The sequence below is a fragment of the Sceloporus occidentalis genome, unplaced genomic scaffold (assembly GCF_023333645.1).
Source record: "Sceloporus occidentalis isolate IW3139 unplaced genomic scaffold, rSceOcc1.0.p SCAF_78, whole genome shotgun sequence".
NCBI lineage: Eukaryota > Metazoa > Chordata > Lepidosauria > Squamata > Phrynosomatidae > Sceloporus > Sceloporus occidentalis.
This window is the reverse complement of record NW_028317058.1, coordinates 2,250,466-2,388,806: the sequence shown is the minus strand read 5'-3', so window position 1 is coordinate 2,388,806 and position 138,341 is coordinate 2,250,466. Positions and strand designations below refer to the sequence as shown.

Sequence of the window (138,341 nt, the reverse complement as noted above, 5' to 3'; positions counted from 1 at the left end):
ATACAGTGCAGCTGTGCTTCATATTGCAATGTAGATTGTCTTTCCCTTATAAAATTGAATTGTTAATTGTTTATATCTATTTGCAAATTCACTGATTTGATTGCTACTTAACTACTGACTGTCCATTTTATTTCCCAAATGCCTCTGCATGGAACAAACTCCCTGGTATTTTCTAACTTGCAACATCTCATAACCTGGTTTAAGTGATGTCATGAAGGTTTTTAATAATCACACTTAATAGACCAGAACAAAGCCCAGATTTGTTGATTATTGATTATAACCAATTTTTTGTAATACCTTTTTTAAAGATTTATCCAGCTACAAATAGTTGGTGTGAGGTCCCATGTGCTAAATGTTGGGGCCCTCACCTCTGTTCACTTCACCGTAGCTAAATCTTCAATGGAATATTTGCCTAGGTGCTACTATAGCTGGTTATCTACAGCAATGCCCTTATGAGTGGGGATGACAATAAAATATGTCTCCATCAGCCTCAATCTCCCTGCTTTTCTGCTAGATTACCAGAAGCTTTAAATAGGTCAAGTAAGGGTTTAATATTGGCTGGACACCTAAGACCCATATTGTTATACCCAATCTTAGACTCTGAATCCATGGTTACCTGCATGTTAGATAAAGTTCCTAAAATATAAATAGTACTCCTTTTTGTACAGACATCTAATGTTTCAATTAGATTTTTAAATTTATGCTGATATATGATAATAGAAAATGTATATATGTAACTAATTGCTGTGTGTTTTACTATTAAAATGTTGAAAACATGCTGCTCATAATTGCATTTATTGTGAACTTTGTAAATTAATGAATTAGAGATGTTTGTTGTAATTACTGTTGTCTCATATTACAGTCTACACTCAGAAAACATTTTTGACTAACAAGGTAACAAGGCATAAGATGAAAAAAAAGAATGTAGAACTATCCCCATGTAAAAAACCACCGGTAGCAAATAAAGGTAAAATTGGCTTAATTTGATAATTATAAAGTTATGTGGTATTGTTGTTCGGAATACTGATATAGCAAGATAAAGGGGGTTAAGGTTTGCAAGCAACCCAAATTTCCCACAAGCTGCACTTCTGAGTTCTTAATAAGTTAATAAACTGACAGTGAGTTGTGGAATGGAGAGCTTTTACTCAAACTTTGTGAGCTTTTCCAGATGTCCTTTAGGTAACTATACAATCCAAGGTTAACTTATAAAGTTGAACTACCGTATTGGCTCGAATATAGGCCGCACTTTTTCCCCCCACTTTAAGTCTTTAAAGTGGGGGTGCGGCCTATATTCGGGGTCTAGCGCCCGACGCCCGGGACATGCAGTCCCAGGCGCTGGGCAGGGTTAGGATACAGATCCCCCGCAGCGGTGCAGGGGACCTGCATCCTACTCCCCGATACGCTTAGACAGCCTCCCCTGCCAGCACTTTCCACGGGGGGGGGTGCCGGCACGGAAGGTTGTCTAAGCGCATCGTGCGGATGGTCACCGGCTGCGGAGGTTGTTTACCCGCATCGCCGCAGCCGGTGACCGTCCGCACGATGTGTTTTACCTCTGCCCCCAAGACTTACCAGAGGAGACTCCCGGGTGTCTTGCGGGGCCGGCGGGGGACATCTACGCAATATGCGTATACAACTTCCGGTGCCGGCACATCAGCTGAGTGCCGGCACCGGAAGTTGTGTACGCGTATTGCGTAGATGTCCCCCGCCGGCCCTGCAAGACACCCGGGAGTCTCCTCTGGTAAGTCGGGGGGGGGGGGGGCAGAGTGGCAGCATATCTCGGGGGGGAGGAGGACAGTGGCAGCATATCTCGAGGGGGGAGGAGGACAGTGGCAGCATATCTCGGGGGGGAGGACAGTGGCAGCATATCTCGGGGGGGAGACAGAGTGGCAGCATATCTCGGGGGGTAGACAGAGTGGCAGCATGTTTTTTTGGTGCTTTTTTAAAGAAAAAAACTTTTTCTTTAAAAAAGCACCAAACTTTTAGGTTGCGGCCTATATACGGGGGCGGCCTATATCCGAGCCAATACGGTAGCCACCCACACAAATGGCAGGGACCCCTTTAAGCAGTATTGACCAACTATGCTCTGTTCATGAATGTATCCTGTTTTAGTTCCAAATGTCTCTGAACATGCACCAGTTTATAAATCCAAAACTATGTGGGCACCCTTCCTAATTTTTTGTGATTTGATGCTTCTTACCCGTTGCTAGCAGGTGTATAAAATCAAGCATATAAGGCATGCGATCTCCTTTGACAAACATTGGCAGTAGATGGGTTGTACTGAAGAGCTTAGTGACTTTAAATGGGGAACTATTACAGAATTCCACCTTTGCTACAAATTTCTGCCCTGCTAGATCTTCCCCATCTTCCCTCTGTAAGTGCTATTATTGTGAAATGAGAGTTCAGCTCAAGTGTACCTCAATTTCAGCCACATGATGCTGGGACTCAGCCTAGTTGGGACACCTCTGTTGGCTGGTACAGCTAGATTTGTGCATCATAAGGTGTCACTTTGCTGCATGGGCAAAGGCAGGACAGTGAAACAGTGTCAGTCAGCAGAAGTATTTTGCATATATATATATATTTCTTACAAGGACTATAATGGGAATGAGACTAATGCAGGAGACCCTATAATAACGGAATTCACTGAATAGACCAAGGTGCGCTCTGCAGGACACAACAAAACTAATACACGGCTTGGAATACAGCAAGGCAAGTTTTCACCATAACTAACTACATATTTATTTGCAAAGTGTAACTGACAAGACCTAATAAAGATGAAACAGTTACTTTACTGTCTTTTAGATAATATGCTAATTACATTACTGGGCAATTGTAAAACAGACTATCTTATCCTTAAGATAAAAACTGTAATAAAGTCCACGTATTCCAAGGACAGTATGACACAACAACAGTGTTCCATAGGAGATCATTTGTCTCAAAACCAGCATCCATCGCCGTTTGATGTTCACTATACATACACCTGCTTACCTGAAGGACTGGTTCCAATTTTCTACAAACATGGAGGCAGCACACTTTCTAGTAGGGTGAGTTCAAATAACATTGACCCTGCTGAATGCCTGCCTTCTGGTACCTGTCAACTGGGTAAGGCTTGGAATTGTAATTTGGATTTTGGAAGTCTAAGTGCTCCCACCTGATACTAAGAAAGGCCCTGGAAACATGGCATTTACTAAGAAGGTGAGAAAGTGTTTATCTGTACACACAATAATGACATCAATTCTACTTCAAGGTGAACTCCCAACATTTTTTAATCACTAGTACTTTACTAAAAATGCGATTTCTTTTTTACAAAATGTTATTTCAGAAAGCAGATGTCTTGTGCGTTCAACCTCTGTTATCTTCTCAACACATCTGGGAGACTCAGGGTGAAGTGGTAATACTCTGGGTCCCCGCAACAACTGAAGCCTAAGCAAACCTCCATACTTTGCTAAAAGGTACTGAGTGGACCAAGAGATCTCCATAATTATCTGTTATTGTTTTCTGTATTGTTATTATCATTTTCCTGTTTCTATACCCTTTTCTGTCTATATGTGCTTGATAACCTAGGAATGCCCATACTGGGAATTGCAGCATTTTTTCACTGATTGTTTTTAGTTGGTAAAATGTATGTGATGCCTGTCACTGCTTAAGTGTGTTATATTTTACTTTCTATCTTTCTACTCCACTAACCCCTTATCTCCTATATCTGCCCTCTTACTGCCCCTGTCCACTTTAACAGTATTTAACACTCTCTATTACAGCCCTCAAAGCCTGCAATACACTCCTCCATCTTCCCCACAACAACTGACTTTTTGCCCGTATCTTTTAAACACTCCTTTTCCTACCGCCTTGTGGTAAAAAAATAGAATGTTCAGTCTTAATCACCCAGGCTCTGACGCTCTTACTAATGGAGGTCTATGGAGGGGAGGATTTCATTGGACAAGCAACACTTTACTATGTGTACTATGTCCATAAACAGTCAGCTCAGTGTGGTGGTTGAGAAGGGAATGTCTCCCACAAATATGACATGAATGACAACATTGGCAGCTTCAAGATCAGCAGCTAAAGGAAGTTTATTAAAATAAAATAAAGCAAAACTTTCTTCAATGATAAATTACTTTACTCACTACAGCACTGTGTTAAACCTCAGAGAAAAATGTTTTTTCCATGGAGCTTCCCCTTTAAAGCCAATATTTTCAACTGTCTGTGAGGAAAACAAATACATTTTATATTTCTTAACAAAACAGGAATTGTATGTGTCAGTATGACTTTTCTTATTATGTTGTACAGAGCGGTTTCAGAAATCCCACAGCATAAACCGAGAAAATATCCAAGCAAAGTAATGCTCTTACAGCTACATCTGCTGGATGCTGGAAAGCAGCTCTGGATAAAAAAAAATGCCTTTTTTTCACTGTCTCCAATAAGCGATCTGTCACATCTCTGCCAAATACCAGCTTTCCATCGTATCTGTGCTTATGTACGTAAAGCCAGATTTTTTGTTGGGTTTTAAATTCTTACGTTGCACATTTCATATGTTGTCGGTTATTGTCGAGTCTGTTTAAAGGTTTTCACATCACTGTGCAGTAGCCAGTATAACCCAAATCATTCTGGCCATTATAAGCAGGGATATGCAGTCAAACTATTAAGAATTATACTCAGTGAAACTCGTGGCTGGCTAAGCATCATAGTCCTTGTAGTCCATAAATTCTCTAGTGCTAGGTTTGCGCTAATGTTTTAGCTCTATGTTGGTTATACGTAGCAAAAAAATAGCAGCAAAAAGAGAAGTCTGTTAGATTTTTGCTACCCTTTATTTTACGCAATCACCAGTAGGTTTTCTATTTGATTTACTAAAAAAGAGTAAAATGTAAGTTGAAACTTATTACTCAGGAAAACAGTTTTAACACCAAGACAAATCATATTTTTATCTCCTTAATCTTTAGGGTGGAATTACCATTTATATCAATGTACTCTAGACTTTTGCTAATGGACCAAAAACAATTCGGACAATTCTTTTGTTTCATTTATGGTACATTCCATGTTTTAGATAAAAATTGAAGAGCTTTTTCCATTCGGAAATTAAATTTGTTGTCACCCTCATTCACTCTCTCATGCTCTCTTACTCTGTTCCCCATGCTCTCTCATTCATGTTCTTTCACACTCTCTCTGAATGTCTCTCTACCTTCTCTGCTGACCACTTCTGTGTCCCTGTCTCCATGCCGTGCAGCTCCACATCATGTATCTGCTTGTTCTTCTGTTTTCTGTATTTTTGCTATTCTGTCTACTTGTTCCTATGTCTTCTTGTTCTTCCATCTTTCATCTTTTTGGTCTTCTGCCTGTTTTGCTCTTCTTCCTTCTTGCTCTTCTGTCTTCTGTCCTCATCCGCTGTTCCATGGATAATGGGACATGACCTCTGGTGAATTTCTGCACAATGGCAGAGCCCCCGAACAAATCCTCCCCCCAATTGGAGGAACTGGGAGTGGATGTGCCTGGATTCTCTGTCCTTTTGCGAAGGCTCCCAATGAGCTTCAAGACACACCCTCTCCGGGTTCCTCCAATCGGGGGGAGGGAGAGCCCAGAATCTACGGCATTTTGAGGAAGGTCATGTCCCGTTGTCTACGGACAAAGAAAGAACACAGAATAACAACAAGATGCAATATAAGGAGGGGAGCTGCCTGGCACAGCGACAGGGACATGGAAGTGGTTGGGGGAGAAAGTACGGAGACATTCAGAGAGAGTCAGAGTAGAAAAAAAACGAAATTCAAACAAAAACGCTTTCTTTGGGGGTCCTTTCTGATTTTTGGAGATGCCCACAGATTGTTGAAATTGTGAGTTTTCATTATAATGGCAATTTGTGTGAATTGCCAAATGCGCAGGTCTAATATCCTTTTCACACACCATTAGCTTATACATTTCCAAATCTGTTGTTAGACAATCTGCAATGAATTGGGGAGAGATTGGGGTGTCTGGGTCATTGGCAGTTCATCTACCTGGCTGAAAAATATAAAATGCACTAACCAGGACCCTGTGATCCAACACAATAAAACCGGACTGGGATGCAAAAGGAAATAATATAGATACATTAAATGATGAAACAATAATACCATAATAATAGCATTTCTGCTACTGACAACATTTACCATGTACATCTAAAAAGTCGAACGCACCATCTCTCAGATAAGACACCATTCCCCCAATAACACCCAGTTCACAACAGGAGTCAAAATGAAGCAAGGCATACACAGTACTAGAGTACACAGACTAGAGACCATAGGAAGGAAAGGTTGAACTGACTCTGAGTGTTTAAATGGCATGCAAAGCAGTTTCCTATGCTTAGTAGCAATTTGGTTCTGATCGCGTAACCTACTAACAGAAAAAGGTTGCTATGGCAACAAGGAGGGGATAGATAGGTGTTGCAGGTGAGTAATTGCATTCTAAGATGTAGTATGTCGCCTGGTGGCTGCCCATGGAACCATGACAGTCTGCAGTACTGGGGAAATGTATATCTGCTGTTCCTGGCCTACTAGTCCTGCTTCCTCTGTTACAATAGTCCCTCTACAATCAGGCATCATACAGACAGCTTCCCTCTGGCTGGATGACAGAATCTTTAATTTCTCTTTACCAGTGCTCAGTAGGCACTGGCACAGAACTGTGGGACACTAAAACACACTCCAAAGCTATTGTCAGGACACCTGGATCACTGATTCGCAGCAGCTACAGGTACTCCAATGCAGAGTGCTCACAATACTGTAAAGTGTGCTCTTTTTCAGCAGGGATATCGTTCAGTCCAGCAGGTTCCTGGGACCTAATTACGCAGCTCCCTTCACCATACTTTCTTAAAGTTGAAAGCACAGCATTGTACAAAATGTCCTGGCATGCTGAAGGGGATATACCCATATATTTTGGTGAATGCTATACTTCTAACTTTGTGGGAACAGTTTGAGGAAGGCGCTTTTCTATTCTAGGATGACTGTGCCCCAGTGCACAAAGCAAGGTCCAAAAAAACATGGTTGGATGAGTTTGGTGTGAAATAACTTGACTGGCCCACACAATGCTCTACTGGATGGGCAAAAAATCCCACAGAAACACTCCAAAATCTTGTGGAAAGCCTTCCCAGAAGAGTGGAAGCCGTTATAGCTGCAAAGGGGGGACCAACTACATATTAATGTTTGTGTATTTAGAATTCAGGTGTCCCAGTACTTTTGTCTATACAGTGTAGCTGTAACTATGGCATAACAGAAAATCCAATTATTCTTAGACATAGACATACCCCTTTCCATAAAATAGCATCCATCAAGGGATCTGTAAAACTGGTAACTGCCTGTTTATTAGTTCTTTTGGTGTTGGTGTTTGACTGTCATTCTGCAACGGACATAATATCTTCAAGTTTGCAATAGCTGATATCAGAGGGGTATATTTGTTACACTAAAAAACCTCCAGGAATTAACAATAAAGAAATAGATTAGTTAAATTATTGTATTATAACATGCAGCATATGAAGATCAATGCCTAAGACACCATAAATAGTTAAACGAGGTGGCACTGCATTGCCTCTGCATATTGGAGCATGCTGTACATAACATATAATATTCATGCAGGGTATGGTAAAAGCTATATTTTCCTGATATACCTCCTACCAGTCAGGGGCAATTCTTCAAACACTTGCAGAAGCTGGAACACTGCAGGGTTAAAAAAGACTCTGAGCAAGGTAAGGGTGATAAGGGAGTAAATTAGAAAGAGGGTGAGGGAGTGAGTCTGTATGCATGTAAAACAAACATAGAAAAGAGCATTGCAATTATTTTATGGAATATTATTACATTTGTGGCAACATGCTTTTGATCTTATGATACATGGAAAAAAATTAATACACTGGATAATATACCATCTACAATATGCTCCATGGTTGTTGTATCATACTTGACATTCTTAGTACCTAGGCAAAACTGAATGAGACAGGTAGATAAAAAACTAATGTCAAAATCTGTAGAGGGTGATGGAAGAATGAGTATACACTGTCATTCAAGCGATACACTGTCAAATTATATTGTATTCACTAGCAGACACATAACAAGATACATGCATGAGAAATATTATGTGTCTAAACTGCTTGAATTACACACAGTACAATGTATCCCATGTATAATTTAGTCTAAGGATTGGACATATCTGAGATTGACCAGAGTAAATTAGTCTTCTTTCCTTCCCACGCCACAAAGTTCAGCCACAGTCTAAAGTTAAACAGAGTTATAACAAGACTTGTGCATTCGTCTTCGGGCGAACATGAAAACGAACACGAAGAGTGCGTTTTCGTGTTCGTTCCAAAGACACCCCGAAGAGAAGACAGCGGCGGTAAAACGTGGGCGAAGACGAAGACACACACCACGAAGATCTTCGTGATCGTCTTCGTCTACCACTCTCCCCGGTCCCTTCCCCTTCTAACTTACCTTGGCATCGCGGCAGTTCACGGAAGTGGAAATCCGCAGGTTCGCCGTCACGGGTTACAGGGCAGTGCGAATGAGCCTATTGGTCGCCTACAGGGACCTCCTCTGGCATCAACCAATTGGTTGATGCCAGAGGAAGACCCTGCAGGTGACCAATAGGCTCACTCGCACGGCCTTTGTAACCCCTGACAGCGAACCTATGGATTTCTGCTCCCGTTCACCCCTTTCGATGCTGCGTTAGATAACGGGAGCGGAAATCCATAGGTTAAAGGGCCGTACAAGCGACCAATAGGCTCACTCGCACGGCCCCTTAACCCCTTAAGGTGCAACAAGTGCACCAGGAGCCTAAAAGTCTGTACGAGCAACCAACAGAGTCGCTCGTACAGACTACAAAAAGTTAACCCCTAATGAAGCAACTTGTCCGGCAGATCCCACTGGTCTCCCTGTTCTATCATTTATTAACTGATAGAACAGGGAGACCAGTGGGATCTGCCGGGTAAGTTGCAGCATTGGGGTTTTAAAAGTCTGTACGAGCGACTCTGTTGGTCGCTCGTACAGACTTTTAAAACCGCAACGCTGCAACTTACCCGGCACATCCCACTGGTCTCCCTGTTCTATCAGTTAAATGTCCGTACGAACGACTTTATTGGAAAAAAACGAAGAAAAAACGAACACGAAGAATGTCCACGAATATTCGCCTGAAGAGAAGACAGGAACAGGCGAATATTCGCGGAATACGAAGATTTTTTTTTCCCCGAGGACGAAGACGAACACGAAGAGCCCCCTGGTGCCCAAGTCTAGTTATAACTTTGATTCTCCATATAGACTATGGCACAGCTAAATAATACCTGTAGACTGTTTATATTCTTTGGAAATGTAATAGATGATATTGTATAGTTACCATATGTGCAGAAATGTTTGTGGAACCTATTCAATTAACCCATATTATATATCTAAAATCAAATAAACTCATCCCCAAATTCTGAAAAGGTGGCAAACCCAACCAAATAAAAAAAGACTATTTGGAGTTCCAGAAGACCTAGTCATGATGTCTTTTTTTGGTTTATAAATTGCCTACAGCAACAATGTCCACCACATACAAAAGAACGTTGCAGGCTTAAAATACTCTATCTATAAGACTGCTTGTGAACTTTGTACAACTATACTCTTACATTTTACATTGTTTGTATTTCTGAGGATCAGTATTGTGTGTTATCCTAATGTTAAACACTCTCTGATTTACTTTTTCAGTTCTTGTTGAGGGAAAATCTTCACCTTCACACATTTTAAAATAATTCAATGATTAAAACTATACATGTTTCTTTGTCAATCATCATATGTTGTGGCAACATTTGGTTTAACAAATTAGGTTTTTTTTTCTTATTGTACCCTTCACGACCCTACAAGGCTAATGCTTTTTGCAGTGCTTGTGTTTAGCTGTAAGTTTCCTCTCTCTAGTTCAGTGTACCCACACAAGTTATATATCTGGTTTTTTTTCAGAACAAGGACTTTCTTTATATACTATGTTGATCATATCATGTAATTTCCTATTAAAAAAAAGTATGTTGAAAATTTAAAAAATCACTTTTCCTCATTTTTATTTGAAAACACTTTTACTCATCTACAAAAGAAAGAGTCTACTATTTGTCCTGAGCTTAAAAAATAACCAATGTTATTATATATTGGGGGTTTTTTTGCTTTATTTTGCAAGTTGTAGGACAGTAAGTACAAGTTGCGTTTTGCTTTCCCAACGTCCATATTTGACATCTTTGAAGCCGGCCATTCAGTTTATACCCATCAAACCATGTATTTTTTAAAATTAGACACCCCATGGTATTATAAATGCTGGCATTTCAACACTTTCCATTACTACCAGTCCTTACAACCTGTGGTAGTAATTTATTTTATGCTTTTTTCACAAAAATTGTGCTTCAGTCAGGTATTGTTTTTTTTTTTAACACATATTGCACTTCAGGTATAAATTTAAAGCTCCTGTATATGTCACCTCAACACAACATTCCAATATGTGTTCAGCAACATCTCTTGACTACAGTGATACCACCCATGCATAGGTCTGTCAGATTGTTTGGGGGCTAAAAAGCCTCATTTGGAAGTGAGCTTTTGTTCATCTGGTCAGTCTGCATCCATGTCCTATTTGGGGCATCTTTGAACCCAGTCAATATAATTTACCCCATCAAACCATACATTTTTTTAAACAGCACAACCCATGGGTATTGCAAATACTAGTATTTTAACTTTTTAAATGCCAGTAATTTTGGGATGATAAAGTGCTAATTCTAGCACTTGCTCATAAAAATAAACTTTTTAAATGTTTTGGGCTGTTTTTACACTTTTTTGGAACTGGATGGTTCCCCTGATGGTGACATCACTGCATAATTATTTTTAAATGTTACCACATTTTTTTAATTTTATTTTTTTAACTATTTTAATTTTTTCCCCTTTTTTACAACATTGTGATTAGAAAGGTGAGCTCCATTGACTTGCATGTTTTAATGCAGTACTTGTATTAAACCAGCAGGGGGAGCCCAGAGTTCTCAGGAGGGTCTGGAGAGATTCTCTTGGTAACTTGTTTATATTTTAATGGGTACAGCCAGGCCCGGACTGGCCATCGGGCACACCGGGCATTTGCCCACTGGGCCGCGCGGCCCAGGGCCGGATTGACGCAGGGGCTGATGGAGCTGCAGCTCCAGGCCCCTACCTTAAAATAGGCCCAGTCAGGACCGGACTGCCCCTTAAGCCCGCAGCAACTGCGACCAGGCCCGCCACTCTAGGGGGGTGGCCAGCCCCAACCAGGGCCGGCCTTAGGGGTGTGCGACCGCACAGGGCTTAAATTAAAACATCGGGATTTTTTGTTTGTTTGTTTTTTTTAACTTTATTTAACACCCTCTGTGTTAAATGAAGAAAAAAAACACACACAAAAAACCCCCCGATGTTTTAATTTAAGTCCCGGGCAGGGGCGCCGAGTGGTCGCTCGTAAAGTTTTCAGCAACTGCTCAGCGCCCCTCACTTTCCGTGACTCCGTCGCCGTGCCGGCGTTTCATGTTGAATATGATGTCATATTTCGACGCTCAGCTGTGAAGTGCGCACCACGGCAGAGTTGGAAGACGGACGCCTTGAGCCCCCCACCGCAGGACTCCGGCAACAAGGTAAGTAGGGAGGGGGGGGTGCAGTGAGAAGGAGCAGAGGGGGGGCAGTGAGAAGAGGCAGAGGGGATAGATAGTGAGAGGGGGGTACATATTGATAAGTGGGGAAGGGGTACATAGAGAGAAAGGGGGGAAAGCAGTGAGAAGGGGAGAGGGGGTACATAGAAGGGATAGAAAAGAAGGGGGGTAGATGGGGAGAGAGGGTAGTGTGAATGTGTACAAAATTGAATGAATAAATGTGCGGATGAATTGTGTGAATGCATACGAGAATGAATGAATTAATGTGTGGATGAATTGCTTGAATGATTTGTGAGACTGCATGAATGATTCGTGTGAGTGGGTAACTGTGTAAGTGTTTATGTCTGTCATGAATGTTTAAGTGATTTGGGGAAATGCAAAGATGGTACATGAAGGGTGGGCTGTTTGCCGACACTGGGCTGTTAGGGGCTCAGGCTGGGCTGTAATATGTGTGTAATCTGGGTGCTGATCAGGTTCTATGTGGGGAATGTGGACACCGGGGCTGGCTTTGGGGTGTGCAACCTGTGATCTATGCCTTTAATGCTGAGTTTATATGTGAATTCCAATTGATTTATACCTGCAAAGCTGGGTGTGTGTTATTCTGTTGATCTGTATCTGGTATGCTCTGTTTCCATACATTATTATTGTATACCTACAAGAGGGTTTGTATGTCTGATTCTGTTTATTTGATCTATACCTTCAACGCTGAGTTAACATGATTTTTGATCTGTACCTGCAAAGCTTGGTTTTGTGTTGATTCTGTTGATCTATACCTGCTATGCTATGTTTCCCTACATTGTTTATGCATACCTGCAAATAAAGGGTTTGTATGTGATCTATACATGCAAGTGCTGTTTATATGTGTTTGATCTATAGTTCACAGGGAGGAAGGAAGGGAGAGGTATGGCTTAGTGAATGAGGGACAAAGGGACTGGTAATGATTTCAGGGGAGAGGACCTCTCAAAGTCATGGTCAGGGTGAAAAGGGGGGAAGACTGCACTGACTCTCACAGTCTTCCCCTAATTTGCAGTCAGTGTGGCAATTTTTTTTTGGTGTCGTAGCGGAGGGAGTGATTGCATGCTAGGGAGCGTGGAGCAGGGCCCAAGAAAATGTCGGTGTGGCAGAGCCTGTCCTGGTGTGTGTGTCGGTGTGGCAGTGCCTGTCCTGGTGTGTGTCTGGGTGGCAGAGCCTGTCCTGGTGTGTATTTAGTCATCTGTTTTCTGGCCCTTTACTTTCTGTAGGAATAAATTGAACTATTTAATTTTTACTTATCCAGAGATAAAACGCCCTCCTGAATTTGTAGTCACTTCGGAGGACAAAACATTCTATGCCCAGAAACCAGTGAGAGCAAAAGTAAAGGTATTGTGTTATTTACTCTATTTCAACCTGCGTATCTTTTTAAAAAGGATTAGTGGCACTAAATTGTGGCTTCAGGGGTCCCTTCAGGGGTATGATGACTTTTTTTTAGTCACATTGCTCCGCCTAGAGGATTGGCTGAGTGCCGCAATTCAGTTGGGGTGGTCTGAGATCTGAGTTTCTTCCCTGCTGTGCTGTGAGTCTGTGACTGACAGTCTCATTCGTCGTGAGGGTGATCTGACCAGCCAAGGCCCAAGGAGTGCCACACTGCCACTAGTACCAACTAAATGGTCAAAGATTAGTTACTGTTTTGAATCTTTCTTAAAGATAAAGCACGTTATAAATTGCATAACTTTATGATTCATTTATTATATATTTATGAAATGCTAATTGATTACAGTGACAAAAGCATGCTGAAATATAACTAATAGACAACAAGAAATTGTATATTACATTTGCCAGAATTTGGTTTAACAAAAAATAAATAAATAAATAAAAATGGGCTGCTCAGTCTTAAATGCCCAGGCCTATTTTACGTCCCAGTCCGGGCCTGGGTACAGCCATCTTACGAGAGGTAAAATCTCTTGCAATAGCACTTGTGACTGCTCTCTGAGACTGCACAAGCCTACATGGACAGGCAGGGATTAATAGGTTTGAGGGTACAGAGATGACACTTTCACTCAGTGGATGAGTTTATTAACCAAATGAGAATACTGGCATAAAAACCAGTAATTAAATGAAACTTTTAAAATTTGATTTTATTCAATAAAATGAAAAGAATGAAAAAAGATGTCTATGTCCCTTCCTGTACTGGAAGACCCTCAAAGCGGAGCACTGCTTCACAATACTGCAAGGACTGCAGGGCTAAGCGCCATGCACCATACAATGATCCATGGCAGAGTCTTAGCGCTTCTGGAAGTTCTGGAAGTTGTTTACCAAAGCATCCTTATTAACTCTTACTTAGAAACTTGTTACATTTATCAAAGTGTTCTTATAAACTTTTATCTATAAGCATGCACTCACACGAGGTGCAAGACTGTGTGGGAGTATGTAACTGTTATTTCGACAAGTCATTTTGAGACATAGCTTCTGTTATTTTTAATGAAAACAAATGCTGAAAAAACAACATACCTTTCTATTAACCCTTTCTTTAAGAAAGGATGGACACCAGGGAAAGAAGGGTAGATGGATGGATTGTCCCGCTTCAAGGGGCAGTTGTGATATGCATTTGAAACAATATTGCTTTTTTCATTTAAAGGGTTATTCTGTAGGGGACTTATAAGATGTTCATCCTGTTTCTCATATGAATAGAACATTTTATTTATATAGCTCCATCATTTTCTGTAGCTCTTTATAACAGGAAAACAGGACATGGAAAGTAGTGGCTTTGCAAGGAGGTAGGGCTATCTATGAATGGTGATGAGGCTAGATGTGTGAGGGATATGGTTGGTTGGGGAATTGGCTGGGCTAGCCCCAGATAGCATTGCATTGGTTGGAAGCGGGAAGGGACTTGTGCAGGAAGTAGGCGCGCTAAATACTGTTTCCCTTCCCCAGAGAATTATGGGAGCAGTTCATCATATAACAATTAGAACTTCAGGCCCTGCTCAAATGAGCTTAAAATCTGTAGTATGACCTTAAAAAACTCAGCCCGGAAAACAATATTTAATATCCGCATCCATGACTTCTCAGATAAAGCTTATTGCTTAGTTATACATGACACAATAGCAGAAACTGAAAAAAGTTGATAACTGCAGAAAATATTAATACTTTAACCCTTGAGGTGACCTTGAATGGTTCCGCCATTTTTTATTTACATTTGAATGTATGTTTCCATTTGGATTCTCTAACACTATTTGGAATTTTTATACTGGAATAAAATAACATTCTGGTCCAATATTTAACAAATTCTTCAAATACAGCAATTGCACTTAAGCTCCAAAAGTTTGACAGCCAGTCCTTGCGCCAAAGGTGTCAAACTCAAATGGGCTAAGGGCTTGTTTGAATTGACAGACACCTAATGGGGGGGACATATGTTAATGCACTTGGCACTTTGGAGAATAATTCAATTCACAGCTATGTTAAGTTATTTGGTTACATAAAATAAATTTTCAGTGTGTTGAAACTTCAGAGCATTCGCACAGGGTCTGCCTGACTGAGGCTGCCCGCACAGTGCGAGCAACCAGACAGAAAGGTTAAAAGGGGTTGTTTGTATGTATGTATGTATGTATGAATGTGAGCATGCATGTGTAATTGTGTGTGTGTGAGCATGGATGTGTAATTGTGTTTGTGTGTGAGCATGAATGTATAAGTGGGGTGAGATGGAATGTGTGTTACAACAGATGTGTATGTGAGTGTTAGTGAGTATGTGCGTGTAATTTGTGTCTACATATGTGTGCTAGAGTGTATGTTTTAATGGGGGGCAAACTCACAGCTGTTTCCCAGGCTGTCCACTCCTGTTCTTCAGAGTAGTGGGTGCCCTAAGGTCTGGAGACTGCACTAGAATCCTGCCAGTCAGGAAAGGTTTTGCGTGTGTCATTCTTGCACACAACGCGGAGGCCTCACTGTCAGGGTACCAATGCATCAGGATGGAGGCAAAAGGTACTGGTAAGCAAATTTATTAAAAAATAATATTGACAAAAATAATAACAGACATTAGCTAAGTAAAACCAGAGTGGAAGGCAAGCTGGGTCATACACAGGGCATATACACAGGAGTAATGCACTCATGCATCTAGAACCACAAAAGGGGAGTCAACTAAAGCAGCTCAGCAAATATAGCCACAGCCTAAAGGAACAGGTAAGCTGGGTTCAGGGGCTATACAAGGAAGTGAGTGCGGCCTAAAAAAAACAGAAAACCATGAGGAGGTGGAAAACCATGCAGGTAGGCTAAAACCTTGACATGCAGGCCAAACCCCTAACATGCACAAAGCACATGCTGAACAGTATATCACTTCAGGCAAGCGGTGTGATGCCTGGTGCCATGTGTCAGGATGAACAACAGACACCTTGTTTTTCAGACATGTGCTTGGGTACTGGAGGAAGGAACTTAAAAGGGCCAAATGTGGACTCTATGTTTGACACTCTTGCCTTAACCAACAACTAATCCTGATTCACACACAGGAGATGCAGTTGCTGGTGACATGTACAGCATTGAAATCCAAGACAACCTTGAAAACCAAGAACACACAATGAACCCAAGCTTCAGAGGTTTTTAGTGAGAGGCAGTGTTTTAATTCACCCCTATAAGGTAACACAGTCTCCTCGAGGTCGTCTTCTAATCAGACCTCAAATAGAGGTCTGATAACAAGACTAAGATCCAGATCCCCCGCAGCGCTGGAGGGGACTCGGATCCTCCTCTCTGGCAGCCTCTGCTGCTGCCGGCACTTCCTCTGGGGCCTTCTATGATGGAGCGCCGGCATCACATGACCTTCCGGTGCCCCGGCAGAACTCACACAGACCTCTACCAGATGCCCCACTAGACAACAGGGAGTCTGAACACGGGCACAAGTAAAGGGATGCACTGGTAAGTCAGGGGGGGTTAGAGTGGCATGGAGGGAGTTAAGAGTGGCATGGGGGTTAAGAGTGGCATGGGGCGGAGTTCAATGGTTTTCTGGAGCAGAGTAGCATATAGGGGGTTAAAATGCATATCAGGGAGGCAGAGTGGGATAAATGGTGTATAAGGCATATAGGGGCATATCTGGGTGGGACAAATGTGCATAACTAGGGCAGAGTGGCAAATAGAAGGAAATAAAAATAAAAAAATTTCAATCACAGTTTTTATTACAATAGTATACATGTGAATTAATATTTACTAGTAAAACTTTTTTTCCCTATAGGGTAGTGTTATATTCAGGCTTTTTCTTTTTTTCCTAAATTAATATTCAAATTTTGAGGGGTTGTGTCAATATTGAGCAAAAAACGGTACTCTGATTTGACCTTGTTGGTTTGTTTCAGCTGTTTGAACTTTAGATCACAAATGTCATAATGTTGCCTGTCTCTAAAGTGGAAAACATGGCACTGAACACAAATGTGCAGGATTTTATATGTGTTGAATATTACTTGGCATTACCCAGGAACAGAGCATGGTAGGTGTCGGTTACATGGAGCCATTGCAATAAAAATACATGCAATGAGTAAAACATAAGAGGGTGGGTGACATATTAAGTGATACTACAGTCTATTAAGATACTAGACTGGATTTTATGGATGCAAGGAAACAAATGCAAAACCTTTTGGAATGACCTGCTAGTAGAACATTTAACCCCTGAAATTAATATGATATCTTAATAGGCTTCAAAGGGAAGAAACAAGTTAAAATTAGTAATATAATCAGAAAAAAGGTGACCTAATCATTGCCAAACCAGATCTATCCTGTTCTTCACAAGCTCCAAAATCTATTTATTAATATTATTCACGTCATAAAATGTTAAAACAATTGCCCTGTCTAAACAATGTACGGCAATTTAATCTTATGATTTATACATATGTTACAGGTCTTATTTTATGACTCCCTCGTTGAGGATCCAGCAACCTGAAATATATTTATTTTTATTTTGCATGGGTCATTGGATACTTCGTTGAATTGTTCAGTCAGCCTAAAGAATTAAGTCTATCAATCAAACACACTTTGCTATAAGAAGAAATATTACAGATTTTTTCATCTGCAGCTAAATTTCACTGAGCTATTATAAGTAGAGCCGCTGTAGGGACACCATCAATACCGTAAAATGCTATTGAATGAAAGATCATATGTGTGTATGTATGTTTTTTTATAACCAGAGTAATTGCTTTAGTTTAGACCATGAGACTGTGTTACTTTATAGAAGTAAGACTAGCATATCTAAACATTTTCCTGTCCTAGAATTATATGTCTTCTCATCCACCCACCCATCCAATCAACAGTAAGGCAGAGATAACATGATGGGGAGGGATAATCAATCTGATCCTGAGAACAGGAAGTTAAGACCACTGTGTCTAGTGGTATACACATGAGATGAGGTTCAAGTGTGTAAATAAAAGGATTTGTTTAGTGTGCAGTATTGTAAAATGAAGGATTTGGGACAAGTGACAATTCGGCTTAAGGTATGTCCAAGGCTGGCGTCACCTATAGGCAAAGTAGGAGGGTAACCACCGACTGCGGTCATTCAGTAAGCCCGACTCGCGGTCACTATGGGGAGGAGTGGGAGCGAGTCAGCGAGTCAGCACACTGGGTGTGATAAAAGGGGAGGGGCTTGTGGGTGGAGCCTGGGGGTGGCAAAATTACCATATTTGCTCGATTATAAGACGACCCTGATTATAAGACGACCCCCCAAAATCTGAATATTAATTTATGAAAAAAAGAAAAAGCCTGAATATAAGACGACCCTATAGGAAAAGTTTTACCAGTAAATGTTAATTCATGTAAGCTATGTGAACAATTGTTTGTTAATAAAAGCTACGATTGATAAAAATATTTTGTTTTTATTTCCTTTTTTTTCAACCTGCCCCCCCAGTTATGCACATCTGCCCCCAGGCTTGCCACTCTGCCCCAGAAATGCCTTATACCCCATATATGCCACTGTGCCCCATGATATGCCTTTTAACCCTCTAAATGCCAATGTGACCCATGATACACCTTTTAACCCTCTATATGCCACTGTGCCCCATGATATGCCTTTTGACCCCCTATGTGCCACTCTGCCTCCAGAAATGCCTTATACCCCTATATGCCACTCTGGCATTTAGGGGGTTAAAAGGCATATTATGGGGTAGAGTGGCATATAGGGAGGTATAGGGCATTTCTGGCGGCAGAGTGGCATTAATGGGGGTTAAAATGCATTTCACAGAGCACTCTGCCTCCAGAAATGCCTTATGCCCCCCATTTAACACTACCTCCCTCCTCCAAATTTACCGGAGCCCCTCAGATGCAGGGGACCTGGATCATCCTGTGTTATTCCCACCCCCCCAACTTACCGGTGCTTCTGGGTCCCCCAGTGCTTAGTCCGCGCAGCGTGTAGATCTCTACGCAATTCGCGTATACAACTTCCGCTCTACGTGAATCGTGTAGAGCTCTACACGCTGCCCGGACTAAGCACCGGGGACTCAGAAGCACCGGTAAGTTGGGGGGGGGGATAACACAGGAGGATCCAGGTCCCCTGCATCACTGCAGGGGATCTGGATTTTAGTCTCATAGTCAGACCTATTTAAGGTCTGATTATAAGACGACCCCGATTATAAATATTTTTCAGAGCATTTGCTCTGGAAAAAACCTTGTCTTATAATCGAGCAAATACGGTGGCAAAAATCCTTGCACCAGCCCTGAGTACACATTCACATACTTTTGGCCAGGGCTAGACTGGTGATAATAATGAGGCCCTGGCAGACTAAATTTTATGCTACATGGAACGACAGGTAGAGTGAGTATGGGAGGCGCTGATAGCCAGCATTTGCCTTGTGTGCCAGATGGCCAGTCTGAGTCTGCTCTTTAGTGTGGCAGTTTGACAGAGCTAAGCCCCATTGACCAACAAAGGCCAAAATAGGCAATGCATTTGAAATTATATATTTATTTAGCGATACCAGTTATACTTTACCACATTTTACAGTTAACGGTATAATAAAGGGTTACAATAAGTGCAGTTATATAGGCATTATGATCTGGCCACAATAGATATGAATACATTAAGAAACAAGGTTCCTGCCCAGAAGAGCTTACAATTTAGGTAATTTCAAAAGATTTTCAGGACACAGAAATTTTGGAGAAAAACATATTCCTGATTAACAGCGTTAATAGAAGATGTTGCTGTGGAAAATCATATTACAATATTTGCAAGCATGTACCATAATTGGTAATAATACAAATTCAGTTTTATGTTTTTGTTTTTTACAAATGATAATGGAAAGAGATAATTACCATGGTCAAACTTGTAAAAAGCTTCAAAATAAATAAACAGAAATATATATCTAATAAACCAATAAACTATTCTTCATTTTATTACACACAAATGAAGGGAGAAACACCAAACAAATGAGAAAAGGAAAACACTACAAAAAGAAATGTATACTGAAAATAATTACAAACCAGCCTAGTTACATGAGTAGACATGTAAATTGCTAACGTATTACAACTGCTTGGCCTACTTGTGTATTTTATTATTATAGGGTTTGCAACAGGATATAATCCACCAATATTAGCTGCTGCTTTGCCTGCTATGAAACCGAGTGAACATATGTGACTGCTGGACAGTTTAAATATTTATTTAAATAGGCTGCATGATGACTGCATGCATAAAAAACAATATAACAACACTGTGACATATAGCAGTATTGAAATTGAAACTCTAATTGAAAAATTCCAGTAACAACAAGATACAATTGTTATCATCTATTGGAATATAAAATCTCTTCTATTATGTAGCTGGGATGAACCAGAGATTTCAAGTAGAAGAGGGAGGTTATTGTGAGTTTAACACACAAAAATTGCGGTAGGATGTTTGCGCCAAGGGGCTGACAAAGCAATACATATATATTGGTGTAATTGCAATCACGCACGTTGAATTTTCCCTAAGATACGATTGCTCAGGATCGGACTGGGGAAGAAAAGTGGCCTTGGTACACTCTTTACAGATCCAGTGCATGTGCAAATGGGCCAAAAATGACAAACACATTTTTCAGTTTGTTTTTGGCCCATTTTTTTTCGGGCAATAAGTTCCCTGCTTATTCAGTTCAGCAAAAAGTTTGAGGGCATTTTTAACTCAAATTTGTTGCCCGGTGCCCACATTCACTCTCACTCTCTCACAAATTCACTCTCTCTAAATGTTTCCTTACCTTCTCTGCTGACCCCTTCTGCTTCTGCCTCTTCTTCTTCTTCATCTTTTACTTTCTCATTGTGTGGCTGGGCATATCCAACCTGTGTCAGATCAGGTGAATGATGAGCGCTCTAGGCCAGATGGTCAGTCCGGACCTGGCTTATTGTTAAGTGTTTATGTTATTGAGGCATATGGAGGAAGAAATATATTTACATAAACATGGGAGGTATGGATGGTCACGCAGAGACTCATGCAGAAACCAGCACACACAGAGAGGCCTGCACAGACCTGGACGTACACTAGCAAAGCACACAGGCAAATAAACATGCACTAACTTGCAAATAACAGATTAGTCTGGAATGAAAAAATAAAAAGGTTTAAGGTCAAATATGTTGTTATTACATACATAATATAAACTCTAGATGTAACACATATTAATGGCAAAAGCTGTCGTGTCAGCTGTAAAAATTCTAAATTGAAAACAAATATTTCATGACATAAAGGATAATGGAAGATCTATTAATAACAATTCTCTATGTAAAAGAGGAAATATGTGTGAAGGGTTCAGTCACAAAATGGGCAAATACAAATTTATTTACATAAACAAACAAGAAAAACATACTGTGTGGAACAATGTTATCAAAGGAATGATTTTGGAAGAAGCTGAACACATTGTAGTCCTGGCTAATATTCCTGGTTGTAGACATGTGCCAGTGACCCATAACAACCCCTCCTGGTATATGTCAGATATCTACATGCAAAACATGCAGTGTTCATATATTAATGTCCTTCAACTGCAAAGTTTCACTTGAGGTTGTATCTAAAAGAAGCTAGGGGACCCTGCTGAATATCAGTTGATTATGTTCCTCTCCTGACACACACCTGGATGCTCTACATGTCATCAAATGACCTAAAGTTTTAAAATAAATTAATCAAAAAATCAAATAAAAAAATGAATTACATATTTCCAACATACCAAAACTAATATATATATATATATAAAATATTATATTCAACATGTTACAATTCTTTTATGGCTTTTTATGAGCTTGACCCATATTAAGGTTACCCCTATAATATTCTAGACTATTTTTATTGGAGTTGTATTAAAGCCACCATGAAGAAAACACAATTTTAGCTCTAGAATGTAAATCTGAAGCCAAAGTTAAAGACTTCTTAATTTGTCAATTAACCCCTGAAACATTGATCCTCTTTATGTAAAGGAATTCCAGAGGTTAGAGAAAACACACGTGTGCACTGTACAAGCCCATCGTCTACCTCTATGACAATGTATTTCACTCCACAGACACTTTGGCTTTCTAAAAATAGAACAGTGTGAAGTAATAACACAATTGATGCTCTTGAGGATCTCATTGGATAAGTATATAAGCAGCAGGGGGTGGATTGATAGATCACATTAGTATTCCCGTCCTATCAATGTGCTGGGCTGCTAACCACGTCAGTCTGCCAGATTCCCAACCTCTTTTTCCAGTCCCACCAGGCATTTCAGAAGATCTGAAGGAAGCTGTATTAGACTGGTCGTGGATCGGATCATACATGACATTTAATCCCCCCGGGGAGGTGTGGTAAGCCCTGCTTTGGCTAATGAAAGAAATGCAGTTTATCCGCTGGGACTTATGAGTGAGGGATGCAAATCCTATTCTGAATGGCAACTCTTCCCTGCGAGTTATGGTTGTCCATGTCCTGCCTTGCGATCGATATTGAAAGGAAGGTTTCTGGTGCTGCCATTGGGAAGCTTCCTTATGGAATCACAATGCCATTGAAGAGCTAACCTCCCCTTGCAACTGTATTCTTAAGATTCCGGCTAGAATGCAGCAAGGAAAGGCAGTCTCATGTCCAGCTCTTCTTCTGGCTGAAGGTTACCTGCTGCAGCGGCAGACCTTTTAAAAGGAAGAGGTCTCGTACAAGCCTTAAGGTGGCTCTGCTCCATACTTTTAGTTCAGTACTGTGGCTAGCGCCTTGCACCCCCCATCTCGCCTTGGCTTTGCTTGGTGGATGTGTATGCATGAGTTCTGCACCGAATGGGCGCAAGAACCGCCCCAGGTCACAAGGAACTATCTTCCAGATCGGCAACAAATCTCACCCCGGAGACTCTGACCGCAGAGGGAGCTCAGAGAGCCCCCTTAGATCTCAGAGAACCCTGGACCACTGCAAAATGGTGGGTAAAAGCCAACAATGCATTTGTTTTAGAAGGGTTTTGCTTTAGTGCCGCTCCCCACCCCCATCCCCACCGGCTTGTCTATTCACATCACGTGCAGTTGCACTATTTTTAAAAGCTGCAGTGCCTCTGTGATGACACCCTTGCCCAGATTAGAATCGACTCCGCACTGCATTGCAATGAGATGGGTTTTGGGTGAGCCCGGGCTGCGGCTTCTCAATGGGTGGCACTGTATATTAACACCTTCGGTGCTGGCTGCAGGTGGCAGTGCAGGTCAGCTCACAGCTGACACTGGTACCCAAAAAGCTTGATTCATCCCAAAAGCTTCCGATCTCTACATTGTTTGTAATTATTGCACTTACCCTGTCTTCTTAATCATTATCCTTCATTCATTTTGTAACTTTAGCATGAAAGCCCCACAGTGTACATGTCACAATCAATATCTGATGTTAATTCTTCTTCATCTGATACTATTTATATGTTGGATTACAGGAGACATTAGATTCTTAAATACTACTGACTCCAACATTATGAATTATGTTTCTAGTGCATTTCTGAATCTTGGAACACATTGTTTTGTCTTATTGTATATTTATTTTTATTGCTAAACTATATTATTATTATTACTATTATTATTATTATTATTAATATTATTATTGTTATCTGTGTGTTTATTTTGAATATCCATATTCCTTGTTTTCTTCTTACCCATTGAATTTAAAAGTCTAAATGGTGATACAATGTAATTTTACAATCCATTTCTAAAGTGAAATATTTTGAAGTGTTAGTATTGCATGATATGTTACTGTGAGTTCCACATTATTAGCATTTGGCACCTAACAGGTTAATATCACTTACAACTTTTCGGATATTTTTCAGGCAGTTTTTAGGAAAAAAAAACCATAAAGGTTATTTTTTAATGATGCACCAACATTGGTTAGGAAAAAAAATGATTTAAATCTATTGTATATATTTTGGGGACATTTCCTCCAGACACCTGTATGCCACTTCCTCGGAAGTCTAGCTTTTACAGGGTAAGGCAAATCGCTTGTCCTCAGCTAATCCCACTGCTGTTACTTTACTGGCATTGTCATATCACCACCATAAATACAAAAACCTGACTTATAAGATACATAAAAAATGTGGTGAACTGCATGCCAAGATGGAATGTAAAAATTGTAAAATTTTCTTTTGGAATAATTGCCATTTAAATGCAGAATAATTAACAGAGCTGTGATTTCCTCCCAATAGCTATATTGACTCATATCATTGCATACCCCTGTGGTATGTAAAGTGTTAAGCATAATTTCACAAAATGTGTTTTGAAAGCTTGCTGACCAATTGTTCACATAACATATAAGACATGTTAACAAGCTTAAATTGAATTACAGAGTGTAATAGTTGTATACATGCTTACATCTCTCTAACTGTCTAATAAATGTTTAATCTAATAGCTGTAGCAAATTTGTATTACAGAAAAATAAATGTAATGTAATAATTTGTGATGGCGACCTTGTATCTTTTAGCTTGTCCAGGATTTCAACACCCAGGTGGCTTTGTACCGTGAGTTAGTAATTTCCATTGGGGATGTGTCAGTAAGCTGTCCCTCTCTACGGGCTGAAATGCACAAAACTCGAACCAAAGGCTGTGAGATGGCACTCCAGGCGCACCAAAAGCTCTCCACAATCTCTGGGTAGGATATGCTCTTTCCATAATTCATAATCAAGCTGCTAATTCCTTATGTTCGCTCTGTGTGATTGAAACTGGCTCAGAGGTCTTTGCAAGGACACCAGGCTCTTATCATGTGAAAGCTGAAGAGAGCACGTAGTTGCTTTGTTTCTTCCAAATGACTTCTAATGAAGGGTCTGGAAGCTGGATTGAATATAGAAACAAGTGGGGTATCAGCCGTACACTTTATAAGTGTACATTGCTAACAGTGTAACATTGCCTTAATTAAGATGGGTGGATGTTTCCTGAAATATTCTATCTTAAAATAATGCAATCAGCGCAGCCAACACTGCACTTCTTTATGGATTTGCCACCTTACAATTGGTTCCCTCTTAAAAGTTAAGGTAACCTACATGTACAGTATGTTGTAGGTTTATACAGTAAATGCGCTTATATGGTGCAATGGGACAAAAATACACAATAACACATTTCTCGCCAAAACACATTCCATTTTGGGTATTTGAGTCTCTGTTTGTCAAAAACTCAAAAGCCACCCTTTAACTTCCCACACTCTTAATGGGCATCCATTCTGTTTCAGTACTTTCATAGGACACCATTGTTCTTCATTTTCTTTTGATGCAATAGCATGGGAGACAGAAGTAGTTTCTTTACCTCTGGCCCCCCAGTGACGAATGCAGATGATGCAGAACTGTAGAGGTGGCCAGACATCATATGTTCCTCTGTAGTCAGCACAGACACTAAACCTATTCACATACCTTCATCTTCATTATGTGTTAACCATTGTTGGAAAATGAGTAGCAAATATTGGTAAAAGTGGCTGTAGGTCTGGGAAACTGTTAGGAAGTAAATATGCCCTGTACTGATATCTCTCATTATTGGCCTTTCCTGCAACAACTTTCCAACAGCCAAGCCTGTTGTTTCACATTCCATCACCCCTTACATTTTTGTTGCTTTCATCCAAAGAGAAAGCATCAGGTTGTTCAGGCTTTTAAGTTACACAGGAGCTCTTTTGTACAGCTGTTTTAGTTATATGCCCTGTCAGGTCTAAGAAGAGACATTAGTGGACATGGTTGGATAAGAATTTAGTCAAACCATCTGAACCCACTTTGCTTACTCCAACCTCCTCAAAAAAAGTTTTTCTAGACTGCTACCTGGTGGAATTTTTGGCAGTGACCCCCAGCGGGTGATTCATTGAGCAAACTCTAACAATCTTGGGTTATATTTATGGAGGACCACATTTTTCTTGATGTAATACTGATGAAAATTTGTTATTTTGTTACTTTTTCAATGCAGTTTAGCAGCTATAGCAGCTACATGCTCGGCTGTATTTGCAGTTCCTGCTACATTGAGAGCTGGACAGATTGTAAAAGAAATATTATATAATATATATTATATATATATATATATATATATATATATAGTTACGATAGACCAGCTTTACACGTTACTGAAGCTGGGAATGCTCAGTAACCCTCATTAGGGTTCTGTTTTTTTCTGTGACATAAGGGAACTGAAACCACAACTCTGTTGCAAACTCTACTGACAATTTTCCCATTAGGGAATAACTCACATTGAGTACACAGATTCTAATATCAGCACATTTCCAATATATGGAATGAACAAACCTAGTTAGGCAAAGACACCAGGTTAACTGGTTAACAAGTTAACCAACAGGTGGAGCATACTTATATTTATTTACCATGGTCTAACACTAATCATACTGACACCAGGGTACCATGGGTACATCTGACTAGGGTTGGGTCCTGTAAATAGTAAAGGGGATGAAGTGGAGAGTAGTACTCTATCTACATAAGGTTTTTCACAATACTATACTTAAGGTAAAGGGCTAAGGAGGTCCATTTCATGAAATATAACTAAAGAAATTCAACAGTTGCCCCTTTGATAAAACATAGAGGATTTGTCATGGTTCCTAAATCCTATAGTTGACACTGCTCTATGGTTAATTACATATGTATTGAAAACCTACCTTGTATTCATATCATTGGGAAATAATGTTTTTTAGGGTCTGTATGATTATCCCCTTTTGTTAAGTTTCTGATTATTGATTGGTTCAAAAAAAGAATTTGAGGACAGGAAATTGATGAGATGATGATAGTTTTGCCACAGACTGCCACCACTCTAGGCTTCCAAGAGGTTACATTTTAAGTGTAATATCTCCAAATCAATTACAGCTATTAAACCCAATGACTAATGCTGTGATGGCGATGGTTTCCCTTTAAATTATTTCACACTTCTTTCTTTATTACTAAAATCAACCTGAACCATGTCTAACTGACTCTCTGGCACATTGTCCTTTCTCCTGAATAATGAAACAATGTTATTTAAAATAGATTGAATATAACATTTGGCAGAAACCACAAACCATTAAGCTGGCAACTAAACATGAAATGTTTTTCCCGGAATAATAAAGTAACATTGTTTTATAAGTATGTCAACATTCAGCCTGACTAAATTCCAGTAACGCTACATCAGTTACAGAATTTTCCCCAAAATAATCTACTTGCACAAATAAAACACTTAAAGGGAATATAACCTTTCTTAGTGAAACTGTGTCAATGATAAATAAGGATCACATATCTTGTTCTATATAAGAACGCAAGACGCACTGTTGTTTTTACAGTCTACATTGTATTTTTGAACAAATGCCCTTTTTAATTCACTTTAAGAAATATGCTGATATTAAAGAGAAAATGCTGTGTTTATTTTAATGTACAAACCATTGCAATCAAAAGAGAACGGATACCACTAACATTTTTACGAATCAATGTTTACATGTGAAAAACTTTATGGTCAACAGGCTTTGGTTTTGCAATTTATCTATCTTTTCTGTCTCAGAAACGAAGGCAATAGGTAAAAATACTTTTTTTTCACAAAAAAATATCAATGAAAACTAACAGTTTCCCAAAAGGTTGTGGTTATTAATTCTGTTCTGGATTCTCACTATACCGGGCTATATATTGCTTCTTTATGTGTTCAGTGGTTTATGTCCTTTAAATTAACATTATTATTATATAATGTTCTTAAAACCTCTTAGGGGTTATGTGCTTATACTTTACACTCATATTAGACTTTTAGGGCTGGAGAGCCACCTGCGGTTGTATATTTCTATTAAAATAATGTACTGCAGGCCTCTTACAAGTGTGATAATTGTACGTTCCCATTATGTTTTATTTGTTTTTAATAATAAAATTCACTATGTCTGCTAGAGGACACTTGTCTAGTATATCCTTTCTGTACTTTTATGTACATGTATTTTTACTAGAACCTAATAACCCGAAAAATTAGGAGGCCTCATACAGAAGCAAAGGATTGGTGGTTAAAACCTGAACTGGTTGCATTAGGGTGTCACCTTTAAACTAATTTCTTTGAGAATAATTATTCTATGTAAGTCATTCCCCCTTCTTTATTGCTCGTTATGTTTGAACTTTTTAAGGAGGGAGAACGTAAATGTTGACCCATGTATAGCTGTTTTTAGTTTTAAATGTATAAGAATCCGAACTTGAAGGTTATGTTTCCATCAACAGAATCAATTTGTCTCTTAGGAACAGTGTTTGTGTTGACTTGAAAAAAGTGGTTACCGTGTTACTTGAAGAGTTCAAGACAACAGTGTGTGAGCAAATGTCTTTTATCTTCTTTGAGTGTGAATGACATGTAATATAGTATATTAAAGTCGCTGTTCTACATAAATGAAAACTTAATTGCGCTCTCTGATATGTTAAGAACATAAACCATAGCAAAACACACACTTGTAAGAAGTCTTTTTATCTTTTTTTCTATGGTAGGAACCCATCCATGTTTTTTTTGTGTTGCATGATTAAGTGTTTCTGAGGGAAAAAAATGTAGATTATTATTGGAAAGCTTTGGACAGTACAAGGAATTATGTAATTATGCTTCATCTCACTGAAATACACATTTGTCATCAAGAACACTTTCTATTAGAGTTTTTATTATTTTAGTTTTATTAAAATAGTGAGGTTGCCTATGAAGGGGGTGGTAGGTGCTTGGTGGTGTTTACTGGTTCCAGGAGTGCAGTAATCTTGGGAAGGGGGGCATTATACTTTGCATTATCAGGATATAGATCTTTGGTCCAACATTCCATTGTCCATTTCCCAGCATTTCATTAGACTTGAGTGTAGGCAGCTGCCGTTTTGTATATCTAGCTGAAGACATATTTCAGTTTAGGGTAGCTTTTCAGAACAAAGAATGAATCCACACCTATCTTCAATATTGTATTAAAACATCATAAAGGAACATTACTTAATAAGGATAATTTAATTATCTTCATTTCATTTTTAAAATAAAATATTGAAGCCTATGGTCAGTGCATAATTCAAGCTAGTATTGAATGAGACAGTGAGGCAAATATACCTGGCTACACTAATCCTCCCCCCCATAAAATTGTCATGTGGTTCGTGTAAATATACAGTGTTACTTGAAATGTATCCTTTACTGCTTATTGATAAAATGGCAAGAGGGTAGTAGATAAATGCAACAGCCTCTCCCACCAGATTTGGTAGAGATTAGAACAGTGAGGGAATTTAAACATGTGTGGTATAGGCATAAAGCTATCCTGAATCTATATAAGATGAAGGACTGATTAAAGTCTGAGTCTGGGATAAAACAAGCATAATATCTTCTATATATGTCTTCTATAGTTAATCTTCAAAATAAAACAACAACCCTTGCTAAAACACATACAAATGCATACATAAAATATATAATTTAATTCATAAACAATACACAATGTAATATCTTGGTACAGTTATGTCTGCAATGTCAGGCTGACCTAAATGAAGTCATTCACACACACAGGCACCAGCCTGCTGTAAATTTGATGTCTCTTGGGCACACAAGATAAAAGCTACAAATCTAGTACCCAGAAAATGTGCAGCATGACAGGTTAATCCTATCAATGCACAGACACGGCTACCTAAAATTAAGAAACATTATTATCATCATTTTTTAGACTTTAGACAATATTTTCCCAGCAGGACAAGCCAAAACAATGAAGTAGAAAGTTCGGCCCACAAGTAGTATGTATTAGAGATGTTTTTGGACTACTTAACTTATTTAAAAATTGAATACTGTTAAAATGTATTGTTTCAAATGAAATGAATATGTAGTTGCATTCTTCTTGTTTATGAATTATTTAATAAACATTTGAATTATTTAATGATTATTTGAAATAATGCAACTATAAATTACGTTGATCAAATCTTCTTACTCACTTTTCAAACTGCTGCTTTGTTCTGTACCATCACGTTGTATACTAAACAGTACCACATGCATTATTGGATGGGAAGGGATAGACTGTGGATGCACAAGCAAATGGCTTTAAATTTCTGGTACAGGATCAATTTGTACTTTAGATTAAAGGCTATAGGTCAACGGTTTAGACACCATTCAGAGCTTGCCATTCACTTATTTGTAAATAATGAATCTGTTGTAAAAAGTATTTCATGTATTAAAGACTGATTGCACCATGATCAGTACACTCATTGTACATAAGCTGTAACATCTTATATAGGATACCCAAAATGCTTCCATGATGAAGACACACATTACACACATCAAAAACAGGACGACTACATTCTTTTTTTTACTTTAACATTACATGTTTTCGGTTTCTAAATACTTGCACACAAGATCAATGTATACCTATCAGTATGCCTCCTCCATCAAGAAAGTATCATACTGCCGTCTGTGTGTTAGGGTAATGCATTCTCCATACTGGAAAGATATCGCTCTCTCCCATTGCTTTTAACCCAAGTAGCCTTAGTTTAAGACATATTGCAGGGCATTAGATAAATAAGAATATAAATAAAGTGGTATACTAGAGAGACTTCATTTTTTTTGTTTTCTTGTTCTTTTGTGAGGGTTTAAAAACAGATTGAGGTATGTTACAAGATATATGTAGACTTAGTAATGTGTGAGCACATCAGATACCAGAATAACACTAACTGCAATATACAGTATGTTCTGTATTTTAACATTTATCAAATGTTTTTCTTTTTGTAACCCTATCCTTTGCTCTGTTCCCATGGAAATAAACTGTGTACCCATTCTACAAATATGTTGGCATCCTCCTTCCTATGATTAGCTATGCTATGGAAAGCCTAAATGTGCCACTTTCCTGTGGTATGATGGGATTCTATTTTACAGGCACAACTTGAACCACATTGTTGTGGACATAATGGTGATCTACACAATGTCCCCTATATGTCTCTTACTGCTTCAGTATTTGTGGGCTGACTCCTAATAGCTATATAATTACTTATATGTAACCAGAAATAGAGACAGTTTAGCAAAATCTCCACTGTAATATGCCTATGTTGAAACACGTGGAAAAAATATGGAATCAGATGACCACCATGTATACTTTGTACATTGTTCTTATTTACAGGATTGTAATTACCCTTCAACTAGCTGCTTATACTCAGTGATCTCATAAAACAACTTTGATCTTCCATCATATCTTCATAATAGCTAGGTGGAGCTGACAGCTAGAAAGGAGAAGGGAAATGGCTGCAGTGTATCCGAGGCTATTGTAATCAATGTTTTGTGGCTGTTTGCCAAAGCCTAAGTAGCTTTGTTCCCTTCTGGTGATATATCAAATGTGTCATGAGAGAATGATCTGCCTATAATAAGCAGTTGGCAGTAGATTTCTTTATGTAACTGTGAATTTCCAAAAATGTATTTGTCCCTCGACATGACACGAGAGTTTATTTATTAAACCATGATTTGCATGGGAGTCAAGATGGGATAAAACTAATCTCAATAATGTAACTATGTAATAGAAAGGGCCTTTGCCCTACAAAAAGGCCTGTGTTGAAAAGGTATAATGCCCAGGCTGGGACTGGTCATTTAGATCATCAGGATATGCACGCTGAACACTGCTTGAGTATAAAAGCCTAATGTGGTTTTTGAGTAGACAGTCAACGATTGAATGCACGTCATTTAGCGGCCACAGACCTTAAACTGCCAGGAGCGCATAGTCATCCCCAATCCACCCTGATAAGGAATAACTGGTGCGATTAAATTTTACAATCCATAGGGAACACTCCAGCTACCATATACACTTTAATATATTTGTTAGTTGAATCTCCCTTGCAAATCCATGGAAGGATTCAGCAGTGTGCTATACTCAAGGCTCTTTAACAACCCCCCCCCCAACAGCATGAAATGAACTCCCTTTAACTTCAGAGGAAGAGTTTTCCTGCATAAAAGTGCTTTTAGTTATTCTAACAAATGTAAAAGTTCTTTGTATTCTACATTGGTGGTGCTATTTAGGACACTAGACTATGCCTTAAATGTAATAACCCCCTCAATATATTGAGGTCATGGTTATCTTGCCATTTTTCATTTATTTAATGATCATTATACATAATAGCTCAAGCATCACCATTAAAACAGACCCAGTAATCAGATTTCTATATATACTGTAACACACAGTAACACACAAATAAATCCCATGCTACAGAGAAACAACAGATAATTGTAGTAATACATACATGGTACTGCTGACTTCAAACCAAGCTTAGAATTACAAGTCCGGAATTAAATTAAATTAAAGGTGCTGGTTCAATATTTTTTGCACCTCTGCTCTTGTGCTGCTTCATTACTAAGAATAACTATTAACTGGTATATTAGATGGGCCGATTGCCCTACCTGAAAAAAATTGTCTTGTGGCTTTGCGGGGGATCTGTTACATATATTAACAAGCACCACTGAAGAACACTTCCACAATAGTCTCGTCTAGCTTTCCAAAGCTCTGACTCCAGTGACATACCAGTGAAGACTGAGCTTGATGTGATTTGCTATCCAAAAGTCTGAGGACTGCAGATTGAATAACTTTAGATATTGGACAATAAAATATATGATTAAAACATTGTAAAACCATTCAACCATATCAAGTATAAATATGTATACGCTCAAGCACACACACCATAAGGGGATATTTTCCTGTTTGTGTATTTTCCCATATCACATTCATCCCATTGGGATTTTCAGCCTGCTTGCTCCCTCTGGCAAGGAGTAATGCTACCGATTGTTATTAGCTGGAAACCAGTCTCTGGAGACGTCGTCGCTGTTACTGGAACACACTAGGATCTATTTCACAAACTTTGTGTTTGTATGGTCAACAAACATGCAGTATAGGCCTTTCTATATGATACATGTATTTAACACTGAAGCAAAATAAAAGACTGTATATTAAATGGCAACAGTGGAAAAAACATGGAGAAAAACCATTCATGGTATGAATTAAATATGTGTTACCCATTTTGCGAGCTACCATTTCTTTTTAATTCACTTTTATTTTCTTGTTTGTGCTAATATATCACACTTATTGTGCTGACGCTAAAGGTGCTTTATGATTGAAGGTATCTACTTGCATGAAATGCTGCATGTAAAACTACTCTAGCTTATAGAATCGGAGAAAAAAGAGCAGAAGAAATATTTGCTCAAAATCTAATTATTTTTAAATTTAGACACTTAACATTTAGCACAGGGGTTCTGATTTGGTTTGAGGCATTTACCAATTGAGCAATTAATTGCAAAAGCAATAAGATGAGATGCTAACATTTTTGCACTTGAAGGGATTTTATATGATTTTTTTTTAGCACATGCCTCAATTACCGTTATGCTAAAAATAGCATTACGGAAAACAGCCAAAAAATGACTCTGCAAGCCTCAGTTTTCCACCTGGACTTCCCCATGCCACTGATACTCTAACTTGCTGACAGGCTAACAAGAAGTAAAAAGTATAACATTAATATAATCGCAGCATGAACTATCATGCCTTTTTTAACATAGAAAAATGTAATGTCATGCAGAAGGGGAAAATATGCACAAGTTTATTTTTCAGGTTACATTTGCTTACCCTGCATAAGCAAGCAAATTAGAATACACTTATGCCAATATGGAAACACACACAAAGGCAACATATATGTCACTTTTTTAAGCATTATCCATGGTTACAGCAAAAGGTGACAGTGATGAGATTTTTACCATATTCAGTATAAAGAAATTTCTAGAACTCTCATTAGACATATACATTTACAGGTAACTCCAGGTTATCCATTAAGATTAAAGGATAAGTAGTTAATATTCTAAAGAAAGATTTATTTGATTTTATTTTACTAAGGATGCTTACAATGCAGAATTCCCTGCCAAATAAAGATGTTTTATTAGATTCAGTGGATACCTTCAATTATAGGTTGGATACCCTACTAGCAACAGCAAGCATTGCTTTTAGCAAAGGTAAAATTGATCCAGAAATAAAATCAGATTATCTTTGATGTTGGCAGAAAATAGTTTTTGTCCCTTAGCTACAAAAGTGTAATGGTAAAAATAGTGTTGATAATTGTTTTTCCATTCTTTTGGTAAATTATTGTGCATTCAGGATGATTTTTATAGACTTGCATTTAACCGCATTTATAATCAAGCTATGTAATACAGAATGTATGTTTTTACTTGTGCTAGGGTTCTTACAAATGCCTCTAGCTGCTGATTTTGTCCAGGGATCCAGTTGGATGACCAGGTTGTGCTATTGGTATTAGAATATAATTATTAATCAATATCTCTTTACTGAGTTGGATTTATATCTTACATTTCTGACACAACAATTAAAGAATAGTTTATTTTATCCAAATTAATATTTCATTTTTCAATGAGAAAATCCTGCACTTAGTAAATTCAAAAATCTGCATCTTTTAATATATATGCTTTCAGTGACCTATATTTTTATTTAGTGAAAGTGATTTTTCATTGCAAAACAGAAAACTAAAATTATCTCTTGCTTTACGTTTGGGATTCTAACGATTTTCTATTGCAGAACCAGTCATAAGCATACATGGGAATTCTCAGGGTTTGATCTCAAGTCCAATGTTCCCTCTAATCTTTAGTAATTTGTATGCGCAGAAATCTTATGTTGTGCAATTTTTTTTATTCGTGTTATAAAAGTATGTGTGCACTGAATGCTTGTGCAAAGTTAAGCCTAAAAGTGTTTCAAGATACTTTTGGCACAGCTTCTCTCTCTCATGTCTAATAAAACTGTATTGCCATGCTTTAATAGAATACAAATATAAATGCAATATATGAAGTTACGTATTTAGTTAAGATTTTATCCGATATTTTGTAGTTTGAACTACTTCAGTTTGTTGATTCATTAAAGAAGTAAGTCATAGGACGGTTCCCCGAATGTCCATCAACTTGTGTGTATATTGTGTGTATACTCTAAGGCCTTAGAGTGTGTGTACGTATGTGTAAATGTTGGATTGGTGTGTATGTGTAAATGTATGGTGTTAGAGTGGTTGTGTGTGTATGCATGTATGTGTATGTTGTAAGAGTGTGTGTATGCATGTATGGGCATACCTGTGAAGTTGTGGGCTACGGCTACCCTTGACCAGGACTGTCCACTGACCCATTTAAATGGGAAATTTAAATATTCTGAGGGTCACATAATCTAGAACTGGCTCCTTTCTCATCCTTTGATCATATTGAAGTATATTAGAGTTGATATCCTTGCTTGAATACAGATGACTCAATTATGTGTATCTTTAAATAATGAGCCACTTGGGTAATGCATCTGGTGACTCACTACATGGAATGTTCACGATGGGCTATTAAAGAGTTAATATGTCAAAAGTCTCAGGGTCGGTTCATTAAGAAAGTTACTAGGTATGGTCATAAGAAAATTCAAATTCTAGAGGGATTATTTCCCATTAGGTCTGCTATACAGATCTGAACCCCTTGTAACCTTCATTTATCCTCTTGTGTCTGATTTGTGATATCACTATTAGAGATTTGGCAGCATGCATATCAGGTTGCGGACTTGTAAGAGTCTGCAGAGGCTCACTACACCACTGCAGGCTACCACACCCATCATTTCCCCCAATGATGTCATGCATACTGGTGTTCTAGAAATGCGTTATGATGGAATTTAGCCAATTTTCAATCTATATTTATTGGTTACAGTAAGGCCAGTCTTGAATCTGTTAAAGGTATCCAGAACAAATCCCTACATCTATATACAGTATTAGTCACATTCTTTCCTCTTGAAATTGCACATTAATCACCTCTGTTATTTTCTGTTTTACAGAAAACAAAGCTACCATCTTGCTGCATACAGGTTTAAGTTGCTGTGTTTCTATATATATATATATCAAAAGTAGCTGTGCTGGGGCATAGTCTGGCAAAACTATAGAGGTAGTATCAGGGGAGGGCTGGTAGAATTTGACACAGGGGACAAATGATGCAGTCCTGTAAAAAATACATTTATTAGAAAGGGAATGTATAGAAGGGAGCAAAAAAGGACCCAAAAAGTATTTTCTTGTTACCATAGGCAGCCTGGTGGATAAATGGGGGATTGAATCATAGAAACATACAATTTGATGTCATGTAAGAAGCATTTGGCCAATCTCCTCTTATGTTTTTTCCTGCTTTAAAGACTCAAAGCTAAATCAGTCGTTGGGCGTGTCATAGAGTCAGGATAGCCATATGCCACTCATGTGTTAAATGCCTTTTACTGTGGTAACCTCTACCACTTATGCTGGGAAGCTGTTCCACTTATCTAAGTAACTCTCTAAGTAACTTTCTTACATTACATCTAAGCCCAATAATTTGGATCCTGCAAATTAATCACCATTTTTAGTAGCCCCTGTCAGAAATATTTTTCCAGAACTTGTCTTGGGAGGATTTGGATGTCATTTGCTTTTCTATTTCATAGGAAATTAAATAAAATAAGTTTGAAATGCCTTTCAGGTGCGCCTGAAACTCACCAATATCACTTCGTATTATAAAGCGCCAAGTGTCTTTTTCATATCAGTCTCTGACCATCCAGTTGCGTTTCGTTTAACAGTTTGAAGTATTTGAATGTTTCCATTAAATTTCCGTTTCTTATATTTCCTAGAGGCTAATCCACTAAATCATGCAAAAATTCATTCATCAGTTCTCTCTTATATTTGGTAAGCATTCTGTTATAGATTTTGACATTCCGCTAGGTATCAATTAGATAGGTTCCACCTTTTCTGTTCCTAATGTCATAATGTTTAATGAATGACTGTTGTGCATGTCTCGTTTGATTAATCAACCGTCCATGTTATTAAGTTGTACGATAAATTATACACCAGTTTTGTGTAATTGAATAAACATATTAAGTTACCTTAAGCCACATGGGCAGACAAACATCACAGCATTTTGATTAATTCAATATTGTGGCGTAGATCAAGTGCACTTCATTTTCATTTGAACAAAATTTGTGAACACAACCTTTAAGAGCATTGCAAAAGCATGTTGATTATGTTATATTAATTCTCTTATATTCTGTTGGTTTTTAAGGGGGGGGCAGAAATATCCAAATATCTTAAATTATGTTATAATGTTTATTCTGTACCCTGTATTTCATCTACTTTATGCACATAAGTTAAGTATAATTGTATTATATATCGAACATCCGCCCAGAGTTAAGAAATGTAAGCTGAATGGGATAGAGATATGGCTATCCTGAATCCAAGACACAAATACTGATTGTGGTTTGAGTCTTTACTTCAGGAATAAAATGAACAGATTAGATGGGAAGAATGGTTCTTATCTTCTGTCAGGTTTTCTTCTTATAACACATAAAATACAATGTGCATACCTGTTTTCAGGTTCCTTCTAGAGTAATCTGGAGAAATATTTATCCACCTTATCCCATCTATAAAAAATGTAAGAAAACTGATGCAACATTTTAATGTTATATTTGTTATATTTTTATTTACACAAACTCTATGAAATGTTTTCAGCTTTTTTCATGGAGTCTTTAACATGCTTTATTAACCCTTTCCCAAGGGTCCAATGAGAAAACTAAAGCCATGATTATTTCATTGCTCCCCATTTCAGCCCACCCTTCTACACCATTTTGAGTGGATGTTGATGGGTTCCGTGGGCAATTTTTTAGTAAGGGGCATTGTCCCTTAATGAGAGGCCAAAAAGAGATCAATATTCATATTCACAGGGTTGGGCTGGACTCAACTTTCACAAACAAGTTTTTTGGAAGTTAAAAGGTAGCAATAACAATTCTAGAACTATTAAATCTCTGAGCGAATAGACATCAGGTGTTTGTTATCACACAATATTGTTTGGTGCCATCTTAGGAAGTTAAACACCCTGCACTTAGTCCTTAGCAATGTGTTCACTCGTAAGCAGCAGCAATGATGTCAAATGAGGCCTCTGGGACTTTGAATCTGGAACAATATTGAAAGGACGCCACAGAAGCCAGGTAATAACAAAAACAAAGGCGGAGTGAAGTTTAATCCTTTTTTCCCCACCAGTATCTATTTTTTTTAAAAATAAATACAATAGTAATATGCCTGTAATTTGGGTTTTATAGAAAAAAAATTTCGGGAGTCATTTTTTAAACATTTGGTTCAGAAGTAATAACTTATTTTATTTTGCCGATGTTGAGATATGTGGAAATGCTAGCACAACAATTATTTCCTTTTTCTTTTGTTCTCATTTCTTCTGCTCTTTTGGCTTGATAGGTGCAAAACAGGAGAAACTATCATACAGATCCTAAAAACAGGAACTGGCTTCTAACTATAAATGTTTATTAAGCATAATGAATCTGAAAAGTGAATGATCAAAAAAGTAATCAGCCTCACTCAGGCTAGGAAGCCGACGCGTGTTATATGTTATATTGATTGGCTTCAGGTTTTCTCACCTGAGTGTGGCTGATTACCGCATTTGCTCGGTTATAAGACAATGTTTTTTCAGAGCAAATGCTCTGAAAAATAACCATCGTCTTATATTCGAGGTCGTCTTCTAATCAGACCTCAAATAGAGGTCTGACTACAAGACTAAGATCCAGATCCCTGCAGCGCTGCAGGGGACCTGGATCCTCCTCTCCGGCAGCTGGTGGGCGTCTGCAATCTCTCTTCTGCCAGGGCTTCTATGACATCACATGACCTTCCGGTGCTCATTCATAGAAGCTCCGGGGGAAGTGCTGGCACCAGCAGCTCAGGTCTACCACCGGCTGCCCCACTAGACACCAAGGAATCTGGAGCATCTAAAGAAGTCTAAAGAAGCACTGGTCAGTCGAGGGAGGGTAAGAGTGGCATATGGGGGGCTTTAAAGGGCTTTCTGCAGGCAGAGTAGCATATAGGGGTTAAAAATAATGTCAGGGAGGCAGAGTGTCATATAGGGGGTTAAAAGGAATATCAGGGAGGCAGAGCGTCATATAGGGGGTTAAAAGGAATATCAGGGAGGCAGAGTGGCAAATAATATTATTATTATTACCTTTCATTTATATAGCACACAGTTTACTCGGCGCTTAATACAATACATATATTCAAGGGGTATGACAAGACAAGAATTGACGGACTAAGACAAACCGATACATTAGGTGGGGAGAGCCCTGCCCTCAAGCTTACAATCTTGAGGAGGGTTAAAAGGAATATCAGGGAGGCAGAGTGGTATATAGGGGGTATAAAGCATTTCTGAGGGGGGGCAGAGTGGCATATAGGAGGGTAAAAAGGCATATCTGGGAGGCAGAGTGCCATATAAGGGGGTATAAGGCATATCTGGGGGGCAGATGTGCATAACTGGGGACAGGTTGGCAAATAAAAGGAAATAAAAACAAAAAATGCATTTTTCTCAATCATAGTTTTTATTAAATATGAAAAAAAATTCCTAAATTAATATTCAAATTTTGAGGGGTCGTCTTATAATTGAGCAAATACGGTACTTTTGTGCATCCACTTTATTACTTTAGAACACACTCAATGCTATTTTTGTTTCTATTATTTTACAATTAGTTATTACCACTAGGGAACAACTAGCGTTTTATAGGCTTCAGCTAGTGACGCTGAGCACATGTAGCCACTTGGAATACTTTTGTTAAATTACAGCTAAATGTTACACTATATAATACAATTAGACTGTGAAGTCATAGGACTTCAGTTTAGCAGTGTTAGACCCCTTTAGGAAGGAATGGGACATAAAGCAGGATTTATATCATTAATATCCATCATTTGTAATGCCTGCTGTAAAATATTCAGACATTACTTGGCCCATGGCTTTGTCTTCTATTCAGGAAAGCCTTATACCTATACCATGCATGCTTGCATACTCTCACTTTGTTAACCTCTACCATTTATTCGGTGTCCTCTCAGTGAATAAAACTTCCTTACTGTTTTCTTCCCCTCTAGTTTCAGATTATGTCATCTTGTCCAATAATTTCTCCTACTGAAATATACTTTTGGCCTTGGCTTTGTTAAATTTCTTATTAAGTATTAAAATGTTTTAGTCATACCGCCTCTTACTCTTTTATCATACCTTTTGCCTTCCTCTCGATCAAAAGCAAGGTTGAACTAACTTACTATGTTCCTATGTTACTGTGTTCGTGTTGGGATCCTAATAATACTGAAAAGATTGAGCAAGGTGTGAAGGTTCTATTTGTTCCAAGTGCGTTAAGATAGGGTAATATGTTTGACTGATCAAATGATTGGGGTGACTGGTGTTCATTCAGTTCTTGGAGCACTGTATTTTAATGGCACTGTTTTTTTTTTTTGCTGTTGTTTTGGTTTTACCTATAATTAATAATCAATTTGTTAGCAGATAAAATAACTCCTGTGTGGCTTAATACCCTTGAAACAAATGCAAATATGCCATCTCTAATAGCTCCCTACAATCATCGAGCTGATAATAGTAAGCATGATTGTAAGCAAATGCTTTTTCACATTTTCTGCTTTTACAACAAAACCAACAGAATATTAACAAAATTGAGTAATACGCTAGTAAAGCCTAATGTGTATACACAAGTGTTATTACCATGGCAACACAAAGAGTTAACCATTGACATAACTGTATGCACTCTATAAGTGCCAATAAGTTGGTCAATCTATTGCTACTAAAATAAAGTATAACAAAAAAGACAAATCCTAGGTGATTTCTAGAATACAGTTTTGTAAACAGAAGGGAAATAGGTTGGATGGGGTTTTGTACTTCCCCATATCACATGGCTGATTTGTATTTTTACACTACCTTTACTATGTACCAGTTTAAAAATCTGTAATTTTACAAATTTTTCTCTAAACATGAAAATCAAAACTTGGATTCATTTTAGTATAACAGATGTCTAATCATCTTCAGTGTTTATGTGATTATTTCCTGTCTGTTTCATTGTGAAGCAAACAAGTATGTATTCTGGCAATTACACACAGTAACATGTGCCATATCGCTCTTATACCCCAGAGGCATAAGCCCTTAATTTCAAAGTCTGTTCTAAATTTCTTTGTTTAATGAATGGAATGGTTTTGCTCGGCGTGATATGCTTTCTTGGAGTGGGAGGCATAAATGTGTGGTAAGGCTTAACTGATATTGGAGTTTAAATAGCCCTGTGTTCACTCTCCATCTGTGCCATATATTAATTACAAAACAAGTATATATATTTTAAAAGCCATTTCCTCTTAACCTTCTGAATTGAAGTCCTTGGTGAGGTGTTCACATAAAATGCCCTTGAATTACCAAAGCCAATCTTGATTACAGGCCATCTTAAACACCAAAGGCCTTTTTCCTCTTTGCACAGTGTGTATGTGTGTGGTGTGTGTGTGTGTGAGGGGGGTATTTATTAGTAGTCTACTAGTATGTGTTTTTGGATTGTAAAGAAAATGAAGATTTCATGATGTCAGCAGACATTCTGGGGAGAGGTTTAACACAATTACTTTACAAATGTAACTTTTCCATAAAGAATTGGACAGGATACATTGTAGCGGTTATGGTTTTTTTAACTCCATATAAGAAGGAGAGGTAGTAGCCCAAGAAAAATCTTAGTTCAATTTGCCACCCTGCTGAATACAGGAAAGGTGAAGGAAAGTAGGGTACTGAACAGTGCATTTTAAAGCCATAGGCCATCGGTCAAAACAGAGGTAGCACAACACATGTTCTAGTAGCGTTCGCTGTGACAAGAAGTACCACAACATGTGCTGGCGGTGTTTATTGAGGGATTTTTTTTTATTATTTCAGTGAAACAAGATAATGACATGACTGACTGCAGAGCAGCCTTCAGTGCAATGGGTAAGGAGGCAGAGAGGTACCTGAAGTGTAAGGGGTACTGTGCTGAATTCTGGCCCCTGCATTTACTTCTTTACCTTGGCTGGCAAGGCATTTCTTCAGTTCAAGTTTGTGAAACCACTATATGACATTTATAGTAGAGCTTTGCAAGTTTTTTTTGTATTTGTATAGTTTCTATTTTGGGTCCAGGAGTGTACTCAGGGGCGTACCTAGAGTATTTGGCACCTGGGGCGGATCCTGTATGTGGCACCCCCCCACACACTTTAAAACTGCATAGCTTCTACCGTTATATACCGGCGCAGACACTGAAGGTGGTACAGCATAACACTTACTGTTATCATTATATACTGAGGCAGACATTGACGGTGGTACAGCATAACTCTTATCACTATATACTGAGGCAGAAATTGACGGTGGTACAGCATAACACCTATCACTATATACTGAGGCAGACATTGACGGTTGTACAGCATAACACCTACCACTATATACTGAGGCAGACAATGACGGTGGTACAACATAACACCTATCACTATATACTGAGGTACACATTGACGGTGGTACAGCGTAATCCCTATCACTATACATTGAGCCAGACATTGACAATAGTGCAGCATAACTCCTATCACTATATACTAAGCCAAACATTGATGTGGTGTAGGCCTACCACTTCATTAGTAGTAGGGATGCACTGAAACGAATTCTGGACTGAAACCGAAAATGCAGCATTTACCTGGCCGAAACCGAATATGGGCCCCCCCACACCATAAAAAAAAATCTAACACTTTTATTTCAAGTAAGTAACACACCAAAATAGGACAAAACAATTAAATAACAATATTAATATATATATATATATATATATATATATATATATATATATATATATATATATATATATATGATTATTAACAGCAATCACATTTCTATCATGCCCAGGCATACACAGATTTCAGGATGTACTCGCAGACTTGGCATGATAGGATTATGATTGCCCTATCTACCCATTCTCACTCCCTTTTGTCCTACCTACCCCTTCTCACTCCCTTCTCCCTATCTACCCCCTATCCCCCCGTCTCACTCCCTCCTCCCTATCTACCCCCTCCTAACTATCTACCCTCTCCCACTTTGAAGTTCACTTACCTTTCAGGAGTCCTGCGGTGGGGGTGCAAGGCCTCTGTCTCCCAGCTCTGCCACTGTATGGAACAGTATAGAGTGATGGGAGTTATGATGTACTAGAGCATAATTATATAATGAAAAATACATTGGAAATGGTACAGCATAACACCCATCACTCTCACACACTTACCAATCCGCACATATACCAATCCACACACATACCAATCCACACACACACACCAATCCACACACACACCAATCCACACATATACCAATCCACACATATACCAATCCACACGCATACCAATCCACACACATACCAATCCAGACATAGACCAATCCAGACATATACTAATCCACACATACCAATCCACACATATACCAATCCACACATATACACCAATCCACACATATACACCAATCCACACATATACACCAATCCACACATACCAATCCACACATACCAATCCACACATATATACCAATCCACACATACCAATCCACACACATACCAATCAACTCTCACTCACTGAATGCTTTCCTACCTTTCCTCTTTTCTCCTTACAGCTTCTTTTCCTCCTCTTCGCTCCTCTTCTTCAGTTCTTCTGTCTTCTTCCGGGTCAGAGGGCACGGACGGCAGTGGGCGCGGCTTCAGTGTTGTGCACCGGGATCTGACAACAAATCCCGGCGCACAGCAGCTGTTGCCGCGCGGATCGCAAGGGAGCGATATCAGAGGTCTTTAAGAGACCTCCGGCTCCCTTGAGTGGTTTTAAGCCGGGTTCAAGGGTTGAACCCGGCTTAAAATCACTCAAGGGAGCCGGAGGTCTGCTAAAGACCTCCGATACCGCTCCCTTGCGAGCCTGCTCCTCCAGCGGCGGACATTACTGTCCGTCTCTGGAGGGGTGCCGGGTGCCGGCAAGTTGGCACCCCCCTGATGAGCGGCACCCGGTGCGGACCGCCCCCCCCCGCCCCCCACTAGGTACGCTACTGAGTGTACTATATATTTTTTTTTCTCAAACAGCCAGTACATTTTTACCATCTACAACAATGGTCAAGCAAACCTTACTATTATGAATGGTAAAGTTGGCACAATTATTATTGTAAGTGGTTTTTTTTAATTAAAAAGCTGCTTTACTTACCATACTCCTTAATCACTTCTTGGTGCTTGCTTTCTCTAGTGGACGTTATGGGCGACTGCTGTCGACGTATGGACATCTTATATACATTTCACATCTACCTATCTTCTAAATGCGTTGAGTAGATTATGTTATTGCACACCTGGTGAAATTAGAAAAGTTATCTCATATGCATTTGTTATAACCCTATACAAATCATCCTTTACCACATTTTGTGTTATGACAAGGCATAAATGTATCTGCCTTTACATTGTTCCTGGGTTAAACTCTGTGGAGCAGCTGAGATCAGAATTAGAACCTCACTGAGTTGTGTCCACAGGGTATTTACTCTGCCATCAGTTACCCAGTTTCCATGTGGGATATCTATGTAATGGCTCCCTGAGGAACACAGCTTGAGAAGATGTGAGTAAGGAATTAACTCATGTAAAGGTCATTCACATACAAAGTCATTTGCTCGAATTTTGAATTTAATTTTCGCAATTCTCTTGGAGGTCATCATTTTAGGATATACAATATTTTGCAACAATAGATTTTAAAAAGGATGTATGATCCTTAAAAGTGCACTTGGAATATCTCATAGATGTTCAAGTCATTCGGGATTGTGTATGAAGATCAATTTTGTTAAAAAGGTTGCAAAAGTGCATCAGTGTCGTAACAGCTGATGGGATTTTATTGCTGATTGCTCCATTTTTACCTGTATGCACCAGAATGCATCTTTATACATAATCCATCAATGTTTCCACTAATTATAAATGAGTGACATTGAAATAAAGATGTTGTACAGCTGTGCTCCTGGATCCCAGCTATGACCCCACAGTGAGGAAGGTTCTGTGACCTTTACGAACTAATGACCTTGCCCTAGTTATGAACAGTTGGAATATTGTGTACCTGTTTAACAGGCTATTTTTAAAATAGATTATAAATAATTTAATAAAAGCCTGTAAATCCTTCTTCCACGTATACCGCCATCAATATATTTTCCTGGATGTGAAGATTCAAGGCAAAAAAAAGGCATTTAAGCTACTAAAACAGGAAGGCAGTGAGGAAGCACTAAAAAGCTATCGGGAAAAAAATAAAATATGTAAAAATCAGATAAAAGCAGCAAAATTGGAGACAGAAAGACTCATTGCCAAAGAGAGTAAAACAAACCCCAAAATGTTCTTTAACTATATAAATAGTAAAAAGGTTAACAATGAAAGCGTTGGCCCCTTAAAAAGTAATGAGGGAGAAGTTATAGACGGGGATCAGGAAAAAGCTAATCTATTAAATATATTCTTCTCTGCTGTATTCACAGAGGAAAATGAAATGCCAGGTAATATACAGCAGGATGAGATAAATGCCCCAGTACATGTCGCCTGTCTAACCCAGGAAGAAGTGCAGTGCCGCCTAAAAAAAATCAAAATAGACAAATCACCAGGTCCAGATGGCATTCACCCCCGCGTTCTAAGGGAGTTAAGTAATGTAATAGACAGACCCCTATTTCTAATATTCAAGGACTCTATAGTGACAGGGTCTGTTCCCCAGGACTGGCGCATAGCAAATGTTGTGCCAATATTCAAAAAGGGGACAAAAAGTGACCCGGGGAATTATAGGCCTGTTAGTTTAACTTCTGTTGTGTGTAAACTGTTTGAGGGTTTCCTAAGAGATGCTATTTTGGAGTATCTCAATGAAAATAAGTGTATGACTCCATATCAGCATGGGTTTACAAGGGATCGGTCCTGTCAAACTAACCTGATCAGCTTTTATGAGGAGGTGAGCTCAAGACTGGATCGGGGTGAATCGCTGGATGTCGTATATCTTGATTTTTCCAAAGCATTTGATACGGTGCCACATAAAAGGCTCGTACATAAAATGAGAATGCTTGGGCTGGGGGAGAATGTGTGTATGTGGGTAAGTAACTGGCTCAGTGATAGGAAACAGAGGGTGGTTATTAATGGTACATACTCTGAGTGGGTGACTGTTGCTAGTGGGGTACCACAGGGGTCAGTTTTGGGTCCTATTCTTTTTAATATATTTATTAATGACCTTGTAGAGGGATTGCATAGTAAAGTATCAATCTTTGCAGACGATACTAAGCTCTGTAACGTGGTTAACACAATAGAGGACAGCGCACGATTACAAATGGATCTGCATAGGTTGGAGGCTTGGGCTGGGATGTGGCAGATGAGGTTCAACACAGATAAATGTAAGGTTATGCACATGGGGAAGAAAAATCCAGGCTGGGAATATGTATTAAATGGGAAAACACTGGGGACGACTGACATGGAAAAGGACTTAGGAGTTTTAGTTAACAGTAAATTTACCTGTAGCGACCAGTGTCAGGCAGCTGCTGCTAAGGCAAATAAAATCATGGGGTGCATCAAAAGGGGCATAGATGCCCACGACAAGGAAATAATTCTACCCCTGTACAAGTCACTAGTCAGACCACACATGGAATACTGTGTACAGTACTGGGCACCAGTGTACAAGAAAGATATAGTGGAGCTGGAGAGGGTTCAAAGACGGGCAACCAGAGTAATAAGGGGAATGGGAGGACTACAGTACCCAGAAAGATTATCAGAATTGGGGTTATTTAGTTTGGAAAAAAGACGGCTTAGGGGGGACTTAATAACTATGTATAAATATATAAGGGGACAGTACAGAGATCACTCCCAGGACCTATTTATACCCAGGACTGTATCTATAACAAGGGGACATCCTCTACGGCTGGAGGAAAGAAGGTTTCTACACCAGCACAGACGGGGGTTCTTTACAGTAAGAGCGGTGAGATTATGGAACTCTCTGCCAGAGGAAGTGGTGATGGTAAACTCAATAAAAGAGTTCAAAAGGAGCCTGGACGTGTTTCTTGAAAGCAATAATATTACAAGTTATGGATATTAGATTAATAGGGACAGAACGTTGATCCAGGGATTTATTCTGATTGCCATATTTGGAGTCGGGAAGGAATTTTCCCCCTGGTATGGGGCAATTGGCATCTGCTTCATAAGGGTTTTTTGCCTTCCTCTGGATCAACACAGTAGGGACACAATATGTATATAGGTTGAACTTGATGGACTTTGGTCTTTTTTCAACCTTATGAACTATGTTACTATGTTAAGTATGTTGTGTGCTTCAGATTTATGGTGTTGCTTATGGGGAGATTTTAGGCAGAGTATACCGCCCCAGAGGACAACTTTTATACACAATATATCACCAAAGACATGTGTAATTATATGTTTTAGTGTCCTTCTAATCAGCAATTAATTAGGGAGAAAGGTCTGTAATTTCAGTCTTTATAGGATCACATTACAAAAGGGAGGAAAGAAAAAATAATGCTAAATATAATAAAGAATGATTTTGTCTATAATTACAGGGAATTAGAAGTTCCCCTCATGGTGACTTCATAAGCCTCTGATAGGCATGGGCTGTATACGTTGAAGGGGATAAAGAGTTCTAAATATATTAAATATGACATACCGTATTTGCTCAATTATAAGACGACCGCCCAAATCTGAATATTAATTTAGGAAAAAAAGAAAAAGCCTTAATATAAGACGATCCTATAGGATAAAAGTTTTACCAGTAAATGTTAATTCATGTAAACTATTTTTTTAAATAAAAGCTATGATTGAGAAAAATATTTTGGTTTTATTTCCTTCTATTTTCCAACCTGCCCCCCCCCCCAGTTATGCCCATCTGCCCCAGAAATGCCTTATACCCCCTATATGTGTAGAACTTACGCTGCAGCCGGAAGGAGGTGTGGCTAGCAGCAGGGGTTGTCTGCGTCCATCGCGCAGACCTTCCCCGTCTGTCAGAGAGAATTCCCCGCACCGGTGCAAATGCCGGTGCCGGTGCGGGGAACTCTGATCTCTGACAGCCGGGGAAGGTCTACGCGATGGACGCAGACAACCCCCGCTGCTAGCCACACCTCCTTCCGGCTGCAGCATAAGTTGTCTATGCGAATCGCGTAGACATCTACACGCTGCCCCGGCTGGACACCGGGGACTCAGATGCACCGGTAAGTGGGGTGGGCGGGGGCAGGAGGATCCAGGTCCCCTGCAGCTGCGGGGGATCTGGATCCTAGTCGTCTCATAGTCAGACCTATTTCAGGTCTGATTATAATAAAAATATAAAAAATATTTTGGTAGTGTCTCTTTAATTAATACAGCCTATTGTGAATATAGCGGTGTCACTTGCAGTTCATATAAAATTACTGCAATTCAGCCATGGACACGTTGGCTCAGCTGTATGCATAAAGTAATGTTTATTTTCCTGATATATAATATCACAGTTATTTGCTTAGGAACATCTAAGTACTGTGGGATTGCATTTCTCTTAAAAGCCTCTATGCTTTCAAGCTTGACATGTGAATCCTTTCAAATTGCATTTTGCTTCCCCAAAGTCAAAGATAATATTACAGCTAAGAGTTGCGAGCAGCTTGGATGTAGTCTGTTCTCTATTCCCTCGGCAAATCTGTTTTCTTTATGCTATTCAGTTTTGTTTTTCTTTTCTTTCACTGTGCAGTATATTCCAGTTTCTGCTACAATACATTTTTATGTTTAGCGCAAAAGAGTAAATACTGACACTTAATGTGCACCTGTCATAAAAAATACTCAGGTGTTTATAAAGGATATACCATTTATCCTTACGTTGTGATGTCAGTTTGCAAACAATGTATAGACACAAGTTTTTTTCTATCACTATACGGTGACATCCTTACACATGCCCACTTACTATGCAGTCTAATGCTGGAAAAGGAAATTATATTTCTGTATTGGTCCAGGAGAAGATGGAGCCTATAGTTATAGACAATACATTTCATTTGGGAGAACAATGTAGAGTCATATAAGTGTTTGAGACCTCAGAGATCTCTACTTTAGTTACCCAAAGGACATTCCCGTTGACACTTGGAAGATGACGTGCAGTACATTAAAGGGGCACTCCAGCCATCATATTTAAGTTGATGCATATGAACGTTGTGTGGTCTATTTTCCTCCTGCAGAACCCCCATATGTATTGGCTCCTCTCTCCACCCCCAGCTAAATGCAGTAGTTGAGAAATTAATGGGAACCAAGCTCAAGGAAAATATTCTAAAAATGTCTGGATGTAAATGGGTTGCAAGATCAGAAACGGCATAGGTTAACTGTAGGCAGATCCCATCAAACTAATTTAATTGATTTCTATGAAGCTAAAATAATAGCCCAGGGAGGGGCAGTAGATATTGCCTGTCTGGAATCAGTAAGGCACTTGACACCGTCCCTCATTGAAGACTGATGAGATAAACTGCATTGTTTGGGTTTGGATGTTAAAATAGTTGATCGGACAAGGCAATGGGAGACGGAAGGTTGTAGTTAATTGTGTATATTCTGAAGAAGATCTTGTTACGATTGTGGTACCTCAGGGATCTATATCGGGACTTTTACTTTTTAATTTTTTTATTAGCAAAAAGTCTCAATGGTAAGAGATGTTTTTTTTCAGATGATACAAAGGTTTGCAATAGGGTATACATGTCTTATATAAGTATAATTGCCATTATAATTGGTTATAAGGACAGAGTTAGTTATAGCTTATAGCACTGATCCAGTATGAAATAAGATTGCCATTTTGGAGTCAAGAAGGAATTTTTCCCCTTTTTGAGGCACAATTAGAAATCTTTTAAATGTGTGTGTGTGTAGGGGGATGGTTGGTGTTTGCATTCGTCTGGATATATAGCAAGATGATGGACTTGATGGATTAGTGCCTTTTTTAAGTTAAATTACTATGGTACTATATATTTATTTGGGGAATGTCTCTCTATGTATGTGTGGCTTGTCTCTTAAGTGGCTGCATTATCTGAGAGTGCATATATAGGCATTATCTCTTTGGGGCAGGGGCGGGCTGGGCCGGGGGGCAATTGCACGGCCGCCCATTTAAGTGGCCGATTCGGCCACGCCAGGGCCGTCTTTAATGCCCGCAGCATCCGTGGTGGGCCGGCAGAAGTGGCCGGCACACGGAGATGCCATTGCAGCCAATGTGGCTGTGACTCTTAAAGCATGTGACTCCACCCCCGTGAGTGGCACGTCACATCAATCAATGTGGTGGGCCACTCAAGGAGGCGGAGTCACACGGGACAGTTCCTCGTGACAGCTAGAAGAGGACGTTGGAGGACAGCAGCAGTGAAGGATGGCAGCAAAAAGGTAAGTATTAAAAAAATAAAAAAAAATAGTTGGGGTAATAGGTGGGAGGGGAGCCATATTCAAAGGTGGGGGCTGCATTGGGACAACAATTAAATGCAAAATGGGGGTGGCTAGGGGGTATAAGTACACAACAAGGTGGTTGGGGCACCATATAAATCAATACACAAAGGTGGGGGGTGGGTGGCTGGGTTCAATATACATGGGACATTAACAATGCAAAGGGGGGGGCTGGCTGGGGACATCAAATAAATCAATAGACAAGGGTGTTGGGGCATAATGTACAAAGGGGGCTGGCTGGGGGCACAAACCACATGGGGCAATACACAAGGCTGTGGGGGGAAATACATTAAAACCAAAGGGGGGGCTGGCTGGGGCATCAATACACAAGGGGGAAAAACAAACAAACAGCAAACCATTGTGGAAAGCATTTTGGATGTGGGTGTCAGTGTCGCAGAGCCTGTCCTGGTATGTGTTTGAGTGTAGGTGTGGCAGAGCCTGTCCTGTTTTGTGTGTGTGTGTTTGGATATCGGTGTGGCAGAGCCTGTCCTGGTGTCTGTGTGTTTGGCTGTCTGTGTGGCAGAGCCTGTCCTGGTGTGTGTGCATGTGTGTTTGGGTGTCGGTGTGGCAGAGCCTGTCCTGGTGTGTGTTTGGGTGTTGATGTGGCAGAGCCTGTCCTGGTGTCTGTGTGTTTGGCTGTCTGTGTGGCAGGGCCTGTTCTGGTGTGTGTTTGGCTGTCTGTGTGGCAGGGCCTGTCCTGGTGTGTGTGTTTGGGTGTCGGTGTGGCAGAGCCTGTCCTGGTGTGTGTGTTTGGGTGTCGGTGTGGCAGAGCCTGTCCTGGTGTGTGTGTTTGGGTGTCAGTGTGGCAGAGCCTTTCCTGGTATCTGTGTGGCAGAGCCTGTCCTGGCGTTTCTGTTTGGGTGTCGGTGTGGCAGAGCTTGTACTGGTGTCAGGGCGGGCTGTTTGGGGACAAAATTGGCTCACGCTGGGCTGTTTGGGGACAAAGTTGGCTCACTCTGGACTGTAATTTGTTAATGTTATCTTGGTGCTGGTCGGGTTCTATGTGGGCAGTGTGGACACCAGGGCTGGCTTTGGGGGTGTGCATCCTGTGATCTATGCCTGTAATTTAGGGGGTTTTATCTATACCTTTAATGCTTAGTTGTTATGTGATTTCCAGATGATCTGTACCTGCAAAGCTGGGTTTGTGTGTTTATTCTGTTGATCTGTATCTAATATGCTATGTTTCCACACATTATTTATGTATACCTGCAAATACAGGGTTTGTATTTCTTATTCAGTTGATCTATACATGCACGTGCTGTTAACATGTGTTGTTTATTTGATCTATACCTGAACTACAGGGAGTAAGTAAAACAGAGGTGTGGCTTAGTGAATGAGGGACAAAGGGACTCTGGGGATGATTACAGGCAGGGGCCCAAGGAAATGCCTAGGGTCCAATTTCTCCATATTTAAATTTTATTTTGTTACAAAGATTAGCTGTTTTTTAATGTATTTAACATATTTTTTTTTACTCCCAGTCCCATCACATTACATCAATATGCGTTAGAAAATCAGGAAAAGATGGGCATGGATCGTGTGCTGATTCGCTGGTGCAACGGGCCACTTGACTAGACTTGCCCCCCAGGCCTTAGGCTGCCAGCCCTCCCCTGCTTTGGGGTCTGTTGATTTAAGAGGCAGTCTACAGGAGTCAATATGTCAACTCGCAGATATTATACATCATCAAGGGCAAATCCCAGTGAGCTTCTCCTGGAAGAAGGGCTGAGATTGCCTTGCATTATGTTTAAGAATCCTAAACACCACTAATTGATTTAAGTAGTGTGCAATATCCAGGGCCACCTCATCCTTTCCTGCAGGAGAAGCTTAATGGAGGTTATCATTGATAAGACATAGCAAAACCAGGGTATTTAACTTGGAAAGTTAAAATGACACGTCCCGTGGTATATCCACATGTCTATTGCTTATTTTAACCTAAAACATCATTACATGGGTTTATTAAATATACTGACCTATATAACGTAGGATCTGGGAAAGCGTAAGGTTTTTTGATGACAGGTCCACTCTATGTATAGAGAATGCAAATGCAAAAGTGATGTTAATAGCACTGTTTCTGAAGATGTCAGTCAAATGTGTGAAAACACTATTTATACTTAGTTTCACAATTAAGCAGAATGGCATTTCTGAGAACTTTCATTAACACATTGACTGTGTTCATTAACTCACTATATTTAGTAGTCATTTTACATAAGACACCCTTTTTAGAATGGCTCATCCACTGAAGAACCCGTGTGTGAGAATGTACTCAAATTATACGGTCAGGCTTTGTAATGTTCATACCTGCTGGATCTGGATATAGCACTCTTTGGCAGGTCTCTAGTGGCAGTTTCTTAATGCTAGGTGGAAAGGATTTAGCTTTCCCAACACCCTGTTCTTTCCAACTAACTTCTTGACCACACTTGATCACTCTTGGCTATCCAGCTTCTATAAATGGAACAACCTTGTTTTTGATTCTTCCAGTGCCCATATGAATGCCAATACTCCTATGTGGCATGCCCACTGTCTTCAAGTAATGTTTTTGTTTTTTCCCTAAAGTAACTAAAAAATCCATGCAAAAAAAAACAAACTCTACTATAAACAGGTAGATGTAAAAGTGTGGAACTCCAAGAATGCTTCCATCTATATAAACTGGAATCTATTATTTTCTCATGGCAACTATTTTATGTACAAAGCACTGGAATATCCAGAATGACCATCATTGGTACATTCTTCTATACACATTTCGATGCCAGTTTTCACTTTGTTAGCTACTGAGACAATCATTGTTCAGTAACATGTATCAAAACCTCCACCAAGGATGTTATGTGACCTACAAATGCTTGCTCATATACAAGCTTACCTAAATAGTTTGATTTATTTCCCAGCAATCATAATATTGCCTACAGGTACGGCAGATATAGTTCAGCTGTAATACTTTCATCTTTATTTTTCTACTTTATTATTACTTCTTTCTAATGTGTAACTTAATGAGCATGGGAATATTCATCATTCCTTTGATCTCTTTTCAATGAAAAAATATTCTTTATTATGACTCATGAGACTACTTTAAGTCCCCAGTTAACAATAAAACATTGAGATTTATGCAAAACTGCATAGAAAATGGAAAATAATATTGCTGACTGCCCATAACTGAGATGGCAGCGTTTATTTAGAATTGTGCTTTATGGAAACATTTTTATGAAAAAAGTTTCAACTTATTAACAAACAGAGATGATATGGGATATTTTAAATGCTGTGCTACTTTTATTTTAACAGCTCATATGAGTTAACAAACTAATTTCAATGGGTCTTTTTATCAAGCATGTAAACTACGAAAATGATGACCAGTTCTGTTGAAGTATTTAGAGACAATTGTGAGAGATACAAACCATGTCTATACGAACCTTGCTTTGTGCACTGGGGCACAGTCACCCTGGAATAGAAAAGGGTTTTCCCCAAACTGTTCCCACAAAGTTGGAAGCATAGCAATGTCCAAAGTGTCTTGGAAGCAGGAAAATAACACTAAAAGTTAATCCCCCATGTATCTTGAGCACATATGTGTGGTATGTCAGCATTACACGGCCATAAGGGACTTCCACATTGTGAGTGCATAAGGGGATTTCAAGCTGGTGAATCATAAATCCTCACCTATTGACTTTGAGGAGATAACTAAACATCAAAATAAAACCCACAAACTATATATTCTCTAAAAACAAACCATTGAAGGATTTTATTTATTTTTCTAGGTGGTTCACTGAAAGCACAAATGTACTTTTTTCTTTATTTTTTCATGTGTGTGTGCAACATGGTTTCAGCTTCTTTTACAGTTTAACCAGGAAAGTGCACCTCGTGATTTTGGAGGTAAAGCCACTCCTAAAATCCAAAATAACCCGGTTACTTCAGGATTTTAAAGACGCCCTAATTGCCCATTACAAATGCAATTCTAACAGGACCATATCATTTTGGGGGCTTCTCTACATTTTCACGTCAGGCACATTGTGGAATGAATGCTTCATGCTAGGCTAGCTGGGGGAAAAAAGGAAACACAAAAAATAATTTCCCTCTTCTCTTGAGCATATAGATAACACATATGTATGGTGTGTCAGCGAAGTCACAAGAAACCCCAAATCACGAGAGTGCAAGGTGGTTTCAACTTTTTTTACAGTTGAACCAGGAATGTAAGCCTCCTGATTTTGGGGTGGAAACTATCCCTAAACAACAAAAAAACCACCATAAACTACCAAATGTATTCCCTCAACGCATATTGCCTGAAGGTCACAGAGACACCCTACTTACCTTTCTAGGTTCAGAAATCTATCAGGAATGTATGATTTAGAAGGTTTTTTTTACCTTTTCACATTTGCAGCATGCATTCTGAAGTCCCTCTTTTTTCCCTTTTTTCTTGCATACACTGCATGTTTGTGATTATATCTAGTGGTTAGTAAGCTGTAGTGTGAGAGTTCTGTTAGTGGATACATTTTAATTATATTTTAAAAATAATAAAACAAAATGTATTTTTAATTTAATGAAAGACCCTCTTTCTGAGACCTGTCACTGATGGGAGAGGAGGAGTCACCCAGTGGCTGTGATGAGATCACTCTTATTGGTCAAGAGTAATCTGATCATCACCAGCCCACTCCTGATTGGCTCAGCAACAGTTTGAACCACTCCAGGGCTTAATGGAGGGCAACTGATCAATCACACTGTTCAAATCACATTTTAAAATGTAATATGTTAAAAGCAAAATGTGGTGTTAACATTTATGAATGCAGTGTTTGTAATATGGTATATTATGTGTAATTTGCTGTGCAACACTTTCCATCTATAACCTCTGTGAAATACCCCTAGTGTCAACCCTCTCTGTCTGCTCCTTAGTCCTGTGCTATAGCTCAACAAATGGCCATCTACAGTCCATTGTCTATATTGTTTATATTGGTTGTTGCAAGTTTCCCATCCCACGATTGGCTGTAATAAACATTTCTTGTGGCAATGGCACGTTCCATCTTTGTTTTGTATTTTTACTTTGATCCAATTTGTGGTTTATCCGATCTCATGAGGCCTATTGTGGTGTGATTACGTGATATGGTCACAGTAGTGTACCTAAGGGGAAGGGTCCGGTATGCCCCGGGTGCAGGGCCGGCCCTACCATGGAGCCGACTGGGGCAATTGCCCCAGGCGGCACTTCAGAAGGGGCGGCACTTTGCCGCCCCAAGCGGTTTTTTTTTGTTTTTTTTGAAGCGGAGGAGAGAGAGAGGGGCACCGAGTGGTTTTCGCTTACCCGCTCGGCGCCCCTCTCTCTCTCTCCTCTGCGGCGAGTTTCCCTGTTCGGTCTCGGTGCCGGCTTGTAATGCAGAGCGCCGGAAGTGACGTAAATTTCCGGCGCTCAGCATTACAAGCCGGCACCGTGGCATCACAGGGAGACTCGCCGCAGGACTGTTTAAGGGTAAGTACCGGGGGGGGGTAGATAATGCCGCCCCCCCGGCGTCGGCGGGGGGCGGCATTTTAAACTTCGCCCCAGGCGGGGTTAAGTCTTCGTCCGGCCCTGCCCGGGTGTCACCATCGGCTTACCGCTGTGGAACTCACACACTCTGCCAGGAAACTCTTTTTCCACGCAGTTTCCTCACATAGTGTGATGGCACCACAAGGGTTAGCTGCAGGCACACGTTAGAGGGTCTTCAGGCCAGACATCTGCGTGGCCCCAGTGCTGCTGGGCCTGACTCAGATCAGTGAAATCTGCAGGTGAGGTAAGGAGGTGCGGGAGAGTGAATGGATGAGGGAATGTGTGAGTGTTTGGGGACAGAAATGGGACAGGCAGCCTGATAAAGGACAGAGGTGGCACAGGCAGGCTGTTTCAGGGGCAGAAGTAGCGCAGGCAGTTTCAGGGGCAGAGGAGGCACAGGCGTGCTGTTTCAGGGTTAGAAGTGGCACAGGCAGGCTGTTTCAGGGGCTATTTCACTTAGTATATAGAGATGGGGGTTATGCTGCACCATATCTGTTCAGTAAATGTTACTTATTTAAACGTATTTAATTTATTTATAAGTTAATTTATTTTTTTTAGTTTTTTCCAGTTTACAAATTTGTAAAATATTCCTGCAGGATCTGCCCTGGCTGCAAAATACTCTAGGTACACCTGTGTATGGTCGCTTACTTGTTAGGTGCATTTGGCTAAGGACAATCATTTGTTTGCTTTTAGTCTAGGGCATCTAATTGGTACGTTCATACTGTGTATTTTCTAAGACTTGAATTGAGCTCAATGTTTGCAAAAAATGAAGTGGCATGTTTACACATTCTCTGACCCTCATGAAGCTCATTTGCTTAAATACCAGACAATAGGCTTCTCTTCCTATTTACATTATATTACATTTATTGATATAGTGCCAACAGATTACATAGCGCTGTTACAAGCAGAGGAATAAAATCACACCAATTACAAACTGGTACAAAAGGAGAAGAGGGCCCTGCTCTTACGAGTTTACAATCTAGCTGGTGGTTGAGGGGGAATTGAAACAGTAGGACTGCTTGGATGAGGATAGGGTCCGGATGATCTCGAGAGGTTGTTGGTCGTTCAGATGGCTTGATTAGTATGGTGGTGTTGAAGTTCCGTGCAGTTTCCCTCCACTTTCCCTCCAGTGTAACTCTTATCTGTCCACTTATAAAATGTCCACTTGGGATGAGGCCGCTGCAGCTACATTTATAACCCAAGCTTGTTTCCAAGTGATGAATTTATAGGACTACCTCACAAATGGTCAGATAAGATGATTCCATATCGGATGCAGATGTTTCACACCTTGTTTTAACAATAGCAATTGTTAAGATAGACAATAGGCACCCTTTAAAATCAGCAGGATAGAGACATACCAGATTAAAACAAAGGGTTATAGCAGGAGATGAGGGATTTAGGGGTGGATCTGATGCAATGAGATAAGCATACCAGGTGAAAACAAGGGGTTTGAATTTTAGAATGCAAGCTTCTGTAATGTCACAAAATCAGTTTAGTATGATGTTATATATTCCTCATATAATTTTCTGTATGCTTGTTTCTTTTTATGTTAAATGTTTAAGAAAGTATTTAAAAAATATGTTTACTAGATACATTTTTTCTATGTAATGTTATGGACTGGCAGTTAGAGTATGGAAGCTTTTTGATATCAACAGCTACAATGACAATAAAAATATCATATGGCTAATTACTGTCCTTGTGGATATTCACTGGCACACTGTTGAAGGAGTGTGTTGTTGCACTACTGTTAATCTAAGATTGCCATCTAGTGGTTAAAGTTATTTTCCATGTTTGAGGACGGTGATACTTTGTTACGTATTCTAATGTGTATTTTCAGCAGTGCCATGAAAAGCTTACATTTTTTTCCAGGTACAGATTATTTACGAAATATTGTGGTAATAAAATGAGCGTGCTATTTTGTAATTTGTAAGTGATTTAATTGTTTTTTTTATTTTTAATTAGTTAAAACAGATATTTTTAAAAAGAAGTGTTCAATATATATACAGTGAAGGAAAACAATTCTTGATCCCCTGCTGATTTTGTACGTTTGCCCACTGACAAAGATCAGTCTATAATTTTTATATTAGGTTTATTTGAACAGGGAGAGACAGAATAACAACAAAAAAATATATTAAGAATATACGCATTTCAAATAAGTTATAAATTGATTTGCATTTTAATCAGTAAAATAAGTATTTGATCCCGCTATCAATCAGCAAGATGTCTGGCTCCCAGGTGTCTTTTATACAGGTAGCAAGCTGAGATTAGGAGCACTCTCTTAAAGGGAGTGCTCCTACTCTCAGCTTGTTACCTGTGTAAAAGACACCTGTCCACAGAAGCAATCAATCAGATAACAAACTCTTCACCATGGCCAAGACCAAAGAGCTGTCCAAGGATGTCAGGGACAAGATTGTAGACCTACACAAGGCTGGAATGGGCTACAATACCATCGCCAAGCAGCTTGGTGAGAAGGTGACAGCAGTTGGTGCGATTATTTACAAATGGAAGAAACATAAAATAACTGTCAATCTCCCTCTGTCTGGGGCTCCATGCAAGATCTCACCTCGTGGAGTTTCAATGATGAGAATGGTAAGGAATCAGCCCAGAACTACACGGGAGGATCTTGTCAATGATCTCGTCAATGATCTCAAGGCAGCTGGGACCACAGTCACCAAGAAAACAATTGGTAACACACTACGCTGTGAAGGTCTGAAATCCTGCAGCACACGCAAGGTCCCCCTGCTGAAGAAAGCACATGTACAGCCCGTCTGAAGTTTGCCAATGAACATCTGAACACTTTCACCCAGTTCTCCTCTGAATCATTCAGATGTTTGGCATCACCTCAACTCGCCGTGTTTGGAGGAGGAGAAATGCTGTCTCCAGACCTTAACCCCATAGAAAATCTGTGGAGGGAGCTGAAGGTTTGAGTTGTCAAATGTCAGCCACGAAACCTTAATGGCTTGGAGAGGATCTGCAAAGAGGAGTGGGACAAAATCCCTCCTGAGATGTGTGCAAACCTGGTGGCCAAGTACAAGAAACGTCTGATCTCTGTCATTGTCAACAAGGGTTTTGCCACCAAGTACTAAGTCATATTTTGCAAAGGGGTCAAATACTTATTTCATTGAGTAAAATGCAAATCAATGTATAACTTATTTAAAATGTGTTATTCTGGATTTTTTTGTTGTTATTCTGTCTCTCACTGTTCAAGTAAACCTACCATTAAAATGATAGACTGATCATGTCTTTGTCCGTGGGCACATGTACAGTATATGTGATATAAAATCTCATATATGAGAATCAGTTGCCCAGTTTTACATTCTACATACATGAGGATAGCACTACAAGTGGTGCTCATTAACGTGTGAAATATATTTGTCTCAAAACAAAATGGCGCTGTGGTCACTCTATTGATAAGTAGGTTTTAAAGATCAGATGATAAGCAGAGAGCCATTATTTTAACCATGCATTATATGTACATTGAAAGAGTGGCTTGACCACGTATATATAGATTTTGTTTCTACTAAGAGTCACAGGTCAGATGATTTCTGTTACTTTTAATTAACACAGAAAATGGGAAAAAAATGCAAAAACAGCAATGCTACACTGGCTTCCATCTCTAAATGACAGAGCTGAGCACATATTGCTTTTAACTTGTAAGGGCATTCTTGTACAAACATTCCGTAGTGGATTTCTTTGATCTTGTTGGGGATGTTGTACTCCAACCTTTGCCCACATGCTTCCACTGTTCCCACCAACCAACAGCTAACCCTATCTCCTGAAGTGTGGGTTCTACCCAATCCAGGCTCCCATATGCAGTGGGGAGGCCCCAGGTGCACCATCATTTAGAAGTTCCCAAGCAGAAGGTTTTGGAAAAATGGGTTATAAAATGACATTGTAGCCTCATTTCCACCCTCACACATATATACTTTATGGTTGAAGAATATATCCATTCTTGTCTCATGCACTTTGTTTTTTTTTATTTATTATAGGGCTGAAGATGGAGAAATCCATCCTGAAATATGCCGGCTTTACATCCAGTTGCAGTGCTGCCTAGAAATGTATACAACAGAAATGCTGAAATCCATGTGTCTTTTAGGATCACTTCAGCATCAGCGGAAAGGTATGTTACATACAAGAAAAATGGACTGTGTTGTATGTTAGAATAAGAAATTCAGTATAAGCCTTCGCCAGCCAGATTTTTTTATACTCAGCTCACGTGAATGTGCGATAAATCCATTCCGTGATTTGCCTTTACACAAAGAACGCTAAACATATCCTTCTCGGTCTACAGCAGATTAGCTGAAAACTGTGATTATACCCACAAGTGACCACTCTGCACCATTGTTTATGTTTGTGACATACCGATGTATCACTTGGTCTTTTGAGGGTTATTGTATATCCCACATAACAGGGTTTTTTTTTGATAATTTTATGTGAAACCTCTGAGGAAGACTTGTTAGACAAAACGCGTCAAATTTACAACGTTTTTAAAATTACTTGGCAACTCACTGTTTGCACATTTTATGGACTGATTATTTTTTATATATATATATATGATTTTGTGATTTTGCATATCACTGTGTATATGAATTTTAATTAAAACATGCTTTTACAAATTTGTTTTATGTTTAACTCCAGGTAGGGTAGGAACTTTATTTTTAGTTCACAAGTGCTCTAATCAAGGTATAGTTTTAACATATCAAATTCAGTGATCAACCAATTAACATTGCACAGCACAAAATAACATGCTTCATTATATCCTGAAAATATTTCAGCCATTCCTGCTGGAGCTGCCCTTTGGTAGGAGAGGCTGGTACCTTCTGGCCTGGGGGCAGGGCCGGCCCTACAATGGAGCAGAGTGGGGCAATTGCCCCAGGCGGCACTTTTGAAGAGGCGGCACTTTGCCTCCCCAAGCGCCTTTTTTTTTAATTTTTAAGCGGAGGAGAGAGAGGGGCACCGAGTGGTTTTCACTTACCTGCTCGGCGCCCCTCTCTCTCCTCTGCGAGCCCTCTAGCTGGGTCTCGGTGCCGGTGCCGGTGACGTAATTTCCGGCACTCAGCAGTAAAGCAGCGTGCACCATGGCAGAGCAGGGAGACTCGCCGCAGGACTGCTGAAAGGTAAGTACAAAGGGGGGGATAGGGTAGATAATAGGGAGGGAGGGAGAGAAAGGGTAGATAATGACCCCTGGCGTCGGCGGGGGGGGGGGCGTCATTTTAAACTTCGCCCCAGGCAGCATTATGTCTTGGGACGGCCCTGCCTGGGGGGCAGGTACAGTTAAGTGGCCCCTGGCCCTTTGTCCCCCTAGTAACATTCATATTAATATACACACTTACACTAAATCATACTCCATCACACCCCACTTTGTCAATCACACACCACCTCTCACACCACAACTTTCAGCTGCGATATTATCACAGGGTAATACCGCAACATTAACCCCTTAAGGACAATGGGCGGTCTCTAAACCCATTGAAATCAATGCATTTTGAGCCCGTACATGTACAGGCTTTGTCATTAAGGGGTTAATATAGGCTCACGGCGCTTAAAACAAGGCCAGTGTGACCTAGTTATTATTTAAAAACACGTATTATAAACTTTATTGCAATACACTATTATTTTTATACTATGTGCTGTCTTAATTTGGAAATACTACCATAAAACATGGCTTTTCTATACAAGCCATCTTGATGTGGTTCACATAGAACTGTCTGTAGTCTTCAAACAGCATATGACTTCCTCAGACTATACAATAGTTTAATATGCTGCACCCCACAATCATGTATAAGATGAGGACATTGGGTCCTCAATTTTATAATTTTACCGTTAGAACTGAAGACCCCAACCTACAGAGCCCACCCCCTATATCTCTACCCTTCTATCCAAACCACCCTCTTCATCCCTCTCATGACATGCATCTCTCTTCCATCATCATTACCTCTCCCTACTCCTGCATTCGGGATTTCACTCATGCTGTACCCCTTCTCTGAAATTCCCTTCCTCGTTTGGAAAGACTTTCTCCCTCGTACGCTACTTTCAAAAGCTCTTTGAAAATCAACTTTTTTTGGAGAAGCGTATAACCTTTCTTCTCTGCCAGCATCCTAAATGAGCCATCTGAATGACTAACTGTGTTGTATGTACAATAAAGACAGACAGATCAGGCAGAAGCGTCCTTATTCCATGCTCTCTGTTTCTCTCTCTGCTGCCAACTCATCATATCTTCTCTCTCAAGCATTTACGCATTTAATGCATTTAATGTGTAACAAAGTCCTCCCATATTTTAGGTTTCAATCTGCGACCATCACTAGAGTAGGTGTCCCTTGGTTCAATAGGAGTGTTCAGAGCATTCTCTCCAACTGGAGCCGCAGAACATGCTAACCCCAGGGTGTCGGTAGTTTTATATGGTTCAGTGTTGTCCTCAGAATACGAGTCAGGCTTGTCTGTTAAGGCGGGTCTGCTGGAAGCTGCAGCATCATTTGAAGTACATGTAGTAGAACTTGAAAAGTCAGGACGTAGATGACGTCTGTTTCGTCTGAGTTCCTGATCCAGCCGATTCTCGATTACATATGACCTTGGGGTTTCCGATACTCGTACTATACGTGCAGGTTCCCAAGTTTTTCCATCGACTCTGTGTCTTACAGCTTGTCCTGTGGCAAGTGGTGTCAGAGATTTGGCTGATTTGTTATAATATTGCTTTTGTTTGGAAATGATTTTGTTTCGTTGCGCAGCTACACGCTCGTGTGCAAGGTTCTGTGGTTGAAGTTTCTTTGGAGAAATGGGCACTGTGGTTCTCAGTGCTCTGCCTATAAGTAAGTGTGCAGGAGAACATAAGCCCTCCAGAGGTGTTGCACGATAGTTCAGAAGACCCAAATGAACATCCTGCGGGACGATTGTGCTTTCCTTATAATGGATTTGGCAATGCCTACATATTTTTCAGCCAGTCCGTTAGCCTGTGGTAGATGTGGACTGACGGGACTGTGCTTGATGCCCCATTCGTGGAAAAAAGACTGAAATTCAGCGCTGGAGAATTGTGGACCATTGTCAGAGACAAGTTCTTCACATACACCATGCCTGGCTAGTATTGATTTGAAAGCCGAAATTATAGTTGAGGACTTCAGATCCTTCAGTTGTACTATTTCGAAGTATTTACTGTAATAGTCAACAATAATCAGGTAGTCATTCCCTTCAGTATGAAAAATATCTGTAGCCAGTCGTTGCCAAGCACGAGAAGGGATACTCCACGGGAATAAGAGGTTCTTTTGTGTTTCGTCGTTGAAATTTGTTGCAGGTATCACAAATCTTCACAAACCTCTCAATGTAAGAGTCTATGTTAGGCCAGTAAACCAATTCCCGTGCTCGTCGTTTGCACAGAGCCATGCCTAAGTGTCCTTGGTGAATCTGTTCCAAAACCAGTTTCCGTTGACTTTTAGGAATGAGTATACGTTCAGCCATGAAGATAATGCCCTCGTTATTTGACAATTCATGTCTCACAGGCCCGAATTCCTGTAATTCTGGTTGTAGTTTTTTGCGCTTCTTTGGCCAACCATTGCACATGACCCCGCAAAGTTTTTCTAGTTGCTTGTCCAGTAACGTTTCCTTTTTAATACTTTCCAGTCTGACATCTGAGACGGGTACATTGACTAAGACTGTGTGCACTTGTTCATCCAGATCAGGTTCATCCTGTGCTTCATGGATAGCGTGTCTGCCATTGGGATTTCTTTCCCTGGTCTGTATTTGACAGTAAGGTCATATGGTTGCAGCTTCATTACCATTCTCTGTAGGCGTGGAGGGGCTAAGTTTAGTGGTTTCAGCATTATGTGTTCTAAAGGCTTGTGGTCCGTTTCCACTAATACTGGACGCCCATAGATATGTTGATGACATTTTTCACATCCGTTGACAATGGCTAGCATTTTCTTTTCAATTTGGGCATAGTTGGATTGAGCTGCCGTAAGTGCCCTCGAGGCATAGGCCACTGGGTGACCTCTTTGTGTCAATACTGCACCCAACCCAAATTGTGATGCGTCATCTTGAAATATTTCAAGATGGGTCCGCGCTGTTTGCTTATAGTGGCCTTTATTTTCTCAAATGTTGTTTGCATATTAGCATCCCAAGACCAGCATGCATTTTTCTGCAGTAGAGTTTGTAGAGGTGCTGTTTGTTGGGCTAAACCCTGCGAAAACTTTGACAGATAATTGAAAATGCCCAGTGCTGTTTCTAGCTCTTTTCTGGAAGTTGGTGCTTGCATTTTAATGATTGCTTGTATCTTGTTGGGATCAGGTTTTAAACCATCTTTACTGATGATATGCCCAAAGTAGCTTACCTCCTCAACACCAATCTGCAGTTTGTTCGGGTTGAGCTTCATATTCTTCTCACGACATCTCTTAAGCAAGGCAATCAGGTTCTTGTCATGTTCCGCACGGTCTTTGCCATAGACCAGTAAATCATCAATTATGACTTCCACACCCCGCAGGCCTGAAATTAGCTTGTGTGATTTTTTCTGGAACATTTCTTGAGCAGATGCTACACCAAAAGGAACTCTTGTAAATCTCCATCGTCCAACCGGGGAGTTAAACGTGGTGAGGCGACTGCTGTTCTCATCTAGACGTAGTTGCCAGTACCCAGACTGTGCATCTAGTACACTGAACACTGATGCCCCAACAAGTTTGTGTGCTATGTCCTCTAGAGTGGGTAGTCTGTAATGTTCTCTCATTATTACCTTGTTCAAATCACGTGGGTCAATGCATATTCGGATTGCTCCTGTGTTTTTCTTTTCCACCACCACCATAGAGCTGACCCATTCAGAAGGTTCTGTGACCTTTTTGATCACTCCTAATTTTTCCATCCTTGAGAGTTCTTGTTCCACTTGGCTTTGAAGAGCTAAAGGTGTTTTCCTTGGTGCATGTATAACAGGGTGTGCCCCTTCTTTTATCCGGATTTTGCATATCCCTGGAAGACATCCGAGTCCTCTGAATACATCACTGAAATCATGTTTAATGCCGTGATCTGTAAGTATGTTTTCACCGCTGTTAACCGTCATTATAATATAATCATATAATTTTGATAAGTCCAATCTCTTGGCTCGTCCGCAGACCAAGCACAGCAGGGGCCTGTGTTTCTTTTACAAACACCTGTAAGTTAGTTTCAGATCCTTTATAGGCACATTTTGTATGACAATGTCCAATAACATCCAGGACCTCTCCTCCATAACCTCTTAGCTTTGGTAGCCTTTGCGTTTCGATTTGTAATTCCTTACAGAGGAATTTGCGATATATGTGCCCTGGCACGCAATTTACCTGAGCTCATGTGTCAATCTTAAACTTGAGATCTCCTAGATGTAAGGTGACCACTGCTTCATCTGCAGAGTGTTGTGTGTTCTGCACCGATGCAAGGTATATCTGTGAGCTGTCTGTGTCATCATCTGAATGGTTGTCCAAATCATCTATATTATATACTGGTCGTGTCTGTGGCTTCCTATAGCTCATTCCATTATGACACATTTTGGCAAAGTGCCCCTTTTTTCTGCATTTATTACATATTTGGCCTCTTGCAGGGCATAACATATCTTTGTAGTGTGTGTTTCCACAATATCCACAGGTTGTTTCTGTGTTCCTAGCTCTGTTTTCTCTTTTATTCCCTCTCCAGTCAGCCTTTTCTCTTATGTGACTTCTAGATTGCTTTTCAATGGCACTGACTTGTGGTTGTGTACCACCCAGTACCTGCAAGTCTTGACATCTCATATGCTCTTGCAATTCTGATAGCTGATAGTTTTTTCAAAGGTTAATTCTTCCTCTTGCAGTAACTTTTCCTGCACTTCTTTGAACTGACTGCCCATTAATATCCTGTCTTTTATCATATCTCTGCTATCATGAAATGCACAGTCTTTTGCAAGCAATCGTAACTGTGTGACCCACTCATCAACTGATTCACTGCCCCCTTGGTTCCTCTCATAGCTTTCTTTGCACTGTGGTGTTTTTTCGTGGATTACAATATTCATCAAACTTTGCAAATAGTACCTGTCTTTTTCTTGTCCTCTGGAGCTATGTTTCCACTTGCACACCATGTTCTGCATACATCCCGGCCTGTTTGGCCAACACTGATGAGAAAGTATGCAGCCTTTTGTTGATCAGTCCACTGTGCTGCATCAGGGCCTGCATAAACCAGCTCTATCAGCTCCTTCCACTTTGCCCAGTTTTCTGATACATTTCCAGATTCTAAATCCAGGGGAGGAATGTTTCTTGTTCTGTTTGCCATTATTCTTTAGACCCCACTTCTGGTACCATGTGTTGTATGTACAATAAAGACAGACAGATCAGGCAGAAGCTTCTTTATTCCATGCTCTCTCTTTCTCTCTCTTCTGCCAACTCAACTAGTTGCATAACAGGACTTAAGGTAAACCATATATTAGCATTTAAGGTAGAACTTTAGAGTTTGGAAATTAACAACATTAACAGTGTCACAAATCAACATAACATTACATCACACTAACAACCTCTACAGATCATCCTGACTCGACCAACTCATCCCCATCCAATGAGTCCTCTCCTACTGTTTCATTCCCCCCCAGCCACCGACTAGATTGTAAGCTCGCAAGAGCAGGCCTCTTTTCTCCTTTTGAGAATGTATGAAATGTAATAAAATTAAATGGGCTCTTGACCTCTGATCCATCACAACCACACATTTATGCCTACTAATGTGATTTCCCTAATGTGCAGAGAAAATATATCAAATATTAATGTACTGTATATACATTCTATAAAACCATTATGCTATGCACTGGCAAAGAAAATGAGATGGAAGTGGGACTAAGAAGGTGATCAACAAATACCGTGAACCTTTAAATCTAGTATTAACATATTTAATATGTTTTCATTACTTATATTTTCTTGTCAGTTGCCATTGTCCATATTGCTTAAAGATATATTCACTAAAGATCATGTAGTAGGGGAAGAGGGGACAAAAATCTGGGGGCTTGGTCAAGTTATCTTTTGTTGATTTATAGAAACCACAATCTATAGTGAATATATTCTATAGGCTATTCTCTGAGCAATTTCATGTTATTGTCCTGCATAAACTATACTAAATATCATTCTGATTTAGTAACAAAATGGTGAGTACTGTACTTTGAATCTGTTTTTATTTTGAAGGAAGAGATTCTTGTATAGCTCCCAAAATCATAGATTACAAAACAGAAGAAAGTTCCGAAATCCCAATATTAGAAGATACGTCATCATCTCCGGTAGATATTCAACAGCATTGCTGGCAGGTTTCCTTAGACATCGAAAACACAGAAAAGTATGTATTTCTTTGCATCTCACTATGAAATTATTTATTTATGTATGTATTTACTCAAGAATGCAATAACATAAAGGTTCAACACAAAAAAGCAGCTGGTAAGTTTAAAAGATAGATGAGATCACTCTGGAGTCCATAAAGAGTTGCTACTTGATGGCATAAATGGGAACTTTTTTCAGTGAGTCCAATAAAGTCTGTGCTACTGCAATGTCATAATGGGAGTTACAATACGATCCATTCATTTCACATAATGGCATGGATCCCTTTGCAGCTCTATGCCATACTAATAGGTCTTGACATTCACAGATAAGACAGTTTGCTTTTTAAGAAAAAAAACCCCTCTTATTTTGTTGCCATATCTATATAAAAATTAAATAAAGCATCTTTCCATCCAGCCTCACACGTTTAACACGGTTAGCATTTATTACTAGACATTAAAGAAACAAAGCCTATATAATCTTTCCAGAAATCCTATAATTCTCTTCCAATATATGGTTCCCTTATTTTCTTTTGTGATTGAAGCTTTCTATAATGTTTAGATTTTTTCATGTATCATTTTATTAACCGTTATATATTCACACCAGGGGATCTATACACTTCTGTAAACTGTAGAGTCTGTAGATGTCCAACTTTGTTGGCGTGGAGGGCCAGATTTTGTCAGACTAACAAACTGAGGAGCCAGATTTATTACACAATCTTGTGTTGTGACCCGACTATTCTCATGCCTCCATGATATTTGTTTGCACCAACCAACCCTTGCTGCCTATCCTGTTGTTTGCCGCGGACCACAAACAAGTTCTTGGTGGGCTGAATGCAGCCTGCAGAGATGTACATCATACTCTAGGAGAGGTCTGACCAGAAATCTGTAAAGAGGCCTAACCACCTCTTTTTACAGTAGGTAAGAAACAGTGGAAATAAACTTGTAGCTCACCTAACATAAATTAGAGCTAAAAATGTAAGAGGGAGGCTGAGGGAGGAGGATATGTGTTAACTGCATACATCTTCAGAGAGAGTGGCTGTGTGTATGTAAGTGCATGGTTTTAGAGTGTGCGTGCGTGCTTGTGTGCATGTATGTTTATATGTTTTGTCATACAGCATCAGCGCAGTGGAGTGTTTGAGAAGGCAAAGTCACCCAAAATATCACAACTGACAACAATGCCGACTCCAGGTCTTTAGATAAATGGGGTTTATTGAAACAAAATGAGATAAAGCAGTACAAAAAATAAATAAACCATGTTTTTGTCAATGCTAATCCTAAAAAGGACATAAACGACTGTAACGGATTCACCAAGAGAGCTGTAGTCACTCCCAGAGATCACCCATTTGTATCCTCCTGTTGTCCCCAAAATCACTTCCAGCACCAGTCAGCATGCACAATTTGGAACCCTGCCAAGTATACCCAATTAGTAGACACACAACTACCTTCAATTGAGTACAGCAAGAATGAACATTTTATTGTTGTAAAACATAGCCTGATATATCCACAGACCTGCATTAACATAGATAAACAGATACATGTATACAACTCAACCTTTAATTCCGCTGGCAGTAATCCTATTGATGGGATCAATTAAACAATGGAGTTCCTACCTGTGCTTTCTTTGTCTGACAGCCAGGCTGGAGCCATCTATGAGTACAGTGGGGGCCCTGTATGACAGGTCATTCTTAAAAAGAAGACTGAACTGGGACCAGACCCCAACCAGGTCTGAAACCAGTTCTGTCGGGGAGCACAGTGCCGTCGCTCCTAGAGTTGTGGATGCAGGGGAGCTGGCAAGATGCACCTGTCCCACTAACCAGTACTGGGGTGCACTTGAAGACTGGGGAGTTGGAGTCCCACGCGAGGACAACAGTCCCACTCACCAGGGCAGGGAGACAGGGTCCATAATCTGTGGGTAGCAGGCTTGTTTTCAGTCCTCTCCAGGGGCCCCAGTGACGGACAGTTCCCACAATGCTTATATTACATACCGGCCAACAGTTAAAAGTGTCAGCCCCAAAATATTTAAATCATAAAGGCACATTATAAGCGGCATGTAACACCTGTTATAAAGCGTGTAATAATAAATAGATAACAATAAAACACCACAACATCCCTGTAGAACATAAGCACAATATATAGATTTACACTAGCAGGGCCCCTCATACACTTCTGTACCAGTGTCTATTATTACGTTTGTGATTTAATGTTACATTTTTGTGATATAACAATGAAATCAGGTTCTCTATAAATAACATTATAGATGCTTACCCCTTTTCAGCAGTACATAGTAGGTAACAGGATAATTATGAAGTATAAGGTAGCAAGACAAACATGTTCACACAGCAATAAAATGGATTTAGGATTAAAATCTAAACATTCATTTTGATAAACACAGACTAAGTCCATCAGCCCCTGCTATGCCCCCTCCACAATTCTTCCCATGCTCCGCATCAGCCCCTGCCATACTGCCATGCTATAACCCTGGTTACTCAATTCTAGGTATGTCATATCCTAGCCCAGTGCTGCCCTCTTCTGGCTTTTATTTGAAGTGAAGGGGCAGGCTTTTGTAAGATTCCATTGAAAGCATTTCAACTTATTAGTGCCCCCATTCTGTCAAATGACCATGGGTGTAGGAACCGGGGGGACGGGGGGGATAGATCCCCCCCAGTAACTCATGCGGGGTCGACCGTTAATGAAGAAATCCCCCCAGGGCCGTAGGAACCCCCCCCAAGAAGAGAGAGGGGGGCCGAGCGGTCGTTTTCAGCAGCCGCTCGGCGTTCTTCTGTCTCCTCTGCTCCCTGCCGCAGCTGCCGCCTGCCTTAACGCTGCCCCGACTGCAGTGGTGGGATTGTGAGGCGTCTGTCTTGGTGCCGATGCTTCACGCTTCACGCTGGCATTTGACGTCATATGCCGTCGCTCAGCAGTGAAGCCACGCGCATCGCGGCAGAGCAGCGAGACAGAGGCCTCGCGCTCCCACCACAGGACTACACGGTAAGTAACCTACAAGGGGGTAGGGAGAGGGTAGCTAGCGAGAAGAGGGGTAGGAAGAGGGTAGCTAGTGAGAAGGGGGCAGGAAGAGGGTAGCTAGTGAGAAGGGGGGAAGATAGTATGAGGAGGGGGTAGATAGTATGAGGAGGGGGTAGATAGTGTGAGAAGGGGGTGAAGTGGGGATAAAAGTAACAAAAGGGGGTACTAAGTATATTGAAATAAAGAGTTAGAATGAATGAATTAATATGTGGATGGATTGTGTGAATGAGTAAGAGAATGAATTAATCCACGTGTGGATGAATTGTGTGAATGAGTGAAATAATGAATTCATGTGTGGATGAATTGCTTTAATTATTTGTGAGCTGGGCTGTTTGGGGACAAAGTTGGCTCACGCTGGGCTGTTTGGGGACAAAGTTGGCTCATGCTGGGCTTTTTGGGGAAAGTTGTCTCACTCTGGACTGTAATTTGTTTGTGTAATCAGAGCGCTGGTCAGGTTATATGTAGGGAATGTGGATGCCAGGGCTGGCCTTTGGGTTGTGCAACCTGTGATCTATGCCTGTAATTTATGGGGTTTCTATCTTTAATGCTGAGTTTATATGTGATTTCCAGTTGATTTATACCTGCAAAGCTGGGTTTATGTGTTGTTCTGTTGATCCATGTTTCCATACATTATTTATATATACCTGCAAATATAGGGTTTGTATGTCTTATTCAGTTAATCTATACATGCATGTGGGGATCTGATGGGGGAAAATGATCCCCCCCCCAGATTTTTAGGGGTTCCTATGCCCATGCAAATGACTGCAAACTAGCATGAATCTGTCCCAACAAAAGTTAAAATTGATCAAAAAAGTATATTAAAGCAGGAATTCACAGAAATGTTGTAGTTTAACTCATTAAATTTAGTATGCATTATAAAGGGCAATAATTGGTAAATGTATTTGCAAGAATGTCTGAGTCATATGTACTTTGTACAAAATATTTTTGTATACAGTTATTGTCAGTTATGTCCACATTATTTTTCCCCCTGTCTTTTAAATTCTAAAGTATTTAAATTCATGGTATAGGACTATGCATGTTTTTACTTCCCACATAGAACATTTAGGACATATACATTGTATTTTACCCAAAGTGAACGCAAGTGCCATTTTATGTAATAACCATGTCGTGTTCATGGACGTTTTAACACATTGTTTGGGACATTTAAGATATGGACAGTGTTTGAGTTAATTTCGTTTTCATTTTTTTTCAGAGACATGAAAGAAATGAAAAACCTTTTAAGCAAACTCAGGGAGACCATGCCTTTGCCATTAAAAAACCAAGGTAAGTCATGTACATGCACATCCTGGTGTTCCATATGAGGACATGTGGCATGGGAGAAGATGTATTGTGGAGGTGTGCGCTGGCTAGCCAGCATTCCTGTGAATTTCCAGGGTGTGACTATTCATGGTTGAGTACAATAAGTAACAGTAACAGTTCATCAATAGCTGTATGTTGTCTATTGCTTCTATAAACAAATAGTCTAATGGAGATGTAACATACTGTATGTATATAGTACCATAACCAGAATAGGTCATTGTTCTGCATAATTCCTATCCAACCTAGTACTTTAGGGCCAAAATCCTCCTACTTTAGAGTTTAGGATTAGCTCACAATGCAGAACAATGGAGTGGGGTCTGGTATAGCTGAGTAAATGGTATACAAGAGTTGGCTAGTGTCATTACACCTGTTAGCAATAGGTTTAGATGAAACACCTAAACTCAATAAATTAGGAGGGATCTCCACATACTTTTGGCTTGATAGTTTTATGTTAAAATCACAGTTTTAAATGTGATTTTTAAAGTAAAAAGAAGCCAGTGAGTTGAGCAGTGGGTGATGATCCCCCTGGCAGCAGAATTTGGAATTGATTGAAATACAGAGTCCATTTAGAAGAAGGCATCAGATATCATGACAGATGAGATCTCCTTGTGTTATAAATGTAATATCACTATCTTTTTCAATTCCAGATGATAGCAGCCTTTTAAATTTAACACCATATCCACTTGTCAGAAGAAGAAAGAGAAGATTCTTTGGACTGTGTTGCCTCATCTCAAGCTAAAAATGCAATTTAAAAAGCCATTCTTTCAGTAAATGTATTCTAATTTGACCTTTGGAATCATAATCCATAGAGGTTGGTTATTCATTATGTATTCCTTGTTGCCTAAATGCCATCACTGCTCTTCCTCTGTTGAAGATGAATGCTGTTCCTATACCAGAACAGGACTGGAAATAGGTTTTTAAGGAAAATTTGAATGCCTCACTTAAAGCTTGAAACAAGCAGAGATTTGGTCAAAAGGTTCTTATATGAGACCTATGGCATCCACAGAGGTAAAAAAAAAATATGCAAAAATGCGTTTTGTCCTATTATTGTACTTTAAGGGAGAAATTCCACAGTAACAAGGCTCCGTATGGAGAAGTTAGAGTGAAGCACTGACTTTATCATCATCTAAAGTGGTATAGATGTTGAACCATAAGTGATGGCCAATAACAGAACTTTATTTTGTATCATTTTTTTCTTCTACCAATCATACTTAGTCTTCCACGATGCACCAGGATTATTCCAAGACCTCAGCCAAGATCCTAACTTATTTATGGATTGTATATATTGTAATCTTGATTACGAGCAGTATTTTCCTTTAAATCAAATGGTATGATCTCTTTATGATGTTTGAAAATGTAAACTGCATATATGTGTACGTGTATATTTATCTATATTTATGTATGTGTGTATGTATGTATAAACATGTATGTATATAAACAGATATGTATATATATGTATGTATTAACATATGTATGTGTGTACGTATGTGTGTATGTGTGTATATATATATTGCACATTACATACATATATGTATATACATATATGTATTTCCTGAAATATAGATAAACATAAAATAACCTTAAAATTGCGTGTTGCATTATACCCCTTCTGCAGAATTCCTGATTACTTTAAAAAAAAAAAAATGTTCTAAAGGCTTGTTTCATAACGAGATGTGTCTTATATCCCCCCAAAAAATATATATATAATGTACATGTGTGAATGCGCAACCATGCAAACTTGCATAATATGTATGTGTTGAAATTTCCCTATGTATATCCTCATAAACCCATAGATAAAATAAATAATTTTTCTTGTTACTATAGAAATCTGAAGCATGGTTTGTGCACATCGGCATAGTGCAGTGTTAAATCGAATGAGGCATGCTGGAATTAGCTCAGATTGTAATATACTACACATTTTACATTGTTAATAAACTTTTTTTGTTTAAATTGTGTGAATTTTATTTTACACTAAAGGGTGTCTAAGGAAGCGCAAAAGATGTTTCTCCAACCTTTCCGTTTTGTTCTCTCATAATTATTTATTGGAAAGGCCTGGCATTCATTAGTAGTAGGAATGATGTATAAAAACTGCTTCTAGTGAAAAATTTAAAAAGTGCTCTTATTGCCATGGAACGGAACGTTCCTACCGATTGGACCATTCCGTTAGCTGGTATTGTTATAAGGTAACTTTTTAAACTTTACATCATACTAATGTTTAATGTTACAATGTTACACATATGTTAAAGTCAGCAGAGTAGGGGGAACGCCATTTAAAAGAAGGTGTTGTTCCACTTAGACAAGAAAAGTAAATGTAGTATTTATCATGTTGAATGAAAAAACCCTAGCCGGCCTGTTATTTTAGTCTTGTTGAGGTTTAACCCCTTCAGAACTGGGTTATTTTTTACCATGTTAGCACAGTTTTTGTGCTTTTGCTATGTCTTTATTCAACTGTGATTGCCCACTAACTCATTTGATGGGGTAAATTGAATTGGCCGGTTTCAAAGATGTCCCAAATATAGGACATGGGCACAGACTGACCAGAAAGGTGGCCCTTTCCCTTCCAAATAACCCAACAAACCCATGCATGGGGTATCACTGTACTCAGGAGATGTTACTGAACACATATTGAGGTGTTGTTTGACAGGGACATATACCAGGAGTGGTAAATTCATACCTGAAGTAAAATGTGTGTGGGAAAAAAACACACAAGAAAATACTATGGCAAACTGTAACAAAGGCTGGTGGTAAAATGTGCGCATGGAAAAAGTTTAAATATGAGCATATAAAATTCCCAGGAGTGTATATTTTTCAGAAATATATGATTTGATGGGGTAAATTGAATTGGCCAGATTCAAAAGTATCACAATTGGGTATGTGGGCAGAATTTTCAACATGTCAAAATTCCAATTTGAAAAATGCACCCCTCCCAAATGTGGCCTTTTAATCCCCAAACAACACAACAAGCCCATGCATGTGGGGTATCACTGTGCTCAGGAGATGCTGAACACATATTGGGGTATTGTTTGACAGTGGCATATACCAGGAGTGGTAAATTCATACCTGAAGTACAACGTGTGTGAAGAAAAAAAAATTACAACCATAAAGTTTGACAAAGGCTGGTGTTAGAATTAGTGCATGGAAAGCGTTAAAATACTACCATTTGAGAATTTGAAATACCCTGGAGTGTCTAGTTTTCAAAAATATATGGTTTGATGGGGTAAATTGCATTGGCTGGCTTCAAAGATGTCCCAAATAGCAAATGGGGCAGAATGACCAGATTTGGAAAACGCTACTTGTAATTATTGCCCAATAAGGTTCAGAGAAAAGCAAAAACACATAAAAACATTAGGTATTTCGAAATCAGGACAAGATTTTTCAAATAAAAGTGACAAAAAGTATTTTTTTTTTAAATTAGATGATTTGATAAAAATAAATGGTATCTAAAGAAAGCTCTGCTTGTCCTGGAAAAAAACAATATATATATAATGTGTGTGGGTGCATTAAATGAGAAAGAAGAAAATTACAGCAACACAGGAAAAATGTTAAAACAGCCTTTGTCCCAAAGTAAAAAACAGTCTTGTAATTAAGGGGTTAACAGACAAAAAGTGTTCCTTAATGGTACGTTTGGCCAAAACAATAAATAAAAATAGGTGGATATTCCAAAAGTAATGTGATTGTCCTATTCTCCTCTTTTATAACTTATCTCCATCATTTGCCTATCTTAAACGTGAAGGTTTCAGGGCCTATAACCAATTATACTATGGCTAAATAACAGATATATCCGTAAAACCTAATGGAAACTTCTAATACCAAGACATTAATGAAATAGTTGCTCTAATTTAATGATACAATTACTTTGATAAATAACCACTTATTTCAGAAGTAAGAATGTCTGACGTAAATGTTGCTCAGTAACTATCAGGTGTAGTATGGAAGTTCTAACATAACATCTTGAGTAATGTTGCCTTGGGAAAAAAACCAAACAACCACTATATTTCTAGAACGTTCATCATTTAAATAAATGAGATATAAGATTATACATAATATATTATTAAATGTATGTATTAGTAAAAATGTGATCTATATTATTAAGACAGATAAAGTACTATTGTTGAGCTTTCTGCTATAGACCCCTGGTATAGTCATATTAATTGGCGAGCAGCTGCCCATGGTCTCTTTGGGTTAGCATTCTGCATACTCAAGTGTGTTCTTGCCTTCACATTCCACAGAAAGCAATTCCAATTATTGACCAGTATTTTTCAAGTATTTTATATTATTTTTATAAAAACATACCATTGTACAATCCGGAACTGAAATTGCTTTTCCAGGATTTGATGTAGCCTTATGGTTGCTGTGATACTAGAAATACCAGAGAGACCTACCAACCATATAAAACCTAACATTTTCAACTTCACATCGCTAGTCAGTTGCAATGTAGAATTCATATATTTTGATGCCCATAATACAAACCAACCAGCATTGAGTGCAATTCTTACTTTAATTGGATCTGGCAACTGTACATGTAAGTTAAACCCTTCTACCAATCCTTCCTGCTTTTTGATATTGTTTGGATTCTGCCACTTAATTCCAGAAGGCAATCCGATTTCTCCTTGGATTAAGAAACTCTAAAATTATAAATTATCATTTATAGCCTTGTATGTTCTACTCTTCTAAAACACATATCCAGATCCTTTTTGAAGGCATCCATTTTATTTGATAGCACAACCTCCCTTGACAGTGAACTCCATGCCTTTATTGCCCTTACTGTAAAGAATACTTTTCTTTGTAGTTTATGAAATCTTCACTGTCCCACTCTCAGGATGAGGATGGCCTCTGGTTCTTTGTACATTTCTTTTAATAAGCAGGTCACCGGAGAGCTCTTTATATTGACCCTGTATGTCTACAATTCTGTTTTCTGACAGCTGCTGGCTGGCATTGTGCACTCTTGCTAAATCTGTCGTCTACAATTATTCCTAAATCCTTGTTAGTAGTTTGATGCATTGTTATTATTTTTCCCACAATACATAACTTTACATTTGTCTGTATTGAACTTCATTTGCCTGCTCAGTCCACCATGTAAATGCCATCCCAGGGGAGGGCTGGCAGCCTAAGGCCTGCGGGGCAAGTCTAGTCAAGTGGCCCATTGCGCCACCAAAGCGGCTGCTAGCGACATTGAAAGCAGCCGTCGTGCTGCAGTCACTCCACCGGCGCCTAATGAAATTAAAGCGGCCAGTGTGCACGCACCGCGCGGCCCAATAGCCGTGCCTCAGCTCTTTATCCCACCCCTTTTAAGACGTGGGACGAAGAGCTGAGGAATGGCCATTGGGCCTGACTGCCGCACGACGCAAGGGCGTACCTAGAGTATTTGGCACCTGTGGCAGATCCTGTATGTGGCACCCCCACACACACACTTTAAAACTACATAGTTTCTATGGTTAGGCAAACATTGACAGGGGTACAGCAAAATTGTTATCATTATATACTGAGGCACACATTGACGGTGGTACAGCATAACTGTTATCATTATATACTTAGGGATTACGCTGTACCACCGTCAATGTGTGCATATACTTTGAGCCAGGGTAGCAAACCGAAAACGTGTTTTAAGAGGAGAATTGTTAGCGTAGATGACAGAACCAGTTCACAGAAGATCTTATCTGTGTTGGCCATGCAACCCTAATTGTAAGCATTGGTTCTGGGCAGAAATCAAAACATTTCTAAGAAATATCATGGGATGGAGGATTAAATGTAAGAAATAGTGATGGAGATGCCTGTGGTAATTGGTGGATAGAACAGTTTCAAACACTGTATTTTATTCAGTAATGGAGAATCTGTGCATATTAATCTAATTTTTCTTTTTTTTGCCTAATAATTATTCTGAAAATGTGGTCACCTTAACCATGGAAATGACAGCTAAACCCTACTAGGAGAAATGGGAGAAGTAATGGAAACAGATGCTTGTCCACTGATGAAAATTGCCTATTGAGATAACCATGAGAACAGAAAATGTCACAATAAAATATCCCTGATTATTCAAGTTATGCTGCTTCTTAACACTAGAGGGAGGCAGACAGCTAACTTTGAGGCAGCATTTTTCATGTGGCTATTAAAACATAGTTCATACCGAGAGATAAATATATATGTGTATCTATGTACACTCAAGTGTCAAATAGGGATAGGAGGGAGTAAGGGAAGAAGGGAAGAACAGCTCCACCTGGATAATAGGAGACAGCAAAGACCACTGACCCTTAGAGCATTTCTCCTTCCAGGATGAGCAGACACCTTGCAGAATCCTGTGCCAGTTACTACACTGCTAACAACACCTTTGTGGATACTTTTGGCTGCCCCAGGAAAGATGATGGTGTAGATCTTATATACTGCTGTGGGTTTGTTGACCTAAAATACTGCTGCAATGAACCAGGAAACTATTTTCCCTACAAGCATGGGTATATGTGGACACTTAGGTAAGTGAAATGAAATCAAGTTTAAATGAATGAACAGCAACAGTGCCTAATTCAATATTGCAGAAGAAAATGTATTTAATAGATCTGATTGATACAGTATGTCAAGTGCTTGACACAAAAGCATCAATCGGATCAGCATAGATATGTGAAAGATGAAATAACACAACATTAAAGTGTAAAATATTCTAGTTTAGATAATGCTGGTAAATATATTCCCCACTAAACAAAGGTCTTTCTTAAAATAATTTTAGGAGAAGACTATTTTGCCTTGGAAATAATTAAGTTATTTGCTTTATTAGTTCCCTCTGTAGTGTATGTAAGAATTAGTGAAAATGGATGGCTAAAATATTATTTGTTGTTTTTTTAATGTGTTTATATTCTTCTAACCAACTAATAGAAAATAATAATGTTGAACCTTTTTTACTAATGCAGTGCTGTGGAATATGATAATGCTATATAAATCGATAAATAATAAATACCATTAATAAAATATGCATTATAATTATTATTATTAATAGTAGTAGTAGTTATTGCATGAGTTAGTATTTTATACAGTGCCATCATTATCATCATTATTTTGTGATTTTTTTACCCTAACTTCATTTCAAGTGGACAATTAGGTACACCATTGTTTTAAAAGATGTTAGTTAGAGCATGATCGAGTACAATTTTTGGTAGATGTATTCATGACCTACACATATGTTTTTATGCAACTAATTCATTTAGAACATGATCAATTATTTTATTTGCACAGATTAACTGAAAAACATACGTATTCTACACACATATAAATGTAAGTTTTGTTACTGCATTCTAAAGAATCACTTGGATACACCACACATTCTGCACTCCAAGCATTCAATGCCAGAGGAGGCAGGATATGAAAGAAGGATTGAGGGATTTGAGTCCCAAGGCTGAACTATGCCCTTATACAACACTCCAGATACTTGGAAAATTTGCTCCCTGTAGCTATATAAACATTTATGAGATTCTGCAGTGATGATGCTATTTTTACTTTACATTTTATTAGTAGAAAGTGAAATCTGCAGTTGCAATATGTTGCAACCACACTCTTATGGGGCTATAGCCTTTGCATGGTCCATTAGAACTGACATATCACATATTTTGAATAAATCTAACACGTTAGGAACAATTGAGCCACAATCATTTTTTTTTAATTCAAGTTATGAGAGTTGGATTAAAAATCATATCTATAAAAATTCTTAATCTGCAGGTCAAGCGTTTTCAAGGGCCAGGTCTCTTCTGCCCTGCGCAGCGCTGTACCAAGGGTAGACCGGATGTAACAATTAGTATATAACATAACAAGGTGACATACAGAAGCATCAGATGGCGAGGGCCCTGCTTAAATGAGCTTACCCTCTCTACGTTATAAGCTTCTATGTGGTTTGGACAGTGCACAATTTTGTCTGCCAAATGTGTTTTGGTTTATTACTGGGCCACATGGCTGACGTTATCCTCTGGGCTGAATGATGTGAGCTTCTACAATGGAAACCTGCAGCTCTAGCTCAGACTTTGACAGGTCCCATTGAAACACATAGAACATTTCTACAAGTTGTACAAGCAATCGCATGTTTAGGGAATAATAAAAATGAAAGTTTTTTCTTCTGTTATCCTCTTTTTATCTGGCATAATCGTTTATCTAATTGAGTTGAATGTCACATATGCGTTACAATCCAATAGAACATTATAGTGCCCTGGCACATTCACTCCAATCATGAGTAGTGTCACATGGATGGAATTTATGTTCCTGGTGGTAGCCATGACTCAGAAATTTACTCAGTCCTCTTTATTATGTCTACTGCCTAGTTCTAGCAGCACTTGATATGTAGCAGGTAATATAACATACAACTAGCTACTTATGCTGTATACACATACCTGGCCGCCGTACAGCTGGATTGATAATGTCTGTGGTTTCCCCACTGAGGCTACTTTCTGGGGATCCTGGGGGAGATGAGGGAAGGTTATGCAAAATGCCATTAAACGATACCTGACAAATCAATATGTTTCTGGAGCCTAGCAATTATTTATTAAGTATGAGTCACAAACTTCTAGCAGCAATAAAATAGACTAAAACTAAATAAATAGATCCACAGCTATTTAAAGTTTCAAATCACACGCCACAGTCTGCCCATTATAAGTATAAGAACAGTACGATGAATTAACCACTCCAGCTGTCAAACACGTTGCCGCTCATGCACATTGAGGTGATGTAGCAAGCAATTTAATCTTCTCATTTGCCAATTGATTTTAGGGTAGATTGTCCAAGCGGATTGTTCCGTGTTGCAGTATGATTATTTATTTCACAAATAAGATGAATTTTTCAAATAAAAAAATAAAATTCAATTGCATGCTATATGGTGGACTTCTCTAATTAAAAGAAAACACCTTTAATATATTATTATTATTATTTATTATTATCTTATATTTATATAGCGCCAAGAATTTACACAGCGCTTAATACAATACATATATTCAAGGGGTATGACAAGACTAGAATTGACAGACTAAAGGAAACCGATACATTAGGTGGAGAGAGCCCTGCTCGCAAGCTGACAACCTTAAAACATTTTAACAAACATACCAAGCAACAAGTGTTCTGTCTGTGCTAGAAATATAACAAGTTCCTAAAATTCATGGATACCAGATTCAGTTTCCCATTGCCATTTATAGGAATCTTCTTTTTTATAGCATTTTATTTTAAGATACAGTATTTTGGTGCCTGTCAGAATGACATCTAAGATTAAAATGAAAAACTATCAAAAATAAGAGACACTTTCTGGAAAGGACTGTTTTATGTCTTTTTTTTGGATGAACGTTCCGCAATCAGCCTTCCGTGTTATATAAAACATGTATGTACATTTATATATACCATATAGTCATACTATAAGATATATGAAATTATATTAAGAAAGGTAAACAATTTCTTGTGATTAAAAATGGCAAAAAGATTAAAAAACTTTATGGAGAATCCAACTCTGGACCTCAATCAGTATTTCAACATCTCTGAAAGTAAACCCAAGTGTTCCATGTAGCCTTGTTAATGAAGAATACATTTAGCTACTTTAGAAGAAGGTGCAGCACAATGACCCCTCTGTTGTCCTATTTTCCTGCCACTGATTGGCTGTTTGAAATCAATGGGAGCCCCGCAAAACACTCCTCCTGCAAGCCAATGAGCTCAATTTCAGGGAAAAAGACAAATGGAGTGATTCTTTAGGTGTGATAAGCCAGTATATAAAATAATTAAAGTAACTAAATATTAATCAAATAAATAAAATACTGCATACGGCCCTGTACCAATTAAATACAATTTAGAATAAAAAAAAAAAGAAAAGTTAGAAAGCTATAATCACAGTTATTTCAATTTATGACATCAAGAATACAATAAACAGTGATTAGCATATATGGAAATACTTTTAAAAACATATTCCAATTTAAAAAATATCCAGTTCCTATAAATCATCTGCTCCTACAGCAAATTAAAAATAAAAGGTGTTAATTGCCTAATTGCCCACATGCAGGTCATGTGCTAGTTATTTGAATTTAACACATTTTTCTTTAATAATCTCATCCGTGACTGATGTTCCATCTATAACAGATGGATACTGTTACATTAATGACTACATGTATTAATTAATGTCCTCCATGTCCCATTGTTTCATATTGTAAAAATGTTTCATCCATAGTCATTATTTTGGATTTTTTATTTTTTAATAAGGCACATCCATCTGTCAGTGTATTTTACACAGCGCTTTTAATTTAATTGTATTTGTATGTATTTACCACATTTTCTTTAGGTCCTATGTTCTGCTCTGATCAGTACACTAAATAAATTCATTCAATAAGAAGCTTGTCTTATGTGTGTAAATATAGGCACAGATACACTATATGTGGACACCTGACCATCTCACCTATATTAGCAATTATATGGAGTTGTCCCCTCCCCTTTTGCAGTGTGGTTGTGGGAATTTGTCCATTCAAAAGTGGTCAGGCCCTGATGTTGAACAAGAAGGCCTGGCTGGCAATCAGGACAGTTAAGTTGTTCCTCACCAAACTCATCCAACCATCTCTTTATCGACCTTTCTTTCTGCAGACAGGCACATTCATGCTGAAACAGGAAAGAGCCTTCCTCAAAGTGGTGCAACAAATTTTGAAGTATAAAATTGTCTGAAATGTCTTTTTACACTGTGGTTTTAACATTACCCTTTACTGGAACTAAGGGGCCCAAACCCTGAAAAAAGCCCCACATTATCCCTCTTCCACCAAACTTTGCCATAGACACTATCTATTCCGGTAGCTAGCGTTCTGCTGGCATCTGACAAACCCAGATTTAATTAGACTTCCAAAAAGTGAAGCATGATTCATTACTCCAGAGAACACACTGCTCCGGAGTCCAGTGGCAGCGTGCTTTACACCACTCCAGCCTATGCTTGGGGTTGCGCATAGTGATCCTTGGCTTGTGTGCAGCTGCTCGGCCATGGAAACACATTTTATGAACCTTCCGATGTATGGTACTTGTGCTGATGTTGGTTCCAGAGCCAGTTTGGAACTCTGTGGTTAGTGATACTACAGAAAACAGGCGGTTCTTATGCACTTCAGTGTCCCACTCTGTGAGTTGTCTACCACTTCATGGATGAGCTGTTATGACACCGTGATGCTTCAAAATTATAGCACTTACAGTGGACTGGGGCAGATCTAGCAGGGCATATATTTCATAAACTGACTTGTGGTAAAGGTGTCATCCTATGACTGTGCCATGTTTAAAGCCATTGAGTACTTCTGTACGACCCATTCTACTACCAATGTAGTACTACCAATGTACCAATGTATACTCCTGTTAGCTTAGGATTTGTCCAAAACACATAAACTCAATAACTACCTAAGAATAATTAGTCATTGAATGTATCTTAAAGTCTAAAATTTGCATGATTAGCTACCCCCATTAATTTATTCCTCAATGTTTGTAAATGCTTCCCTCAGATCAGTGGTTCATGCAACATTTGCATTTGCATAAATTAAACGGCTTAAGGAAGTAAAGTTAATAGGTATTCTGATTTTGCAGTCTTTTGCTATCTCTCTTCTTCCAAATGGTAAAACAATTCATTTTATACATTTGAAAACAATATTATACAATTGAAGTTTACAAAATCAAAAGTATATATTTCACCCAGCATGAACACTTTATATAAAATATAAACCCCTTCTTGCAAAATTAACTATAAAGTGGCTGTAATTGTAGACTATGGGTTGCCTTGTCTGTAAAACCTAATGGTGTATCTGGTTTATCCCATGAACTCCAGGTGTATGGCGACGTATGGCTTCTCATTCCCTTTTGAAAAGCATGAGCTGTGATGATGCATACTCCTAGTCCCCTTTGATGCTTTGTTCCTTGTACGCATATAGATGCATTTGAGGACTTCCTATATCTATACTATGCATGCTGGGTTTTACACCAATGAGCATCAGCAGGCCATTTACAGGGTCTGGCTTGGCTTATGTCATACCAGAGCTGACTCATTCACCGATAATGAATTTGTCACTTATAACACTTTAATGAGTTATGTTCCACTTAGAGTCTTTTTTACAAAGGTCCCTTCTCTTTCTGAGAAGGAAAAGCCTTCCTGCAGACGTAACAGCGGTTAATCTAGAAGGAAATTTTAAACATGATTGGGATAGGTGTATGGCTCCAGAAACTATGACCAAGGACTGATTAACATTTGACTCTTTTCAGCAGAAAAACGGGAAGACTAGATAGGCTGAATAGTTCTCATCTGCCACCAAGTTCTTTGGTTTTCTATGTTTATAAATTGGATTACAATGTTCTTAATGTTCTTGTGCTGTCACTGCTACAATCATCCCTTAACATAACAAGTACCGTATTTGCTCGATTATAAGACAAGGTTTTTTTCGGGGTCGTCTTATAATCACAGTGAGAGTGGATTGGTATGTGTGGATTGGTATGTATGTGGATTGGTATGTATGTGGACTGGTATGTATGTGGATTGGTATGTGTGGATTGGTAAGTGTGGATTGATATGTGTGGATTGGTATGTGTGGATTGGTAAATGTGTGAGAGTGATGGGTGTTATGCTGTACTATTTCCAATGTCTTTTTTGATTATATAATTATGCTCTAAAAGTACATCATAACTCCCATCACTCTATACTGTTCCATACAGTGGCAGAGCTGGGAGACAGAGGCCTTGCACCCCCACCGCAGGACTCCTGAAAGGTAAGTGAACTTCAAAGAGGGGAGGGTAGATAGGGAGAAGGGGGTGAGAAGGGGTAGATAGGGCAGAAGGGGGTGAGAAGGGGGTAGATAGGGCAGAAGGGGGTAGATAGGGCAGAAAGGAGAGAGAATGGGTAGATCGAGAGAAGGGAGGAAGGAGGGTAGCAAGAATATTGAAATAAAGATTCAGAATGAGAGAGAGAAAATGAATGGATTAATGTGTGGATGAATTGTGTGAATGAGTGAGAGAATGAATTTGTGAGAATGCATCAATGAATATGTGTAAATAATTTGTGTAAAAGAATAAATGATTGTGTGAATGAATTGTGTGAATGAAAGTGAATTAGTAAGTGACTGTAAAAGTGTTTGTGTTAATCATAGGTGTATAATTGATTTGTCAAAAAAGCAAATATGGTATAAGCAGGGTGTTTATGGGACAAAAATGGCACAGGCAGGGTGTTTATGGGACAAAGATGGCACAGGTAGGGTGTTTATGGGACAAAGATGGTGTACACTCGGCTGTTTGGGAACAATGCTGACTCATGCTGGGCTGTTTGGGGGCAAAGATGGCACGTCCTATGTGTGTGTGTGTAATTTGGGTGCTGGTCAGGTTCTATGTGGGCAATGTGGACGCTGGCTTTGGGGTGTGCAATCTGTGATATATGCCTGTAATTTAGGGGGGTTTATCTATACCTTTATTGCTGAGTTTTTATGTGATTTCTAGTTGATCTATACCTGCAGTGCTATGTTTCTGTATATTGTTATTGTATACCTGCAAATATGGGATTTGTATGTCTCCAGTGCACATGTGAACAATAATAATATATTTATATATATTTATATATATATATATATATATATATATGATTGCTAACAGCAGTCACACTCCTATCATGCCCAGATAACCAGTACATGCTAGAACCTTGGTATGCCTGGGCGTGATAGGAGTGTGATTGCTGTTAACAATATATATATATATATATATATAGCTATTTTATTTTTTTGTCCAATTTTGATGTGTTACTTACTTTTAATAAAAGTGTGATTTTTTTTTTATGGTGTGGGGGGGTCATTTTGGTTTTGGCCAAGTAAATGCTGAATTTTTGGTTTCGGTCCAGAATTTTAATTTTGGTGGATCCCTACTAAGCCAGACACTGAAGTGGTAGGCCTATACCACATCAATGTTTGGCTTAGTATATAGTGATAGGGGTTATGCTGCACTATTGTCAATGTCTGGCTCAGTGTATAGTGATAGGGATTACGCTGTACCACTGTCAATTTGTGCGTCAGTATTTAGTGATAGGTGTTATGCTCTACCCCGTGAATGTCTGCCTCAGTATATAGTGATAGGTGTAATGCTGTACCCGTCAATGTCTGCCTCAGTATCTAGTGATAGGTGTTATGTTGTACCCTCATCAATGTCTGCCTCAGTATATAATGATAGGTGTTATGCTGTACCACCTTCAATGTCTGTGCCAGTATATAACGATAGAAGCTATGCCGTTTTAAAGTGTGTGTGTGGGGGGGTGCCACATACAGGATCCGCCCCAGGTGCCAAATACTCTAGGTACGCCCCTGCATCTACCTTACCTACAGCTTTTAGCCTCCTTTGATATGGATAAATTAGTAAAATAGATAAAGTTGCCTTTGGTAACAAATCTCCAAAGAACTGCTGTCTAGGAGTGTTTTGTTTTTTTATCTCGACCACCAAAAAACACAATATGGAGAATTGTAGCAAAAGATTATTACCAAAAAGCAGGATTTTTTTTTTCCTCTAACATACTGGAACTTGCTAATACTGGAACTAATACTTTTAAACAACCCCAATGTTCAGAGCTTAGATCTCCATATTTTTTAAATGTTCCTACAACGCTTTAGTTAATGAAAAAACACTAATTGAAATGAATCAAACTAAACCCGGGCATCGGTACACGCAATTGATAATAAAAATATGCAATTAATGAATGAATAAATACATTCCATTAATTTTGTATTATCTTTTATTTCTATAGCACCAGCAATTTACAGACAGCTACAAACCATTACATTATGTAAAAAGGGCCCTGCTCTTACAATCTGGAGTGGTTGGGCAGAGAAAAACAAAAAGGTATGGAGAAGGAGGGAGAGATTGTGTAATAGATGAATGTGGGAAATATTAAGAGGGAGGATGAAAGCTAGTGGTTAGGTAGAAGGGGTAGAGCAGGTGAAGTCTTGTAATTGTGAAAATGGAAACGTGAAAAGGAATAATGATATAGTCCATGAGAAGAATGTAGGGATCGAGTAGGGGAGTTTTTTTTGACCTGAGAGCAGAAATGTATGGGGAACAGCACCATGGAGGTCGTTATGTATGGGGAGCAGTACCATGGAGGGCTAAGGATGTTTAATTCTTGAGGCAATAGGGAGCCAGTGGAGGGCTTTACAAAGTGGGGAAACGGAAGAAGTGAATCTAGCAGCAGCATTTTGCATAGATAACAGTAAGGAGAAAGACCAGACAGAGGTATACCAACTTGAGTTGTCATTCTATTTATCAACAACAAGCAGATTTCATAGGGAAATGCAAAATTAACAATTACATGTGCAGAGGGAGAAGAAGACGTGCAGTTACAAGTCATCATAATCCTACATTTCATAGTTTGGCATAATTATTGTGGAGACCAACTCAAATGCAGTGCAACTCTAATGGAAATTGGCAAAATTAACAATTGATACCTCTCGATTCAACATCAAGTCAACCTTTTGTGAATGCATACACTCCTGTTTTAGTTGGATTTTGTCAAGTGTGTCATGAGTGGTTTCAAATTACCGTATTGGCTCGGATATAGACTGCACCCGAATATAGGCCGCACCCTAAAAGTTATGCTTTTTTAAAGAAAAAAGTTTCTGCCCCCCAAGATATGCTGCCACTCTGTCCCGAATATGTACCCCCCCGAGATATGCTGCCACGCTATCCCCCCCGAGATATGCTGCCACTCTATCCCCCCCCGAGATATGCTGCCACTCTACCCCCCCTGAGATATGCTGCCACACTACCCCCTCCGAGATATGCTGCCACTCTGTCCCCAAGATGCCCCCCCCCACCAGACTTACCGGTGCAGACTCCACGGGGTCTTGCGGGGCCGGCAGGGGACATCTACGCATAACGCGTATTCAACTTCCGGTGCCGGCACTTCCGCCGTGGGAAGTACCGGCAAGGAAGATTGTTCGCGCAGACATTCACCGGCAGCGGCGATGCGAGCATAAACAACCTCCGCTGCCGGCACGTCTGCAAGATGTGCTTTAAAAATCTCCCTTGCCGGGACTACCCTCGTGGGAATTCCCGGCAAGGGAGAGTGTTAAAGCACACCAAGCAGACGTGCCGGCAGCGGAGGTTGTTTATGCTCGCATCGCCGCTGCCGGTGAACATCTGCACGATGCGCTTAGACAATCTCCCGTGCCGGCACTCCCCCCGTGGGAAGTGCTGGCAGGGGAGGCTGTCTGAGCGCATCAGAGAGTAAGATACAGGTCCCCTGCACTGCTGCGGGGGATCTGTATCCTAACCCCGCTGCCTGCCCGGCAGGCCCGGGCGTCAGGCGCTAGACCCCCAATATAGGCCGCACCCCCACTTTAAAGACTTAAAGTGGGGGAAAAAAGTGCGGCCTATATTCGGGCCAATACGGTAATTTTGTTGACTAACAACAAAATCTTAACCCCTTCGCGACCTTTGCCGGTTCAGGACCGTCATAACAAGAAGGTCACTAAATGACCTTTGACGGTCCTGAACCGTCAAAAAATTAAATAAGCTTAGAAAGTGATCAAGGATCACTTTCTTCGCTTAAACGGCCTTGCTGCAATGCCTCGATGTCGAGGCATTCAGCAAGGCCGAGATCGGCATCGGGGGCCATGTCTGGCCCCTCCCCGGGGCGTCAACAGCCGCCATACATTGTATGGCGGCGGACGCCCGTTTTAAAAGCGGTTAGGAGGCGATCAACGATCGCCTCCTAAACTTAAATGGTGTCGCTGGAATGCCTCGATCAGGAGGCATCCAGCGACACCAAACACTTACCTCTGGGTGGGCTGTGACCGCTCCGGAGAGCGGTCACAGCCGCCGCTGCCGGTGATCTTCGCCATCAAGCAAGATGGCGGCGGCCCGGGAAATAAAACAATAAAGACGAAAAAGTTCGCTAGAGGGTCTCCAGACCCTCTAGAGAACTGGCTCCACTTGCTGGTTGAATACAGGTACTGCATTCAACCATGCAAGTCAATGGAGCCCAGCTTTCTAATCACTATGTGATTAGTAAAATATTCAAAAAAAATAAAAATAAATAAAAAATGGAAAAAAAATTAAAAAAAAATGTGCTAACATTTAAAAATAATTATGCAGTGATGTCACTAGATGAACCATCCAGTACCAGCAAAATGTGTAAAAAAAAAAATATAAAAAAAGTATTAAAAAAATAAAATAAAATTAAAAAATAAAGTTTATTATTTTGAGCAAGTGCTAAAATTTCTCAAAAATCTCAACAAAGAGTTAAAATAAAAGCACTTCAAATACCCAAGGGGTGTCTAATATATATAAAAAATGGCTGATGGGGTAAATTGGAGTGGCCTAGCTCAAAGATAGGGCATAGGTACAGACTGACCAAAATGGAGAAAAAAAGCGCACTTCCCAAATGTGGCATTTTAAATCTGAAACAACCCGACAAACCCATGCATGTCGGGTATCACTGCACTCAGGAGATGTTCCTGAACACACATTGGGGTGTTGTTTGACAGTGGCATATACCAGGACCTGTATATCTATAACTAAAGTACAATTTGTGTGAAAAAAAAAAAAAAAAAAATTACTATTACAAAGTTTGACAAAGTGTAGTTGTATAATTGGTGCATGGAAAGGGTTAAAATAACAGCATTTGGAATACCCTGGGGTGTCTAGTTTTCAAAAATATATGGTTTGAATGGGTTAAATTGAGTTAACCGGCTTCAAAGATATTCCAAAGAGGAGAGGGAGGCACAATGACCAAATGACCACCTGAATTACGCATGCCCCAAAAGTAGCCTTTTACCAGCCAAACAATCTGACAAACCCATGCATGTGGGGTATCGCTGTACTCAGGAGACGTTGCTGAACACATATTGGGGTGTTGTTTGACAGTGACATATACCAGCACCTGTATATCTATAACTAAAGTACAATTTGTGTGGAAAAAAAAATAAAAAAAATTACCATTACAAAGTTTGACAAAGTGTAGTTGTATAATTGGTGCATGGAAAGGGTTAAAATAACAGCATTTGGAATACCCTGGGGTGTCTAGTTTTCAAAAATATATGGTTTTGGGGGCGTGGCTTGGATGGCGGCTGAGTAAGACGTGTGGTGCGGGAGCTCCTCCAACTCCTAAGCTATATTCAACCGATTTGGCAGTTACCGGGATATTATCCACTAAGCGACTTTTCCCACTGCGGGCATTATGTCGGCGAGCAAGACCAAGTCATCGGCGGGCTCCGTTCCGGCTTTTTTTGAGCCCAAACCCAGACGTCGGGCCTCTTCCCGCGCTTTACCTACCATCCGCGACGACGCGGAAGATTCCGATGCTTCACAGGGCCCAGACGCTGGCCCCTTACCCCACTCACCTTCGCCTCCTCCGAGTGATCCAGGCGACGGCGTTCTAACCGTCACCGCCATGAAACGGCTTCTGGACGAGATGCGCTGCAATTTTAAATCGGACATGGCGGACGCTTTATCTAAACTCCACGTGGATCTCCAAGAGCTTGGCGCTCGCACGTCCCACTTAGAGGACAAAATGGAAGAATTCTCTTCGGCACATAACACAGTGGCTGATGCGTGCACCTCTCTCCGAGACGAGATTGACACGCTTAAACATAAATTGGGCGACCTGGAAGACCGCTCCAGACGTAACAATCTCCGCATTAGAGGCATCACCGAGGACATCACCATGGACAAGCTACGCACTTACACCACCACTCTTATCCAAACTATCCTGGACCTCCCGTCTTCTGAAGACGTCCGCATTGACAGAATACACAGGCTACCTCGCCCGAAAATGGTGAAGGGGTCACCACCTAGAGATGTGATACTACGCATTCACTTCTATGATTTGAAGGAACAACTCATGTTGAAGGTGCGTCGCAAGCAAGATTTACCGGCTCAATACTCACACCTGCAATTTTTTCAAGACTTGTCACAGCACACACTACATCAACGAAGGGCCTTCTCCTCCGTCACCTCCACTCTCCGGGCACACAAGATTCCCTACCGCTGGGGCTTCCCCACGCGCATCAACCTTTCCAAGGATGGAGTGGCTCTTTCCATTGCTTCACCATTGGAGGGCCTGCAGCTTCTCTCGGACTGGGGACTTGCCGTACCATCGCAGGATTCGTCATCACCACGCACCGCCAGGACCCGCTCACCTGTTCCTGCATCCTCTCCGAAACACCTCCAGCTGGAGTGGGATACAGTCCCCACCAAGTCGCCTGCTTCACTCACCTGATCTCTCCGCCGCCGGTATCCTTTTTCTGGTGACTGCCTAACTATTCGCATCACACGCCATTCGTACACGGTTGACTTTCTTTTTCACATCACGACGTACATTGACATTTTTGATTTTTATTTTTTCACATTGCTAATATAACTACGTCTCGGCTCTTTGGAGTTGGGGGTTCTCCTTCGCCGTTCCACGGGTTTCCCTTCCCCTCTCGGTGGGTACCATGTTACGGTACACCTGGACGGGGTTCCCTCCCCCTTGTGGCGCCCATACACGTCCTGGGCTGCCAATTGCTTTTCGGCTAAACAGCGTTTTTTCCTTTTTATGTTCCCATGTTATGTTTTCAGTTTTTATTGTTCATGTCCTGATGGCGGTAACTTTTTGTTTTAAATTCGCTCTACATCATACATTTATACTTCGGTTGTTATACTCTGGAGTGTCGTCTCTGCATTCTACACATGTTGTGGTCTATACACACCATTTTCTTTTTTGCAATTGTGTTTCTGGTATGTGGTCCTTACTTTTTTGTTTGTTTTGTTTTGGGCATTGGACGCGGCTCTCCCATTTTGTATTGCCTTCTCTGGGGGACTCCACCGTCTTCCAATGTACACTACACAACTTCACTTTAAGACTTCGCTTTTTTTGCTCATCCTTTTATCCTCCCCTTAATGTCATCTCTTAAGTTATTATCCATAAATGCTAATGGCCTTAACACCCCTCACAAGCGGAGGATGTTATTCTCCGAAGCAAAAAAGGCCCGCGCCCAAATTTTATGTGTGCAAGAGACCCATTTAAAACGCTCAAAGCCTGCTCACATATACTCTAAAGATTTTCCATGGCAATATCACTCCATGGCCTCATCTTGTAGGGCTGGGGTTTCGATTCTTGTCTCCCGACATGTTTCTTTTCAACTACTGGACCAGATGGTGGACCCCCAGGGACGGTTTTTATTCCTCAACTGCATCATCAACACAGTCACTTACACGTTGGTCGCTTTCTATACCCCTAATACCTCTCAATTACTTTTTTTTCAGAAGTTACTCCGCAAAGTCACTTGCTTTAAGAAAGGTTCCCTCATTTTATGTGGCGATCTCAACGCCGTATTTGACCCCAAGTTGGATGCCTCGACTCCCCCGTCGGGCACTTATGGTAAACGTATACGTTCCCTGGCTGCGGCTCTTACCTCCACCTTGCATTCCTATCAGTTATATGATGTGTGGCGTTTGTTTCACCCTTCGGAAAGGGATTACTCCTTCTTCTCTGCATTACACAAATCATACACGAGGATAGATGTTATTTTGGTTGACAAGTTTCTTTTACAATCGATTAGGGACTGCTCTTTAGACGTTATTAGTTGGTCGGACCATGCCCCTTTATGTTTATCTTTTAGTAATCCTCACCCTTTCCGGGGCAAAGGTTCCTGGCGCCTCAACAACTCTCTGCTCTCCGACCCGGCTATAGTTGCGCAAATTCATTCCCAGCTAGAATTATATTTTCAGGAAAATCAAGATTCGGTCTCTTCGATTGAATCGTTGTGGAACGCGCACAAAGCTGTTATCAGGGGCAAGTTTATATCTATAGCGTCCCATCTCAAGCGTGAGAGGGAGAAGGAGGGGGATAAACATTCCCTTCTCCTCCAGTTATATGAATTGGAAAGGCTTAACAAACAAGTTTCCTCTCCTCAATTAATTTTAGACATTCACCAGGTTAAATCTAGGTTGGCGGCAATACAAGCTCAATTGACAGCCAAAATGCTCCTTTCCCTTGGCCAACGCTTTTACTCTAAGGGCAACAAAGCTGACACGATGCTGGCGAATAAGCTCCGGCATGTGACGGCCCTGTCTCGTCCCCAATTTATTTTCTCGGCCTCGGGTTCCACTCTCAAGAATCCTTCCCATATAGCTGAGGAATTTGCTTCTTACTATGCTTCTCTTTACAATCTTTCTGACAACGCGCAGACTCCCCAACCCACTCATGACGTCATTAACCGGTATTTAGATTCATTGACTCTCCCCACACTCAACGCCGACATGATCCACACCTTAGAATCCCCATTGGATATTGATGAGATTCAGGCTACTGTCTCTCAGATCAAAGCTAAGTCTGCCCCTGGTCCGGATGGTTTTTCTAGCCATTATTACAAGGCTTTTTTTCCGATTCTGGGGCCGCACATTCTAAAACTTTTTCGTTCTTTCATGTCCACTGGCACTATCCCGACAGAAAACTTACATGCCCACATAGTGACATTACCTAAACCGGGTAAATCCCCTGACAGATGCGCACACTTTCGTCCGATTTCCCTCCTTAATACGGATGTTAAGCTTTATGCCAAAATTATTGCTAATCGACTTTCCTTACTCTTACCTTCCCTCCTCCATACTGACCAAGCAGGCTTTGTTCGACACCGGCAAGCAGTGGACAATACCCGTAAATTTTTGACATTATCTTGGGACGCAGCACGCACCTCTACTCCTGGTCTTTTTATTTCTTTTGATGCAGAAAAGGCCTTTGACCGTTTACATTGGGTTTTTCTTTCATCGGTCCTTAGTAAATTTGCTTTTCCTCCGTCTGCGATTCGCACTATCATGGCCTTGTATTCTACGCCTTCAGCGTCGGTTAATTTTTCTGGTTTTCTCTCTGCTCCTTTCTCTATTTCCAATGGGACGAGGCAGGGCTGTCCCCTTTCCCCACTGCTCTACACCCTGGCTTTGGAGCCTTTGGCCCAAAAGATCCGATCCGATCCTCTTATATCTGGTTTTTTAGGCCGCAACGGTGATTCCTCTGTTCTTGGTTTGTTTGCGGATGACATATTGGCGGCGATTACAAATCCTTCCTCCTCTCTGCCCGCACTGCTGGACCAATTTGATAGTTATGCCCGAGTTTCCTACCACAAGCTCAATCTTAGTAAAACGCAGGCTATGCCTTTATACTTACCTTCTTCACTCTCTCATTCCCTTCGCTCTTCATATGCATTCGACTGGCGGAAAGATTATATCTCTTATCTAGGGATTAAGCTCCCTAGAAATCTGGCTAAACTTAATACTTTTAATGCATTTCAGACATGGAAATCTATTCAAGGTGAGCTCCAGGCTTGGCGTTCGTTCGACCTCTCCTGGATGGGTAGGATAGCCTCAGTCAAAATGATGATCCTTCCCAGGTTGTTATATGTCTTCAGAGCAGTCCCGATCGTTATCCCGCATAGTTTTTTTACACAAGTACAACACATTTTAAACGACTTCATTAATAACGGGGGGAGGTCGAGGATTTCGAGACAAGCTTTTTTTACACCGCGTTTTAAAGGTGGTCTGGGGGCGCCCAATATTGAGGCGTACTATAGGGCCTCTATCATATCCCAGGCGGTTCTCTTTCACTCCAAGGAGGATGTTCCTAGTTGGGTGCCTCTAGAAAACTCCATGTTAGCCCCACTTTCGGTGAGTCAACTCCTATGGCTACCCTCGCGTCTTCGCCCTACACTTCCCCCTCTTCCTCCCACCACTATATGCACGTTCCATGTCTGGACCGCAGTGTCGCGGTTCCTGCCTGCCTTATCCTCCATCACGAAGGCCACTCCGCTAACTTCACTCATGTGCCTCATCCCAGACCTAGACATACACAATTGGAATTTTTCACATCCCCTTCGTATTGGAGACTTATTCCATCAACAGGACATGTGTACATTCACTGACATCCACACACGATTGTCCATTCCGTCGCGCGATTTTTATAAATATCTTCAAATTAGGCATCTACTAACCTCCCGCTGTAAATCTCCTCTAGTTGATATTGTTTCATCTCATCCTATAGTTCGATTATGCAATAGTTCCTCCCCGAAAAGAGGTATGTTGTCTATTTGCTACTCTGCACTCATCTCCCGTATGTGGGACCACAAACTTCCTCACATGTTTGCCTGGGAGAAGGAACTTGGTTCTTCCTTTCCGCTGGAAAGGTGGCTGGCATCTGAGGAGGCTATGAGGGGGGTCACACACTGCACTAACCACCTCGAACTGCAGAAAAAAATTGCTTGCAGATGGTATCTCACTCCGCTTCGCCTTTCCCATTTATTTCCTTCCAGTTCCCCTACGTGTTGGAAGGGATGCCAGGATGTTGGCTCTATGCTACATGTCTGGTGGTCATGCCCCCCTATTATGTCTACCTGGCAAAAATTATTTACGTTCATCTCCTCCTCATTGGGTGTGTGCCTTCCTCTCGAACCTGAGATAGCTATTTTACATATGTTCCCAGACTATGTGGATTCTCTCTCCCGTAAACTTATTATCCATATTTTTTTGGCCATGAAATCCCTCATAGCTCGTAATTGGAAATCTCCTACTACACTTCGCATGGCGGACATTCATGCAATACTGGAGAGAGACCGTGTTATGGAAAAATTTTCTTTTATTAATGAGCTACAGCTTCCTTTGTACGATAAAGTATGGTCCCCTTGGCTCCAACACAGGTCGGACCCTTGTTGGCATTCTTAACGTGTCATCTGTTGGGGTTTGCTGTGGAGAGGCGCGCCCAGCCCGCACTATTTTGTATAATTTCTTTATTATGTGTATTGACGAAACTGTATCATGTTTTGGTGGCCAACATCTGCCTGCCGCTGGTGCCTCTTTCGATCCGCATTTGTCATGCTCCTTTGTTGGGTGCACCTTATCTGCACATCACTCGATCACATCACCTGCCATTGGGACGTTTTATTTTATTTTATTTTTATTTTTCCTTTTTCAGTTTTTGACTGGTGTCTTATGTTTCCAACATGGTTCTATTTTCTTCATATATGTGGGATAGCGCCGTCTTCTCGTTCGTTACAATGTACCGATTATTTTTATGTACTCGCAATATCTGCTTGATTTCACCGATCTGTTCCATCGACCTTGTGTCGCGAGTGCTATGTTGTAACCACTTCGCTTTCCATGCATTTTGGTATGAAACTAAAACAACTATAAAATAATAAAAATTTTAAGTTCAAAAAAAAAAATATATGGTTTGAATGGGTTAAATTGAGTTAACCGGCTTCAAAGATGTTCCAAAGAGGAGATGGAGGCAGACTGACCAGATTTGTTAAAAAAGATTTGGAAATCATAAAACGCTGCTTGTACTTATTGCCCTATAACTTACAAAAAACAGCAAAAAAACATAAAAACATTGGGTATTTCTAAACTCAGGACAAGTAGTAGAATCTATTTAGCTAGTTTTTTTACTTGCTTTTTTAGGTGAGTAAAAGATTTTTCAAATAAAAGTCATAAAATGTGGGTTTTTTTCAATTTTTCACCATGTTTTTTTAATTTTTTTTATAGTAAATAAGATGATACGATCAAAATAATGGTATCTGAAGAAAGCCCATCTTGTCCTGAAAAAAACAATATATAACTTATGTGGGTACACTAAATGGGTGAGGAGAAAATTACAGCTGAACACAAGCACCACAAAAGTGTCAAAACAGCCTCGGTCCCACAGGGTACAAAACGAAAAATGAGCCCGGTCCTTAAGGGGTTAATGAACAGAATTACATTGTGTTCTTTTTTATTAATCTACTTTTAGAAATAGATATTTGTTAATAGATGTGCCTCATGTTATTCAATAAAGTTTTAGACAAATTATGAAGACAAAACCGAACAGTTCAGAACCAATTTGTAAAATTGCCAAAGCAGGTACCATGATATATTATTTCTGATTATTATTATACTTATTTTGTGTGAATTGGCTTATTACATTTATATGATCTTAGTTTTTTTTAGGTTTTTGGACCACTACCTTAAGTTTTTTAAGATACAAAATGTTATTGGTTCCACGAAAAGAGAACACATACAACCAATAACATTGAGTGATACCTTCACTTAGAGGCTAAACAACCATATTCAGTATTGACTACAGTAATATTAAACATCATCAGGAAACAAATATAAGAAAGAAAACATGATAATTGTTCAAGGTCAGTTTCTACAACATGTAAGTCATTAACAGAATCCCTAAAACACTTAAATGCTCATAGACCTTAAAGACATCCATACATTAAGTAATAGAATTTGACCAACAAATAGTTCAAACAGTACCAATGAGAACAAGTTCAGAAACTGTATGATATTTGGTATTTCAGTTATTTGTGAACAGCTTACCAATGGAGTGACCTTACCACAAAAAGTAAGACTTTTTTTTTTCAATTACTGCACAATAACCAATTTAATGGATCTCTGCTGCCCCTTATCAAGCACTATATAGTCAATTCCATGGGTACGTTTAGTTGTCTATGGACCTTGAGAGCAAAAGGCTGAATTTCCTGTGACATCAATATACTGAAACCAATCCAGAGTTTCTTCTGCTACTGTATTTGGTAAAAGTAGATCAGTTCCTAGAAAGACAGATTTGCTTGATTGACTCTTTAACCTTTAGGTATTAAATATAGAATTTGTTTTCTACCCCGGGGGACTGCAACTCTGGTTCCGCCACTGCAGGACAACATGGTACTAAGCAACAGCAACTATAATTTTATATTGTAAAATACTTGCAGTTTCATTTCAGAAAAAATAAGGTCAACTCTTTGAGATACTGATTTGTAATGCATTGCATACCCTTTTTGCACCCAAAGAGTTAATTAAAGCAACATGATGGCATTCTTGCTGTCATGGAGACAGAGCATAGGCTGTAGCGACAGGATCATTGTTTAGCACGATTTGAAGAAGGTGCTATTAACAGCAGATGCGTTTTGGAATGGATTACCTACATTTCATTTTACAGCCTACTACTTATATAAAACAAAGCACTATTATTTGGAAAAGTGAGACAATCCAACAGTTCTAATGGCATCATCTTATAGAATGTCAGTATCTAGTGCTTTGGGAAGCAGAATAAATTTGATGTTTCACCCCAGGGAGTAGATTTTTATTGTGTAGTGCTAATTGATGTTGCATTGATTCGTGGTTCTTTTTCAGCACTTTCAGTAACTGACTGTCAAGTGCTTTATTATTAAAAACCTAGGCAGCTGGATATTGTTATTGAGCAAAACCAGGCTGTAAGAGATTAAACATGTAATAAATCATTCTCTGTTGGGGAACACATGTTAAATAAAGCTTTTGCTCACTTATTCCTGTGGGAAAACGAGCATGTCAAATAAAATAAATTTTTAAGGACTGCCCAGATCCATTGTTTTAAAAGAATATGAATATTCTGTTCACAAATAAACAAAGGTGAATATGACTTAATTTTCAACCTTTTCACAGGAACACTAACTTCTTTGGAAGAAGTACACGAACACACATTTGTCAAAAACATCCATACTTTCTATACAAAGGCAATTATTCTTACCACACAGTGTGGTTTATGGGCTGCTTGGATACACAGTTGCTATAAAACTGTTGTTACACACCTCTGCTTAACAAAGCCACCTGTCTGCACACAAGAACTATTTTTTTCAAACTGAAGATTTCATGTGAAGGTTTACACAATAATTAATACTTTATGTAGGCACAAGACAGACATTCTGAGGTGGGGAAAAGGTTGTATTGTGTAGTTTTGTGTGTTTGGAACTCCCCCAACATGATAATGATGACATGTTGTACAAGCCTTTGTTGTTATGGTACTGATGGATTTGCTTGATATAGCAGTGGTGATTAAAGATGCAAGATTCTGTGACCATACTGCTAACCCCATCCTCTCTATGATCAGATTCAACAGCAACACTGTTAATAAAAGTTTTTCTTGTCAAAATACAGTGTTTTCTTCGTGACTACCTATTTTACAATGGATGGAAACTAGCTGGTTAACCCCTTCAATCCCAGGGGTTTTTGGTACCTCAAAGCCAGAGTAATTTTGCCATTTTTGCGCTGTCGGTTCAGAGATGATTCTCTTTCCTGTGAATAGTGTACCCATGTAAACTATATATTGTTTTTTCTAGGAGAGATAGAGCTTTCTTTTGATACCATAGTTGGATGATTAGCTGAAAATTTAGAATGATAAATTTTAGGGCTGAAACAACTAATTGATAAAATCGATAATAATCGATAATGAAAATCGTTGTCAACGATTTTCATTATCGATTAATCGAATCGATTTTTATCGATTATAAAAAGAGTTTTTTTTCAGAGCTGAAAAACTCCTCTCCTTTATATAATCCGACCTCAGAGATCGGATTATAACACTAGAATCCAGATCCCCCGCAATGCTGCAGGGGACCTGGATTCCCCTCACTGTCGGCCGGTCTCTCACTTCCGTCTCTCTCCCTCCTCCCATACACCCCTTCTGACTCCTCCCCCTCCCATACATCACTCTGCCTCTCTCCCGACTCCGTTACTGACAAGCACTTTCACTGCAGCTTCATAGAAGCCTCAGCGTAAGTGAAGGGCAGTAACGGAGGCTGTCCGTGCGCATCGCGCAGACCCCCACCGGCTGACAGAGAATCATCCTCTCTGTCAGCCGGTGGGGGTCTGCATCGCACAGACAGCCTCCGTTACTGCCCTTCACTTACGCTGAGGCTTCTATGAAGCTGCAGTGAAAGTGCCTGCCAGCAACGGACCCGGGTAGAGAGGCAGACCGGTGTATGGGAGGGGGGGAGGAGTCAGAGGGGTTTATGGGAGCCACCCTCCCATACACCACTCTGGCTCCAGAGTGGTGTATGGGAGGGGGAGGAGCCAGAGTGGTGTCTGGGAGGGGGAGGAGCCAGAGTGGTGTCTGGGAGGGGGAGGAGCCAGAGTGGTGTATGGGTGAGTTATAGTGGTGTATGGGGGTATTATGAATTTCAGGGCATATAGGGGGTATAAGGCATATCGATATTAGGCATATCAGGGGGGCATAAAACACATCTGGGGGTAAAAGGTATATCAGGGGGCTCAGTTGCATATCACTGGCATATAAGGCGTATAAGGCATATCAGGGGCACAGTGGCATATCAGGGGGCACAGTGGAATCTGGCATATAAGAGGTATAAGGCATATATGGGGGCAGAGTGGCAAGCTGGGGGCCAGATGTGCATAACCGGGGCAGTTTGGTAAATAAAAGAAAATTTAAACAAGGCTTTTTTCTCATAGTTTTTATTAAATATGAAAAATAGTTAACATATGAATTAATATTTACTAATAACTTTGTATTAAGACCTAGTTTGAGAAACACTGTGTTTGGGTTCTTGTAGCTCTTATTATTATGTCAGTAAAATAAGAAGGTGAATAGAGAGAGGCTATTGCAATAAAGAGATGAAAGTGTAAATTGTACGTTTTTTATTACATTATTTTAAATTGAAAAAAAATTGCATTTTTTTTATCCGATTAATCGATTAATCGAAAAAATTATCGGCCAACTAATCGATTATTAAAATAATCGTTAGTTGCAGCCCTAATAAATTTAGTAAAAACTAGCGAAATTTCTCCCTCTGAATCCTCAGGTGTCCTGATTTCAGAAATACCTAATTTATATAGGATTTTCCATACTTTCCCAGCACCAGGGAACATACTATAAGGTGTAAATTTTTTTGTATAATTTTTATATCTTTTTTATATATATTTTCTTTTAATACAGACGTGCATAGAGATCACAGCGTCTGTGCCTCATCGGAGGATGCAGGGGATATCCTGTCCTCCAATGAACTTCCGGGTTACGTCAGCAGTGACGCAACCCGGAAGGGAATGCCTGATCGTGCGATCGGGCATTTGAAACTGCCCGATCGCGCGATCGGGCAGTTTGAAACGTAACAGCTTTCCGGCTTTCATGCCGGGAGCTGTTACAGCAAATCGGACAGCAGAAAGCCGGCGATGGCAGCTTCTGCTGTTAGTGGGGAGTCCAGGCTGACCAGCGACTCTATTGGTCGTTCGTACAGACTTTTAACTCCCGGACGGGGAGGCCAGTGGTCTCCCCAGGCCGAGTTTCGACACTAGGTGCACTTCATTGGTTGATGGCAACCCTTGCCGGCGACCAATAGAGTTGCTCATACGGACCTTTAAAATCCTGGCGCCAAAGCTGCTGCGTAGTGTGTACCGTGCTAACCCTGTATTAACCCCTTATAAAAAAAACGAAGAAAAAACGAACACGAAGAATGTACACGAATATTTGCCCAAACCCAACACAGGAACGGGCGGATATTCGTGCAATACGAAGATTTTTTTCCCTACAAATACAAACACGAAAAGTTGTCCGGCACCCAAGTCTAATGGAAACATAGTGTAAAAAATGCACAAATGGGCACAATACAAAGGTGTCAACATGCTTTTTACATTTTTATAAATTTGGTCCTCATTGGGAACTAACTCCAGAAAGAGCACTACTCCACCTAAGTTTACCTAAAATAAAAAAAGGTACACACTTTTTGTTACATTTATTGACAGCAATAAAGATAGTTATTGCCAGAAATTGGAGATCTTCAGAATTAATTCCATGGGCAAAGATAAAATCACAATCAATACATCAATGTCATATGAAGAAAGGGATTTTGGCCCAAACTACTTGGAACAGTAAAACCTATACCATCTGGGAATACTGGTTAAAATATCTCTCTGATGGTAATCTTGACTGCTAAAATCTGAAATCTCACTTCCCACAAATCGGACCACAAAGATCAAATAGGGTAGAGACAGTAACTCCACCGGGCACGGATAGCTAAATAATAGCATTGTAAAGACTAATGGAATCCTAGTATGTCATGTATGTCAATGGTTTGTTTTAAATGTATTAAGCAAGTATTAATCCAACGATTATTATGTTGACTGGTGGACGGTGATTAACCCACAATTTTGTTTGTCTTTGATTGTTACTATGTGATTGTTGTTAGGGGAGAGGTCTGTTCACTATTTGATGATGAATTCTGGGTTATGAACTTACCTGGGGACTTTCCAGGAGAGGCTACCTGAAGCTCCCCTTCTTCTGGCAAAGTGGCAATGTGTGTAGCCACGTCTAAGGGTGGGGATAGACCCAGACAGCCTTTAGTGGTAGGGAACTGGGCAAAAAAAGAAGAAATCTGGGGAAGCAGAGCTTTACTCAGAGACTCTGGGTCAAACCCAGGGAGTTTTCAGGTCACCAATGTTGGCACTCAGTAAGTACACGCATAGTGTAAAGGAGCATTGTAGCACAAAAAAAAATCATAGAGAAGTGACACTCCTCTCTGACTTAAACATATTCCAGATAGGTTGCAAAATATATTTACAAAAGTGGGGCATAAAATGCTTAATGCACATAAGAGTACAACAATAAGGCAACAAATAGGGTACTAGAAACAGGGAGAAAATGATTCTGCACAAAAATGCGGAGAAACAGCTGTGCACAAAAAAGAAAGAAGTTAACTAGAATTTTTTTTAAAAATTGGATAGATATGGGTAGAATATTTTCTCAGAATTTACAAAAGAAAAAACATACATGTATCTCTATAATTGAAATTGATGAGTTCTATAAATCATTTTCCAACAAAACATCACCCCAGTGTTCCTGAATTCCCAAAAAAGAAATGTGGTAACCCTAAAAAAGAGCACAGTAGGTACTGAAACAAAAGACTGTTTTATGTATTTACTTTTGAAGGGAATTACAAGTTTTCAAATATGTGTTGTGTCGTTTGCTTTTCTTCCTGATATTTGTCATGTTTGAATGGCCATGCATTCTTTTGTTAACTAAAAAAATATATAATTCCCAAATAGCATAGCAACAAAATGAAATTACAAATAATAGAGGTAAGAAAGGAATGAAACAAGCAATTACTTCCGCAAATCAAAGTCAAGGAAATTAAGTTCATTTAAAATTATCTGCTACATTCAATGCACTGAATATATTTAATGAGGTGTAACAAGATTACATCAGAGGCTGTCTTCGAAAAACAAAAATTTCTGAAAATTGGTAATCTGAAGTAATCTTTGTTCCTAGTATTCCACTGCTTCTAGGTGTCATGTGAGATCAAATAATTTTGCAAAACATCAATTTTATCTTGTTTTTCCCACATGTTAATTATGTGTCATAATATTATTAAATCATACGCTGTTCTTGATGCAACAACAATCCAGTGACCATTACTAGCACACAATATGAGCATAATAGAACCACATGACAGACTTAGAGGACAGTGTTATAGCAAGACATGGCTGAAACATTAACCAAACATTAGTCTTGCTGTATTCAAAGATAACAGTATCCATGTACTGATTTACCTGCTGTGCTGAAAATAAAACTTAATGTGGAACCAAGCTGCAGGATGGAGGTAGCCTAGATCCAAGTGTTATACCAATAATCAAAGACAGAAGATGAGGCAGAGGTTGGAACAACGTGCCAAAGAAGAGGTTTAGGTCATGATAAAGGTCAAGATGAAAATTCCATCAGGATTCAAGACATGAAAGTCAGAGAGCATCTAGGAAAATAATTAGGAGCCAAATTAATAATATATTATTATAGCCAGTGGAAGTTTGGAACTCTTCAGCTATGGAATCAGCAGATCATTGGTGACTTTTACACACCCCACTCTATGATTTTTAGATTCTGCCATGTCACTGCTGTTCCTAAACACTTTCACTTTCCAATAATATGTTATTATAGGCAGCAATCGAATGTTTCATCCTCAAGGCTGATGTGTTAGAAGCAGTAAAAAAGGACATGCATAAGGTTGTGAGCGACTTTGACAAGGGCCAAATTGTGATTGCTAGACGACTGGGTAAGAGCATCTTCTAAACTGCAGCTCTTCTAGGCTGTTCCCGTTCTGCAGTAGTCAGTAGCTATCAAAAGTGGTCCAAGGAAGGGAAAGTGGTGAACCAGCGACAGGGTCATGGGCAGTCACTGTACTACTGTAGCTCTAATTGCTGAAAAAGTTAATGCTCGTTCTGATAGAAAAGTGTCAGAACACACAGTGCATCGTAGTTTGTTGCATATGGGGCTGCGTACCGCGGACCAGTCAAGGTGCCCGTGCTGACCCCTGTCCACTGCCGAAAACTCCTACAATGGGCACGTGACTATAAGAACTGGGGGACCTACACAATATTAGACAGGTGCAGTGGCGGCTGGTGGGTAATTCCAATTGGGGTTCACAATATATACATTTTGAAAATGAAATGTACATTTATGACACAATGTACAGGTTAAAATACATTTCCCTAAATTAACCCTAAACACCCCATCAACCATAACTGACCCTAAATTAACCCTAAACACCCCATCAACCATAACTGCCCCTATATTAACCCCCACCTCCCCTAACTTTCAGCAGCCCAAATAATAATGTTATACTTATTGTTAGATGAGTGGCTGAGCAGTGTGGACACCAATTGGTTGATGCCAGAGGAGGCCCCTGCAGGCAACCAATAGAGTCACTTGCACGGCCCCTTTTAACTCCTGACGGCAAACCTACGGATCCCCGCTCCCGTTATGTATGCAGCATCGTAGGGGTTAACCGGAGAGGAAATCCGTAGGTTCGCCGCTAGGAGTTAAAGGGCCATAAGAACGACTTTATTGGTCGCCTGCAGGGGCCTCCTCCATCATCAATCAATTGGTTGATGTCAGAGTTTCTGAAATACTCAGAATAGCCAGTCTGGTACCAACAACAATGCAACTTTTAAGTCACTTAAATCCCCTTTCTTCCCCATTCTGATGCTCGGTTTGAACTTCAGCAAGTTGTCTTGACCACGTCTACATGCCTAAATGCATTGAGTTGCTGCCATGTGATTGGCTGATTAGCTATTTGTGTTAACAAGCAATTGAATAGGTGTAGCTAATAAAGTGGTCAGCTAGTGTACACAGTCCTTACACATGCCTGCCAATACACACATACACTGCCAATACATTCACATATACACACATATACACTTCCCTTAAACACGCCTACGCATACACACACACATATACACTGCACATACACACACACACATTCATCTCCTTTACAAAATTGTAATAGTTTGCAAGTTTAATGACAAATTACAAGTATCTATAGATGCTTGGGTACAATGCCCCTGACTGCAGTACATGGGAATAGATAGATTGGAGAGTGGACAGCAGGCACGGCGCTCAGAGCTGTGGGACCCAGGATACATTCCACAGCTAATAGCAGGATTTATGGAAAATTGACACTCTCCACCTCAGGGTACTCACAAAACTTTAAAGTGTGTTTCTGTATTCCTGTGGCCACTCCTGCGGGGTCCTTCTTCAACACTTTATTGAAGCATTCTTGCGTTCTCTTCTAGTTGCCCACAGCCTGCTCCCAAAAACCCCTGGAAGATTCTTACTGCCCCCTCATCAATATTTAAGTTCACATGTCCCAGCACCAAAAGGGGATGGGAGGAACAGCCGACTTCTCCATTAGAACGCTGGTGGTTGCTATGCAACCAACCTGTGGCAGAGGAGACAATGCAAATAGAAGGGTTACATTGCAAATAGATGGGATACCTACAGATTATTCGGGTCAGTGCAAAGGTTAATGTCTGTTTCCTCTTTTATCCAAACTATAATATTGGATAGTTAATACAAAAGAAGACCACAAAAATATTATTATATTTCTGCATTACAGAAGTTTGTTCTTACATTATTGTGTCAAGTACCAAGATTCCACAACAATCCAAATGATTTAAAGTTACATTGCATAATAAATCTTACTAGACGGCTGTGTAAAATATGTATATGCTTTACAAAAACGTTTCAAGTGTAACATTCATTTCAAAATACTGCGAACACTGAGACATGACAGTGCTTAAAGGTACCTATGAATTTGAGCAAATTGCCTCATGCTATGCATGGCTGTAGTTTGATGCTACATATATTCAGTGGTAGAGAGAAACAATAGATTAGAGCGCAACACACACCTTCCAGCTATCCTGTTAAGCCAGATGGGATCATAGGTGTCAAGCTAACCTTGCAAAGATCTAGAACAATGGCCCCTCCAGATATGCGATTAAAATTAAGGTACAGTTTGTAGTCACAAATAGAACTTTAATACACAACCAGGAAATCTAATTAAACCTAGGATCAGTAACTGTCATTTTCTGCTTAGCAGGGAAATAAACACTGGTAGTTCTGATCCCTAAACCCTGATGGAAAAGGACGCCTTGATAAATCCTTGATGCATCATGTAAAACTGAGAAACTAATTTACTTGCAATGTATTTCATATAGGTAGCTATTGTGGTATATAACAAATATATTTCTGAGTGTACCTGTCAGTACAGTGCAATATACTCCGGATCTCCTTTCAAATATAGTAATTGAATGCTATAGTATCAGGTCTATCCTGTACCCCAGCATTCAGTCACTCAGCAAATCCTGTTGAATTTGACCTTTCCTCATATGAGACAATAAAATATTAATCCATTGTCTCCCCCTTCCTGCTTATTACCACTTTGACCATTCCAAACACCTCTTCCAGACCAAGCTTCTTATCCCATCACTCTTCATCTGCTTTTCCACAATGCCTAAATACAGGTCACAGCCTTCCTTGTCTCCTTCCCACTCAGACATCCAGGATTCTACCCATGCTGTTCTCTAGAATTTCCTACTCTATTCTGTCAGACACTCCCTCATTTTCGAATGTTAAATTCTCACTAAAACTCAGCCTATTTAGGGAAGCATACAATCTATGCTTTTATTACTCAAAACCCACATTCTAAAATGAATTATCTTTTCCTCATTTGAGATCTCCAAACCACTGTTTTTGACGTTATTGTTAATTTTATTCACTCTTTAAAAAGAAAAACAGCTATAGGATCTGTTGGCTCAGTTTTACTAAAATGTACTTTTGGGTATACCATTAATTGGTTTGTTGACCGAGATCAGGAGACATTACGCGTACTTGAAGCCTTAACTAAAATGCCTAATGGATGGAAATTGAGGTAAATATTGCTAATTACCGTATTTGCTCGATTATAAGACGACCCCCCAAATCTGAATATTAATTTAGGAAAAAAAGAAAAATCCTGAATATAAGACGAACCTATAGGAAAAAAGTTTTACCAGTAAATGTTAATTCATCTAAACTATTTTTTTTTTAATAAAAGCTATGATTGAGAAAAATATTTTGGTTTTATTTCCTTCTATTTTCCAACCTGCCCCCCAGTTATGCACATCTGCCCCAGAAATGCCTTATACCCCCTATATGCCACTGTGCCCCATGATATGCCTTTTAACCCTATATGCCACTGTGCCCCATGATATGCCTTTTGACCCCCTATGTGCCACTCTGCCTCCAGAAATGCCTTATACCCCTATATGCCACTCTGGCATTTAGAGGGTTAAAAGGCATATTATGGGGAAGAGTGGCATATAGGGAGGTTTAAGGTATTCAGGAGGCAGAGTGGCGTATAGAGGGTTAAAAAGGCATTTCTGGAGGCAGAGTGGCATTAAGGGGGTTAAAAGGTATTTCCCAGAGCACTCTGCCTCCAGAAATGCCTTATGCCCCCCATTTATAACTCCCCCCCCAAACTTACCGGTGCTTCTGACTTCCCTGTCATGTAGCCAGGGCAGCGTGTAGATCCCACGCGCTTACTCTGCAGCCGGAAGGAGGCGTGGCTAGCAGCGGGGATTGTCTGCGTCCATCGCGCAGGCCTTCCCCGACTGTCAGAGATCAGAGTTCCCGGTGCGGGAACTCTGATCTCTGACAGCCGGGGAAGGTCTGCGCGATGGACGCAGACCACCCCCGCTGCTAGCCACGCCTCCTTCCTGCTGCAGCGGAAGTTGTCTACACGAATCGCGTAGACATCTACACGCTGCCCCAGCTACACACCGGGGACTCAGAAGTACCGGTAAGTGGGGCGGGGGGGAGACAGGAGGATCCAGGTCCCCTGCAGACCTATTTGAGGTCTGATTATAAGACGACCCCGATTATAAGACGAGGGGTATTTTTCAGAGCATTTGCAAATCGAGCAAATACGGTATATATTTTTGCAATGCGACCTATAACTTCTCTGCATCTCACATGTACAGCTCTGTATGCAGTATCTCTGAGATATTACCGTAAATTATTCCTCTACACCTCCTATATTATTAGAATTATTTTTTTCCAGATATTCTTGCCTATTTATTGTCAATTAGGCTGTCAAAATCAAATGCATTTGATGAAGTTATTGAAAGATATGGATTGTTGGAACCAACAAATTGCACTTTTTGTATGAATGATGTCCATTGAATGCTGATAATAGCTAAGTAACAATATAGATCTCAACTACATAATGTGTTTAAATTCAACCTGTGTCAAAATGACTTGTTTCACATCAAGTTTATTTAACTAACTAGAGGGTGTACTATCTCTATGTGAATGTGTGTTACTCTTTGAGAGGCATAATAATGAACTAGGTACTAGTAGCTTTTGATGAAACATATGAATTGAACAGTTCTGGAACACAAGACTCCCACTCTGAGCCATGGAGAATTGGCTAAAAAGACCGGGCCCTACCTATGGGCAACAATGACATTGAAGCTCTAGAAGATCATCAACTCCCTGTATCACATTGAACATGGCAAAGGCAATTTATAATTTCTATTCAAAAAGTTCTATGACAAAAAATCTGTTTCTCCTACTGGATAGTTGTATGCATGTTACCTGTACTCCAGTGCACACTAATACATGTGACAGACATGCCCCACAATATGTGGGTGCATCTATTTAATCAACCCAGACGTGTACACAAAAACTAACTGATACATGCCAAAGATGCACAAAAACCTTCAGCCAAAACAATTTAGTTCTAAGTTGTTCCTTTGTGTTATTGTACGTACTTGATCTTCAGGTTTCCAAGATTTGCTTGTGTTCCTTGTCACTCTTACTTCTTGCCTGTTCTTGGATGCTTTCAGTTTTCTCTACATTCAGGAGCATCGTCTCAGTCCTACACCATTGTGTACTAGCTCTACTTCAGTACAAGTCCACTCCTTTAGTGCCTGGGTTACATTATTCTTCCACAGGACAAATCCTTCTTCCCCAGCTGGCACCAGCATAATTTCAGAGAAAGTTTTAAGTCTTTTGTAGTTATGCTCATTAGATGCTAGGACCACACTTTTAAATAACTGGGTGAAGACTTCAGTTAGGGACAGTGGCGTCTCCAGCTTTCATATTTAGGGGGGGCACATGGGGGGCCAGGGACCAAAGTAGGGGGGCCAATTATAAAACGGTACATATACACTATATATATATATATATATATATATATATACACACACACACATATATACACACAGACACGTTAGGCAGTTATTTCTCATTCTTTAGTATTAGCCCCTGCTGACAATATATATAAATATTAGACCCTGCTGCCGATATATAGAAATATTACACCCTGCTTCTGATATATATTAATATTAACCCCTGCTGCGGATATATACTTATATTATACCCTGCTGCCGATATACATAAAAATTATACCCTGCTGCCGATATATATATTAATATTTGACCCTGCTACCAGTATATATTAATATTAGCCCCTACTGCCAATATGTATTATTAGTCCCTGCAGCCAATATAGATAAAATTAGCCCCTGCAGCCAATATATATTAATATTAGCCCCTGCTGCCGATATATACCGTATTGGCTCGGATATAGGCCGCCCCCGTATATAGGCCGCACCCTAAAAGTTTGGTGCTTTTTTAAAGAAAACGTTTTTTTCTTTAAAAAAGCCCCCAAAAAACATGCTGCCACTCTGTCCTCCCTCCACGAGATATGCTACCACTGTCCTCCTTGCCCGAGATATGCTACCACTGTCCTCCTCCCTGCCCGAGATATGCTTCCACTGTCCTCCTCACTGGATGTGCCGGCACCGGAAGTTGTATACGCATATTGCGTAGATGTCCCCCGCCGGCCCCGCAAGACACCCGGGAGTCTGCTCCGGTAAGTCGGGGGGGGAGAGGTAAAACGCATCGTGCGGACGGTCCGCACGATGCACCTAGACAACCTCCCGTGCCGGCACCCCCCCCCCGTGGGAAGTGCTGGCAGGGGAGGCTGTCTGAGCGTATCGGGGATTAGGATGCAGGTCCCCTGCACTGCTGCGGGGGATCTGTATCCAAACCCCGCTGCCTGCCCGGCGCCCGGGACTGCATGTCCCGGGCGTCGGGCGCTAGACCCCGAATATAGGCCGCACCCCCACTTTAAAAACTTAAAGTGGGGGAAAAAAGTGCGGCCTATATTCGAGCCAATACGGTATATATAAATACTAGACCCTGCTGCCAATATGAATATAAATACTAGACCCTGCTGCCAATAAATATTAATATTAGCCCCTGCTGCCAATATATGTTAATATCTCCATCTCCCTCCCTATCTATCCTATCTATCCCCTCTCCCTCCCAATCTATCCCCTCTCCTTCCCAATCTATCCTATCTAACCCCTCTCCCTCCCAATCTATCCTATCTATCCCCTCTCCCTCCCAATCTATCCTATCTACCCCCTCTCCCTCCTAATCTATCCTAACTACCCCCCCTCTCCCTCCCAATCTATCCCTATCTACCTCTTCTCACTTTCTATCTACCTCTTTTCACTCTCTAACCCCTCCCCCTCCCTTTGAAGTTCACTTACCTTGGGCTTGTAGAAGTCCAGCGGCGGGATCGCGAGGTCTCTGTCTTCCTGGTTCTGCCGCAGTGTGCGCGGCTTCATTGCTGAGCGCCGGATATGACATCATATACCGGCGCTCGGCTTGAAATGCCGGCACTGCGACCAAGGCAGAGGCCTCGCGGTCGCGGAGAAGAGTGAGAGGCGCCAAACGGTCGCTGAGAACTTATTCCTCAGCAACCGCTCGGCGCCTCTCTCTCTCCTCCGGATCTATTAAAAAAAAAAAACGGCGTTTCAATTGGGGGGGGCACACCGGGGGGCACAGCATGATGTAGGGGGGGCCATGGCCCCCTCTGCCCCCCCCCTGCCGACGCCACTGGTTAGGGAGAGGCTCTCTGTCTTCTGACTTGTGGGAACATTAGGAAGCCTCTTATGGGTCCTGCTCCTTCTGGGCAGTTCCAAACACTTTTGTGCTTGTTCATCACTGTCTTCTGTTTCAGTGTCAGTTATAATTACTCTCCTAGGCGGAATACAAAATATGTGATCACTGTCCCCATCATTGGGGTCACTTTCATCTTCTGACTCATCTTGAGCAAAAATCAAAGGAGTACACATATAACAGCAGAAATAACCATGCAGTTCCTGGCTAATGTGCAATGATGATAAAGTCCCTGGTATAGGAATAAAACAGTCACAAGAGTCTTTAGCAGCAGGAATGCAGCCAATAAACTTCCTTTAATAAGATGAAAAAACTATGTTTAACCCCTTCGTGACAAAGGCAGATTTTACTTTTTGTACCCTTTGTGACAATGGCCGTTTTAACATTTCTGCGCTGCTCGTGTTTAGCTGTAATTTTCTTCTTTCCCGTTTACTGAACCCACACACATTAGATATTGTTTTTTTCAGGACAAGAAGGGCTTTCTTTAGATGACATTGTTTTGATTGTATCATATTATTTACTATTAAAAAAAAGTATAAAATATGGTGAAAAATTTAGAAAAAAATGACTGTTTCTAACTTTTAGTTGAAAAATCTTTTACTCATCTATAAAAGGTAATAAAAAAACCTCCTAAATATATTCTACTATTTGTCCTGAGTTTAGAAATACCCAATGTTTTTATGTTTTTTTGCTTTTTTCTGCACGTTATGGAGCAATGAGTACAGGTAGCGTTTTGCTATTTCAAAGCCATTTTTTCCAAATCTGGTAATTCTTCCCCGCCATGTGCCATTTCGGGTATCTTTGAACCCGGCCAATGCAATTTACCCCATCAAATTATATATTTTTGAAAACTAGACACCCCAGGGTATTCCACATGCTGGTATTTTAACCCTTTCCAAGCACTTATTCTACCATCAGCCTTTGTCAAACTTTATGGTAGTAATTTTTTTGCATTTGTTTTTTCACACACATTTTACTTTAGGTATGAATACACAGGTTCTGGTATATGTCACTATCATAAAACACCCCAATATGTGTTAAGCAACATCTCCTGAGTACAGCGATACCTCACATGAATGATTTTGCCTGGCTGTTTGGGGGCAAAAGGGCCACATTTGGGGCATGCACATTTTTCAATGTTGAACTTTGGCATTTGGGGATCCACTGCACATGCCCTATTTGGTACATATTTGAGCCGGGCCATTTCAGTGTGCCCAATAAAGCCATATATTTTTGAAAACTAGACACCCCAGGGTATTTCAAATGCTAGTATTTTAACTCTTTCCATGCACCATAACTACCACCAGTCTTTGTCAAACTTTGTGGTAGTCATTTTTTTGCATTTGTTTTGTCACACACATTTTACTTCAGGTATGAATTAAAAATTTCTTGTATATGTCACTATCACAAAACACCCCAATATGTGTTCAGCAACATCTCCAGAGCACAGTGATACCCCACATGAATGATTTTGCCTGGCTGTTCGGGGGCAAAAGGGCCACATTTGGGGCATGCACATTTTTCAATGTTGAACTTTGGCATTTGGGGATCCACTGCCCATCCCCTATTTGGTACATCTTTGAGCCGGGCCATTTCAGTGTGCCCAACAAAACCATATATTTTTGAAAACTAGACACCACAGGGTATTTTAAATGCTGGTATTTTAACTCTTTGAATGCACACATTTTACCACCAGCATTTTTTCAAAGTTTGCAGTAGTATTTTTGTGTGTGTATTTTTCCCACACACACCTACTTTATGTATGAATTTACAGCTCCTGGTATATGCCGCTGTCACACGACACCCCAATATGTGTTCAGCAACATCTCCTGAGTACAGTGATACATTTTTGGGGGGAACTAAAAGGCCACATTTGGTACGTGTGCATTTTTCTAACTGGAAATTAGATGTGTGGCCATCCTTCCCCCCCGTGTTAATTGGGACCTTGTTGAACCCGGGCAATTCAATTTACCCCATCAAATCATACATACCCCATGGGCATTTAATATGCCAGTATTTTAACTCTTTCCATGCGAGAATTGTTTTAAGCTAATATGCTAATTTTAGGACTTGCTCACAAAAATATATTTTTTTATATATATTTTTTTTTTATTTTTTTTTTTAACATTTTTTTTCAACTTGAAGGTTCCCCTGATAATGACATCAGTGGGAAATTATTTTTACATTTTACTGTTTTTTTACTATTTTTTTTCTAATTATTATTAATTTTATTTTATTTTTAATTTATTTTTTCTAATCACACTGTGATTAGAAAGCTGAGCTCCATTGACTTGCATGGTTGAATGCAGTACCTATATTCAACCTGCAAGTGGAGCCAGAGTTCTCTAGAGGGTCTGCAGACCATCTAGCGAACTTTTTAGTCTTTATTGGGTTTTTTTCCCGGGCCGCCGCCATCTCCGGAGCGGTCACAGTTCATCCCCGGGTAAGTGTTTGGTGTCGCTGGATGCCTCCTGATCGAGGCATTCCAGCGACACCATTTAAGTTTAGGAGGCGATCGTTGATCGCCTCCTAAACGCTTTTAAAACGGGCGTCCGCCGCCATACAAAGTATGGCGGATGTTGACGCCCCGGGGAGGGGCCAGAGATGGCCCCTTTGTGCCGATAATGGCGTTGCTGAATGCCTCGAGGTCAAGGCATTACAGCAACGCCGTTTCGGTGCAGAAAGCGAAAATAGATCGCTTTCTGCACCCATTTAAAGACGTGCCGGTCCTGGCACGTAATTTGTCGTTATCAGTGGCGTCTCCAGCTTTCATATTTAGGGGGGGCACATGGGGGGCCAGGAACCAAAGTATGGGGGCCAATTATAAAACGGTACATATACACTATATATATATATATATATATATATATATATATATATATACACACACATATACACACACACGTTAGGCAGTTATTTCTCATTCTTTAATATTAGCCCCTGCTGATGACAATATATAGAAATATTACACCCTGCTTCTGATATATATTAATATTAACCCCTGCTGCGGATATATATTGATATTAGCCCCTGCTGCGGATATATACTTATATTATACCCTGCTGCCGATATACATAAAAATTATACCCTGCTGCCGATATATATTAATATTTGACCCTGCTACCAGTATATATTAATATTAGCCCCTACTGCCAATATATATTATTAGTCCCTGCAGCCAATATATATTAATATTAGCCCCTGCTGCCGATATATATATAAATACTAGACCCTGCTGCCAATATGAATATAAATACTAGACCCTGCTGCCAATTAATATTAATATTAGCCCCTGCTGCCAATATATGTTAATATCTCCCTCTCCCTCCCAAACTATCCTAACTACCCCCTCTCCCTCCCAATCTATCCTAACTACCCCCTCTCCCTCCCAATCTATCCTAACTACCCCCTCTCCCTCCCAATCTATCCTATCTACCCCCTCTCTCCCTCCCAATGTATCCCTATCTACCTCTTCTCACTTCCTATCTACCTCTTTTCACTCTCTAACCCCCTCCTAACTTTCTACCCTCCTCCCCCCCCTTTGAAGTTCACTTACCTTGGGCTTGTAGAAGTCCAGCGGCGGGATCGCGAGGTCTCTGTCTTCCTGGTTCTGCCGCAGTGTGCGCGGCTTCATTGCTGAGCGCCGGATATGACATCATATACCGGCGCTCGGCTTGAAATGCCGGCACTGCGACCAAGGCAGAGGCCTCGCGGTCGCGGAAAAGAGTGAGAGGCGCCGAACGGTCGCTGAGAACTTATTCCTCAGCGACCGCTCGGCGCCTCTCTCTCTCTCCTCCGGATCTATTAAAAAAAAAAAAAAAAAAAGACGGCGTTTCAATTGGGGGGGCACACCGGGGGGCACAGCATGATTTAGGGGGGGCCATGGCCCCCTCTGGCCCCCCCCTGCCGACGCCACTGGTCGTTATCGACTTGAATTTCCATGACGTGCCCGGACCGGCAATTGTCATCAAGGGGTTAAACAGTTATAAACTCATGGGTACCTGCAGGTAATTTATGTGCACAACGTTGGGGCCCTTAGATGTTGGTAGCGCTACCCAGATACAATCAGAAAAAAGTCTGAAGTAATCTCTGAAGTACCTTTGAATGACACCTGTAACTGTAGACATCTCCACTTCTAACAAAAAAGGAAAACTGGCTAGGTGCAGATTCCCCTGGTCCTTGACAAGGCTGTGAGTGCACCTTACCAGAAAGATCCAGAAGTTCAGCAAAATAGAGGGCAGGAGTAGGATAGCAATCCTTTCTCTTCCTTTTGCTGACAGGCTGTGAAAACTGCAGAAAGTTCCAGAATCTGCAGGGAGCTGAACATAAAATGACAGTCTTCTAACTCTTGTGCATTAGACCTCCCTTGCTTTTATTTCAATGTCCCAGCAGAAGTGGATAATCAGAAAAAACCCAGTAGGAATACACTTTCTTTCTGCAGAGCCAGAGAACATGGCTTCACCCCTGTCCTCTTCTTCTTGCCACTCTAGCCCCTCCTTACATGACATGGAAAAAGGGCAAAGTTCAAAATCTCAAACTTAAAGCAAACAGCAAAATATAGCAGTTTGTTGCAATGACAACTAGCTTTTTCTGCTTACTGGCTCACTAGAACATTTGACAGACTAGTGGGTTGGCTCTAGGTTTCAGAGGCCCAAACATGAGGTGTAGTAGATACATATATAATCCAAGCAATGCATTAAACAAAACTATATATGTATGTCAGGGACCCCAACCGGAGCACCCGCGCATCCTCAACTAATATATATGTATAGAGAGTGGCAAAGTTAGAGAGGATTTCTATGTCAGCAGCAGGTTGGAGCGCTCTCTATTCCCAGCCTGAAAGGGCTGACTTTCATCTATTAACCCTTTCATGTTGGGAATATATATATATATATATATATAGTGTGCAAACGCTTTAGGCAGGAGTGAAAAAATGCTATAAAGTTTCATTATATAATTTAGCTTTTATCATTTAACAAAATGCAAAGTGAGTGAAGAGATGAATAATCTAAACCAAATCCATATTTGGTATGACCACCATTTGCCTTCAAAACCCGTGTACGCTTGCACACAGATTTATAAGGAACTCGATAGATCACATCCGCCCTTCTCTCGGGTGTCACACTGTGACAACATCATTCAATGAGCAGTCAGTATTCCAATTTATTGCTCTTTGTCATCATTCCAAAAGTGTATCATAACTAATATAACTAATTGATATAACTAATTTTCAATTTGGTTCTCAATGTCGAGGTTATGCATTGTAAAACTTCTTAAAGTAAAAATTTGCCTATCCTTCTTACATTTTAGAACCCGGGGATTAAAAGAAACTTTATTGCCCCTCCAATTATAAAAGAGTATATCTTTGCATTTTTAGAGAATGAAAACCCATACTAATTACTAAGTGTCAAGAATGTAAGTGTTTCTAACACAAGCATGAATGTCAGATCTAATAGGTTTTTGCTAGAGTATGCTAATTACGCTCCTAAGTATCTTTTTGATGAAAGTATCTCGAAAATGTGTAAGTAATATTGTAAATAGACCAATATAAAAGATACAAAGTAAGGTAGAACATCTTGTTCACACATAACAAACATCTAAACGTCTTAATATTTCATCCATTTTCTTGTCCTGCTATATTCCCTTTTATAAGCAACTAAAGGGACAGAATTCCCTAAGACACAGTGCACACATTTTCTGTGTGCTAGGTTACATTTATTATACTGCTTTAGGTGGATATATTTTAGCATGAGTGTGTGTAAGTATGTCTTACAAGGAGTGTATGCTAGCATGAGTGTGTATGTGTAAAATAAAAGTGCAAAGATATTTGCAAAATACTCATAGTATCTAAAAGGACAGTTTAATATCCCTGACAGCCTCACAAAAGTAAAATGCATACTATTAAGTACTTTGTAGGTACATTAAAGTATATGGCTGGGTTTGAAATAAAGCAATACTAGAACTTTTGGAAGCCCAATGGAAAAGTGAATATGTTTCTTGTAGTAGTATGTTGTACAGCATTAACAAATAATGATGTTCTCTTTCTTATTAATACATTAACCGTTTAAAGACTAAATGTAATTTTGTACTTAAGGACTAAAGGCTTTTTTTAGTATGTTTAGTACAGTATTTAGTTTATAATTATATATTATTTCATTCCGGACAAGTAGGGCCTTTTTTTTTTAAACTTTACCTAAAGAAAATCAGAAACATTTAAAAAGAAATCCCACAATTGTACAGTTTTATATAAAAAATTATTTATAGCCAGAACATATTAAAAATATATATTTCAAATAGTATTAATTACATCCACTTTAAAAATTTTTGTTTTACCTTTTTTTATGATTTTTTCCTTAAATCTATTGATCTTACCCTCACAGCTCCAACTATAGAGAAACTGCTGACAACTTGCAGCTGTGGTCTCGGGGAGGCGGCCCACCCTCTTAATATAGGTTCAATATAGAGAAATGCAAAGTTATGCATTATGGTAAAAATAATAAAAATGCAACCTATTCTTTAAATAAAATATCCTTGGGGGAAAACTACCAATGAGAAGGATTTAGGAATAACGGTTGACAACAGAGTTGACAACAGTGCACAATGCCAGCAAGCAGCTGTGAGGGCCAATAAGGTTTTGGGATGCATAAAAAGAGGTATCGATTCAAGGGAGGAGGATATTATCTCGCCTCTTTACAGGGCATTGGTAAGACCTCACCTTGAATATGCGGTACAATTCTGGGCACCGGTCCTTAAAAAGGACATTATGGAATTAGAAAAAGTGCAAAGGAGGGCTATGAAATTTATAAGGGGATTGGGTGATACTAGTTATGAAGAGAGACTAAAAAAGTTTAAATTATATACGCTAGAAAAATGGCGTCTCAGAGGGGATATGATAACATTATATAAATATATGCAGGGCCAATTTAAAGAGCTCTTCAGTGACGTTCATTAACAGATATTGTCACGGAGCTGGCTAGTCCGACCGACTACCTCCGCTGTCTTGTGCTCCCTTAGCCTGGGACAACACACTTTCCCCGGTTCCCCAGTCACTAGCCGAGACTCAGTGTCGGGTAAAAACAAACCAAGACTGATTTATTTTAGACACACAGAGCTGGATATATCCAGCAAAACACACATTAACATAAAACAAGATATTGGGACACAAACCGCCCCCTGAATCTGCCTCTCAGAGACAACAGGGGCAGTAACGGGATTAACAATACAATAGGGGGGAGACTGATTTATATAACATTAAACATCAAAGAATGGTGGTCACTCCCTGGTGGCAGATCCTGGCTGTCTGCTGGAGATAATCCCCTCAGCCAGTGATGAGATGATATTGCTGGGGGTAGCCACAGAAGTCTTTACAAACTCAGGGCCCATAGTCAATAGGGAGGAGGCTGGCAGTCAGGCTTCTCCAGTGGCCCCAGTGATGGAGGCTTCCGTCACAGATATATACAAAGAACAAGAGGTCACCCTCTGAAACCAATAAAGTCGCTCGTACGGACATTTAACTGATAGAACAGGGAGACCAGTGGGATCTGCAGGGTAAGTTGCAGCATTGGGGTTTTAAAAGTCTGTACGAGCGACCAACAGAGTCGCTCGTACAGACTTTAATAAACCCCAATGCTTCAATTTACCCGGCAGATCCCACTGGTCTCCCTGTTCTATCAGTTAAATGCCCGTACGAACGACCAATAAAGTCGCTTATATGGACATTTAACTGATAGAACAGGGAGACCAGTGGGATCTGCAGGGTAAGTTGCAGCATTGGGGTTTTAAAAGTCTGTACGAGCGACTCTGTTGGTCGCTCGTACAGACATTTAGGCTCCTGGTGCACTTGTTGCACCTTAAGGGGTTAAGGGGCCATGTGAGTGAGCTCCGCTCCTGTTATCTAACGCAGCATCGAAGGGGTTAACGGGAGCGGAAATCCATAGGTTCGCTGTCAGGGGTAACAAAGGCCGTGCGAGTTAGCCTATTGGTCACCTGCAGTAGGCGACCAATAGGCTCATTCGCACTGCCCTGTAACCCGTGACGGCGAACCTGCGGATTTCCACTTCCGTGAACTGCCTATGAATAAGGTATGGGAAAGTATGAGAAATCAGCAGGAAATAACATTTTATTTTAGATTAAAATGGCACAAATGTAGCATATTAATTAAATTATCAGTATTTCTGTTACTCTTTTTTTTTTTTTTTTTTGTTACATTATTTAAATTATTTAAAATATCCTTCTTTTACCCAAATATCACTTCCTAAGGTGACTGTGATTTCAAAGTCTTTAATCCTGGTTATTAGGAAACAATTAAATCAGGATAAAATGTTCTAACACTTACAGCTTTATTTATCATCCAGAATGCTTAATCAGATGTATATATCAGCTCTCTTCACAAACAATTCTTCAGTGCATGCATAACCAGCTTGGTTCTTTGAGAAAAGAGGTATTAAATATTCATGCTAAACCTTTTCCTTGTGCTAGAATAGGCAAAATGTAGTATTACCTGATAACTCTTTGGTCTTTGTTTACCCCTGTTTAGCTATTTCTTAGGTAGGGTCCAAATGTTGTACAATTTATTGTACTACCTCAGCAATATGCAGTGGGTTGCGAGATGGCCAGTTTTAAATTGAGCTTTCCAATATTTTTGTACTCTGTCTTGGAAAATGATACTTGAAATGTCCAGGATTTGAGAATCCTGCCTAAATATAAAAAATGTTGCATGTAAGCATGGAAAAATCTCCTATAGTACAAATGGGCCAATTGGGGAGATCAGAGATGTCCCTTGTAATGGTGCAAAAGGCGCTCTGCTGCTTCAGGCCTAGTGAATACAGCACTATATTTGTGAATATAGGTAAGGGGTGAGAGAGTCAGGGAGGAAGAGAGCGGGTAAGGGAGGAGAGAGAGGGCATTGGAGGAAATATGTGTATTAGAGTGAATATATAAGTGTGTGTGTGAGCATGAATGTGTGTGAGCATGAATGTATATGTGTAAGAGTATGTGTGTGTGTGTGTGTGACAGAATGTATGTGATAATAAATGTGTAAGTGTGTGTTTGTCAGGCTCATCATATCTCAGCCTTTACTGGATGTTGGAGTGTAAGAACACACACAGTGATAGAAACGCACTAAACTAATGAAACAAAAGCTGAATGTTTGAATATATGTATATTAAACAAAACAGATACATCTCACCATAAGTAACAGAGTAGAATGAATATCAAGTATACAGACTGCTGAGGAGTAGAATAGTCCAGGTAAAAATACAAAAGGGTTTAGGACAGGTATCAAAGAAAAGGGGTAAATCCAGTAGGCATACCTCTTAAAGGGGCGGCCACACCTGGCAGTTTGTAGGGCTGAGGCCGAATCATGACAGTGTTAGCATGAGTGTGTATGTGTAAAAAAGGGTGTGTGTAAATATTTGTGCCAGTGTCTATTTTGAGTTACTGGAGCACAAGGTGGGTACAAGGGCCAGAGGGTGCCAGACTTCCTCGGTATATGTTATTTATTGACTGCTGAGTGCAAAGGCAGCCTGGTCTGTAGGTGGCGGCATTTTGAAACTGTGACTACTTTTTGCTATCTTGTCATGTTTTATCTATATTGTGTTGAAAATCTCTCTGGTTTTTAAGATGGAAAAGAAGTTCCTGTTTGTAGACAGGCGTTTGTAGTGTTTGTAAATGTATTCACTAAACATATCATGTTCATATGATGGGGATTCATATGCTGAACAGGTGAGTTTGTTCATGGACGTTAACAAGATAACTAATTTCTTCACAAGAGAGTTGTGTTGCTGAGTGCCATTGGCTCTAAGACTTTTGATATTGTCCGCTTACTGATATCCCCTGCTAAACCAAGTGTCAGGGACGGGGTCCATACAGATGACTGTAATGACCCAGAGAGCTCAATGATGGTATACAGGAGTTATTGTGCGGTAGCGGAGTCGGACAGGGCCTGTTGCAGGGGACTGCACTCTCCCGAGTATTGAGCCCCATAGGGTTGTGCGACCACAACCAGGGCCCTGACATAGCAGCAGATGTTGTTCAGTTCAAACCAAAACTTGGTGATATCCTACAGGCACCCTGGAGCAGGCACGAGACATAGCTCTACAGAGAAATGTGCAGGATGTCACAGGCTGGGATTAGGGAACCTAAACAGAGTAATAGCAGAGGGTATAGAGAAACATAACAAGCAAGGGGACCCAGCGAGCACGGGGGACAGACCAAGCAAGAATCGGCAGCCGCTGGTGCGGAGGAGACCCCCCCTCTGGCAGCCGGCAGTCTCATCTGCCGCCATGGAGGAGAGGGAGACCCCCTCCGTCAGTCAGCAGCCTCAACTGCCGGTACCGAGGAGAAGGAGACCCCCCTCCATCAATCAGGAACTGTAGCCGCTGCCACGGAGGAGAGGGAGACCCCCCTCCGCCAGCCAACAGCCGTAGCAACTGGCACGGAGAAGAGAAAGGCCTCCATCCACCTCCGTGTGCCCTAGGGTCTTGCCAAAACCTCTATTGGTACCTAGTCACTTCCCATCCTTTATAAACTCTCAGTGGACATCAAGACCTTGCCCTCTGATGGTTATGCCTATGTTTCATAGTGCTACTCCTCAGTGTGGGTTCTGGTTTTCATCTTCAGTGTTTGACCTTGGCGTGTTCCTGTTTATTCTGACCTCTGGATTCCTGGCCTCGGCTTGTTTATCGTATTTCCTGACCTCTGGTACCACGACCTCGGCATGACCTTGAACCAGTCCTTGTGTCCTACCTGCATCAGTGTCTCCAACCTCACTGTGCGTGACAGTATCAGAGGGCCACTATGAGACCCACATCGGTAGGACATCAGGGTTCCTGTAAGCCTCGCAGCATACCGATCCAGCTCAACAGGTGGCGCAGCTCATTATGGAGGAGATCCTGCAACATGCTGGGGTTTTTTGAATCAATGCGAAATTCATTTCGAACTGTCTCCGTACGCATTTCCTACTAACCGGGCCAAGGTGGGATATGTTATTTCATTGCTCTTGGATAAGGCCTTGGCTTGGGCCTCTTCACTCTGGGAAAGAGACAATCCTGTCATTCATTCCTACTCCGAATTTGTGGCAGCTCTACGCTCGGTGTTTGATCTTCCTGGAAGAAGGACCACAGCTTCGTCATTTGACAGGGGTCTTTCCCTCTTTTAGATTATGCCATAGAAAGCCGCACTCTTATGGCCAAAGTAAACTGGACTAATGAGGCACTGGTGGCTGCATTTCTAAATGGCCTTTCCGAGGCTCTAAAAGATGAGACTGTGGCTAGAGACTTACCTGCCGAGTTGGAAAATGTGATTGTGTACGTCTCCCAGATTGATCTTCGACTGTGCGAAAGACAAACATAGAGGGATGAGCAGAGAATCATAGAGAGAGAGACAGACGACCCAATATATGCCTAGCCCCATGCTTCGTTCCTCCAGCTGTTTCTACCTTTAGTCCTGAGGAACCTATGCAAGTGGGAGCAACCAGATTTACAGAGCAGGAGAGAAATCAAAGGAGACAGGAAGGACTCTGTATGTACTGCGGTCAGACAGGACACCAAGTTGTCCCAAGAAGCTGGGAAACTCTCGCACCTAATCCAGCTCAGAAGTCCTGCTATAGGTGTATTAGATGTTTCCCCCGATCTATCCGTTCCCTGCATGACTGTTCCCGTTTGCCTGTCCTGGTTATCAGGTCATGTTACCACTGAGGCCTTCCTAGATTCTGGAACCTCAGGAAATTTTGTAGACTCTACCGTTTGCCAACAATTGGGCATTCCCACTGAATCCAGAGCAGTTCCTCTGATTGTGGAGGCCAATACGGGAGACCTCCTTGACCGGCCACAGTGACTCATTCTGCCTCACAACTCACGCTATCTGTTGGAGTATTACATGAGGAGCAGTTAGCATGTCACAAAATCCGTTCTCCCATGATTTCCCTCATCCTGGGGTTTCCATGGTTACGGTCCCACAACGGTCACAGCTTGGGATAAAGCGTGTGCCCAGCATTGCCACAGACCTCTTCACCTCGCCTTGTTTGCTATGGCTCCTAAACCTCTTGCATTTCTACCAGAACCGTACAAGCAGTTGGCCGATGTTTTTGACAAGAAAGAGGCAGAGAAGTTACCACCTCACAGGCCTAATGATTGTCCCATCGACTTACTACCAGGCCGTGTCTTTCCACTATCCGTTCCTGAGACACGTGCAATGGAGTCATATATTGAGGAGAACCTTAAACGAGAGTTTATTCGACGATCTATGTCACCTGCATGGGCAGGTGACTCACGTCCCTGTATAGACTATCGGGGCCTCAACAAGATCACTCGACATAATACGTACCCGATACCTCTGATCACAGAACTTTTTCACAGGCTGCGAGGGGCCACATTATTTACCAAATTGGACCTGCGAGGGGCGTACAACCTCATCAGGATTCGACGTAACGATGAATGGAAGACCACCTTGAACACTCGGTCCAGTCCTTACGAGTATATAGTTATGTCCTTCGGCCTGTGTAATGTCCCTTCCAAGAGTTCATCAATGACTGCATTCGAAATTTCATTCCACAATTCGTGGTTGTATACCTGGACGATATCCTAATTTACTCTCCTGATCTCAAGACTCATCGTAGACACGTGTGCAGTGTCTTAGCTTCTCTTTGACTTCATGGACTTTATGCAAAATTAGAGAAATGCTCTTTTGAGGTCAGCAAAGTAATGTTCCTGTGGTCATAACCAGAAGGGGTTATGAACCATATTTGTGAAAACTCCAAATCATTTTTTTTTACTTTTTGTATTACAACAAACACTGAAAAATTAGATATTTTGAATTATATCCACAAGGGAGGGGCTTAACCAGGAAGAGGTGGGGTCATAATAAGGCCCCTACTTACAAGAGATGTAAGGGTTGTTAATATTTTACTTTTTAGACAATAGAATGTTACCACTAGACAGGGAATAGTAACAACCCTTTGGAACGTCAAATTGAGAGATAGATTTGTAGTTTTAACCTGTTCCTTGCCACTTAGGCTTTTTGCACTGCTCTACATACAGAAATAGGAATAATCTTAATGAAAATAATTAAAAGTTACCTTTTTAATTCAACTTCATTTTCTTTTGGATCTCTAGAATATTGTTAGGGACAAACATAAAGTCCAAAACATCTTTTTTTGTAATTACCAAGCAAACAAAGCCAAATCATGATCCATGAGCATATACCAAAAGACAACCAAGGTTGGTCAGGAACCAAGACGTGCACTAAGACAAACTTCTTTCAGGAATACGTAGATCAGTGATGTCAGGAACAAGCCAGGAATCACGAGCCAGGAGGGACATCAGGGAAAGCCAGGTTATGCCCAGATAATCAGGAACAGAGTAGAATGCACTTGCAGCCAGAAACACCACAGGGCAAAAGGTGTGGGTGAAACTTTGCTGCTTAAATAGCCTGAAGGGGCTGACTGGGGGTTGGATAATGGGCTGGTCCAAAGGTGAGGAGGCATGGTAACTAAGGAGGGAACTCCAACAAAACAAATGAAAACAACATTAAATGCTTTTTTCTGTGCTCACTCTCTGTCACAATCCATCTCTCTCTTTCACACTTCTTGTCTTTCACACTCCAGAGGCTCCACCATGATGTGGAAGTGCTCCAGGAGGCCTGAATAATCTAGATGGGTCCATGGAGAAAGAAAAGTGTTTCTGTGCTTTATAGGTCACTCTGCTCAGGCTGAAAATGTATCCTGTCTCTCTAGCTGGTGCTGTGCTTCTGTGTAGATTAATACTGGAGTGCAAGCTCTCCTATTACATTCAGCAGCATCAGACAGTGACATTCTCTGTTTCTTCTGTTATGTTCCAGGATGCTAGAATAAACCATTCTCTGTAAAGGACATTTAGTCTGGGTCTGCTCCCAACTCCAGAGAATGGTGTCAACAAACAGAAGAGCATTTGATCCCCTTCATTCTCTCTCACTACAGCTACCCCATAAGCAAGCTGGATGTAGATTGTGGGGGCTATGTTGTATACATACATATATATAAATCCACAGACACATAATACAACATATCTGCACCAAATGGTTTAACTATTGAGCTATAGCATTCTTACAAAGTATTGTTACCACTGACAATGCATGTATTTTATATTTCAAGGACATTAGCACTCATTCGATTCAGTTTTATTACTTCAAGGATGAAACACTAGTCTTTTCTGCCTTATAATTTTTTATTGTTAAGTAGCGCACAACTCCGGTTAACTCTTCATGCATAAAGTATTATGTTTTTACCAGATTACTAAACTTTTCAGCCTCCCTGTTTATGTGCTGCCAGAGCTTGCTGATGGGTGGGGGTGCTTTTGCTGGGCAGGGGTGGATATGTGTGTAAGTATGTTAGTGTGTGTAAATACATTGCGTATGTTAGTCTATGTGTCTAAGTATGTTTGTGTGTGCAAATGGAGATATGTTTTTGTGTATGTAAGTGTGTTCATTTGTGTGCATGGAAGTATGTTATAGTATGTGAACATAGAAGTATGTTAATGTGTAAAATAAAAATCTCAATCACATACATATAAATATAGAGAGTATATAGATTCAAATGTCCACCATGCAAACTGGACTAAAGATGTCTTTGTATACATGTGTATACTTGTCAGTGTGTGTAAATGGTAATTTGAGGATGTATATTTTTGTGTATATTTTAATGCATGTGTGTGTTTATGTATATACATAAATTTGTGAAATGCCACGGCTTCAAATGCATTGTAGTGTTTAGAAGCATCAGTTTTGCTGGAAGTGTAATATTTAGAATGTTGCAAATATTGCCAGTGGCCACTGGTGCCACCCCTGGGGGTAGGGAGATGATCTGCCCCCTAAACTGCCTGATTTAAAGATCTTGGTTTACTATTTGAACCTTTTTCCAAGTGTTTTTATAGCAATTCTACATATAGCCACCAGGATGTCTAGAGTAAGAAGGGCTTTAGGCGGCCTATGCAATAAGTCAAAAACATAGTTTTCTATTGTTTTAACTGTTACACTGTTGCAGGTTTTCATGCAAATGACATTTTGTAATTATATGTCTTCTTTTTCAGTATAGGGGCTCTGATTGGCTTGGCAATTGCAGCACTGGTTTTGTTAGCGTTTGTCATCAGCGTCTGCGTACTTTGCTATTTATTTCTATACACAAAGCCACAAAGAATAAATTCTGGTTTGAAGCTACAGCATGCTGGGTCTGCATCTTCACACAAAGGTAAGGTTGGAATGCTAATGTATCAAAAAGTTGTTATATATGAAATCCCCATTGAGTTCACATGAGGTGACCAATCTATTTTATACAGGCTTTTGACAGGCTGAGATCATGAAGTCACCTAAAACGTTATTATTAAAACGAATTATTTATTAAGCTATTTCGTGTGGATAGACTGTAATAATGATTTATGTACTTTTCTAAGTTGAACTTCTAGATTTCTCTGATTAAATAAAAAATACACTAATTATACTCATTAATTAAAAGAGAAGCATAAACTGTGACTTGTCTCAGGTGGCAGAGGCAAGATACTGCATACCCACACATAATGAACTTGCGGGACATACAGTATTTAATAAAAAGAAGTAGAAGATAAAGTTAAGATGGAAGATATTGGCTTTAAGTCCTTCCGAACTAAATTCTTTAGATATTCATGTAAACTATCACAAAAGCAAAATTCTGCATTTTGTATTCCAAGTAAATTGGGAGCGCTTTTAGTATTTGTCATTATTCAAAGCGCCATATTAAAGAGCGAATCATTATGTTGGATGAGTTGTAATGCAATAGACAATGCTGATGTCTAAAAATGGATACAACAAAAGAACAGTTTTCTCTTTATGTATTAACCTACTTTTGTCATTAATTGGCAACTTCCAGTGAACTGCTTGACCTAGGTGAGAGCAAAGCTTTGTATGACTTGAATAAGCTGGATACATTCAATGTTTTGTGCTTCTGCAATTATTTTTTTAATGCACCCAGCTTGACAATCCATGCTATTAAGGTGCCACTACTTAGGGCACCACATTTCACATGTACCTTCTGCAAGCTTATTTACTAATTATATATAGGTGAAACATTAAGTTATAGAAAAAAACTGTACCAGTATATTGTATGGCATCTGGCACTGATGGCATAGAGACTAAAAACTACAAATAGGGCTAATGGGTACTATGAAAGAGCAGAGCTTGCCCAGTAATCCATAAACACACTTGCAGTAGACTAGGTTATAAAGGTTTGGACTGCATTGAATAAAGGGAAGCCAAAAAGATTGATCACCTTATGAGCAGATGGTGCCGCAAAATAAAATTATACAGGCTACGCTTGGGTCAGTATATAAAAAATCAATATAAGCAATGATTGAGGACCTGAATGAATGTTAATATGACTGTGTTCTAATCTAATCATATCAGAAGGCTTCTGAAACTTCCCAAAATGACCATATTATTAATTCATATTTGCTCATTTGAGTACTGTATATTCAGAAGAAATGCACTATATGTAAAGTGTTTTCTGGTTCTGTATAAGGTGCAGCAAAAAGCACCCAAGACAAACTTCACAATTGCCTCAATAAAACCAAATAATATAACCCTAAATGGATACTCCAGTAAATATCAATGGACAGTCCAGATGTAATTATATGAAAGAACAATAAAATAAACAAACAAATATGGTGTAATATGTAGTGGTAGAAGTAAAATACTTCACATATTGTCGCTTGTGCCCAAGCAATTGCTTTGTGTTTAATAGTATTGAATATTTAAGAATCAATTGTTAAAATTGATTCTATAACATTAAAAAATAATTCAGCAAACTGTTAGTATAGTCAATGTTTAATCAGCTATCTCAACAACTGGAAACAAATATTGATAATGCTATAATAGCATTTTATTTGCCTACGATACAATGGTTAAAATGTAATCATTTTTTTTATTACATAAAGAATCAGCAGTGCTCCATTATTTTAGAAAATATCTGCAGAAAGTAACTATTGTATGCATTCATATTGTTTCTCTCTTCATTGCAGAAATAGTAAAAAAAAAATTATATATATATATATATATATATCTGTATATCTAATGTACATGTTTTTACATTATACAGATAGTTGCTAGATGATATTTTTTTCCATTTTACACTTTTTTCTGATGTAAATTGCCATGTTCGCGGTACACATTAATTAGCACATATCCAACAAGCATAACAGAAAATAAACCATTGAGTCCAAATGAACAACATGAATGGAAATAATATTCTCTATACAAATTTGAACTGCTATTGTCTTCAAAAATGGTAAAATGGAAAAATCTAATAACAATGATACATAATAACAGAAACCCCTTATCTGGAAAAATACAATTCTACCTTGGTGAGAATATAACATAAATAATGGACTATTGTTGCTATAACCTGCAGATAAAGAAAATGCATGGTGACATTACCACTGTAATATCACCTTATTATTAGCATGATCTATGAAACAAAAAAAATAATAACCCACTCTTTATGAGAGCCTTAGATTGATATTGCAATAGAGAACCTTTTATGTTTTTCTCCGTTTTCTTAAAGAAAAATTAAATATTATGGTCAATGATTTACTTGAAATATAGTTAAAACCAGATTCTAATAAAAGAACAAGGTAGTGAGCCTGTAATGAAAATTTAATGAATGGGAAAGACATTTCTAACTAATTAAACAATCGTCATTTTATTTCCACATACATAACAATATAAAAACAAAAAAATGTGTGCTGTAACCTGGAAATGTTCATGGTATAACATCATTAAAATCGCTCACTGTATTAGCCTCTACCATTTCTGATAGGAAACAACATACATAGAAATATTTTCTATCATTCGCTATGATTTATTTGTTTATATACATTTCTTAGAAACAAACATTATGTTTTACAATAAAAAATGAGTTACTGATATAAATGAAAACGGGCATATTGAAATGTGAATGAATAGTGGGAAATCACCTACAAATTGGTCATGAACAAAGATGGCATGTGTTATTTTTATCATCACTTGTTTCTTCTTATGTAAGTTCAGAGAAATAATAAAAACACTTTATATTTGCAGGAAAATTGAAGAAACAGATTCAAGCTAATTGCTCCACTAGAACCACTAATTCTACAGTCGACACATTCTCCGAACCAGATGTGGCTGTTCAAGAGAAACTTGCAGATGTTGAACAGATTAATATGACTAAACTGTAAACTGAGAAAAGATTATTGCTTATTTTCTGTTTTGGTTATTTTGTTTTTTCTTACTTTTATACATTTCTTTAAAATGTTTAGAATTAAATAAACTTAAATAGCAAAAATATGCATCTGCAGTCATTTAAACGTGAATCTTGCGCTGGGGCTGGATTTAAAAATGTCCATACCTGGGTGGGTGGCGTCACAAAGGCTCTCCCGTGACCCTGAGTTTTTCGGTGGCGACCAGATACCAAAACCCTTCCCATGTATGTTTGTATGCCTCCATGCCTGCCATTTCTTTCCCTTGCCTTATATTCCCTCCATGCTTGCTATCTCTTTCCTCCTATATGTTTTATATTCCCCAATGAGTGCCATCTCTTTCTTCCTTTGTGTTTTCTTTTCCCCTATGCCTGCCATCTCTTTCCCTCTTTATGTCTTATATTCCTTCATGGAATATAATTAATTTGTGCAGGTTAACACTAAATGCAGATACTATAAGTTTTGTTTTTTCATGATTGAGTTGTAGTGCCTTGATCATGTGTGTATGAACAATGTGGTACATTCAATAGTGTTAACATAAAAAACATTAGACATTGGAACACTCAAATCAGACAATAACACCTTGATCATTCTAATAGGTTTTTGCATCAGGCTTATGCGATAATGACTATTGCGATAATGACTATGCACCTCCCCTTCATGTCAAAAAAGGGAGGAGCATGATGAAATTAAAATAATGCCTCACCGCTGACGCCCATGCACCAGATAAAGTATTCACTATTCATTGAGCAAGACCACTGAAGAACAAGGAGTATCTTTATCTTACTGCATAACACACAAATCCAGTATAAAATCTAGGACACTGTCAAGCTATGTCCCTTATTGCTGGTCGCAGTTGGTGTCAGGTTCTCTCCCACACGTGGCAAAGTATTGTGTGTGTCTAGGATTTTGCCTTTTACTGTTTAATCCTGATTTGTGAGCTTTATGCGTACTTTGGTTTGGTTTCTTGAGTTTGACTTTGGCTTAAATATGGACATTGGTCAAACTCTATATGTACTGCGTTTCTGCCTGATCGTTGATCTTAAACTCTGTCTGCAGCAATGCTCTGGAGTGTCTCTGGATTCCAAGTAGGTTTGCTACTTAGTCTTTTGCTAGAGTGAAGCAACTTAAGATGGTGAAGTGTCTACCCTGTAAAAACAGACCTATCATTTCAGCCAGTCCAAATTGCAATTGATTGGCCACTATCTTGGACAGAGGTTTTAGATATTGATTAAACACGGATGTGGGTCAATAAGATGTTATCAAAGTTGGGTCTCAGCAAACATGGCAGTGGACTGTGGAGCTATTAGAGGTGGATTTATTCAGAACTGATTTTGTTCTTAAAGTAAAGTCTCCTCCTATGATGAGGTTATGAGTGTTATACAATACCTCATACAAATTTGCCAAAAAAGTATGTTGACCAGAGTTGCGACATAAACACAAATTAATGTGGATATTTCTTTTTTTAAAGAAAATGTATTCGATTTTTTATCTTTTTTAACTAATAAATCCACTAAAGCTGCAAACATTTCTAATTTTATTTTTGACAAGTGGGTTTCAAAATAGAAAAATGTGGCTGGTTTAAGATCTACTTTAGAAAATAAAATTATAATATATTTGAAAACCACATTTAGTGCTTCACACAATTCTGTTTATAAACAGAAGTGATTGTATATACTTTAGCTAGTTCTTCCATCATTATCATACATTATCATTATACATCATTTAAGTCAAGTCAAATCAGCATATTTAAAACTATATTTTACTATTATGTATATATATATATATATATGCATATTTAAATACACACATTCAGGGTAGGGCTGGCAGCCTAAGGCCTGGGGGGCAAGTCAAGTGAAGTGGCTCCGCCCCCTCGCACTCACCTTTCACCCCTCACGCTGCTCCCATCACTATGCGGCCATCAGACTGCTGGAAAACTTATCTAAACTACTTTAATCATTTTTTTTATTTATTTAATATGCCGGATCGGCTTGCCATATTAAAAATAATTAAATAAAGTATTAAAGTAGCGCCGGCCGGCAGCATCAGCACCCAGCGGCCTTTTAGATTCGATTTCCAACAATCTGATGGCCGCATAGTGATGGGAGCAGCGTGAGGGGTGAAAGGTGAGTGTGAGGGGGCGGAGCTTTCACCCCTCATGCTGCTCCCATCACTTGGCGGCCATCGCATACGGCCGCTGGGTGCTGATGCCGCCGGCCGGCGCTGCTTTAATACTATTTTTTTTTCACTTAATAGCCGATCCGGTTTGCCATATTCAATTTTAAAAAAAAGTATTAAAGTAGCTCCGGCCGGCGGCATCAGCACCCAGCGGCCGTTTAGATTAGATTTTCGGGCGGCCTGGGGGGAAATTGCCCCCCTGCCCCCCGGCCCAGCCCACCCCTGCACACATTACAGATTCGTTTGGCCTTATGCTGAATCTATTCTAAAGTACATCATCACAACAGGAACCAAATGTACTCCTTGGAGAACATAAATTATGTAGGTTGGATGTTCCCGTGATTAAAATGTACACAAGTTGTTCAGTTATGTGATTCAAGGACAGTACCAACAAAATCATATTATTCATTTTCTAGTTTATTTCAATATTTTAAATAATATAAATATATTTAATATATATTACATTTACAGTTGAAACTGGCCGAGGACAGAGGACAAAACCAAGCTGGGATTTATAGTCTCTGATAGAGATTAAAAGGCGATCACGACGATAGCTGGATCCCTTTCACAATCATCGATGGTAGGCCTCAGCAGGTACAGGAAGCATGGCTGCCAATCATGGGCGTAGGAACCCCTAAAATTCTGGGGGGGATAGCATTTTTACTGGTAGGGTATACCTGACCATTTCACCAACAGGGACTTTTATGACATTGCATTATAAATACATAGACATTAATATGTAGTTGGTCCCCCTTTGCAGCTATAACGGCTTCCACTCTTCTGGGAACGATTTCCACAAGATTTTGGAGAGTTTCTGTGGGGAATTTTTGCAACCATGCCTTTATGGACCTTGTTTTGTACACTGGGGCACAAAGTTAGAAGCATAGTGTTGTCCATAATGTCTTGGTATATCACCTTCGGCTCATAAAACGTTCTACTAGATGAATGAGAGAAAATTCCCACAGAAACAGAAAAATCTTACAACCACAGATGGACCGCACTGGACACGGCCACAGAGACTACTATGATGTATTGAAGGAACCATCTAAGACTCCTAAAACGTCATGCACACAGGAACATATCCACACACTTAAACACTTGAATAACATACATACACATGCACACACTAACAAACACACACACACACACACGCAATAATATACCCCAAAACAATCCCACCCTAATATACCTAGACACATGCCCACTATAACACACCTGGAAACATACTAACATATCCATAAAAACAGATGTGCACAAAAACATACCCACAAACATACGCTATCACACCCAGACACACATTCAAACACATCCTTCACTTACTCAGCCTACCCCTAGATTTAACACGTGGCGCTTTGTATTAGTGATGCCCTAGACCAAGTAGCACACCGCAATATTCTCTTGTGTCCAAATGCTACATACAGTGACACACACACTCATTTTAACCAGAAATAGGCCTGGATTTAACCCTAGGTGCCCCTGAGTTAAACATGTGTTACAGGGAATCATTCTCTTTCCTTTAAGTACGACATGCCTGCTCATACACACACATATGCACTGCTCTTACGCATGCCTGCCCACAAAAACACATATATACGCTGCAATTGCCTGCACATACACACTTGCCAGTACTCACACATATGCACTACCCTTATACACGCCTGCCTAAACATACATAAACTGCTCACACACACATGCCTCCCCATAAATATACACTGCCCTTGCACATACTTACACAGACGTATACACTATAAGACAAATACACTCCTTATATACACACATATACACTGCCCATACAGACGTACACATATACACTGCCCATACAGACGTACACATATACACTACCCATACACACGTATGCACATACACTGCCCTTATATAAGCGTGCCCATACAGGCACATATACACACCTGCCCTATACACACACACATATGCCTGCCCAAGTGCTCATACACATTCATAAACATTGCCCATATACATGCCTTACCATTTGTATATTGTCAGGAACCAATTTTTCACTGCCTGAACCATGGCTTTTTTTATACCTGTGGCGTTTACATCTGCGACCACTAGTGGCCACCCTCCGCCCTCTGGAGCACTCAGAACTCAGGTGTGCCTTGTTACCTGGGTTGAGCCCTAGTCCATACATCCAGCTGGGCCTTGTTATCTGGATTACCCTGCCTTTATGAACCTGCCCTGCCCTTCAGTCAGGGCCTTTGTATTGAAGTCTATGGACCTTCCTGCTGTGGCTCTGCACCTGTACTGTTCCTGGTTCCCTGCTTTGTGTCCTGGTCAAGTGGACTCCCTGCTTTGTGTCCTTCCAAGTGGACTCCCTGCATTGTGTCCTTCCAAGTGGACTCCCTGCATTGTGTCCTTCCAAGTGGACTCCCTGCATTGTGTCCTTCCAAGTGGACTCCCTGCTTTGTGTCCTTCCAAGTGGACTCCCTGCTTTGTGTCCTTCCAAGTGGACTCCCTGCTTTGTGTCCTTCCAAGTGGACTCCCTGCTTTGTGTCCTTCCAAGTGGACTCCCTGCTTTGTGTCCTTCCAAGTGGACTCCCTGCTTTGTGTCCTTCCAAGTGGACTCCCTGCTTTGTGTCCTTCCAAGTGGACTCCCTGCTTTGTGTCCTTCCAAGTGGACTCCCTGCTTTGTGTCCTTCCAAGTGGACTCCCTGCTTTGTGTCCTTCCAAGCGGGCTGTGTGCCTTTCGTACCCTTCCAAGCGGGCTGTGTGCCTTTCGTACCCTTCCAAGCGGGCTGTGTGCCTTTCGTACCCTTCCAAGCGGGCTGTGTGCCTTTCGTGCCCTTCCAAGCGGGCTGTGTGCCTTTCGTGCCCTTCCAAGCGGGCTGTGTGCCTTTCGTGCCCTTCCAAGCGGGCTGTGTGCCTTTCGTGCCCTTCCAAGCGGGCTGTGTGCCTTTCGTGCCCCTCCAAGCGGGCTGTGTGCCTTTCGTGCCCTTCCAAGCGGGCTCTCTGTCTGTCGTGCCCTTCCAAGCGGGCTCTCTGTCTGTCGCGCCCTTCCAAGCGGGCTCCCTGCCAAAATACTTATTACCTGTATTTTATTTTGCCATATGTCCGGTTACTTGCTTAGACTATATTACCCTTATTTGCTGGTCCTGTTATATACATGAAATACACTGCATTACCTGGATTTCTGTTTGTGGTGTCTTTGTTTGCATAATCATGCACCGTGGGTTACATACTGAACCCCAAGTATCCCCTGCGCATGGGCTCCTACCTGACCTGATCACCCGAGTCCTGACATATATACACACACACACATATCTACCATCAGACCCCCCCTTTGTTTTGCACATCAGACCCCCCCTCGTTTTGCACATCAGACCCCCCCTCGTTTTGCACATCAGACCCCCCTCGTTTTGCACATCAGACCCCCCTCATTTTCCACTTCAAACCCCCTCATTTTCCACTTCAAACCCCCCTCATTTTCCACTTCAAACACCCCCCCTCGTTTTCCACTTCAAACACCCCCCCCTCGTTCTTCACATTTCTTACCTTTCTCTTCTTCCTTTCTGATTTCTCTTCATCCTCTCCTTCTGGTTTGCCGCTCACTCTCAGTGCAGTGCGGCTGTGCACAGCTGTTTATGCTGAACGCCGGGGCTGGGATATAAACGTCATATCCCATCGCCCGGTCCTCAGTGACAGAGAGCACACTGATCTCCCTAACCAGTGCTGCACGCTGCAGCTGCTGATCGGGCAGCTGTGCACCACTTACAGCCCTGGGGGTATTTCTCTATTATCGGTCCCCCCCCCATGATTTCCTAGAGGGGATCCATCCCCCCCGTCCCCCCCGGTTCCTACGCCCGTGCTGCCAATACCTTTCAGTGTCAGTACCCTCCAGTGACCTGAGCAACAGAATACAACGCGAACACTGCATGGGCAGCTTAAAAAATCAGGAGTGGGCTAAAAAATTTTAACATTAGATGAATGCACAGAGTCTGCTATAAGCAATATACATCCACACAGATCAAGGGCAAAACTGAGCTGCCAGTCAACATTGCAGTCAGATAGACTGACATAATACTCAAATAATCTTCAATTAATAAAGGCCCTGTGTCAACAATGAAACCGCCCTGAATCGGGGCCGGCGATCTGGCCGGGCGGCCGGCAGACGAACATTCATGGCAGCCGCAAAGTTAAAAACTAAGCGGCTGCCACCGGGACTGGCCGCCGTGCCGGTAGCGTACCTGGTGGGGGGCGGTCCGTCTGGAGTGCCACTCACTGAGGGGTGCCGGCACGCCTCCAAAAACGATGCGCGCGGCAACTGTGGCTGTGCGTCGGGACTTGATGTCAAATCCCGGCGCACAACACTGAAGCCACGCCCACCGTCTTCCGCACTCTCTGCACCGGAAGGACGGGACACAGAAGAGGAAGAATGAAGAGGAGGAGGAAAAGTGACAGTGCCAGAGGAAAGGTAGGAAAATATTAGTAAGTGTGTGAGAGTGATGGGTGTTATGCTGTAGTTTATGTAGTTTATGATGAATGTTTGTGAATGAGGGTTTCAGATTGCATGGAAGTGTGGGGGGATAGCATGGCATGATAGGAGTGTGATTGCTGTTATCAATTTTTTTTTTGTCCAACTGTGGTGTGTTAACAACATTTTTATTAAAAGTAAATTACATACCAAAATTGGACAGAAAAATTCAATAACAGTATTAATAGATATATATGATTGCAATCACACGCCTATCATGCTAAGTCAGTCAGTACATGCTAGAACCTGGGCATGATAGGATTGTGATTGCCATTAATTATATATATGTATATATATGTATATATATTAATATTGTTATTGATTTTTTTTGTCTAATTTTGGTGTGTTACTTTTAATAAAGTATTTTAAAAGTTGTGTTTTTTTTCGGTTTTGGCCAAATGAATGCTGAATTTTCAGTTTCGGTCCAGAATTTTCATTTCAGTGCATCCCTACTATGTACTAAGCCAGTCACTGAAGTGTTAGGCCTACACCACATCAATGTTTGGCTTAGTCTATAGTGATAGGGGTTGTAGTGCAGTATTGTCAGTGTCTGGCTCAAAGTATAGGCACACATTGACGGTGGTACAGCGTAATCCCTAAGTATATAATGTTAGCAGTTATGCTGTACCACCGTCAATGTGTGCCTCAGTATATAATGATAACAATTTTGCTGTACCCCTGCCAATGTTTGCCTAACCATAGAAACTATGCAGTTTTAAAGTGTGTGTGTGTGGGGGGTGCCACATACAGGATCTGCCACAGGTGCCAAATACTCTAGGTACGCTCTTGCGTCGTGCGGCAGTCAGGCCCAATGGCCTTTCCTCAGCTCTTCGTCCCACGTCTTAAAAGGGGTGGGATAAAGAGCTGAGGCACGGCTATTAGGCGTCGGTAGAGTGACTGCCGCACGACGGCTGCTTTCAATGTCGCTAGCAGCCGCTTTGGTGGCGCAATGGGCCACTTGACTAGACTTGCCCCCCAGTCTTTAGGCTGCCAGCCCACCCCTGCTCAGAACCATATTCAAAACATAACCAAAACACACAAAAAAGGATTATGCAACCCTCGATCATATTGTATGTCTCCGCAACAATGCACAAATAAAAACAACAAGAGAATAATAAATAAACAAAAATATCAAAAGAATACAATTTTCCATAATACTAAATGAAATAAAATATAGGCATCCTGCCAAAGGAAAACTATATTGTCAATGTAACGTATCCAAATCTGTATGTATAATTAGAAAAATTCATGCATATAGACAAAAGAGTGTCACTGTATGCTGTATTAGTGGTTGAAGATGTAAATCCAGGAAAATATCCAGTACATGCTAGAACCTGGGCATGATAGGATTGTGATTGCCATTAATTATATATATGTATATATATGTATATATATTAATATTTAATATTTGAAAAAGAAAAGCACCTTTTCTCACTTTTATTTGACATTTTTTTACTCATCTATAAAAGCTAAATAGATTCTACTATTTGTCCTGAGTTTAGAAATTTGTGGGATGTTTTTCACATAAATTTCATTTCAGGTATAAATATATAGCTCCTCAAATATGTCACTTCAGAAAAAACACCCCAATTTGTGTTCAGCCTCATCTCATGAGTACATCGATACAAACCATGCATTGGTTTGTTAGGTTATTTGGGGGCTAAAAGGCCACATTGGGACATGGGCAATTCAGGTTTTCAACAACAACTTTTGAGATCTGGTCCTTTTGTCCCGATGTCCTAATTAGGCTATCTTTGAAGCTGCCCAATTTAATTCACCCATCAAACCATATATTTTTGAAAACTAGATACCCCAAAGTATTTAACCCTTTCAATGCACACATTCTACCACTAGTCCTTGCCAAAGTTTTTTTGTTTTTTTTTAAATTGTACTTCAGGTTTGAATTTATAGTTCCTGGTACATATCACTGTCAAACTCCTCAATGTGTTTTCAGCAACATCTCCTGAGTACAGTGATTCCACCCATGCATTGGTTTGTTGGGTTGTTTGGGAGGTAAAACATCACATTTAGGAAGAGCACATTTTTCAACTTGGAACTTTGACATCTGATCCTTCTGCTCCCATGTCCTAATTGGGCCATGTTTGAAGCTGCTCAATTCAATTTACCCCATCAAACCATATATTTTTGAAAACTAGATACCCCAAAGTATTTACAATGCTGGCATCTGAATTCTTTATATGCACTAATTCTACTACCAGCCTTTGTCAAAGTTTGCGGTAGTCGTTTTTGTGTGCTTTTTTTGACACAAATATGTCACTGCCAAACAACACCGCTATATGTGTTAAGCAAAATCAGTGATACCACCCATGCATGAGTTTGTCCGGTTGTTTGGGAGGAGTGCATTTTTAAATTTAGAATTATACCATTCTGCCCCATGTCCTATTTGGGACATCTTTGAACCATGCCAATTAAATTTATCCCATCAAACACACATTGTACTTTAGGTATGAATTTACAGCCCTTGGTATGGGTCACTGTCAAACAACACCGCAATATGTGTTCAGTAACATCCCCTGAGTACAGTGATACTCCCTGTGCATGAGTTTGTAGGTTGTTTCGGGAATAAAAGGCCACATTTGGGAGGTGTGCTATTTTCTCTTCATTTGGACATCTGGTCAGGCTGAGCCTGTGGGACATCTTTGAACCTGGCCAATTCAATTTGCCCAATCAAACCATACATTTTTTTAAAAACTAGACACCCCATGTGTATTTGAAATGCTAGTATTTTAAACGATTTCCATGGATTTCTGGATTAGGATACTAATTTTAGCACTTGCTCATAAAAAAAAACTTAATTTTTTATTTTATTTTTTATATTTTTGGACTTTTTTAAATTTTGTTTTGTACTCTGATGGCAACGTCACTGCAAAATTGTTTTTAAATGTTACCAAACCCTCTATTTTTTTAAAGGATGCCGCCATCTTGCGAGAGCCAAAATCTCTCGCAGTGGAGCTTGTGACTGCTCTCTGGAGCAGTTACAGGAGGTCCTACAGTGAGTTTTTGGTGTCTTTGGATTCCTCGCTATACTAAGCTCTTTTAAATCAGGCATCCACCGCCATATAAAGTATAGTGGACATTGACACACCAGGGAGGGGTCACACAGGGCCCCTGCA

The 138,341-nt window shown here is 40.1% G+C and overlaps 2 protein-coding genes across 4 annotated transcripts; both read left to right on the top strand.

Annotated features, from left to right (window-relative positions):
* The first annotated feature begins 22,779 nt into the window (after positions 1–22,779).
* Positions 22,780–72,007, top strand: LOC149285516 (regulator of G protein signaling 7-binding protein-like). Of its 3 annotated transcripts, none has more exons than XM_089495302.1 (6): positions 22,780–22,932; positions 24,459–24,625; positions 59,645–59,775; positions 66,797–66,944; positions 71,162–71,232; positions 71,916–72,007. In XM_089495302.1, exons 1-6 carry the CDS (start codon positions 22,780–22,782, stop codon positions 72,005–72,007), a joined length of 762 nt encoding a protein of 253 aa, XP_089351428.1. The 3 variants fall into 3 exon arrangements, with proteins under 3 accessions (XP_089351428.1, XP_089351427.1, XP_089351429.1); XM_089495301.1 differs by having other exon boundaries at positions 59,645–59,779; positions 66,801–66,944; XM_089495303.1 differs by lacking the exons at positions 22,780–22,932; positions 24,459–24,625; positions 71,916–72,007 and having other exon boundaries at positions 59,712–59,775; positions 71,164–71,236.
* A 5,531-nt stretch (positions 72,008–77,538) lies between these two features.
* On the top strand, positions 77,539–128,522 carry SHISAL2B (shisa like 2B). The gene is made up of 3 exons (XM_089495275.1): positions 77,539–77,732; positions 125,370–125,527; positions 128,386–128,522. Exons 1-3 carry the CDS (start codon positions 77,539–77,541, stop codon positions 128,520–128,522), a joined length of 489 nt encoding a protein of 162 aa, XP_089351401.1.
* Positions 128,523–138,341: the final 9,819 nt, after the last annotated feature.

Excerpts from the sequence above, each read along its gene's own strand:
- LOC149285516 (XM_089495302.1), top strand. The coding sequence starts at position 22,780 with ATGAGTTCTGCACCGAATGGGCGCAAGAACCGCCCCAGGTCACAAGGA. Across the intron at positions 22,933-24,458 it reads CCCTGGACCACTGCAAAATG|CTTGTCCAGGATTTCAACAC; the intron begins GTGGGTAAAAGC and ends TGTATCTTTTAG. Across the intron at positions 71,233-71,915 it reads TTTGCCATTAAAAAACCAAG|ATGATAGCAGCCTTTTAAAT; the intron begins GTAAGTCATGTA and ends TTTCAATTCCAG.
- SHISAL2B (XM_089495275.1), top strand. The coding sequence starts at position 77,539 with ATGAGCAGACACCTTGCAGAATCCTGTGCCAGTTACTACACTGCTAAC. Across the intron at positions 77,733-125,369 it reads GGGTATATGTGGACACTTAG|TATAGGGGCTCTGATTGGCT; the intron begins GTAAGTGAAATG and ends CTTCTTTTTCAG. Across the intron at positions 125,528-128,385 it reads GTCTGCATCTTCACACAAAG|GAAAATTGAAGAAACAGATT; the intron begins GTAAGGTTGGAA and ends TTATATTTGCAG.